Below are 144,179 nucleotides of genomic sequence, written 5' to 3'. Positions count from 1 at the left end.
CCAGGGTGGACGATACCTTCAGGACCAGGGGTGTGAGGGGCGATGCTGGGAGAGTGGAGGGTGAGTGGGTTGGAAAGGGGGAACTGATTACAAGGATCCACATGTGACCTCCTCCCTGGGAGATGGACGGCAGAGAAGGGGGTGAAGGGAGACTCCGGATAGGGCAAGATATGACAAAATAACAATCTATAAATGATCAAGGGTTCATGAGGGAGGGGGGTGCGGGGAGGGAGGGGAAAAAAAGAGGAGTCGATGCAAAGGGCTTAAGTGGAGAGCAAATGCTTTGAAAATGATTAGGGCAAAGAATGTACGGATGTGCTTTATACAATTGATGTACGTATAAGTATGGATTGTGATAAGAAGTGTATGAGCCCCTAAAAAAATGTAAAAAAAGAAAATGATTAGGGCAAAGAATGTACAGATGTGCTTTATACAATTGATGTATGTATATGTATGGATTGTGATAAGAGTTGTATGAGCCCCTAATGTTTAAAAAAAAAAAAGAGCACCACTGCAATTGACTAAGGAGCATGGTTTACATTAGGCCTCGCACCCTGTGCTGTGCACATCCCGAGGTTTGGGCAAAGGCCTGACCACCATTGCAGTGTCATGCTGACTAGTTTCAGGGCTCTGGTACCCGGAATCCATGTGCTGCTCTCGGGGTCCCAAGCCTCGCCTATGACTGCCTTTGTTCCCTTTTTTTAATCCCTTCCCCTCCCTAGAGTTTATCTGTATCTCTCCTGACCCCATCAGGTGGCTGAAGTCCATGTGACCAACTTCATTTGCACTAAAGCATCGGTAGATGATGCTAGCCATCCTCCCCTGCCTCACACACATCCCGACCCCCACCTCACGCAGGGAGACTGTACCCTGAAGTGGCAGGCTGCCTGGGAGGGGTCTTAGTGAGGTTGGCTTTCTGGGCAGGCAAAGAACTTGGCCTGAGTATGAAGGTGAGCCTCCCTAGTCCTTCCCATTCTGAGAGGGTCTCCCCGGCAGCGCCTCAGTTGTCTGACTCTGCAGAATGGGGGTGGGGGTTCCAGCCTGGAAGAAGGGGGCTGGGAATACTGCTGCTCGCTTGCAGTATTCAGATGAGCCTAATTCCAGGAATCTAATCTGAAGGCAGAAGCTGTCAGGCAGCCAGCAAAAATTAATGAGAACATTGGAGTAAACACAACATGTGTGGCGTCAATGTGGGTTAGGAGAAGGTGACTCCGTGCCAGTCTGCAGAATTGGGCTCTCCAGGGTGTGTACACTCAGTGTACGTGCCTCCTTGGAGTCGCTGTGTGCTCCCTGCTAATGAATTCAAAGGCACGGCTGAAGGCTTAGCAGGGAATGCCTCTACCTGGATAGCTTCTGGAGAACATTTCATTTACTTGAATCACATCTTAGATCTGCCCTCTGTGATCAAATTAATGAGGAGTAGCACACACACAAAGCCCCTCGGTGCGGGATAAAAAAGACATCATGCTCAATAGGAATGGCAAGAGGGAGAAAGCAATCAGTGATTGAAGAGACTCTGTGATTCACTGCCTGGGCATAAGCTTCACAAAGAGCGTTTTCGTCTTTTCTCTGCACTTGGAGATGGGAACATCGGGGGAGAGGGCTGCCGTTTGATTGAGTCCCTTGTAATAGGGAGATGCTATAAAGGCTGTACACAGAGGAAGTGCTGTTTCCTGACAACCCATTTGCTTTAATCGATCAAATACTTTCATGCCTGGTTCATTCCTTTGAGGCGAAATTTGCTTGGCAGCACACAGGTACGGGGAGGGAGGGCAGTGGGGCCCCAGATCATGGGATGGGAGCCTAGAGTCAGGGGCAGGAGCAATGCCAAAGAAGATCTGCCTCCTCAGGTCACCTTGATGGTTTGAGGGTTTCCAGTGACCTAGAGAGTGAGTTCAAAGGTCATGGGTTGCTTTTTTAATAATTATCACACTAATTCTGACTCATAGCAACCCCAGAGAACAAATAGGGTTTTCAAGGCTCTGTGCTTTCTGTTGGAGGACTGCCAAGCCTATTTCCTGTGGAGTGGCTGGTGGTTTGAATCGTAGACCTTTTGTTTAGCAGCCTAGAGCTTAAGCCACTGTGTCACCAGGTCCCCTTCACTTACATAACATCCATTGCGGTTGAGTAGCTTCTGACTCATGGTAACCCTTTAGCACAGAGTGGAATTGCTCCCGAAGGTTTCTGAGGCTGTAAATCTTGGAGGGAGTAGACAGCCTCATCTTTCTCAGTGTCTGGTGGATTTGAACTGCCGACCTTTTGGTTAGCAGCCCAATGCTTCATCCACCTTGCCACCAGGGCCCCGTTTACATACATGATTTAAAAACAAACAAACTAACTCACTGCCATCGAGATGGTGGTGACTCATAGTGACCCTACAGGACAGGGCAGAACTGCCCCTGTGAGTTTCCACGACTAGAACTCTAGTAGAAAGTCTGGTCTTTCTCTCAGAGCAGCTGGTGGCTTCAAACTGCTGACCTTGAAGGTAGCAGCCTGATATGTTAACACTATGCCACCAGGGCTCCGTCACATGTATGGTCGAGTATAGCCATTCCACATGAAGACAGAAAAAGAAAAGCCTGGCATTCTCCTTCCAAAGAGATTCAACCAATGAAATCCCTCAGCAGCACAAGATGCCGTTACACATGAGTTGGGTGCCGACCCCATGGGTCAAACAATGATAGTGGCAATGCCTACTAGTATTGTGTTTGGGTTAGAGGGGCCATGACCTTTCTGCATCTCAATGTCTTCATCTATATCATCAAATGTAGCTGCAGGCTGCTCTGGTGATGATGATGATGATCATTCCTGACTCTCAGGATTGATGCGGGGATAATGCGCTAGCTCCAGCAAATGCGCAGCACAGTTACTGCACCCAGTGCTTCCTGGATTCCTCTCAACACCGCCCCCTCCCCCCCCCAAAAAAAGTGGCAAAAAAATTGTGTCTTTGCATGCCTGACACTTCCGGTCAGTTTCTTTTCCATGTGGACTTGTACCCCCTCTATCGTTCTGCAGCTCATATTTCCTAATAAGAAATTCTCTTTTCTTTCTGGCTGGGGTGGACTTATGATCATGGTTGTCTCTGCGAGAGCAGACACAGGGCCCTCAGAGAGGGAGAGGCCCACGAGGCCAGTGCTGCTGGGCCCAGGTGGGATGACTCAGAGCAGGACAGTGTCAAGGGCCTTCATTTCCCCCTGACAAATGCCCGGGGCCCACCTGGACCTGTCTCATTTGTAGGAGACAGTGCAGATGCACGGTGTGCATTCATCTCCTCCCTCTCTTCTGCAGGAAACTCCATGGGGATTCACAGGCTCCCTGTAAGGGCGGCGAGGCAGGGGAGGCTACCGAGTCCTTTGTCTTTATAGGGTTTGAAGGGATGACTCTCTAACAAGTCTAATTTAATCTGGGCTAGGAAGAATAAACTGGGATGTCACAGAACATTAGAGATAATTTAATTCAGCTCCCTCACTCAATAGATAAGGAGGCTGAGGCTCAGGGATGGGGACTGATATGTCCACAGCCAGGGGAACACCACAGCCATGTCCCCAATGGCCATCCTGCTGCTTCTTAGGCCTGGCCCCCAGGCCGCTGGGCCAGTGCTCTGGGCAGGGTCTCCACCTCTGTCGTTCACTTCTAGGTCATTGTCATGATTTTTGTCTTGTCCATGCATCATCACTACCTTTGTTCACATGGTTTCCTTAATACATGAAGCAATTATTCTTCTGGTCTTTAATCCTAAATCAATTTATTTTTAAAAGAAACTGCTGAAAAGGGAAAAAAATACAAAGGTTGTTCACACAAAGAGAAGGCAAGCATAAAAATAAATGCGATGAACAGCAATACAGTTACATGTTAGCGAGGTCCTGATGTGGGTGAAGAGATTGCTCATTTATTCCGTTCAAAAGGACATTAGTAAGGTTTAGGAGTCATGGTGGTGTGGCGGGTGCACATTGAAACACTAAGCACAAGGTCAGTAGTTTAAACTCACCAGCTGCTTCTTGAGGGAAGATGAGGGTTTTTTGCTCCCATGAAGATTTACAGCCTTGGAAACTGACAGGGTCAGTTCCTCTAGAGTCACTCTGAGTTGGAAATGACTCAATGACAACCAGTGTGTTTGTTTTTATAAAGGAAGTATTAAGACAGAATGTGAAGAATTGCTTTCTTACCACGGGAGTGTTTCTGGACTAGAAGTGTCTGGGAGTGAATAACGAATGAACTTGGCTACAAACTTAAAGCTGGGAGGCTCAGGCCCACCCAGAGGCCCCTCAGAAGAAAGGCCTGGTGACCTACCTGCTTCTGGAAAAATCAGCCATAGGGCACAGTTCTCACCCGACGCCCATGAGGTCCCCATGAATCAATTTGACAGCAAGTGGCTTCTGATTTGTAGACCACCTAAAATTAGTTCTTGCATCGTGAGGGGTGATATTGATCAGGAAAAGAAAATGGGTATGAAAGATTCTCAGGAAACTAATACCTTACGCCACGAGGGTAAGAGTCCTTCCTGTGTGTGCCACTTACTAGCTATGGGACCTCCTGACTCATAAAGTGGAATATAGTGGCTATAGATAGACAGTAATACAAGCATACATACATACATACATATGTATCAGGGGACTAGAGCAAGTACTCAGTCCGATTGAGCAGGCTATGACTTACAGCAACTCTCTGTACAATGGAACCAAACACGGCCTGGTCCTCACCCTTCCCGTAATTGTGTTATGCTGAAGCGCATTGTGGTCTTCACTCTGTCTATCCATCTCCCTGAGGGTCTTCCTCTGTTTCGCTGTCCCTCTACTTCACCAAGTAGGATGTCCTTTTCCAGGGAGTGGTCTCTCCTGACAACATGCCTCAAGAGAAAAGTACAAGGTCTTGGCATCCTCCCTTCTAAGGAGCATTATTCTTAAAAAAAACAACAACTTTTATTGGGGGCTCTTACAGCTCTTATCACAATCCATACATTCATCCACTGTGTCAAGTACATCTGCACATATGCTGCCATCATCATTTTCAAAGCATTTTCTTCCCACTTGAGCTCCTGATGTAAGCTCCCAATTTCTTCCCCCTCCCTCCTCTGCCCACCCTCCCTTATGAAGCCTTGATAAGTTATATATTATTATTTTCATATCTTACATTGTCTTCTGTCACCCCTCACCCCCTTTTCCGTTGTTTGTCCCCCTGGAAGAGGGTTATAGGCTAATCCTTGTGATCGATTCCCCCACCCTCCCCTAATCCTGATATCTCTACTCTCCTTGTTGGCCCTTGGGGGTTTGTCTATCCAGGACTCCCTGTGTTTCAGGCTCTGATCTGTAACAGTGTGCATGCTCTGGTCTAATCCACTTTGTAAGATAGAATTGAGGTGATAATAAGGGGAAGGAAACTCCAAAGAACTAGAGGAAAGTTGGGAGTTTCATCAGTGCTATACTGCACCCTGACTGGCTCATCTCTTTCCTGTGACCCCTCTGTGATTGGGTCTCCACTCTATGCCCCTGGCCCCTTCACATTGGGTATGATATTGTTCTGGGTCTTAAATGCCTGATACCTGATCGCATTGGCACCTCATAATCACACAGGCTGGTGGGCTTCTTCCATGTGGGCTTTGTTGCTTCTCAACTAGATGCATGCTTGTTTATCTTCAAGCCTTTAAGATCTCAGACACTAAATCTTTTGATAGCTGGACACCATCAGCTTTCTTCACCACATTTGCTTATGCACCCATTTTGTCTTCAGCGATCATGTCAGGAAGGTGAGCATCATAGACTGCTGGATTATTAGAGCAAAGTGTTCTTGAGTTGAGGGAGTCCTTGAGTAGAGGCCCAGTGTCCATCTATAACCTTAACTCTTAACATATAGATATGATACCATATTTCTATTCCCCTCTCATTATATATTTTATTTACATATGGTCATGCCTATATTTAGACTTCTATAAATGCCCATTGCCTACTAATTCTTTCCTCTATTTTCTTTTACTTTCCTTTGGTCCCACCATCAGGTTCGAACTTCATTCGGGTTTAGTAATTCCTCGCTCTACATTGTCCTTGATTAAGCCCCACTAGGCATCCTACGTCCTTTTCTCCATTGATTTTAGTTCACTTGTTGTTCTCTTGTCCCTGGGTTGGTTTCCCAGTCTCCCTTCCTTTCTCCTACCTCCCCTTCTCCCGTATCTCCCCGGAACCATTGGTCCTATTCTTTTGATCTCCAAATTATTTATCCTACTGATCTTATCTAAATGGAAATGCAGATACATTAATAAGTGCAAAAACCAGGCAAAGACAAACAAAACAACAAAGGAAGTCAAGACCAACAAAACAATAGCAACAACAACAACAAAAGCCACTGACAAAAATGGAAAAGCCTATAAATGGTTCAAGGTCTATTTGTTGGCCTTTATGAGTGTTTTCAAGTCGAGTCTGATGGGGTGTCACACTCTGGCTCCAAAGTCTATTCTTGGTATTCCCCGGGGACTTCATCACTTTGCTCCCCTTGCTGCTGTGTTGCATGCCCTTAGTGTTTTGCCCCAGCGTGATGGGGTCAGATTGTGCACTATTTCCGTACTGTGTCTCCAGTGTTGTCCCCCACAGTGCTATGGTTTAGTAAGGGATGTTGTCTTGTGGTGGGGGCGGCTCTAGAGTCCTCCCTGTGCATTGTCTGCTCTGAGCAGGAATACCATCCTCGGGGCTTGGTGGGCCAGGATGTCCTCCCCTCCCTCCTCTCCATCCCTTTTCGATTCTTCTGTGTGTTCTAATCAGAGGCGCCCCTCTCCTCAAGCTGTAGCCCCAATGTTGCCCTCTGAAGTGCATTCTTCGGCGGGGGGGGGGGGGTTGTCCACATAGTTGGGATTGGGGCTGACCCCACAGACCTATCTCTATTGGTTCCCTGGTACATGCAGGTATGTCATATTCATGTCTTGGCGTATCTGGCCTCTCTCTCCCTCTCCTGTGGAGATATGAACAATAATCTCCCCTTGGGTAGGTTAGTACTCTGCTCCCTGCCTACCCATGTCTTTCTCTATATATTTTCCTCTCCCATTTGATTGGCTTCTGTATGTATCCCTGGATTGGGTTTGGCCCTGCCACAGTAGCTGGACCTCACCCCAGGGATGTATGTTTATAGTAGCTTTTCCCTTATGCCCCATTTTCCTAAGCTTACCTCAATGGACTCATGTACTTGTCCTTTTGTGCTTGGCTTCCTTCGCTTAGCATGATTTCCTTCTAAGGAGCATTTTTAAAATTTTGTGAAATATTTATTTCTAGTTACAAATAAATGAAAATTTGTCTTGAAGCCTGGTGTAGCATGGGCAAAGTCTTAATCTAACAACAGTAAACTATATTGCTACATCTTGCGACAGTATGAGTAAAAAGCCAACATCAGTGCAAAAGTTGAGATAGCTTCTTTCTCACTAGATCAGAAATTCTTTTTTTTTTTCTTCAGGTGTTTTATTTTTTTTAAACATTTTATTAGGGGCTCATACAACTCTTATCACAATCCATACATATACATACATCAATTGTATAAAGCAGATCTGTACATTCTTTTCCCTAATCATTTTCAAAGCATTTGCTCTCCACTTAATCCCTTTGCATCAGGTCCTCTTTTTTTCCCCCTCCCTCCCCTCTCCCCCCTCCCTCATGAGACCTTGATAAAGTTATAGGTTATTATTTTGTTATATCTTGCCCTATCCGGTGTCTCCCTTCACCCCCTTCTCTGTTGGCCGTCCCCCAGGGAGGAGGTCACATGTAGATCCTTGTAGTCAGTTCCCCTAAGGAGCATTCTTACTGAACTTCTTCCAAGACAGATTTTTTAAGTTCTTCTGGCAGTCCTTGGTGCTTTCCATCTTTTTGCCAACACCATCATTCAATGCATCAATCCTTCTCGCGTCTTCCTTAGTTATTGGTCGACTTTCACACATATATGAGCCCTTTGAACATATCATGGTTTGGCTCGAGTTCACTTTAGATCTCTAAGTGATGTCCTTGCTCTGCAACACTTTAAAGACATCTTGTACAGCAGATTTTCTCAATGCAATGTTACTGACTTTCTTGACTTCTACTTTCATGAGCATAGATCCAAGCAAAGTGAAATCCTTGACAACTTCAATATTTTCTCCATTCTTATGAGGTTGTCTATTGATCCATTTGTGAGGATTTGGGTTTTAAAATTCATATTGAAGGCTTCAATGTTTAATTTTCATTAGCAAGAACTTCAAATCTCATTTCAGCATGGAAGGTTATGTCATTTACATATTTCAGGTATGTTAATAAGCCTTCCTCTGATGCTAGCTCTTCTTCATATAGTTCAGCCTCTTAGACTATTTGGTCAGTACACACACTGAATGAGCAGGGTGAAAGACTACACCCCTGAATCACAACTTTCCTGATTGTAAACCACGCAGTATTTCCTTCTCTTTGGCCTACTTTCTGCCTCTGGGTCTATGTACAGGTTTTCCAAATGAGCATAATGAAGTGTTCTGGAATTCCCATCATCACAGCGCTGTCCATAGCTGGTTATGACCCACGTAGACTATGCCTTGGCATAGGTAATAAAACACAAGCAAACATCTACGTGGTATTCTCTGCTTTCAGCCAAGGTCTTTCTGACACTGCCATGACAGTCCTCATTCTAAGTCCTCTTCTGAATCCTGCTTTAATTTCTGACATTCCCTGAAAATGTACCACTGCAACTATTTTTAAATTATCTTCAGTAAAGTTTTACTCGCATCTAATACTAATAATATTGTTGAACGATTTCCACATTCTGTTGAGTCACTTTTCTTTGGAATGGGAACACATATTGATATCTTTTAGTGAGTAAGGTAGATGTTTTCTGAATTTCTTAGCATAGAGGAGTGAGTGCTTCCACCGCTGAACCCACTTATTGAAACATTTCAACTGGTTTTCTGATTATTCCCTAAGTCTTGATTTTCACTAATGTCTTCAGTGAAACTTGAGTTCTTCATTCAATTCTATTGGTTCCTGATCCTATTCTACCTCTTGAAATAGTTCCATGTGGTCCACTTTTTTCTGTATAGTGAGTATATATTCCTTCCAAATTCTTCTGATGTTTCCTGCATCATTCAATATTTTGCTCATGGAATCTTTTGATATTGTAACTTGAGACGTGCATCTTTCCCTTTAATTATTTCAGTTTAAAATATGCTGAGCATGTTCCTTCCTTTTTGGCTTCCTGACTCCAGGTCTTTGCACCATTCCTTATCATAGTTAACTTAGTGTCTTCTCAAATATTCAGTTCTTTGTCTTCGTGATCTTTTCCATTTACTTTAGCTGCTCTACCTTCAAGAGCAAGTTTCAGAGTCTCTTCTGACATCCACTTTGGTCTTTTCAATGACCTTGTGCTTTCTTCATGCATGATGGTCTTGATGTCCTCCCATAGCTCCTCAGGTCTCCTCTCATTAGTTTTCAATGTGTCAGATCTGATCTTGAGATGTTCTCTAAATTCAGGTGGGACTCAAGGCCTCGTTGCTTCCACAGGTTTTAAAAATTTTTCTTCAGCTTTAATCTGAGCTTGAATTCAAGCAACTGATTATCTGACCTGCAGTCAGCCTTTGGCCTTGTTTAAACTGCTGATACTGAGTTTCTCCATCATCTCGTCCCACAGACACAGTCGATTTAATTCCTGTGCATTTAATGTGGTGAAGCCCATGTGCACAGTTGGTGTTATTGAAAGGAGGTATTTGCCATGAAGAAGTCATTGGTCTTTCAGCATTCTATCATACTGTTTCCACTTGCTTCATTTCTAACACCAAAGCCATATTTTTCAATGACTACTCTTTTCTCTTTGTATCCAACTTTTACATCCCGATCACCAATATGCTTCAATGCATCTTGATTGCATCATTGATCAACTGTACACTGAAGTTAGTGCAGTTTTTCAATTTTAATCCCTAGCTTTAATGGTTGGTTTGTAACTTAGAATCATAGTTGTATTGGCTCGACGTCCTTGTAGGGGAGTATCTATTATCCTATCATCGATGGCGTTGTACTTCAAGACCTTGAATTTTCTTTTTCTTATGCTGAATTGGATGTGATTTCTTTTGAATTTTCATTCCCAGTGTAGCAAACTACATGGTTGTCTGACTCAAAATAACCAATACCAATTAATTTCAGCTCACTAATGGTTAGGGATTCAATCTTTATATGCTCTCATATTTTACCATTTCCAATTTTCCTAGTTGCATATTTCATACATTCCACATTCCTGTTACTAAGGCACCTTCACAGCTGTTCCATCTCACTTTGAGTTGTGCCCACCAACAAATGATGGGCCCATCAGCTTTACCCCAAGGCCGTCCTCACAGCCCACTCGATTTTGAGGCGGGAGATCATCCCTAGTCAGCCGTAAGTCGAGGGCTGTATCTGACAACATTGTATCTGACAACATTGCACTGCTAGTCATAAGGCTTTCCGTGGCGAATCCCTCAGAAGCACACAACCTATTCCTTCGTTGTAGTCTGTTCTTAGTCTAGAAGCTCTGCTGAACACATTTTGCTATGGGTGCCCCGGCTGGGATTTGAAATATGGTGGTGACTTACAGCAGGCAAGCCATCACTGCATAACCCACTGACAGATTAAATAAAACAGTACAAATACAACCCTTAGAACTAAACTTGGTACAGTATCTAACCCGCAGTCATATCTGATATGATTGGAACGAACATTATTAAATTTTAAGTTGTGTTATATGCTATGGAAGGAAGGGGCTGAAACTTCCGTTTGTAAGGGTTCTGATAGGAAATAGTTTAGTCTTTACGGTCCATGCGTCCTCTGTTGCCATTACTCAACTCTTCTGTAGTAGCAGGAAGGCAGCATGGCCTGATGTAAATGGATGGGCCAGGCGGTGTTACCATGAAACATTGACAAAAATCAACCACAAGACAGAATTGGCCTGCAGGCTGTAGTTTACCTTAGAGGTTTGGAGGCATGGAAAACAACAGCAGGCCAGATGCTGCGTTGACTAGCTTGTAGGCTCCACAGAGTATCTGTTTCCAAAAGCAGAGTCATACTTTACCCTTTGAATCAAATCTCAACTTTTGGAGTCCTTCATGCACACCCTTGAAATGTTAAGTTCTGTTTTAGAAATTCTAGTCTTGCTACTTGACACCATCTTAACTGTCCCACAAATGGCCATGGGTCCAAACAGCTCCTGAACTTGAGGTAGAATTGAGGATAAAGGCATGGGCTTGGCAGTCAGAACAACTTGGGTTTTCTGCTCACCTGGCAAGAGGTATTATTTCCTTTTTACACCCGAGGAAACGGCAGCTCGGTGGGTGGGATAATTTGCCCAATGCCCCACAGCCAGCAGGCTGACATCAATTGCACAAATATGAATTTTGGTTCTAATCCAGAAACCCCAGGGCCAGCTGCATGTCATCACGACGCTTCCTCTTCCTGTTTCTAATTTCCATGATAAAGAAGGGAGAGCCATTATGCTGATGGTTGCTGACACAATTCTGATCCAAGAAGACTGCTCCCTGAAACACCAGCTTCTGTACAAAGTACGCAGGATCAGCACTTTGGGAACCTGCTTCTGTCCTAAACAAGAGGGCCCTACTTGTCCACCTGGGCAGGTCTTCTCAACTCTCTGCACCTCACTTTCCCAAAGTGTGTTAATAAAAGGAACCATTTCCTGAGTTTATACAAAAGGCACAGTGCTCTCCAATACATGCACCCCACTTCGTCCTCACAGTATCCCTGACATTTTTCTCCTGGTGGCACTTGTGGACAAGACGGGGCTCAGAAACGTAAATCACCCCAGTTCACAGAGCTAGTAAGTGGTCCAGCAGGAATCTGAAGGATAGTCTGCCTGCTTACAAGTTCAGGTTACAAGTCCAATGGAAAACATTCCTCAGAAGAGTCTACATTCCTTCTAGGCAGAGTCTGTGAATGTGGACGCGGTGGAAGGATGTTGTGTAGCTCCAGAATGAGAGAGAACTCATGCTGCACTCTGACTGTGTGGCTGGCCAGCCCCCTCAAACAACTCTATGAAGGAGAGGCTAACAGGGGTCTCTTTCCAAAGATTTGGTCACTGAGGCTCATAGATCTTGAGCCACGGATCCAAGGTCACTCAGGTAGTAAGAAGCAGGACTGGTATTAGAATCCAAGGCAAACCCATGCTCTTAATAGGGTGACCATGCAGGACACTCTGAGATGGACAGGGCGCACTATTAAGAATATGCCAGAACATCGGGCCTAAACAGGGATGGAACGTGACACCCCAGTTCTTGACCTCTGAGCTGCTCCATCCTTGGTGCTGTTCACCCTTCAGGACCATGGAGAGGAACACTGTTTTCCTTATTGCAATGCACACTGACACTGATATGGGGAAAACACTAAAGTTTTGTAGAAATGAGGTATTTGGGATTTGGTGCCTGGAACTTTCAGGAAGGGATGAATTTAATGGCCTTGAATGGCTACACGAAATATTAAAAGGGCAGCAGTAACCCTCCCTCCTCCACCCCATCCCTTTCCTCCTCTGATTGCAGGCATGGGGCGAAAAGGAGACATGTTTTTTTTTTTTAATTTTTTTTTATTTTAACAATTTATTGGGGCTGATACAATTCTTTTCACAGTTCATACATATACATACATCAATTGTATAAAGCACATCTGTACAGTCTTTGCCCTAATCATTTTTTTCTCTTTTCTTCTTTTACATTTTATTAGGGACTCAAACAACTCTTACCACAATCCATACATATACATACATCAATTGTATAAAGCACATCCACACATTCCCCGCCCCAATCACTCTCAAAGCATTCGCCCTCCACTTAAGCCCCTTGCATCAGGTCCTCTTCCCCCCCCCTCCCTCCCCATTCCCCCCTCCCTCATATGCCCTTGGTAATTTATACATCGTTATTTTGTCATATCTTGCCCTATCCGGAGTCTCCCTTCCCCCCTTCTCTGCTGTCCCTCTCCCAGGGAAGAGGTCACATGTGGATCCCTGTAATCAGTTCCCCCTTTCCAACCCACTCACCCTCCACTCTCCCAGCATCGTCCCTCACACCCTTGGTCCTGAAGGTATCATCCACCCCGGATTCCCTGTACCTCCAACCCTCATATGTACCAGTGTACAGCCTCTGTCCCATCCAGCCCTGCAAGGTAGAATTCGGATCATGGTAGTTGGGGGGAGGAAGCATCCAGGATCTGGGGGAAAGCTGTGTTCTTCATCGATACTACCTCACACCCTAATTAACCCATCTCCTCTCCTAAACCCCTCTATGAGGGATCTCCATTGGCCGACACTTGGGCCTTGGGTCTCCACTCTGCACTTCCCCCTTCATTTAATATAATATATATATATATACACATATACACATACATATATACATATACACATATATACACATACATACACACACTTATATCTTTTTTTATTTGCATGATGCCTTATACCTGGTCCCTTGGGCACCTCGTGATCACACTGGCCGGTGTGCTTCTTCCATGTGGGCTTTTCTGCTTCTGAGCTAGATGGCCGCTTGTTCACCTTCAAGCCTTTAAGACCCCAGACACTATCTCTTTTGATAGCCGGGCACCATCAGCTTTCTTCACCACATTTGCTTATGCGCCCATTTGTCTTCAGCGATCCTATCATGGAGGTGTGCAGTCAATGATATGATTTTTTGTTCTTTGATGCCTGGTAACTGATCCCTTTGGGACCACTCGATCACACAGGCTGGTGTGTTCTTCCATGTGGACTTTGTTGCTTCTGAGCTAGATGGCCGCTTGTTTCTCTTCAAGCCTTTAAGACCCCAGTCCCTATCTCTTTTGATAGCCGGGCACCATCAGCTTTCTTCACCACATTTACTTGTTCACCCACTTTGGCTCCAGCCGTTGTGTTGGGAGAGTGAGCATCATAGGGTTCCAATTTAATAAAAGAAGGTATTCATGCATTGAGGGAGTGTTTGAGTAGAGGCCCAAGGTCCTTCCGCCACCTTAATACTTGACCTATAAATATAGACACATAGATCTATTTCCCCATCCTCCTATATATATTTGCATGTACATGTCTTTGTCTAGACCTCCATGAATGCCCTTTGACTCCTAGCTCTTTCCTCCATCTCCCTTGACCTTCCTCCTGCCCTACTACCATGCTTCATCGCCACCTGGGCTAGAGTATACCTCTTCTCTAAGCAACCTTACCCTTGATCATTTCCCACCAGGCCTGCCACTCCCCCTTCTCTACCATTTGGGGTGCCATGTTTTTCCCTTGTCCCTGGGTTTGTTAACACCACTTCCTTACCCCCCCTACCCCCCCACCCCAAGTCCCCCCGGAACTGTCGGTCCCGTTGTTTTTCATCCAGATAGTTCATCCAGCCTGTCCTATTCAGACAGACCTGTGGAGTCACTAACATGCACGAAAACTAGACAGAGGAAAACAAAGCAACAGTATACAACCAGACAACAAAACAACCAAAACAAACCACTGAAAAAGAACAGAACAAATCAGATCACAAGAGAAAAGCTTGTAGTTAGTTCAGGGATCGTTTGCTGGCCCTTAGGAGCGTTTTCCAGTCCAGTCTGTTGGAGTACCACGCCCTGGCCCCAAAGTCCACTTTCAGCATTCCCTGGGGACCTTGCCACTACATTCCCTTGCTGTTCCGCTGCACTCCCCCAGTGCTTTGCCTCGGTGTGGTGGGATCAGGTCAGGTGCAATTCCCACACTGTGTCTCCGGTGCTGTCCCCTGTATCGCCCTTAGTCACTGAGGGGCATCATGTCTCATAGTAGGGCCAGCCATGTTGTTCTCTCTGTGGACTGGCTGCTCTACTGAGACATGGGTTTTAAGAGAGATCCAAGGGGATGAAGATAAAGGACTTCAGATTCCAGTATGATTACGAAGACCAACAGATTTCTCAGATCAGGAAGGAGAGTGGACCATTACCAGGCACTGCTTGAAGCGGATCCTACCTCTAACTCACGGCTGCTATCAGCGTGGGCACCAAGGGAAGATTTTTTTCTTCAGAATTCCCAGAATTCTCCCCCAAGGGCTTTGTTCCTTTGGTAAAGTTTTATTCCTTCAGGAAACCAGCTCTTAAAGTAAACATCCATATAAGCATTTGCATCTGTTATCCGTGTAGCTTTTTACTTAAGCAGATTTTCTCTCGGCTTTTATAGTTGGCCCAGACATAAGATGCATCCAATTGAACAGAAAACTGGGCAACGGGGAAGGTCCCACCATGGGCTTTTGCCCGATGCAGGTAGCGATGAGAGTGGTTCTGGGCTGCCAAGAGGCAGTAAACAGTCTCCCGGGCCAAACTGGTGCTCGGTGGAGCAAGAGTGCTGGGTGAATAGCTAGCACCAGGAGGGCCATGCCCACCACTGCAGGCCCGACTGTGCCAAGCACCAGGCCCAATAACCCGGGGCGGAGTGGCAGGTTGCAGGAGTCAGAGCACGACAGTGAGGAGGCCTGGGGGGCCAGGACGCTGGGATTCAGCGCTGGCTCCGTCAATGTCAGAGCCAGGGCCAGCTAATCGCCCTGTGAGATGCTATCTTGTGCACCAAGCATGAGACTTGGCTGCAAAGAAATTAATCTCTGCGATCTTTTCCGGCTCTAATTCCAAATGCGATTCTAGACTGTGTCATTGAGTGAATCTTGCTGTGCCTAAGTGGGTGGCTTCAAGCTAAGAGGCTCTTGACTGGAGAACAGGCGTGACCCCAGCCTCTGAGCTCCCCCTCTCCCCTGCATCCTCTCTTTGGCTTAATTCTCTTGATGGCCAAGGGAGCCTTTAGCCCTCTCTCTGTTCCAGCTCCGCCTTTTGATCTAGGAAATAAGGGACTGCAAAGGAGAGGGTGGCTGGACAAAAGCTCTGGAAGCCCCCATGCCTCGGGCTGTCATCTGTTGTGGTCAGGAATTGGCTAAGAGAGAGCTGAGAAGGAAAAGGTCTGAATCCTGAACTATCAACTGCAGCAAAGGGTTTGTCTTATCTGGGAGATGGTCTGAGACTGATCCCACAAAGTCTAAGTAAACGTACTGGGTGACCTTGGCCAAGATATTTAAACACTCAATGCTTCCTTTTGTGTTCATCCTTTCGTGGGGAGCTGGGCGTGAACTAGTGCTTAATGGACATCTGCTCTGACAGGAACTTGGCTGAGTGCTTTAAATGGCATCTCATTTAATCTTCAAACAATATTCAAGCGAAATATTATCTTCATTTTACAGAGGAAGAAACAACGGCTGAACGGCAATACATCACTTGGCTCCATGCAGGGCTTGGAGATGTCGCTGATCTGAGATGGAGACTCCAGGCGATCTATGCCTAGGTCCAAATCCTGCCCACCATGTGGCACCGCATGTTACAGAGGAACCAGATTTCATGGTCGCACTCCATGACTCAACAGCCTCCGCTAGGGGAGGAGTTGGCCAGGGGACAGACTGAACCACAACCCAGACTCACTGCCATCAGGTCCATTTGACGCATAGCAACCCTGTAGGACAGGGGAGAACTGCCCCCATGGGTTTCCAAGATGGCAACTCTTTGCAGGAGTAAGAAGCTTTGTATTTCTTTCTTGGAGGGTCTTCAAACTGCTGACCTTGAGATAAATAGCTCAACACATAACCCACTGTGATGCTAGGGACAGACGTGAAACCCAAACCAAACTCACGTAGATCAAACCAACTCCAACTCTTAACGAACCCACTGGACACAGTTGAAGGGCCCCTGAGGTTTTCTGAGATGGTAACTCTCTATGCCGGTGGTTTTGAACTGTTGACCTTGTGGTGAGCAGACCAATGTGTAACCACTTCGCCACCAGTTCCACAGAGAATGAGAATGGCAAACTTTTGCAGAGAATGGGCTCCAACTCTTGGAGTCTAGAGATGTGTAAATATGAACACAGCCAAATATTAGATGACTATGTTTAAACGCGGCAGGGCAAACAGTGGAGCGTTTCATATACAAGCAAAGAGGCACCAAAACTGGGTTCCTCCCTTGGGAGGCAAGTATTCTGGGGAACTTGAACTAGACTAGAACTCGGAACAGCCACCCAATTCTGTCTAGTTTAGTTTAGAGGTTGCGCTCTGCCTGCTTGATCCAGGACACATTCATTCTTTCCCTTAATCCTTACTCTCGGAGCCAAACCACCAAACCTCTGGACATTTGTGGAAATCAGGGCTTCAAATTGGTTCTTTTTGTGGTTCAGTTGAACCAGACTTGTAAAATGTGAGCGTCCTGCAATGATAACTGCAACCGGGAAAATGACAGGTCAGTGTCCTGCGAGACATGCAATTTCCCTTTTAGAAAACAAATGCAGCATACATGTTGCAGGGCAACCAAATCTCTCTTTTTAAAAAAAAAATCACTTTATTGGGGGCTCTTCCAGCTCTTATCACAATCCATACACAATCCATTGTGTCAAGCACATTTATAGTTACATTGCTATCATTTTCAAAACAATTTCTTTTTACTTGAGCCCTTGGTATCAGTTCACGTTTCCCCCTTCCTCCACCCTTCCTCCCTCATGAACCCTTGATAATTTATAAATTATCATTTTTTCATGTATTACACTGAGCACTGTCTCCCTCCACCCACTTTTCTGTTGCTCATCCTTCTGGGAGGGGTTATCTGTTGATCATTGGGATCGGTTTCCCCTCCCTCCCCCACCTTCCCCTTTCCCTCACTACTACTTTCATTATTGGGTTCATCTGTCCTGGATTCCCTGTGTTTCCAGCTCTTCTCTGTACCAGTGTACATGCTCTGGTCTAGCTGGATTTGGAAGGTAGAATTGGGATCATGATAGTGGGGGAGGGGCATTAAAGAACTAGAGGATGTTTCATCGTTGTGTGTTTCATCGGTGCTATACTGCACCCTGACTTGCTCATGTCTTCCTTATGACCCTTCTGTGATGGGATGTCCAGTTGTGTATAGATGGGTTTTAGGTCTCCACTCTGCACTCCTCCTCATTGATATGATTTTTTTGTTTTGGCTTTTTGATGCCTGATACCTGATCCCATCGACATCTCATGATCACACAGACTGGTGTGCTTCTCCCATGTGGGCTTTGCTGCTTCCCAGCTAGATGGCCGCTGGTTTACTTTCATGCCTTTAAGACCCCAGATGCTATATCTTTTGATAGCTGAGCACCATCAGCTTTCTTCACTTCATTCAAGAGGAAAGAAAAAGGCAATAGAGGAAAGAACTAGGAGGCAAAGGACATTTATAAAGGTCTAAATACAGGCATGTAAATATGTAAACATATTTATATATAATGATAGGGATCTAGGTCTAAGTACATATATTTATAGGTTAAGTATTAAGGAAGCAGATGGACATTGGTCCTCTACTGGGTTCTAATAACCTAGCGTTCTGTGATGCTCACCTTCCCTGACACGATCGCTGAAGATAAAATGGATTCATAGCAAATGGGGCGAAGAAAGCAACCAAATCTCTTGATTGACAGACTTGGAAACAACGGTGCCCCACTTGAAGCCGGCAGTTGGTCATGCGCTTAGACTGTTTGCCTTTCCCCTACAGCCCTGGCAGCACTAATCTCAGGCAGCGGCGGCAGCCTCCTGAAAGGCTCCTGGCACTGCTGAGTCTTCACTCCAGGGATCTGACTTGTAATTTTCCCTTTTCTTCTCCAAGCTCTGGTATGCGCACATTTTACCAAATCCGGTTTGCTCGGATTGCACTGTGTCGGCCATGACTGAACTTGTTTGAAGTCCTGGTTCAAATGCTGTCATTTGTATGCTTCCAAAGACTCCCTGGATAAAGGCCACAGCTGATCTCCAGGAGCGAGCCGGCTCCGCTTGGTGTTGAGGCTTTACAGCGATGTTAAACACATTTCCCAGTTCCAGCTGGGCCTGCTTGGCCTTGCTGTGCTGCCTGCTGCGCACCACCCAGGAGCGACTGTTAGGCAGGCGGGCTGCGGAGCAGCAGCAGCTGGGCGCCCTCTAGTCCAGTCTGCGGCGCGATGGCGGCCCCTGGCGGCCAAAGCCAGCACCACACAGTTTTGTCCCCAATCTCCGGCCAGGTTTCAGGGATTTTTTTCCCTTTTTCTATCATTTTCTATTCATTGAGACCTACTCTGTGCGAGGCATGGTTCCAGACCCTGGGGACGCAGCAGTGAACCAAATGTAATCCTTGGTCTTAAGTTTGCACTTTTAGTGTGTGGGGGTGGGGGCAGAAATGATACCTGTAGTATGCGTGTGGGGGGCGAGTATAAGGTGGTTGCTCATCAGTATTATGGGAAAAATAAAGCAGGAAGAGGGGCGGAATGATAAGGGGATAATTTCCACCGAGGTGGTCAGAAAACACTGATAATGTGACCTCCTAGCTAGACTTGAGAGCTGGCAGGAGCAGAAGTGTACAGACCTACACAGAGCAATAGCTTCGTGTTTTTAATTTATGTTTATAAATAAGGGTTTTTTAAAAATATATATTCTAACAGTACTTTTTGACTTCTCCTCATAAATATTCGTTGCTACAAAATCTTTTCCAACGCCTACTGCCACATCTGTCTCTCCTGCAGCAGCTGGTGGGTTTGAACGGCCCATCTTTGGATGAGCAGTGAGAGGGAGAGCGAAAGGGCGAGTCCTGGCAGCGCGATGGTTAAGCGCTCCGTGCCCTCAGGGGAAGCACGTGGTGGCACTAAGGGCCCTGAAGACGACAGTCTGCAGGACTCCATGGGGCGGGGCCGGCCTGCTCTGTCCCTGGGGCACGTGATGAGCCAAAGGCGTGGTGGGGTGGGGGTGTCGCACCTAAAAAGCAGTAACAAATGACATAGGAAGGGGGTTCGAATATTTTGTGGAGACATTCCATGTTCCTTTTATTCCACTTTTCCATGAACTTCAGCCCCAGCCCCTGGTGCGCTCATGTGTATGAAATGTACCCTGAGAAATCACATCATGCTTTGTCTTTGCTGCGCAAGCTCCTCCAGGGAAAGACCTGGAGCTCGCTCTATCCACAGTAACAAACATGCATCACTTACTGCTCCAGGCACCGTGCTAAAGGCTGCACGTGAAAGCGTCCTCGTTTCTCCCTCACCACATCGTGGCAGGAGATTCCCTTAGCATTCCCGGCTCTCAGGAATTCATTTACGCCCCCAAAGACCCGGGCTGTGAGCTGGGACAGCAGTGCTTCTGCCCTGGAAACGCCTAACCACTGCTCTGCATAGCCAGCCACCAGCCTTCCTGCGGGGGGGATATTTTTTAAAGACCTGGAGTTTGGGTACTCAGTTAAAATGGACTAAGTTTCTTAAGATGGCACCCAAGAAATCAACACTCAGTGAGAGGTGATCATGGATACCCCACCCTGTTATGAACATTTCCCAATGCTGGGTGGAGAAAGCTTCCCAAGTTCCCTTACCCCACTCTGTCACCCCAGCCCAACTGCAGTCGCTGCTTCACAGAACTAGCTCCAGCCCATGGGGTTGTGCAAAGCACGGTCTCGCAAACCTGCCCCAGCTTCAAAACAAAACAAAACAAAACAAAACAGTTCTACTGACAAATAATTCATGTACCATACAATTCAATGATTTTACTATATTTTAAAAAGTTGTGCAGTCACCACCACATCAATTTTAGAACATTTTTTTCATTTTTGTACTTATTATTAGCTCCCTCTTTCCCCCAACCTCCCCTTCCATAGCCCTAAGAAACTATCAATCTTGCCACTGTCTTTATGGAGTTACCTATTCTGGATTTCATATGAAGAAAACCAAGCTACACCTTTCCCCACGCCACCAGCAATAACGGAATAAAATACAGAAAATCCCAATATAAAAGCAAGCAAAACACAATGCAACTAGAACAAGTTAAAAATGAGTCAAAAGAGAAACCAAGTGATATGAGGTTACAACGTAATCTAACTAAATGTGCATTAGTTCATTTTCTAACACACTGTCTGAGGGCCAGGATTTTCACATCCCTAGACAATGGTCCAAGGGAATTCATGGAGGCTTAGTCCCTGTCCCGGGGACTCTGGAGATGGATTTTGGGCTTTCACTGTCATCCTTAGCCTTCTGAAAACTAGGTGCTCAGCTTTTAAGCTCTGATGCAATTCTATCCTCCGATTTTGGATTCTATCATTTACCATTCTTGGATCACACAGGCTGTGTGCTTCTTCCACGTGGACCTCCATCTTTGTTTCTAGCCTTGATACTCAGCGGTACTCCCTAGCTCTTCTTAGTCATGTCCCTTTCTGTACCAAATTACATGATCTGTGTGCCAGTTTGTGTCTTCAAAACAAACAAGCAAAAGGAAATAATATCCGTCAATTAGAACTTGGCAGCACACCCACAAAGGGCTTTGTTGCAGGACGCGGAGAGCCAGGTATATCAATTAGGGCTGACTTGTATTGAGATCGCCATTAAGGACGCATCAAGGAGAGGCACAGAATGATACAGCTGGGAGGATCCTTGGAGAAAATATAGTTCAACCAGTGTATTTATAGACTTGAGTAAAGTCCAAGAAGGGCAAGGGAATTTCCCAACATCACTTGGCTATTTAATTGCAAGTTCTACATCTCAAGAAGGACTGACACCGTGGCTGCAACAATGGGCTCAGTCATAACAGTTGAGGGACGGTGCAGGAACAGACAGTGTTTCATTCTGTTGGGCATGGGTCCCATGAGTCAGAACAGAATGGACAGCACCTTACAACAAAATCTGTGTGATTCACCTTGCACTTCTTGATGCCAGAACTTCTTCTGGTACCTGGTTAATGCTCGAGCACTCAACATTTGTTGCATAAATGAAAGAATTAATGACTAGAGCCCAATGCCTGATCAACAGCTCAGGGTCCTTGCAAATAACATTCTTCTGACTTGCTAAGATTGGAATCAATATACGCTAGTTAATTGTTGGCAAGTCCTTTTCTTCAGATGCACAGATTAACGCCCATCAGTTATACATTGATTTCTTGTTATTGAAAATGTCAAGCCTTCTTGGTGGTTTAGCCAGAGGAGAAATCTAACATTGAAGCAGAATACTTTGTAGGTTTTTCTTTATTACCTAACAAGCACTTTCGTATCCCACTGGACATTGCTCTTTAATAAATAGCCGAGTATCCTGAAAGCAGTGCCACCTAAAAATTTATTGTATTTTACAACAACCACTTGACTCTAGTAATATTTAACCCCAGGCCCTGGAGATGAATTCTTAACTGATTGGTTCACAAGGATAAAGGCAACAAAACTAATAGCTACCATTGATTGGACAACGGCACCGTGCCAGGCATTTGCTAGGCAGTCTGCTACATTATCACCCATCTTCACAATAGAGATTAATGCTACCTGTTAAGATATTGATTGCACCTGTGTTGTCCAATAAGGCAGCCACTGGCCCTGGAAGGAGCTCTTTCGGGAGGGCTGACACTGGCAGTGACAAGCTGTTGGTCTGATGAACATAAACCCAAAACCCACACCCACTGTGGATGAGCTGATTTCAACTCATAGCAACACTGCAGGACAGAGCAGGCCTGTCCCATAGGCTTTCCCACATCTTTACAGAAGCAGACTGCCACATCTTTCTCCTGGGTAGCTGGGGGCTTCAAATGCTGACCTTTGGGTTTGGCAGCTGAGTAGTTTAACCCCTGAACCCCCAGGGCTCCTTCAATGCTCAAACATAGAAACCAAAACAAAACAAGACCGAAAACCCACTGCCATTGTGTTAGTTCAGATTTATAGCGACCTTATCTGAAGAGAATTTCTGAGCCTATAAATCTTTATAGGAGTAAATAGCATCACCTTTCTCGCTAACAGCGGGTGAGTTTGAACCACTGACCATGCAGTGAGCAGCTCAAATGCCTCACCCACAGCATCACCGGGTTACTTGGATGCATATACAGGAGGATGTCATGCTGAGTTTGAAAACCTCTGGGACAAATTAAGTTCAAGTGTGCAAAGCTGTTCAGAGATGTTTGCTGAAGAACTGTTGTATAAAACCATAGACTGAAAGACTCTACAGTATGCACCAGTAAGGGTTGGTTAAAAGGTACTTTCCTTCAATACAACGTCAGAAAACCCCTAAGAAGAATGAGGCAGATTTATAGGAACTGGTATGAAAAATACTCAAAATATGGGATATAAGTAGCATGTTTCTATTTGTGTAAAATAAATATAATCATAAATAGACTATATAGAAGAATGAAGGCAGGAAACAAAGAGCATATATTCTTACTTTTGTAAATAAAGACCAAACCTTTTTCTGTCCAGTCAATGCCAACGGCTAGCAGCCCTACACGACAGAGTAGACCTGTCCCCATGGGTCACCAAGGCTGTGGTCTTCACTAAAGCAGAGGGCCACACACTTCTCCAGGATGCCTGGTTAGCAGTTGACCTTTCCAGTAAGGGTAGAGCGCTTAACCACGGTGCTCCGAGGGCAATCACACAGAATATCTATAAGAAAAGGACAGGAGAGAAAACATTTCTGGAAGGATGTATAAAATACTGGTAATTAATGAAGAGCCTAACGTGGGAGCAAAGGAAATCGTTTTCAACCTAGACCTTTTCCTATAGTCCATGTTTTTTGCCCAACAGGTGTACGAATTACACTTACAATCTCACTCACTCACTGCCATCAAGTGACCCCACAGGACAGGGCAGAACTGCCCCTGTGAGCTTCCAAGACTCACCGCTCACGGGAGTAGAAGGCTCGGTCTTTCTGCTGCACATACGACTTAAAGCTCAGCTATTTAAAATACTAAGTAGAGGGCATCTGACAGGTTAGTAACACCTTCAGGGTCTGCAAAGAGACTACAAAGCAACCGCATAAGTTTCTGTCTGCAGTGATGCTCAAAACCGAAGAACAAGTTGGCTTTTAGCAGAATGTACACCGGGAATATGCCAGCTCAGGCTAATAACCTGCTCAGAATAGACCCGGGATAGCAGCACTGAACAGATTCAAAACAGAGCTGGGCAAGCTGTTCGAGGAAAGATATTCCAGAGCACAACTGTTGGACAGATGGATGGCAAAAGATGCTTCCCAAAATGTTACCAAGTCTCAAAACAATACAGACAATTTTAATGTCACGTGAGTTCTTAATTCAGAAGGGCCCTCTTTTTCTTTCTGAAGGAAATCTTGTTTGCAGATTCTCCTGTTTTAGAGGGCGTGTCTGAACCAGCCAGATCTAAAACCAGGTTGATGGTATTACTGATTGAGTTCTCTCTGATCGATCCTCACCACAACCCAGTGAGGGAAGGTGTGTGTCAATAGATAAACTAGTGTTCCAAGAAGTTACCAAGCTGGTGAGTTTGTGATGGGTGGGCCTTTGAAGTTCTTGCCTGTTATGTCCTTCTAGTCATCCCAGAGAGAAGGGGGCCTTTAGACAACCCCCCACCCAAGTTACTCTATAGGAGAGAGAATATTGAGGTCCGGGGGGAGAACGGGACCTGAGTGCTGCAAACGGTTTGCACTCTGCTGTACACAGAAAGGCTGGCGGTTCACACACACCCTAGAGCCCCTTAGGAGCCCAGGGAGTGCAGTGGGTTATGAGGTGGGCTGCTAACCACAGGGCAGCAGTTCAAATCCACCATCCCCTCCAAAGGGGAAAGATTCCGTTTTCTACTCCCACAAACAGTTCCAGTCTCAGAAGCCCGCAGGGGGCAGTTCTACCCTGTTCTATTCTGTTGGTGTGAGGCAGAATCAACTCAATGAGTTTTCGAGTGCCACCTCTTCCAGGAAAAAATCCCTAAGCGGCTCAGTTCTACTCTGTGGCATATTAGGCTGCTTTTTGAGTTAGAATCGGGCTTAGTTTGGTTTATCTACAGCAAGGGCTTAGTTTGGTGTATCAGAGAAGAGACCTGGCCAAGGTGGGGGTCATGGGTAGTGGATGAGGCAGGCCTGGAACCCGGGTACCTTTTCCCAGTCCACGTGTTCTGCCCACCAAAGATTCCTTAGGCCTTGGGTGTACTGCAGGTATTTCAGGCAATGCAAGGCTGAGCCGGTGCCCTTACAGATACAGTGCTGGGAAAGGAATCCAGTAATGAGCTTCCTTCCCGAAGCCTGTACTTTCCAAACCTGAACCCCCACTTCTTGACGTCTGCACCGGCCCTATGCCCCTGAGCACTCCTTGTCAAGTCCATGGTCTGTGGGAAGCGCGCGGTGGTGCCACCAGTGCTGGGCAATATACATCGGAAAGCAATACCAAACTCAATGCCGCCCCACAGCGACCCCACAGGACAGGGCAGAGCTGCCCCTGTGAGTTTCCAAGACTATAACTCTTTATGGGAGTAGAAAGCCCGTCTTTCTCCCTCGGAGAGGCTGACTTTTGTGTACTTACCAGATCTCAGAAAGCAGAACACTTCTACCCACCCAGGAGTCCAGAGCGTATCACTATTTTAAACCCCAATAGAGTAACATCGGGTTTTAATGATGTCCCTAGGCTGCTGCCAATGGGCTCAAACCTAAGAATAGCGCAGGCCTGGGCAGTGTTTCGTTCTGCTGTACATGGGGGTGCTATGACTCAGACCAGCTCAACAGCACAACAAGCTACTGACAAAAGGCTCTGTTGAGTGTGTCCTCCAAAAGTTCATTTGAAGTGGTTTTTATTAAAATAGTTAAATTTACAAGTCTTCGTACAATGAGAACACTAGCTACCTGGGGAAAAAAACAAAACAAAAAACCCACAGTAAAGCAAAATAACTCACAACATCCCTATTGATGCCAGATAAACAAAGTGTTCGCCTATTTTGAATGAATGTGAGCCGCATGTAGGGATTTTTACATGGCAAAGAGGCCCATTGCATTCCTGCCATCTTACTCAGTCCCTGGGAGGTGCATGGGCAATAAAACAAACAAAAAATATTTTCCCATTAGCCTGTTATTGCCACTTTCTAATAGTTCCTCCCCCTTACACTCAGAGTTTCCTCATGCTGTTGATGTTATGTGTTGCCAAGTTAGTTGTGAGTCATGTGACCCTGTGCACACAGAACACAAGACAGTTCAGTCCTATGCCCCCCTCCCAAGCTGGGCTATGTTTGAATCCATTGTTGCAACAACTCTGCCAATGCACATCATCCAAGGGTTTTCTTGTTTTGCTGACCCTCTATGTTACCGAGCAGGATGTCTTTCTGCAGAAACTGGTCTCTCTTGCTAACATGTCCAAAATACAGGAGATGAAAACTTGCCACCCTCATTTCTCAGAAGCATTTTGTTCATTATTCTGGCCGTCCATAGTATATTCAATACTCCATCATTCATCAACTCCATATTTTGAAAGCATTAATTCTTTTTCAGTCTTCTGTATTCATTGTCCAGTTTTCACATGCATACAGAGGTTTAAACTATCAGGGATTAGGCCAGGTGCACATTAATCTTCTAAGAGACACCTTGGCTTTTCAATACCTTAAAGAGGTCTTTGCAGCAGATTTGCCCAATGCAATATATCATTTGCTATCTTGACTGCTGTTTCCATGGACACTGATAATGAATCGAAGTGAAATGAAATGTTTGATAATATCATTCTTTTATATATTTATCATGATATTGCTTACTAGTCCAGTTGGGAGGATTTTCACTTTCTTTATATTGAGGTGAAATCTATATTGAAGGTAGTGGTCTCTGACCTGTATCAGTGTCTTAGGCTGGGTTTCCTAGAGAAACAAAACCAGTGGGGTGTGTGCACGTGCATGTGTGTGTGTTTCTGTGTGTGTGTACATGAAGGGGTACCCCCCCCAAAAAAACAGGAAATTTTTTTCAAAGCTGTGTACTTAAATTTTTTACAAAACAACCTCATCACCTTCAAAGTACTCTCCATAACACTTAATACATTTCTCATATATGCCGTTCCCTTCTTGGAAACATTTTTCAAAATCATCTGCTTGGATGGCTGACAGCACCTCTCTCATTTTTTCCACCTCTTCTATGTCATTACATCATGGTTCTCTCTTGTCCCTCTTCATTTGTGGAAACAAAAAGAAGTTGCACAGAGTGAGGTCGGGTGAGTAAGGTGTATGGGGCAAGAGAGGCTTGCTGTGTTTTGCCAAAATCTGGAGCACTGAGATGGCTGTGTGAGCAAGGGCATTGTCGTGGTGGCAAAACCAGTCCCCCGTCTGCACAAATCAGGCCTTTTTTGTTGCACACTGCTACCTAATCTTTTCAGAACCTCTAAATAGAAAGTTTGATTAACAGTCTGACCTGGTAGAACAAACTGACATTTTTGTCCATTTGGCAAGTTGACATTTTTGTCCATTTGGCAAGTTGATCGAAATCAGAACGAGGTTTGTCATCAATCAACATTTCACCTTTTTAAAAATGAGAAAACCACTCATACACTTGATGTGTTCTACATCATAGCAGTTTCTGCAACATTTTTCCCAAGCAGAAAACAAAATTTCACAGCTGCATGCTGTTCACAGCCATAAAAAAAATGAGGTTCAAGCAAAATTGCTTTTATGAAAAAAATTCATTGTGGCCAGAGAGAACCTTCCTAGGCAATGCAACTGGGTGCACTAACTAAGAGCAAGTTGCTCAATGCTTGCCTAGTGGGAAAAATGTGTACAACGAAAGCTCCGCCCAGAGGAGCTTTATTCCATTTGTTTCTGGGTATGTATTATGTATATATACATACACATATGTGTCTATGTATACACAATATTATATTATATAGAGAGATGTGTGTATATAATTTATATATGTGTATATATATTTAAGTGCATGTGTGTAAATTTGTATCAAGGAATTGGCTCACACACTTGTAGAAGCCTGCAAATTCCAAGTCTGACCAAGTTTTAAGCCTGTGGATCAGATGTTAGCCTAGAAGCTTCTCCTGACGCCCTTAATTTCAGGGGCTGATGAAGCCAAAATCAATTAGAAGCCAACTGACTGGTGAATGAATACAAGGTCAGCAGGTCAGGCATGTGGCTGCAGGAACAAATAATCTACAGTTGGCAGGTCAGATGGCAGACAGCTGACAACTCCCTGGATCAGCGGGCAACATGACAGACCTTTTACTCCAAGTCCAAAGACTCAGAGACTGATTAGTCAGATGTAGGATCCAGAGATAGCAGAAAGCAAGCAAGCTTTTCCAGTGTCCATGTATATTTTAGGCAGGACATACCCCCCTCAAGGAACCATCCTTTCTATTTGGACGGATAAGGGCTGTGATCTGTAAGCCTGTTGCATCCACCTTCCCAATTTTCTTACAGCCGATTGGCTGCTCACAGCATATCCCATTATGGGAATGATTAGATTGTGTTAGAGCAATCATGGGGAATTACTATATTTTAACTGCCAAAGGACTGAGCTAAGTTGATATAAAAATCTTAATATTACGAATGTTTCAAATTCTCTTTGTTTTCAGCAAGCAATTTTCCTCCCCCTCACTCTGAACTTACTTCTGTACAATGGATGGTCTGTTCCATAATCAGGCTTTCGCCTTGTTCTGACTGGTGATATTGAGCTTCTCCACAGGTGTACTTGATTTGATTGCTATGTCTTCCACGTGTGTAGTTGCTGTTCATGGTGCTTGCATTGACTAAGTTGTTTGTCCTGCTAATGCTACCCTGCAATTTCTGGCATGATTTCTAGCACCAGGACCATTATTTTCCAGGTACAGATCTTCTTTGTTTTCAACTTTCACATTCTAAGCACTAGAATCTCGATCACATGTTTGGTCAGTTTCAAACTCTAGAAGTTTGTAAAACTCTTCAATTTCCTCTTCTGTGGCATTCATGGTTTGAGGGTACATTTGAATAATAGTTGTATTAGCTGTTCTTCCCTGTAGGCACATGGTAGTGTCCTATCACTGATTGCATTTACTTGAGGGCGGATCTTGACGTGGCCTTTTTGATGATGGATGTGATGTCATTCCTCTTCAATTCATCATTCCTGGCATAGCAAACCATATGACCGCACAATTTAAAATGGCTGATACCAGTGCATTTCAGCTTACTGATGCCTAGTCTATCACAGATCTTTCTGTGTTCAATCTCATTTTCGATAACTTCCAATTGCCTTGGATTCGTATTTTGTACATTCCACGTTCCGTTTATTACTTTGTATGTGCAGCCGTTGCTTTCCATTTTGAGTCATGCCTCATCAGCAAATGAAGGTCCAGGATAGTTTGCTCCCTCCACGTCGTTAGGCTGGCCCTACCTTGAGAAGGCAGCTCTTCCCCAGTTGTATTTTAAGCAAAAATAAACACACAACAAACCAGCTAGCAACATGCATATTGATGTCAGATAAACAAAGTGTTGCTCTACTTTGAATTAATGTAAGCCGTATTTATGAATTTTTATATTGAAAACAGGTACTTCTCATTTTCCCCCATCTTACTCAGTCCTCGGGAGGTTCATGGGCAATAAAACAAATGAATTTCTTTTTTCCATTAGCCTGTCATTGCCACTTCCAAATGGCTTCTTGCCCATACACTCCAATATTTTTCTCATAATAAGTGGCAAGGCCTTGAGCCTTCTCATTTATCTTAACCACCTCTTTTGTGCTCCAGAAGAGACAAGTAATTTATTATCTTCAGCTTTATCAGGTACGGAAGGAAATCAAGGCACAGAGGCTACATGATTTAAGCTTACATAAGTAATCAGTATTCACTCAATCCATCCACATCAATGATGCATCAAATACTTAGTAATTATCCACTGGGTGCCAGGCTGTTGTCGGTGCCAGGAACCTAGTAGGAAACAGGATGAAGTCCTATTGGAGCTGCTGTGCTGGGGGTGGAGCTAGATAACAAGCAATTGACTAAAGACGTCGAATAGCAGAGCTGGTCAACCCGGACCTGAACTCCAACCCTGGTCAGTGGGCCTTCTCTGAAACGATGGCAGAATGCAAAGCAGCCCGTGAAAGGGACCTCAGGGGAAAGGTCGTTCTTGGGAGAAGGAGTAGAGTAATAAGACCAAAAGGTTTGAGGTGGGAGATGGTGTGATGGTTAGATTTTGTGTCAACTTGATGCTCCCGTGTGAAGGAATGGGTAAAGTCCCGCCTCTCAAGCAGCACATGGCCTAAGGATCCCTCGGGAGGTGTGGCCTTTTTATAAGAGATGTTGCCGACAACTTTTCTCTTTCTTGCCCCTCGCCACGTCCTGTTTGCCTGGATTCTGAGTCAGGCTCTGGTTTGGTTGGGTCATGCGGCCTGCTGACCGTAGGAACTGTAGTACCCTAACATAGTCCTGCCCCTCTCAGATCCACGTGACTACACCTTGGGCCTGTGGTAGCCTGCTTCACTTTCCTGGCAGCCTTATGAGTCTGGAGGCCGGGGTGGTGGTGGGGGCAGCGCTCCAGCTAGTATCTGACCCATGGCCTTGAGTTGGACTGGGCTGGGCTGCTTCCCTGATATAAAGTTTTTTCTTGACATAAATTTCCTTTTTTTTAATTAGGGGATCATACAACTCTTATCACAATCCATACATATACATACATCAATTGTATAAAGCACATCTGAAATTTCTTTCTTATACAAGTGCATGTCATTGATTTTTGTTTCTCTGGAAAACTCAGCCTTACATAGGTGGCTCGATGCATCTGAGGAACTGCAAGGAAGTTAGAGTGGCTGGGACCTCGAGTGAGGAGAGAGGATAGGCTCAGGGGCACGGGAAAGAGTCAGGACATATGACATCGTGTGAGTCATGGTGGGTTCAACAAAGCACAACCTTTGCTGACTGCATGCGTGTCAGAGCAGAGCTGTGCTCCACAGGGCTTCCAAAGGCTGTTTTCTCAGAAGTAGATCATCTGGCCTTTCTTCCAAGACATATCCAGGTGGACTCAGCCTCCAGCCTTTCAGTTAGCAGCTCAGTGCAGTAACCATTTACACCACTCAAGGTCATGCTCAGGAGTGTGAACTTTCTTTTAGGGAAGGGAGACACTGGGGATTACAAACAGAGGGTGGCACAGTATGGTTTATGTTTTACAAAGTTAAAATTCTGGTTGCAGTGTGAAGATAGGAAGAGTGGCAGCAGGGCCATCAAATAGTTCAGGTGAGAGATGATGGTGTCAATGGAAATGGAGAGTAGTGGAGGAACTAGACTTATTTGTAAGTGAGAAAGTAGGACTTGCGGATGTGTTGGTCATGGGGAGTAGGGCAAATGGAGGAGTCAAGGATGAAACAGGTTTTTGGCTTGAGCAAACGAATAATTTTCTAAGAGGAAATGGTGATGGTGTGGGGGGGAGGGGCGGCGCTGATATTTTCTTTTGTTATCAAAAGAAATAATAAGATATTCTGTTTTGTACACATTTAATTTCGAGATGTCTTTTTGGGACACTTGGCCAAGTGGAGATGCCAAGTAGAGAGGCATTCCATCCACAGTCTGGAAGGGAGTTATCAGTGTGGGTTCAGTATCAAAAGCTTGGGGGTCGGTGATGGCACCAAGGAAGAGTCATGTTGGGGAAGCCACTCTTCTGAAGCCCTCATCTCTAGCTTCTCACATCGGCCAGGAAACATGGCCACATACTAGACAATTTTGTCCCTCCTCATCCATTAAATGTCACAGACAAATTGGTTCTTCTATATATAAAGCAGAAGAAAGACTGAACAGTCTGTCCTGTGAACAGTGACAGTCTCAGAAACCCACGAGGGGTTTGCATTGACTCGATGGGTTAGCATTTATCCACCAGTGATTAGCTCAAATCTCCCCCAGTCCACAAAGTATTGGCCCTTTCTGCTCATACTCACTTTTCGTCTTTAAGTCTCTCTGTTAACCACAAATTTGGCAGTTCAAACCCGCCAGCCACTCAGAGGAAAAAAGATGTGTCTCTCTACTCCTGTAAAGATTTATAGCCTCTGAAAACTTATCTATGGTCTTTATTAGCCAGACTCTACTCAATGGCAGTGGATTTTGGCTTGGGGTGTTTTATTCTCTAGTGCAAACTGTTAGCATTTGTTTGTACTGTCACTTTGTTAGATGGTTTATTATTTTTCAATTTCTCTACACATTTCTTCTAAACAGAATGAGCAACTCCCTTCAAGGATCACCTTTTCAGGCTCTTTTGTTCTAGGATCTCATAGAATCATTGTCTCTAGTATGTGTCTTGGCTTTTAATGATATCTACACCCTGTGTGACTGGGAGCTTTGGTGGCACAGTGGAAAATGCTGGATTGCACCCGAAGGTTGGGGGTTTGGACCCACCAGTGCTCCATGGAAGATGTGGCAGTCTGCTTCTGGGGAAAATATTTATAGCCTTCTGCCCTCGAGTGTCACTGTGAGCTAGAATTGACTTGATGGCCGTGGGGTTGGTTTTGGTGGTGACTCTTCTAATAGGATTTGCCTTCTTCATTGACTGAAAGAACACAAGGATCACCTGGTGTTCCTCATGGCAGGTCATCACGTTTGTGCTGAAAACTCAGATGAACAGGCACAGCCTTAGGTGTTTGAGGAGCCAAGAACTGTGTGTGGAGAGGACTAGGAGAGGGGTACCCTAAGGTCAACCTTCTGAAAGCCCTTTGGAATTGATTTGGCCTAACCACCACATGGAGGGAATGCCTCCTGATGAACTTCTCTTCTGCTTAGTGACAAACTACCCCTTGAAGGGTGGTGTTTCTCTTAGAAGGAGGCTCCTTGGAGGCTGATTTGTTATCTCTCAGGACTCTTGGGCCCTCCCTTTTGAATATCTGAGCAGGAGGCAGGGCAGTGTTCCCAACTGCCAGGAAGAAGCAGCCTGCTGGCAGCAGTCTCGGATCCTTCAGGCAGATGGAGAGCCATATGCATATTTACACACACACACACACACACACACACACACACACACACACACACACACATTTCTTAATCAATAGGTTCCAGCGAAAACATGAATACCCAAGAACCTAACTGGATGCTGAAGGGCTCTGGAGGAGTAACTCCGTAAAGAAAAGTAGCACAATTGTTTCTCAGTTTCAGTTGACTTCAGAGGAAAACTTAACAGTAAGATCAAAATTTCCCTGAAGTATGTAAATTTCCTCTTCCAAATGTCTGGGGCCAGTCAAGATCAGCTTTGAAATATTTGAGCCATTGAATTGATCCCTTTCTGCTGCTAGGTCTCCTCTCACACTACTACATAGGCTTTCATTTCACCAATAGACCTTCTTGGTTCTCCCCCAAGGCCTTTGCCTCAGCCTTCACCATCCTTGGAGAGATCTGGAAGTAAAGATCCTCCGTGCCTGGCGGTCTCCATCACTGGATAGTCCCTGGTTCCTTGAAGAGCCCTTGGCACACAGCAGGTGGTCAATAACTGTTACTAAGCAGGTGAAGATAAACCAATCATGTCCCAGCAGAATTCTTTGTCTGTCTGTTGTTTGTACCACGTACATTAGAGACAATATAAGTGACAGCTGGAGATTCAGCTGAAGATTTACTGCTTCTGATTCATGCTTTACTCATGCATGTGATTATCTTCAAGGAACATGGTTTGCAATTGCACCCACTACGGAACCATCAGTTGTGAAAATGACCTTCTCGTACCTGATCAGTTGCTTAGAGCTTTCATTCTTCTTTCTTAAAAAGAAAACCCAAACTTGGGGACAACAGGTCTGGCTCATCTCCCAGGTTTTCTTACTACCACAGCTGGTAACCTAGTTCTGGTCGCTGAGGAGCAGGTCAGGTGAAGGTTCAAGAATGCTATGGACTTCTTGATACGAAGGTGGACTCAGCTGCTGCATGTCTTGACCTTTGACCAGTGTCCCTAGCTGTCTGGAACAAAGCCAAGATGCTGGATGAGGAATTCTCCCCAGTAGCAGTTAGCACTCGGCCCACATCCCTTGACACTCATTCCTGTGTTCACGGTAGGCCTCCCCGACAGCTCCTGTGTTGGCCGAGCTTTGATTGGCTGCATGAGCATGCTCGGCCCATCTATAGATACTGGAAATGATCCTACACCTCAACTGGCAGGTGAGGGTTAGTAGATAAATGGCCCAGCTCCTGGCCTAGTTAGGACAACTCTGAAGTATGAACTATACCGCTGAGGCCCCCAGCGGGGTTGAGCAGCTGTCCCTCACAGCAGCGACTTATTCATGCCTTCTCTTCCCTGTCTCACGTCCTCAACTAGTCGACCACTACTTCTGGGCAGACGCCTTGCATATGTCACAGGGACGGTTTCCGGAGAAGCTGACCTGACACCTTGTGTCCATGGTGCTGAGTCATCTCTAGAAGATGAAGAGATATGTAGGAGTGCGAGTCCTTGACAACTGCCTGGACTCGTGGCTCATTAAGAAAAACACCCTTTACTTGGTGATCATAATTGGGTTTCTATGGCATGAAACTAAATGCAACTCCGAGAACTCTGGAAACGTTTTTTTCTTGGCTTTTGTGATGAAATTGCTTGGTATAGTTTTTCTATCTACAGTCGAACATCTATCTACCTTATGGCTCAGTAGGAGCATGCAAATAAAGTATACAGGACTCTTACCTCAAGGACGGGTCACTTATAGGGTATAAAGTGAGCCATTTCAGAGGCAGGAAGAGAATCCCACCACCACCAAGAAAGAAGAGTCAGGAACGAAGCATGTGGAGAGGTAGCAGACAGGCAGCACTGAGACCATGTGATGGAGCAACGGGCTTCCAGGCCCAAGGAAGGTGTAAAGTTGAGCGCCTTCGGCAGGATGGCTTGCAGAGTGGCATACCCTTTGGGCATTTATTGAAGCTAAAGAAGCTTTGTAACACTGGTCTGAGTAGAGCAGTGGCCAAGGGACTCCATGCTTGAGGCTGAGGACCAGAGAGATGTGGTTGCAAGCTTGGCTGAGAAGAGGTACTGGGCAAAAGAATTATATCCTTAATGTTTCTGATCAGGACTTTAATGTTAGCTTCCCCATTGATTCTCCATAATGTGTATTGGTTTTGAGTTCTACGGGACTATTGCTATGGATTGTGACAAAGGAGTGCTGTGGGACAGTTGGTGTCAGTGTAAAGGAAGTTGGAGGGTGGCAGGATGTCTGACCTCTGCCTTATGAGAATCAATCTTGGGCTGGGATGTCATTTGATTCTCATTCCCCCTCTGTGGTTGGAGGACGTCAGACACGGCGCTCGGGCTGTTTCCCCACATAAGAATGCAAGTAGTCATCAGTTGGACATGAGTGCTAACGAAGATGACAACCCCGGCTCCGTTGTTGTTAGTTTGCTTACAAGTTGCTGTGTTCAATCTTCATGTGAATTTTGGAACTTTGGTGGCACAGCAGTTCGCTGGACTGCATTGCAAAGTTGGGGGTTGGACCCACCAGCTGCCCCGTGGAAGATGTGGTAGTCTGCTGCTGGGGAAAGTATTTGCTTTAGGAAAAATAAAGCCTTTTATTCTGCCTTGGTCACTGTGAGCTAGCATCGACTTGATGGCAGTGGGGTTGGTTTAGATGGTGACTATTTTCCTAAGACTTGTCTTCTTCATTGGCTGAGCACCCTCTGGTGTTCCTCAAGGTAGGTCACCCAAGCTTGTGTTGAAAAATCGGATCAGCTCCATTTTCCTCAAGCCCAGATATCCGTTTTCATGACTAGCGGAGCAGTCACTACTGTACGTCGTGTTTTGTTCCTGGGATGTTGCTAGTTGCTGGTGAGTGGGCCCCAGCTCATGGCAGGCAGCTTGATGGGTAAAGGATGAAATGTTGGCTTGTCGTGCCTCTTCCTCCAGGCTATTGCTATGCTTAGGTCCATTGAAGCCGCCATCATAAGAGGCAGGGCCTAGGCTTTCATTCTAAGGAGTCTGTGGTCTCGGCAAGTCATGGTCACGCCTCTCGCCTGCGTCTCTGCCTCCGTCTCGACTCTGTGCTTTTCCTATTTCCCATCATGACTGCCGTGCCTAGGACACTGCAGTCCTTCATTTCTACCACAGCAACTCCCTACTCCTGTCAGAGTCCACAATTTAAACATTAATCAGATGCTCTCCTACCACCAGGCCACTTGTCAGTCTGTTGCTTTTGTCAGGAATGTTTTACTTTAGAAGGGAGCCAAAGGAGGACAGTCCACTACTACCGGTTTATTGTGGGAAGGGACTTCATGTTAGCATGGCTTACACATAAAACAAAAATTTGGATGCTTAATATTTATAAAATTTAAATGGATAGCCATGGTGGAATCCAAGTCAAATTCATATTTACTGTTGTTTAAAATCATTAGCATCAAATTCTACCACACAAAAATACATCTTCTACAGAATACTTCCAACAAGTAGAAAATACATCATTGAACATTTATTACATTCAAGTATGACATTTTTTATAAAGGACAATACATGGTGAGACTTTATTAAAGTGATGACTATTTAAATGCCCTCTGACCCACACCAAACAACCCTCATTCATTTTTCTGAAATGTGTTAATGACAATATAGGAGTTTAGGCTTCAGGCTGCGCATCTTCAACTTCCCTAGCCTAAATAAGAAAAGACTGTTTTCTCACTAGTGACTGCGCAAACACGACACCCTCCCAATACAACTGCTGGTATAGCACCAGTGACCAGCTGAACTCTAGAAAGCAAGGATGTGTTCCAGTGCCGCTCCGGGTCCCAGGAGTGAAAAGGCTGATCTAGGTTGAAACTGGAACCCCTATATGGTGCAGGTTGGGCGAAAGGGGCTCAGGGTGGCTGGAAGAGTGAAGGGATGGCAGTGTGCAGCAGCAGATATCACTCTGATCCTAAAATACAAGTCTTTGGGGGTCTTCCCCGCCCCCCAAAAAAGCCAGGAGCCCTCTTACCACACCCATTCTAGGTAGCAACTTCCCCAAGATCTAGAGGTTGGTGGGGAATGAGATGCTTCCCAGTACTTACTCAAGAATCGGCTAACCTACCAGATGCAACTGGGTTATCAGCTCAACAGAGGCCCTGCTATCTGATTTCAGCTGGTAAGGAATCTATAGAGATTGTCTATAAGAATGCTAATACTTGGTATATTTATTTCGCAAAACTACCATTTCATTGCACATAGATAGTAAGGTTCACTGAATCAAGATATAGATAAAATTTATCTAAGCGAGGTGACAACAGAACTATTTTATGTACATTTTTAAAAAGGCATTCTTTACTAACTGTAAAATCCAGTGAGACAAAAGGATAATTACATATCATTATTAAAAGGTTTTAGACTATATTTTAAGTTCATAAGGTTAAGGATATTACAAAATGATAATATAAGTTATTAGTTATATATGAAGAGTATATGATTAGATACAAAAAGAATATTAATCATGGTTTCTTCCTTAAGAGTAGCTTTAGAAAGAAACACCAACTGATTAACTTTTGACCTACTCCTCTGCATACACGGCACCATAATCTACATAGCTTAGCAACAGTAAACCAGTTACTATGTTTCTAAAATTTACCCAGGATATAAAGAAGTAGCTTATAATTATTGAGTATTGTGCAAACTATTTTCAATATGCCCTCTATTTTTTCCAAAAATCCTGTTTCCTATGACTTTGATCATTAAATATGTCTATCTTAGAGTCCTGAATCCTAAATAGCCACTATGAGGACATAAGGGGTAAAACTACACAATGCAATGCGATAAGGTAAATTCTAAGAAGTGATTTCAAACTGGCTATCATAAAACGGGATTGGAGGTACTATTTGAAGATCTGAGAGATAGTCAGGGGATACTGACAAAGGATTGAATTTTAATATTTTAAAGAGAAATATTGATGGAAGTATTCTACATGCCAAAGTATATTCAAGAGCCCTTGCTCTCACAGCCAAATGTATATAAACACGCTTTCTTAAAGAAACCCAGGTCTATGAGGCAAGGCAAGCTTTGGCTAAATGACTGGTAGCTTTTGTTTGGCACTGGAGGTTTCTATGGAAACAGCCCGAGAGACAGAAAAGCAGCATTAGCATCTTTATCCAATGTGATGGATTGAATTTTGTCACCCACACTTGAAACCTCCCCACTCCCCAACATGTACAGCAAATCCTAACCTCTGTTTGTGCTAATAATCCAGTTTGGCAATGGGTTATCTTTGTTATGCCAATGAGGCCGGATTAGTGTTGGGTGTATTTTGAGTCAATCTCTTTTGAAATATAAGAAAGACTAAACAACCAAGTTAGCAAGCAGCATGGGGGAAGGCTGATGCCAAGTCACAGGGGTATCTCTAAGGAACAAGGAACTACGCTGAAGAGCCTAGGACCTGCCCTCAGAGCTGACAGAAGGAAGCCTATTTCCAGAGCTGGAGGCCTCAATTCAGACTTCTAACCTCCTATCCAGGAGAGAATGAATTTGTTAAAAAACTCAAAAACCAAACTCACTGCCATCAAGTCGATGCTGACAAATAGATACCCTATAGGAGGGGGTAAAGAATGCTCCTAACACTTCATGTGAGTAGAAAGCCCCTGCTGGGTTTGAACTTTGGACCTTGTGGTTAGCAGACCAGCTGATAACCACTATGCCACCAGAGTTCTTCTTTGTTAAAGCTACCAATTTATGGTATCTCTGTTACAGCAGCACTAGGTAACTAAGATACGTGTAATGCCAACTGACAAAACTCCACATTCATGCTATGCAGAGCAGGTTATTTTGTGACAAGCCTAGAGAAAGTCTTGAGTTTTATTTGGTCGCACTTGGAATTTCCGCCTTCCTCCATTTGAAACCTTAAATTAAAATCGTGATAATATCTCTTCCTAAAACATCCCTCTGGATCCTCAAATTCATGTAATGCTTGAATGATCAGAAGCCAAATGAAAAGACATGAGCATCAAATGGCGCTTCATCGCCAAGTTCTCAAAACTAGACGGCATAAAGCTGACGACATTACTCTGAAGAGCAATTTGCAGTTACATCAGCTCTCAGGCAGGCAGGCAGGAAATGCTATCTCAAGTGTTTATTACATCCAGCTGAAAAAAATGGCATCTTCCATGATTTCTCGTTATGTTTAGAAGGTGGTGGCCGGCCGCTAACCATAGGCTGGGCAGCTTGCACCTACCAGCCTGCTCTGTGGGAGAAAGATGTGGCCGTTCGCTTACAAAAGGGTTTAAAGCCTGGGAAACCCTGGGGGCAGTTTCACCCTTCTCAAGGGCATGAGAGTCAGAATCTACGTGATAGCAACCAAGGGTTAACACACCACATACCATTATCTAATCTTATTTCAGGTAGTGACCTCTCAGAAATGCCACAGGAGCAGCCCGGCCCCAGAATCCTGAAACAAAGGTACAAAATCATAAAACCGACCCCAAGTACTGAATACAAACGAATCAAGACAAGGCGCCTGTAAGCTGGAGCACCAAGGGTGAGAATGTACACAAGGGAATAAAGAGGGATCCACGCCCGAGCTTTTCTCCGGGATGGCTTCCCAAATACAGTACTTAAAAAAAAAGGAAAGGCCTGAGAAACTGTCAAGATCCATGATTCATCAGACACACAATGTGACAACGTTCCTTAACCTAAAGCTTCTAAAGACATTTTTCCTTAGGAACACACCGTTCACTTTGCCAGATGAGAAATAATGCCTCCTGAGGTTAAACAGACAGGATATGCCCCTGCCAGAGGACCAATTCACCCACGGAGAGTAGTTCACTTACGAGCAGATAGCTGTCTGATGTCTGAACAAACAGCCGCATGCTCCCTCAGATAGCACAGCTAAAACACACCGCACATCTATGTCTTATAGTGTGGATGTGGATCCTAAATCACACAGAAGAGCTCGGTCCTTTCTCTAACAGGGGACAAGGCGTCTCAGGGTGGGTTTTCTTGAAGAAGTTAGTGTCAGAGGCACTTTGGACAGCATCTGACACACGTTCCTCACTTTTCCGAGGCCTCAGGAGCACTGTCCCACCTAACCTAGGGAAGACTCCTGCCGACAAGACAGTGGGCAGTTTTCCTCTCCTGTTCCCCCTCAGGCTCACTGAAATCTCAATGCGTGTCATTTATTCAGGCCTCACTAAGATGCTGGATGAGAAAAATGCTGCGCTTTCACAATGATTTTGGCATGTCGTGTCCTGAAGTGCTATGAGTGGGGAAAACCCCATTTATCTTTTGGTAAAAATGTTTCTTCCCTCCTAGAAATAGGGTCCTTTTCTGAGATCTCTCGTTTGTTTGTAGAAATTGGCACTGTTCAGAGCTGGCAGCTTTCATATGCTTCCTCTTTGCAGTTTGAGTTCGATTCGGCAGATCCCACATCGTCAGAAGGACTGAGATGGCTGCTGTCTTGAGAATCAGTTCCAATACTTTTCGTCTCCGACTGAAGGTGGACAGAGACCTGAACCGCTATCTCTTGGCCCTGCTCATTCAGAGAGCCATCATCCGAATCTCCTCCTGGTGAATTACTCCGCCCCATCTCTGGGCTGACGACATAGATGCCGCCCTGAGCATCCAAGGCGGGCCTCTCTTTAATTCTTTCTCCCATGTCGTCAGGGTCATCCACTCGCACGGCTTCGAACATCTCCTCCACAAAAGCTCGGCAGTTTAGAATGAGAGGTGGCAGAGGGACACTTCTCGCCAGTTCTTCGATGTAACGAGCAAACTCCATGGTCTTAAATTGGGTGACCTTGGCAAGCTCCAGAGTCTTGGCTGAGGTGATGATGGGGATGCGTTTTGCAATCTCAAAGGCCTTCTGAAGTTTCTCAGCCCCTTCCGTTCGGAAGAACTCATTGATGGCCTTCTCAGTCTTGCGAAGATGGCTACTCATCATGCAGAGCCGCGTGACGTTCAGGATGAGCGTGATTGTGAAGGCAATCAGGCAAACAATCATGTAGTAGATGCTCATGTCTCCCGAGGTGAAGATAACACGCAGGGTGACAGAGTAGGAGGCATGGGTCGGGGAGGTGACGAAACACGTGTAGAGCCCACGGTCACCAAAGGCCACGCTGGTGATATTCAGGAAGTTATCAGAAACCAACCATTTTCCACCTGATAATGCAACAGAAATTCACAGCAATTACAACAGGAGTACTGTTACTAATGCCGATTATTCCATGAAAGCACTTTAACGCAACTGTTAGGATAATTTACCTGTCCTGGAACTTAAAAGTAAATCAAGCTCTTTCTTTTAGGCACTAAGGATTATCACAGCTTCCTGTTCACTGCCCCAGAGTGAAAATCGCTTCAGAGAAGATAACGACGAATGACTAATCTTTTAAAAAACATGTATGTGTTTGTGTGTATATCTATACCACCGTCTCTACCTATACACGTGCATCCACTAGCAGAATGTGTATCAAAAAAAACAACAACAACTGATTATTTCTGGGGGGACAGGTTTGGAGTAATTTTACTTTTCTTCTTTTTATTCAAGTGTGTTCCTTAACTTTCCATAAAAAACTTATAAAACAAGAAATGAAAGCATTTTTATTTTAATTTAGCAATTTAGCCTTTCAACCAGTAGCTGGCTAACTTGGCATGCCTTACAGGTTAGTTTGCTTTGATAGGGACTTGTTGATACCAATCTTGACTTTCTGGCAAGAGTTAATTGACCAAAAGTCAAAAGATGTTTCTCAGAAGTCAGGATAAGGAATAGCTTGACAAAGAGAATAAAGCTACCCTTAAGATAGCTGTGTTTCTGCTCAGAACCCAAGACATGCTGCCTCTCTCCAATACCCAAAGGCATCTTCATCTTCATTCATGAAACACACACATCAAAGCGAACAAGTGGATAAACAGCAAAGTGCCCTGGGCCACCTCTCTGACACAATATCCGTTACCAACTCGGCTCTTTTGGAACAATGGACTCTCTAGGGTGTGGGTGAGCGCCAGTGAGAGCAGCTGCTGTCCCAGGGAGACTGGGTGACTGCTTGTGAAGCACTGGCCACGTGTCTAACCTTTAAGGGCTCTTTAATTCTAAGGTCTAGATTATTTTAGAGGCACACACATTAATAATCACTCTGCATGGTGGCCATTTATATTCTTATCACATTTATCCAAATCCTTTATTTCTAAGAACCATCACTTCACTAATGCAAAAAGGAAATATGGAGTATGAATATTATTCCTATGCTCCTGTTCTACGAACCTGAAGCTGTGAAAATGATATCCAACGAATCCAAGTATTATGAACTACAGACTCCATTATCAGCCACTGCACTACAATCACTAGCTAGACTCCTTGCTCCCTTGCTGATACTAGCTGAAGATTGATGAACCTTACTCTAGACGGACATGCTCTTTAAACTCCTCTCGCTAGTCATAACATTTTATACAATTTTCCCAGAGCTGCTGCTGAAAGCATCAATGATAAATGTTAGTGGTTTTCAAAGGAAAGGCAAAACAGGAAAAATGAAGCTGCCATTCCACATGGTTGCTCTTGTCCTAACCTGTGGTTTTGTTTATTTACCAGCTGTTTATACTGATCACATTAATTGGGTAATTGAAATCTTAAGATATGTTTAGATGTTCTACAGCCAATGAGATAAAAGTTTAGTTCTGTGGAGTCCAAAGGTGGAACCCTAAATCATGCTCAAAATATACATTCTGGACACTAAGAGTAGACTCTGATTTAAGATGTCTATATTTTTAACTAGTTGATGGGAACCTCTGATCTACCCTGGTCTTTGATATCCATTTCATACATTGCCACAATAGCATAGGTGTGAAAAAGCAGATTAGAACAGTGTGCTGAAACAGGGTGAATGAATGTGTGAAAAGGAACGATGTGTAAACAGGCCTGGGTGAGATGAGTAAGAAACAAGGTGGCATTATTGATCCACAGCTCAATTGCTATTGAGTCCATACAACTCAGAGCCACCCCACATGCCACAGAGTAGAACTAGACCCCAGGGTTGTCTTGGCCACACTGTTGATGGAAGTGGATGGCCTGGCTCTTTTTCCGAGGCACTACCCGGTGAGTTCAGATCCCCAGCCTTCAGCTTAGTAGCTAGGCGTGAACTATTTGTGATGTAACTTAATGGTTATGTATCTGGTGAGTGAGTGGTAGGGAAAGAATGACTTCATGTATGGGCTGGGGGAGGGCAAGTTTTGTTCACCATTTCCAAATGCTATGACAGCTGGTTTGTAGGTTCACCGAGAAGTGATGGACGAGGAGACTCATCATCATTTCAATGCAGTTTCGGCAATATTTTTCAGAGTGGCATTAAAAACCAGCTGCATTGGAGTTCTGAGTGCTTGCTATATGACGGGGCTTCAAAAAGTTTGTGGGGAAAATTCCATTATATTTTCTTTCCATTTTTGAAGCTCCTTGTAAATACAGGTTCTTCAATCGGAAACTTCAGTGTGGGGACTGGAGCTCTGCATTGTGACGGATACATCTTATGCATTGTCTTAGTCATAAAAGTCACAAGCTGAGAATTCATGCTTTGGAGTGCTCCTGCCTTGGGATTGTCTCAAAGGCCAACAATTCAAACTCACCTTAACTGGTTTTACAGAAAAGAGAAGAGGTGATATTCTAAAATAATGCTGTCCATCAGAAATAAAATGGAAGTACCCAAGCAAGTCACACAGTTAATAAAACCTTCTAAGAAGCATCTTTAGAGAAAACAAAAGTAAGTGGAATCACTTTCAGTGTTACTTAACCCAACATTCAAAAGTAGCCACTATTAAAGATTATCACCGAGTTTTCCATACCCTTTCACTATGCTACAGCTTTGATTGAATCCAGTTTGTATTTTACATTAGCTGCATATCTCAATTTGGACTAACAACTTTTCAAGTGCTCAATAATCAAAAGTCTACTAAATTTCACAAGGACCCATTTTGGACTTCATAGCAAAGATCACACTAAATAAACTCTTAGTGTTTTAACTGAACTTTAGAGAGATCTTGGTTTTCTTTATTCTGGGTTTACTTAAGCTTAGGCCAGTTCACAGTAATTCTTACTCTGTTCTTCTAAGGAATTCAAACTCTTCTATCCCCTGGTGACCACGTATTGTTTGTAGAAGGCTAAAATGTTCAGTGTATGTTTCCAGAGGAAAAGCCATCTGTGTCTTCTTTTGTTTTCCATCCATAAAAACAATAAATACCCTTTATATCTCAAAGGGTTCAATGATCTTTCTAACCAAAAATTATACGGGGCCATTTCTGAAAGTGCAGCTTGGAGGGAACCCAGAATTTAATCTGATCTCACTGGCTTTTCATAGTGACTTCTTCTGAGAGCCTTTACCTCAGAAGAATGCATCAAACGTATCTTTCTTACAAAAAGCTAGGTAATACAATCGTGTGGGTCAAGATGTGATCATAGGCCCCCAGAAGCGAAGCCAAATAGAAACCTGTGAAAAAGAGGACCTTGGACACATTGTTTTGGTGATTTGAAGATTGAGACACTGTTTTCAAAGGAATTATGGTGGACTCAAGAATACAGTTGATTCCGAGTCATGACAATTCCCGATAGGGTTTCTGAGACTACATCTTTACAAGCACAGACAGCTTCATCTGTCTACTGTGGAGTGGCTGATGGTTTTGAACCACCAACCTTGAGGTTAGCAGTCCAGAACCCAGACCACATAGTGAAAAGGGTCTACAGAATTCCTCCTCAATGCTCTTTTGATTCTTGGCGGGGAGGGGGGGTTACAAGTTTCCCGCATGGATCTACTCTCATTTAAAACACATCCTGGAATTTCTCCAACATTCGTAAAAACTCTTATCAGAGTGAAAAGCCAAACACACTGGCTTACGTCTACCCCACTTGCCTCGAGCTGTCTTTTTGTAGGGCCATCGCACTGTCCACGCGTGCTCGACGCTAGAGGCAGGTGCTCTGGGAGTGAGCTGTGCACTCTCTGCATGCTAGATGCAGCCAGCTAGGTGCATTCTCCCCCTAGGGAGAACGGAACCAACACAGCAGGAGGAAGGAAAACAGCTTCCTGTCATCATGAGAACACCTTTGCATTTACAACCATGCTTAGCATTTGTCTTCTATTGGTTATGGAATTGTAATTGCTGAGAGGCTGGACACTAAGACTTTGAACTTTTCCCTTGGGCACCTCTTTGAGGTTTCTTATGGAGTAGATCCTAAAGTCAAGAAGGCAGCACTAGCAGGAAATGAATGAGCCTGACTAACCACCTCTGGCACAATGACCTCAAGGGGAGCCCTGACGCTGCCATGGCTAAGAGTTCAGCTGCTAATGGGATGCTTGGTTGGAACCAACCAGCCACTCTTTTGGGGAAAAGCCTTGGTGATCTGCTCCCTTACAGAAATCAATCTCAGAAACTCTAGGGTAGAGCTCGGTCTTACAGTTACGGTGAGCGGGATGTGACTTGTTGGAAGAAAACAACAACAACAATTCAGTCACCTCTGTCTCCATCATCCAGTCGCTGTCCTTTTGAGTTGTACCAAAGGACGTCTTCATGGTGGCTGACTGTGAGAAGACACTCGATTGACACACTCGCCCCCTCTTTGGCTATGATGACATCATCACCCGAGTTGGAACCTGCTGAGAGTTCAAAGCTTGGGAGAAACGATGCATTGGAAGAAGTGTGGTTTGCTTCCAGTGGGGCCCTTTGGTGGAAGTCTACATCTCCCCCCACAAAAGCAGCTCGCACAATAACACTCATGAGTGAAGTGAAAAAGCAACAGTGTGAATTCATGGGAAAATGGAAAAAACTGCAGTTTCCTGAAAAATTGGTAGATCCAGGTGCACTTTGAAGTCTTCACCACTGAAAGATGTGCAGAGTCCAACCTAGAAGAGAGCCAGACATAAAGTTTAACTGACCAAGACTCATAATGGGGTGCAAGTGTGTCTGCTCTACCAATGAATGGATGTGAAACTGATGGGGGTAATTGATGCTGACATCAGGGAGTGATAAAGAGAACACTAACTGGAATCTCAGAGCCATAGGAGAAGGAGCACAGAATCGGAAAACGGCAGACTAGATTCTGTTCCTCTCTCTGCTACTAACAAGCTGTATGACCTTGGCAAGTTGCATCCTCTCGGGGCTCTGTTTTCTCATCTGTCAAGTGAGGGATGGGAGGAGATCATCTCTAAGGGCTCTTTTAGTTCCGAAATGCTATGATTCTATTTCACTCTGACAAATCCCATGCAGCAAGGAGCCAATTCCGGCTAAAATATTTAGCTTAATGATCTTTTATTTCAACCTGTACCATTACCATCTGTTGTTATATCAATAATGTAAATCAACTGGTACCTCATAATCATAACCATGCAGCTCAAATTTGAGTAATTCAAGTATATAGATATAAATAATGTAGGAGTATTTGAGATTTTTTAAACACTAGAAAGGAAATTGCACTTATTGCAATTCATAAATAGAAATTATTGACTCTCAAGGCTACAGAACCTCCCTCTTGGCAAGAATGTTAGTCAAAGTAATTTTGTTTTAATAGTTTCTTCAATACCAAGTGACAAAATACCGAATATATTTACCAGTTTATAAGACTATCTAATTTCCAGTTCAAAGTCTGTAAGATTAGTTAAGGGAGGAATTGACATGTTAAGTATCTAGCTGGTGGAAATGCAAATACAAAGCTACAGGGGAAGAGTGTCAGACAACTGAAAGGAAGACAAAACATCATGAATAAAATACAAAACACCATCCCCAGCCTGTTTATAAGATTATGACCATCTTCCTGGTAATTTGATTCCACTTTTAAATCATTGACTCTCAAAGGAAAATTTCAACTTCTATTTCAATAAAGCATGGAATGAAATGCCTAATTTTATTTCTAGTAAAGACTCAAGACAATTAGTTTGGGAAATGACATTCACTCTCCCTTATACTTACGTGAAGGCAACTTGATCATAGACGATAAAAAGCAATGGATCATTATATTTTCTCATTAAATTCCTTAAAGTCTGAATTACAGTAAGTTGTAAATGTCATTTAATTTTCATTAGTATTTGAACGGATGTTTGACTGAGGACAATAAATAATTCTCTAAGTCTTTAAAATTTTAAGGGTGGACTATTTAGAATAAAGCAAAAAACTTTAGACTTTGGTGGTTATGCATGATAAATTAGGCACATGTCTTCTCCAGTTCTTCCCAAACCCCACGAAAGTGACACTGAACGACACACAGATTCTAAGCATTGGGGAGAATTTTAGAAATGATATGATCTAGCTTGTTGAGTTCACCGTGACTTGTTCCTTAAAACAAGGCTGTAAGTTAAATTACCAGCAGAATCCAGATTAGAACCTTGTCTCTCCTTTTAAAAGGAGAAGGGATAGTAGGTGGAATAATATTGGTTGAATGACTGCCATACAGTAGGCACTGTGCTTGGGGCTTGACATGTGTAAATCCCACAGTTCCTTTTCACTCTACGAGAAACAACTGGAGGACATGATTCTAGACGAGTTTTCAATGGTGCTGTTTGAGTGTGCTGGAAAAGTGCTCCAGTGCACCTCAGATCCAGTGAATCAGAACCTCTAGGTTTGGGTCCTGGACTTTATGGTTTTTAGCTCCCTGGGTGATTCTGGCAGTGGGTCTGTGGACTGGCATACAGGAGCCACCAACAGTACTTATTTCCTTTACAACCCCTCTCCCTAACAGCAGTCCAGATTTTGTGGATAGATTCAATTATGAGAAACTCATCACTCACATTCCAGTCTGTACTAGGCCTCTCATAAATGGAGGGTAACAGACATTCAGAGTACTAACTCTGGAGCCAGAATTTCTGGATTGAAGCTCTTAATGTGCCTTGGAACATTTGTTAATGATTGATTCTGGAACTCAATCCCCTTAGCTGTAAAACGGGCGATCTTAGGAAGGACCTCGGTGGTGCAATAGTTAAGCACCCAGCTTGCTACTGGAATGGTGGAGAGCTGGAACCCACTAGTGGATCTGCAGGAGAAAACACCCAGCCATCTGCCCCTGTAAAAATGACAACCCTAGAAACCCTGGGGGTCAGTGCCACTGGCCTACAGGGTCACAGTCAACTCGATGGCACAGATCCTCACCGTCCTCATAGGACTACTCCGAGGTCTGCATGATCGTATATGCAAAGCACAGCCTAACAAGAGAAATCACTGAGCAAGTTGTATTTTTGTTACTGATGGTTCTTTCAGAAATTGTGCTAATGTCTACACCTGTGCCTATCCCTGATAGCTAAGCCATTATTTAAGACAAAACTTTTACTCAGATTAACATGCAATCATGTAAAATGCTGGGCGTGGGTGGGGGTGAAGCATGAGCACACCACTATGGAATTAAATGCTTTGATTTTAAAGTTAACTTTTAAAAAATTACAAATATATATTCTGTAATAATATGGATTAAATAAGTACCACAAACTGAACTTGGATCCCAACCGTGACCTGTTACATTATTTTAATCTATTCTGAATTTTCGGTAGGGAATCTTTGTTCGGATCTATCCAGCCTATGCCTCCCTTTTGGGGGCTCGCCCTTATCTGCTCAGGTGCAAGAGTCAACCCACTGGCGGTCCGAGCTCATCTGAATTGTGGTCCTTGGCGTTTGGAAGCGAGACACTGTAGGCTAATGGCCGCAGAGGAAAAGAAGACATCTAGGGGCCGGAGGCACCTGGTGTGAGCGATATATGGAGAAGCAGAGAGAAATAACAGTGGTGAGAGGAAAGGGTGGTAGAGAAGAGACAAGGAGGAGAAGGGAGGACGGGGAAAGGGGCACAAACAGGCCACCCGGAGTCTATTTCCTAACTCCCACAGAACTTGTTCTCCCCAAGGAATAAACATCCTTGTTTGATTTAAAAGTCCAATCAGAAAAATGAAGACTGAATATAAAAGCAAAACTATGGGTGGGGCAAAAATGAGCAAAAGTGACTGAAGTGAGGCGAGTGACTGAATCCCCCCCAGCCATCTCTAGTTCCTCTCCTCCAAGCACACCACAGCGTGGCAAGCATAATGCCCTAGGTGGCCAAGATGAATGGTTTCTGTTCCATAGGTCGCTCTGAGAACCTTCGAGATGGGAGTCTAGAAGGACAAACGGCACACCCATCCCTTGAACTGCTCTCAGCTCTTAGGTGGCAGAAAGAGCCGGGCCTCAAGCTGGCAGAGCAAGAACTCCCTTTAAGTCCTTCCGCGTCTAGTCCGTCACGGCAGGTCCATCATACTCATACCATGGGCACGCTAAACACAAGGGATTTCCATGTGAGCTGCTAACTTACTAAAAAACAATCCCTTGTGGCTAAGAGGCTAAACCGCTGTGAGAGAAAGCACTGGCAAAGGCGAGGGTGAGAGCAAGAAAGAGTGGGGACAAAATGCCCTTGGGATTGAGGTTGTCCTTGACATGTCACCTTAGACTATGCTACATCTTGTGACTAAAGTCAGAGAAAGTGAGCTTGTGATGCGTAATATAAACTGCATGGGCAAACATCTCAGACTGCTGATTTGTTAGAACAACGTGTTCTTGTATTGAGGGAGGGTATGAACAGAGGTCTGAAGTCCATCCCCTACCTCAGTGTATTGATGGATACACTGTATTGATGGATAAATAGATGTACACCACTATGTTTGCACTTCTATGCATTGCTTTGCTTCTTAGGTCCTTCCTCTGTTTCTTTACCTTCCTCCTGCCCCTTTATTTCTGCCTCTTGGGACCTCCTCTTAGCTAGTTTGCTGTTGCTCCGACACCCTACCCCGCCCAACCCCAAGCTCGATCCCTATCTCCTCCTTGTTTTGACTCCAACACTCCAGTTGTTCCCCTCTCCATGGCGCTGCCTGCTCACCTCCCCCTTCCCCACCACCCTCATTCCCCAGGACTGTTGGTCCCACTGCTCTCTCCTTGGGCATGCCTCCAATGCCTATCCTGTACAGGTAGGCACACCAACTATGACATAGTTCAAATAGATAAAAAACCAAAAAAGAGAGAGAAGAAATATATAAAAATCCAGGGTCTATTCTTTGGCCTTCATGACTGTCCAGGAGCTGCCCCGCCCAGTCTGCAGCCCCTTCTTGGGGGCTCCTCAGGGACTTTGTAGCTCTGCCTTGCTCCAGCTGCTGGTCTGGTATGCTCCCTTCTTGGTTCATTCTGCTGTCGGGGTTCAGACTGCACTACTTTCCCCATCATGTGACCCCAGAAATGTCATCTGTTGCAGTCTGCTCTAGTAAGGGGACAATGTGACATGAGCTGTTTTTGGCTGCCCAGTCAGTCCTTTCTGTGTCCCATTAGCTCCTCGCAGGGATGTCCTCCCCCTCTCCCCCAGGCCTGGTATGCCAGTGTGGGGTCCATCCCAGCTCCCTTTTTCTCTTCCTCTCTCAAGGTCTGCTTCCATGTGGGTGTGGCATGCTGGCCCCTCTCCCCAACCTGTAGGTTCAGTTCTGCTCTCTGCCACACCCATTTGGAGGGAGGAGTCAGTTTGGCCTCTGGTTGGGGTCAGCCCTGTAGCTCTCTGTGGCCACGCTGTCCTCCTGGTTTGGTGCACCGTGGTGGGGCCTGCATGCCACTCCTGATTCTGTGGAGACGAGACCAGTGCTCTCCCCCTGGGTGGAAGCAAATAAACTGCATAAGCACTGACATTTACTCATTCTGGTCAATGACTTTAAAACAGCTCAGCTACACTGGGACCTTTCCTGCACCAGATGATGTACCAGGTGCTACAAAGGCTAATTAAGCGAAGTAGGACACTGCCCCCAGTGTTCAGGCATTTACAAACCATACTGGAAAGTCGGGGTAGAAACACGAGGGAGCTTGAAAAGGTTTGTGAACGAATTCCATGATCTTTTAATTCCATTTTTCCACCACCTTTCTGAAGCCCCCTTGTTTAGGACTTCGTGTGCAGAGTGAGAGGGCTGAGAAGTCTATCGGTGCTGTGTGGGAAAAGGGAGGCTCTAGAATCTCAGGAATGTAACTCAGTGGGCTTCCCCTCGATAATGCCAGGCCTGCTAGTCTCAAAGCAGCACCTGACCTCTGAAGCACAAGAATAAGGCTTTCAAGAAACTCAAGGTGCTACTTGGCTGTCAATAGTTAAAAAAGGCTATGCTATGTTTCTGGAGGAAGTTGCTCAGAAGAATTCTGCATTACCTTTATTGACATGAATAAGAACAGATAATTGTATTCAAGACTAATCCAAGTCCCTTTTCATCTGTCAGAGGGGGTAGAATGTAAGCTTTGCTAGGATCATGAATAATCAGAAATGCAGATGATTTTACTTTAGAGAACCATTCTGAATATTGACTAAATTATTGAAAAGAGAGAAGACCCCCCCCCCCCCCAACTGTCATCCCTAACAGACTGCTTTGTTGCTGTTCCTGCCAACTTCTGACTGGAGATATATTTCCATTCCGTTCCAATTCTCAACCGAAGTAAACAAGGAAGTAATGTGGCTTATTTCTGTGCTGGTGGCTCAGTAATAAGCTGGCTGAAGAAACGGTTGTTTGCAGAAATAGTTCCGGAATAACTCACTCTGGGTTGGGGTGGGGAATTAATGCCCAGATGGTATTTTTTTTTCTCTCCAGTTACAGTGAAATATTAATTGCTTCATTCTCCCTAATTAAGTGTATTCTGGACTGTATTTACAGCTCATCCACTATCTCTGCCTGCACTACACTCTTGGAACACAGAGGCATTTCCCCACGGCGGGCATACAAATAAGCAATCTGCATTTATTATCTTCCCTGGATGTCTGTTTTACCCAGGATTGTTTCAGTTATACCTGTCATTTCATTAATGCCAGAGCACTTGCCCAATAGCTCCTGGATACAAATGATAAAGACCTCAGTGTGACAGGTTTAGATTTATGATAGTCTCATTCAAGCTTTTTTCTATTTTTTTTCCTGTGTACAATCTAAAAAACCTCAGACTCAGCACGACTACATGGAGTTCCTCATTCTTGCTCTCTGACAACTCAGACGACAGCCACCATTTCCCCAGTCTTGCACAATCAACATGCTCAGATCATCTTCATGATTTGGTGGTTAGAGGCCTGGGCTCTGGAGCTGAGTGCCTGAACCCCCCGTGTGATATGGTGAGCTTTTTGATGGATTAATTTCCACATCCGTGGAACAGGGACCACTGGAATCTACTCCTAGAGAACTGTGGAGGCCAGACTACGATTTGAGAATGTATATTATGAAAAGAAACAAACAAAACAGAGAATGTATATTATGGACAGCGAGATCACTAATAGATCTTAAAAGTTGCCGTGATTTGCTTGGCTTTGTGCTTAGACTAATTTGAGAGGGTCAGTGTTTGTGACCTATCAGACATCTTTAGAAAGGATAATGACCTAGGGCAGGGGTTTTGCATGCTGCTAAGTTGACTTTGATTCATAGTGACCTTATGGGACAGAGTAGAACTGCCCTGTAGGGTTTCCTGTGCTGAAATTGTTACAGGAGTAGATTGTCAGGTCGAATCTCTCATGAAGCAGCTTGTGGGTTTGGACCTCCAATTATTTCTAGGTTAGCTGCCAAGTGCTTAACCAATACAGCACCAAGGTTCCTGAGAGCAGGATACCCAACCAACCCAACCCACTGTTAGCAAATGGAGTCCAACTCATAGCAACCCTATATACGTGTCCAAGACCATAAATCCTTAAGGGGGCAGACAACCTCATCTTTATCCCTTGGAATGGCTGTTGGGTTTGAACCACTGACCTTGGGATTAGTAGCCCAACACTTACCCAACAGCCCCAACAGGGCTTCAGAGCAGGGATAATAGAACTTAATTTCACTACCTTGGTTCATCTAATCCTAACAACCACAAAATTCTTAGACCTAGGCCAGTCCTTTTAGGTACCTGGGTACACCAGCCCTTTAACTTCTAAATGTGTCTCTCCAATTTATCACAAACACTAAGCCTACCAAATTAGTCAAAATGCAAATCCAAGGAAGTCATGGCAATTTTGAAATCTATTAGTGATTGCCCACTGCTCATAACATACATTCCAAATTCCAGCCTGGCCTCCCTAGGCCGTCAGGAGTTGACACTGGTGGTAAAGCAGAAGAGCTGGGGGCCAGTAATGCCTGCTCTGCGTAATACCTGCTGAGGGAGAGACCGGGCTGAGGAGTTAAGGATGATCATTAGTTGCACTTCTGTAACTAATTAGTTAGGACCTCATCTGGATGCTGACATGATTATTATTCAAAAAGATCTGGTTCCAGTGGTTCCCTTTGCTTGAAACTTTCTACTATTACCAACCAATATCATACTGTGGAAATTCTAACCCTCTACACCATTCAACTGTTCATTTCCCTTTATTCAAGAAGCCTTCTCACCTACCTCTTCGCTCCACACTCTTATTGTGGATCAGTTTCTTTGCTCATCAGTCACCTAGTACACTGAGGGTATTATTAGATGCATCACACTTTTTCTCTTCAACCAATCTTGTATCTTTTCAAGAGCTGGCAAGCTGACAGTGTCGAAAAACCATCTGTCCTTGGCCTAGGGCCACAGTCTGGGGCAATTTGACACCCATCAGCTTGACAGCCAGAAAGGTGCCAGTTGAAACTTTTTTCCTTTTGCTAATTTAAACTTTCCAGACTGGAGTCCCAGGCAAAAGGGATAGCTAGAATGAGAACTTTCAGGTGAAAAGTGTAATTGCAACTTTAAAATGGTTAATAGAGCAATCTGAAGAAACACAGCCTTTTACATTTTAGTGGGCAGAATACTAGATTGGAGAATTTGATCTACCCTAGTAGCGTAGTTAGTGGTTATGAGTTGGGCTGCTAACTGCAAGGTCAGCAGTTCAAAACCAACAGCTGCTCAGAGAGAGAAAGATGAGGCTTTCTACTTCTGTAAAGATTTAGCTCAGAAACCCACAGGGGCAGCACTACTCTGTCCATAGGTAATTTAGACGCAGTGAGAAGCAAGGATGACACTTTGAGGACTAAGGTTTGCCTGGCCCAAGCCACGGTATTTTCATTTTGCCTCACATGCATGTGAAAGCAGGGCACTGAATAAAGAAGACCAAAGAAGGACCAGTGTATTTGAATCATGTGCTGGTGAAGATACTGAAAGTACCACGGACTGCCAAAAGAACAAACACTCTGTTTTGGAAGAAGTATAATCAGAATGCTCCTTAGAGGCAAAGATGTTGAGATTCCATCTCACATACTCTGGATATGTTGTCAGGGGAGACCAGACCCTGGAGAAGGACATCATGCTCAGTCAAGTGGTGGGGCAGTGAAAAAGAGGAAGGCCCTGGACAAGATGGATTGCCACAGTGGCTGCAACAATGGCTGAAACATAGGAACAACTGTGAGGATGGCATAAGGCGGGGCAGTGTTTTGTTCTGTTGTATATAGGATTACTGGTAATGTAGTGGCTACACGTTGGGCTGCAGCCCCAAAGGTGAGCAGTTCAAAACCACCAGCAGCTCTGCGGGGCAAAGATGGGACTTTCTACTTCCGTAAACAGCTAGTCACAGAGACTCACAAGGGCAGTTCTACCCTGTCCTATAGGGTCATAAGGAGTCTGCATCAACTGGATGGCAGTGAGTTTGGTTTAGTTTATGAGTTGGCACCAACTGCATGGCACCTAAAAATAACAACAGGGCGGAATCGTAGACATTTTTAACACAACAATTTTTAATTACTTACAAATCAAGTCTATATCTATTGTCAAGACAATATAAAACAGAAACCAAACTCAACTGTCATAGTCAGTTCCAGTTCCTTGTGACCCTGCAGGACAGGGCAGAACCATCTTGTGGGTTTCTGGTACTGCAACTCTTTATGGGAGTGGAGACCTCACCTTTCTCCTGTGCAGCAGCTGGCAGTTTCAAACTGCCGACCTTGCAGTTAGTAGCCCAACATGTAACCACATAAATCCCTAAGGCAGGGGTCCTCAAACTTTTAAAACAGAGGCCAGTTCACTGTCCCTCAGACCCGTTGGAGGCCCAGACTATAGTTTTTGGAAAAAAAAAAAAAAACTATGAAGAAATTCCTAAACTATGAAGAACACTGCACATATCTTATTTTGAAGTAAAAAAACGAACGGAACAAAAACACCCGGTGGGCTGGATAAATGTCCTCAGCAGGCTGCATGTGGCCTGTGGGCCATAGTTTGAGAACGCCCACCCTGACGAATCTCTGAGACGGCTTTACGATTATTTTCATAATACACCTGGATATCATTTTCCCTTTTCTCTCAGGAGCCCTGAGGACCCAGTGGGCTGCTAAGCACAGGTCAGTAGTTAGAACCCACAAGCAGTTTTTGGGGAGAAAGATGTAACTTTCTGTTCCCATTAAGATTAGAAACCCAGAGGCAGCTCTGCTCTGTTCTACAGGATCACTATGCGTCATAACTGACTGGGTGCCAATGAGATTTTTCTTCACTCTTATTCTCATACGACATAGGAGTAATTCTATAAGATGAGTGACATTACAAGAGACTGGATATAGAAAGAGTTGTGACTCTCCTATTAAGCTAGACTTTAGAGAGGTTTGTAAAAATACAAAATGCCATTCTGAAATTTTCTCTGTCCTGGAGACTATTCTTTATGAAATTCAATTTTATTTTAACATGTCATAAATTAACTATAATTAGTAAGTAAATATATTTTTAAAGTTCCCAGTTTTGATTTCTAAAAGGTAAATATGATAAAACACACAGAAACAAAAACTATTTAAGGTTTTAAAAGAATAAAGGCACAGTAGAATAGTGGGCAATGTTATGATGGAGCTGCAATTCTTGTCATAATATGGATGAACCTGGAGGCATTATGCTGAGTGAAATACAGTAATTACAAAAGGACAAATACTGTATGAGGCCACTATTGTAAAAGTCAAGAAAAGGCTTTCATATTATATATCTATATCTAAAAAGTTTGAGAATTGCTGGCATAATTAAGAGGTACATTTAAAAATGAGAAAATCAAAACTTGGTGCAATGGACTAACGGATCATGAGTACGTCAGTCTTCACTACTCTGAGGCCAAATGACCTAGATTGCGCGTGGTTACCATAATACCACCAATGGCTCTGCAAGGGGTTGTATGATATGGTCCTGGATGGAGCAGGACAAAAACACACACCAGTTGAAAGCATAAAAAAGACCAGGCCTACTCACTGAATGGAAGCTGGTGGAACCCCAAGGACTTCAGTTACTCTTGAGGTCTGGAAATGATTTGGGGTCGATTTTCAAGCCAACGAAAGTTACTCTGGTATCACTGTGGGTTATTTGTTAGACTCTAACCATAAGTTCAGCTGTTTGAAACCACCAATCGCTCCACAAAGGCAGACCTATCCTGTCTCATAAGGGGACCATGAGTTGGAATTAACTGGATGGTGGTGAGATACAGGAACACTAACATCAGTAAGGCATGCATACCCTAGCATAATCACCACTTGAGATCGAAAGGGCAGTATGTACCCAAGGACGTAGTTCACAGGGTTAGGAAAGAAGGATGAATGGAAATTCAAAACAAAGGGAGGAACTAAGAAAGGAGATGCTGCCATGTGGCGGCTGCAATCAATGAGGTGAAAAAACAAATGCATGATTGGTTGACTGGAAAACAGATCATCTCTTCAACCAATTCACAATAAAGTTTTTTTAAAAGAAAGACAGTAAAGTGAATCACCAAGATTCCATATTTATATCCTAATTTTTGTTCACTTTCCATCCCAAAGAACAATTTTCTCGGATTTTCTGTTTAATGGAAGGTTCCTAGCACAATAGGTTATCAGTTGGGCTACTAACCCAAAGGTCAGCAGGTAGAAATCACTAATCACTCCAAGAGAAAGATGAGGCTTTCTACTTCTGTAAAGATTCAGTCTTGAGAAACCACAGGGTGGTTCTACTCTGTCCTTTAGGGCCACTACTATGAGTTGAACTGAATTGATGGCAGTGGTTTTTTTTTTTTTTTTTTTAGCACATCAGAATGATAATCCCCAGAGCATTATATGGTATACTTAAATCCAAACTTAAAATCCTCTTAAAGAGCATATTGCTTCCTTTCTGGGACTGATGTTCACACCATAAAATGAAAACCAAAACCAAACTCACTGCCATCGAACATGACGACCCCTGTGGGTTTCCTGACTGTAAGTGTTCAATGAAGGTGTCTCCAATATGCCTTTCTGGCTTTGCTAGGCTAGGCTTTGTGTGCTCACACAGCTTAGAGACCCCTGAAGAAATGTACTCTTCTGACGAGGGCTCAGGAGTATCCTTTAAATTAGAAATCACAGCACGTCATTTTTCTGCTTGTTGTTGCCTCGTGTCCTGGACTCAAGGTGAAATGGCAGAACTTCTCGGCGTTTCCAAGGCTGTAATCTTTACACTAGCAGGTCACCAGGCCTTTTCTCCCCTGAAACAACTGGTGGGTTCAAAGAATTGCACCTTTTGGTTGTTTTAGGGTATAAGAGACCCAATCTCAAATATAGTTTAATGAGAACATTTATTAAGTCTTAAGTGGGCTAAAGACACATCATCGGGATGAGTGAGACCATGAGCACGAGTCCAAAATGGCATCAGAGAATTTACAGTCAGAAATCTAGTTAACCTCCTCCCAGGGGGATGAACAGCAGAAGAGTGGGTGAAGAGAGACAGCGGTCAGTGTAAGACATGAAAAAAACCAAATTTATTAAGTATCAAGAGTTCATGAGGGAGGGGAGGAGGGGAAGGGAATGAGCTGATACCAAGGGCTCAAGTAGAAAAACATTTTGAAAATGATGATGGCAACAGACGTACAAATGTGCTTGACACAATGGATGGAGTGTGATACCTGTAAGAGATCCCAATAAATGATTTAAGAAAGAAAAAGAAAGAAACCAGATGACAAAGTGCATTGGCAAAAAAAAGAGTAAAAGAAAGCTGGTTAAATCATCACAAATTCATGATAACAATAGTTACAGGTGGAACTATAGAATTGGGAAGAGGACCATAATTGGGACATATACAAGATTGCTCCAGGGTCTCTGGGCCAAGGCTGTCAGGGCAGGGCTCATAGGAGGTGACTCATGACTATTCGACCCCCTTCAGTACAATCCTTCCAGGACATATTCAGGGAAGCCACTAAAAGCAACTACCTCTCTCTGGGATGGCAGGAGAGGGAGGGAGGCAGTCCACTCAACTTGAGGGCAAGACTACCTACACCCTTGGTTCACACTCACTGCCACCGAGTTGATTCCAACTCAACTCACTCATATCGACCCCCTGTGGGTTTTCCAAGACGTTAACTGTTTACAGTAGCAGAAAGCCCAGGCTTTCTCCTAGAGCTGCTGGTGAGTTCGAACTGTCTACCTTGCTGATTGCAGCCCAACGCATAACCACAATACTACTAGGGAATTCGATGGAAGCTGAATTCACATGGGGGTTGTGCAAAAGGCCTACGTGTTTTCACTAGTATCCAAATCCTTCCGCAAATCAAGTGTTCGGAATTTAAGCTCTAATACAAGGTTAGCATTTGCTGTTCCCTCTCGGAGAATGCGCTTCTCCGGATCTTCATGTGACTGACTTCTTCATTTCCTTCTGCCCCTTCACCCTGCGTAGTTTTCTCTAAAGCGCTTAGGTTTATTTGTTGTTTATGTCCTATGGCTTCCTACTAAAATGCTAGCTCCTGGGTACTTTAGAGAAACAAATTCACAGCAACTCATGTATAAGAGAGAATTTTATACAAAGGGTAAGTGTGCATCAAGAAAACATCCCAACCCAGTGCTGCCCAAGCCCTAAGTCCAACATTAACCCATTAACCCAGGACCGGGGTCCTGGTCTATCTAGTTCAACAGTGTTCCCAACGCTCGGGTGCTGCCTGGAAGGTAGCTGGCGCTCCGCAAATGCTCGAGAACCGAGCCCTAGCGACGCAGACCAGACCTCCTCAGGACAGCCCACAGGTAGCCTCTCCCCTCGGCCCCCCACCCCTGGACTTGAACCCGCAGCTTCAGCATCCCCAGCCATCCGCTCAGAGCTGTCTGGGACCCAAACCCGCACTCACCTTACCGACTCCAAGCTCCTTCCGGAGTGGGGTGGAGGGGCGGGGCGGGAGCGGCGGCTCGACCCGGAAGGACTGAGGGCAGGCGTGGCTGTGTCGGCGCGGACGGAGTGCTTCCGGGGCAGTCGGAGCGGCCCGGCGGCGGCGGCGGCGGCGGCGGCGGTGAGGGCGGAGGCTCGCTGGGCGTGGGGCGGCCGTGAGGAGGAAGTAGGGGGCGGCGGTGGCGTGGGGGTCCCGAGTCGTTCCACCGAGGACTGCGGGGTGTGAGCGCGCGTGGGTCGCTGCAGCGCGACGTTGGTGTGCGCAGTGGTCGGCGTTGGCAGAGTCGGAGAACTGGGTGGCTCGCGAGCTGCCGTCTGGTCTCCTGGGCGAGGGCGGCTACGTGCCAGGCTGGAGGCGCCGCCGCACCCGGTAGTCAGACCGATAGTGACGATGGTGGAACAGCCGCCGCTGACACGAGCGGTTAGGTGCCATTGCTCAAGTCCCCCACCAATCCTGTCCATTGATCGCTCGGTGTCCCCACGAGGGAAGCCAGATGCGGACGGGGCAGCTTAACTGCCTCCGGGAACCCACGCGGAGGAAAGGCCGTCCAACTTCCAGAGCTGCTCCCAACCCGCTGCTTGGCGCCTGCACCTGGAAGTGGATACGTTTTATTTTTTTTAATGACAGCCGATTCATTTTAAAATTTTCTAGTTAGCCGAGTCTTTTCCTATAATGACGCGAATAACACAAACTTAGAACATTAACCCTGAGATCTTAAAAGCATTCACTAGAGGCAGTTCCATTGGGTGCTTTTGTTTTTGAAATTCCTCCCACCGCCCCTGAGAGGAATAAGATGCTAAGGATGTAATGATCATGTAAACAGCCGTCCTCACCACATTCTCTTCCGGCCTAGCTCCGCGTCTGACACAACCTAGATGCTCATTAAATCGCTGTACAAATGAAAGATTAGGGATAATCAGTACTTAATATTTTGGCATATGTCCTCATAATTTATACAACTGTGTAAATTCTATGTATACTATGTGTTGTAACCTAGAGAAAACATAAGTAGAGTGAAAGGTAGTTTTTGGTGGTTTTCCCCCATAACTACCCGTTCATTCAACATTGGACCCTGTGGAGAATTGTGCAGTCTCTTCCATTAGGCCATTGGAATGAATATGGCAAGAATTGTATCTTAAAGTAGTTCTCTCTTTTCAGAGCCTGTTATATAGTAAAATCTCCCCAAAAACGTGTGAATTAATGAATGAGTCAGAGCAGGTTATAGGTCTATGGGTAGATGTATCTGGGGTTTTTCCTATGTGTTTTGAGGATCTATAATATGTACAGTAATATCAGCATATCATATACCCATGGAGTTTAGGCACCTTTCTAGTCTAATGCCTCCCTGCCAGCTCTTCCTTGCCATGTTAACTACTTCTCGTATCTGCCCACTTCCCAGACTATCGCACCTTGGGCATTTGAGTGTTCCCATGTGTACTTTCCACACCCTTTGATTCTTTCCCTGTCTTTATCTGTCATCGCCCCATATACCTGTTAAGGCACATGTTCCTACAGAGTAGGCTACCTGAAGACCAGATGGAGTACAGTTCTAGTCTGATCCACGGGAGGTTACCGTCTGGCAAAGTTGCTTTATAGCAGCTTGCGTTAGTAGTTACTCAACATCAAACGTGGCCCAACACTGCCAGATTTTATTTTTCTATGAAATCTGATTTGTAAATGCTAACAATTTAAAACAATTTTAATACAGTGTAGGTCAAATAAAAATTCCTTTTGAAAAAAGTTGGCAATCAAATTGCCAGCTTGTGACCATTGCTCTTAGCTTTTTCATATACAGTAAAGTGCATGAGAGGTGAAATCTGTGTGATATGATGCCTGTCAGGGAAAGAAAAGTCAAGTATTTTCCATTAATAGCATTTGCAGAGCGTACTACTACACCTTGTTAAAGGTGAACAGCTTTGGAGACCTGGAAAAACGAGGCAGTCTTGTCAAGTTCCAGCTCTCACAATTTTCACCGAAGTTTGCTCCCTGATTCTAACTGATGTAGTGGTTAAGTGCTCGCCTGCTAATGCACCAGCCACTCTGGGAGAAAGATGTGGCAGTCTGCTTCTGTAAAGATTACAGCCCAGGGAACTCTGGTTCTGTTTTCCATAGGGTTACTATGGGAGCATGAGATAGCCTTTGAACTGTTGTGTAGTTTGTCTGTGGTGATGTTCACATGAATCTATACAAGGGATAAAATGGCATGGAACTACATACAAGCACACATGTCACACAGACATATACATATAAGTATATGTGAGACTTGTGAAATCTGAATAAGGTTGATTGTCATTAATTTCCTGGTTGTGATATGGTGCTAAAACTATATAAAAGTTCCCAATGACAAAGGATCCCTGTTGGGTTGCTAATTCTAAGATCAGTTTGAAAGCACCAGCCACTCTGTGGTGGCTTGGCACCGCTTTCTACTCCCTTAAAAAGATACAGTCTTGGCAACCCACAAGGGCAGTTCTCCTCTTGTCCTGTAGTGTCATTCTGACTCCAAACCCATTCCATGGTAGTGAGTGACCAGTGAGGAAACTATGTGAAGGGTATATGGTATTTCCCTGCCTTATTTCTTAAAGCTGTCTATGAATCTATGGTAATCTCAAAATTAAAAAGTGTAAAAGAATTCGTAATCAAAAGCCCATAGAGATAAGTTTTTCCTTTGACTTTTATTTTCCCAGGCGATGCTCTAATCATGTCAGATAAAGATGACATTGAGACACAAGTGGAAACCAAGGCAACTCCTCCCAGTCCTGACGATGGGAATTGTGAACCAGCAAGGAATTCTGAGTCTGCTGACCAAAGCACCAAGCCAGAGAGCAAATCAGAACCTGTAGTTTCCACTCGGAAACGCCCAGAAGCCCGATCTTCTCATGACCCTGACACTTCAGATGCTCACCCTGTTCAGGAATCTCAGGCTTTAGGCAAAGTAGAGTATATTTGAAAATACTGGGGTTAAGAATTTGGGAATTTGGAATCAGTACCAATTCAGTATTGCACTTCACAATTATAAGATTGCTTTCTCAGTTCTGTAAACACCAGTCTTTGCTACATGGTGCATAAACATATCTGCCAGTCAGGCAATAATTTTTAACTAAACATATTTTCCCTCATAGTTTGACTAAAAATTAGATACCTTATATACTTTAATTCTCCACTAATTTTTCCATTTCCTCATTCTTCTTTTTCTGTTCTGCTAAAATAGGATCCTTTTTCCAAAGAGGTAGCCCAGACTGGATGGGGCTACTGGGGCAGCTGGGGCAAGTCCTTACTCTCCTCAGCCTCAGCTACTGTAGCCACAGTAGGTAAGGTCATCAATCATTCTTCATTTTTTGTGTATTTTGCTATATATCTGTATTTTAAACAAGTTTATTAGTAATTCTTCCTTTTTTCCGTGCTTACTCAAAAGCTTTATAGTATGAAGATGCAGTAGTACTACAAAGTTGATTTATGCAGCCACTAGAATTTGCATTATTTCCTTATTAGTAGGTTTTATAGTAAGTAATAGGAAGTCTAGGGATTGTTAATGTAAAGCTTCTCATTGATGATGATATAAAACATGACTTGATTTTGTTAGTTTTTTTTGATAAAAAGACAACTTGACAGCCTTTTTTTTTCTTTAAAAAATTCAAATTTAAACTTTGCCCCTGAGATACATAAACATTCCTTTCTTTTTGTTTGGGTGGGGGGGAATTAAGTAGACTCTAGAGAATACCCCTCCCCACCTACATAGAGCTCACCCCCCACCTGCCCAGAACCCCTGTGCCTCTGTCTGTGTGTGGTCCAGCTGACGCCATACCCCGGTGATGGTTGCCAGTTCTTGGATCTCTTCCACCCTCACTTCACCCGTGTGGCCCCTTAAAGCTCCCAGCCCTTCTTCTATGTGTGATACCAGCTGCACTGTGCGGCCTGCTCCAGCTCTTACCCTGGCCATGGTCCTAGTTGTGTATGCTTCAAAATAACATGTCTTGTCATTATAAAAATCTTCAAATCTCCTTGTTTGATTTTTTTTTTATTTCTCAATTTTTTGGCTAAATGGCAAATAATCAAATATAAACGTCATTTTTCTTTGCAGGACAAGGTATTTCAAATGTCATTGAGAAGGCAGAGAATTCTCTTGGAATCCCAAGTCCCATTGAAATTTCAACTCAAGTCCAATATGCATCAGGTCAGTATACTGTAACTTTAAGACTTATAATTATTATCTTAAATGAGAACATTTGAATTCATCTTAGGTATATATTAATCTTGTGTCTGATTTTTCAGGATGTTAGGGGAGTAGGGTGATAAGATGAATTCCTCACTGCTGATCAGAGGACTATGTCCTTCCACTGATCATGTTTCTTTTTACTTTTCTTATCTATGAAATTAGATGATATTTTATATCTGTTAGGTGAATTTGAACCTATTGTAGTGTAAGAAAATATTTTGGTATATTGGCTTTGTGGATGTATTTTTTTTCACATTTGGTTTTATTTGTATGAAAATCATAACTAAAGCCACCGCCATTGAAGAGAGTCCGACTTATAGTGACCCTATGGTGTCTGAGACTGTAACTCTTTTATGGGAAGATGCAGCCTCATCACTCTCCTGCGGAGCAGCTGGTGGGTTTGAACCACTGACCTTGAGGTTAGCAGCCCAGTGAGTACTCAAGTGGAGTTCAAGTCAAACAGCCTGTGCAGGAACCTCTTCTGACTTAAACCATTAAAGACAGGATTCAAACCAGGTATTAAGGTGGCCAGAAAATAAAATGCTTTTCAGGGCCTTGGCTTGCTTTTTCATTTCTCTGGGGCCTATCTTCACTTACAATTCTCTCTGATCAGCTGTATCATTTTTCTCTCTGAGCTGACTTTATTTGCCTATCTTCCCCAATTCCAGCTTTGTATTTAATCATGGTATAAGTGCTCATCAGAGACAAATACCCCAGACTATAAGTCCACTGCTATCAAGTTGATTCCAATTCATAGCCACTCTACATAGCAGTGGTTCTCAACCTGTGGGTCATGACCCCTTTGGGGGTTGAACAACCCTTTCACCAGGGTCACGTGATTCATAACAGTAGCAAAATTACAGTTATGAAGTAGCAACGAAAATTTTATGGTTGGGGTCACCACAACATGAGGAACTATATTAAAGGGTCACGGCAATCGGAAGGTTGAGAAGCACTGCTTTATAGAGTGTCTAAGGCTGTAAATCTTTACAGAAGCAGATAGGCTCAAATTTCTTTTGGGGAGCAGCTAATAGGGTTGAATTGCCAACTTTGTAGTTGACAACACAATGTCTACCCAATGGTACCACTCATCTTTCCAGGAGAGATGAGCTGAGGTGATTGAATGATTTCTTCTGGGAATTTACAGGTGGGAAAAATTGGTGCTAGTTAGTTTCTGATGGGTACTTATACCTAAACAGGGGTCAATCGCTGGGGAGAGCAAGCAGTTAACTTGTTCTGCTACTAACCAGAAAGTTGATGGTGTCAGTATACTTAGTGGTATGAGTACACCAGTGTCCAGTGCAGAACAGCCTGGTGAGCTACTTCTAAAAAGTCAGTCATGAAAACCCAGTGGAGCACAGTTCTCTGACACACATGAGTCATCTTGAGTTGGCAAAGATTTCATTGTAATTGGATCTATAACCCAAACTCATGGAAGCAGCAGTTAAGAAATCAAGTGATACAAAGTATTGGGAAATTTTATAGTAAAAGATCTTTGTTTTGTATTGAAAAGCAAATATGTCACTTATTGGGCAGCTAACTGCAATGTCAGTAGTTTAAAACTACCAGGTGCTCTTTGGGAGAAAGACGGAACTGTCCACTCATGTGAAGAGTCGTAGCCTTGGAAACTCACAGGGACAGTTCTGCTCTGCCCTATAGGGTCACTGTGAGTCTGCATCGACTCCAGGGCAGTGAGAGTCTTATGGGATCCGGAGGGACCAGTCCTTGGAGGACTGGTAAAGTTGAGGGTCAGCACAAAAGAGAAAGACCCTCAATGAGATTGATTGATACAGTGGCTTTAACAATGAGTTTAAAATTGGCAGTGATTCTGAGGATGGTCTAGACCAGACAGTGTTTCTGTTTGACATGGGGTTGATATGGTTTAGGACTGACTTGATGGCATCCAATAACACCAATCCTTGTCATTTTGGAGTCCCTTTATCATTCTTCCTCCCTTATGAGCTCCCCCTTTTTTTGACTGACCCTGGGTAATAATGAATGTAACCTTATTGAGTGCATTTTGTTTTTTCATTAAATTTATTGTGGCAGGCCATTTAAGTAGCTTGGATAGATCCATTTTAAGTTTTTACTTTTCCTTAGGATGAATCTCTACCCTAAGAGCTAGATTAGTTCTATCACTTATGTCTGACCCTTCTGAATTCTCTACCCTAACCCTCATGCATTTAACCAAGTCACTCTGCTCTGATGAATTGTAAATCATATGTCTTTTTGCCTGGAGTGAACTATGGGTATTGTTTAGGATACAGTTCCCTGGTAGTTCTTTGCTAGCTCTCAGGGAGTTTCTCTGTACCTGAGCTGGATAGTCAGCCAAACGATTAAATATATTCTTGGCTTTCCGAAGCTCTTTACCTAAGCAGTTCCTACCTTTCCAGTAGTCTGACTGCAAATTCCAGTTGCCTCCGTTTTTCTGGATGTTAAACTCTTTTACTCAGTGAAACTGCTATTAATCTGGTTGAATTCCTCATCCTCTGCTGGGTTTTGGAAAGTTTCTCCAGATTGAAAAGCAGAGCAGTCAGGCTTAATTAACTTGGTGACTTTCTCTTGTGGATCAAGAGAGCCTCTGTTTTAGTGCTTACTGTTTATTGCCCATAGATGGCTATTTCTTACATCTTATCCAGGGTTCCAGATGCTGTGACAGGAGGAGAAGTACTATAAAAGTTAATCTCTCATAGCTGCATATGAAAGTCCTACCTCCAACAATTTGATCAACAATAAGCTGTTTCAAAGTTAATAAAATGAACAGATAACTTTCTTATGAAACATGTATGTCTTTATAATGTACATCTATCTGCTTTCTGTTAAAAAATAGAATTTCCTAGGACAAAACTTAAATTAGACGCATTCACTGCTTTCAAATCAGTGCTGACACATAGCCACCCTATAGGGCAGGGTAGAACTGCTCTTGCGGGTTTCTGAGACTGTAACTGTCTCTAGGAGTAGAAAGCCTTGTCTTTCCCGGGAGAGAAACTGCTGACCTCATGAGTAACAGTCAATACTTAACCACTTCACTCCTGTGGCTCCACTAAAATACACTCTTAGAACTCAGTGCTATCAAGCCAGTACTGACTCATAGTGCTCCTGTAGGACAGAGTAGAACTGCTTTGTGAGGCAAGGTTGTATTTTCAAGATTATATTTTTAAATGGGAGTGGAAAGCCCTGTCACCTGCACCACCAGGGCTTCTCTAAAAAGATTAGATTGTTGACAATCAGATGTATTAAGGCATAAGATATACAATAAAATTTACAGTTTTGTGGATATTGATAACTGTATATAGTTCTGTTTTCCTTGACTAATCATAGTATATTGTGATTATACAGGAGTTGAATATTTTCTAAATTGGTATAGAAATGAAAATTTAAAAACTGCTAATCTTAGCTTTCATTTAAACATAGACAAGCAGTTTAAAGTAATTTAAAAAAAGGCTAAAAGATTGCATAGGAAAGCGAAGCCTAATTCTTACATCATTTAGTTAGTAAGAAAGTGAAAATGATAAGCGCATCTCCCCTTCATTCTTACCCTGTGTCTCCGCTCCCTCGTGTAGGTGACACCAAAGAGAATGAAAGCGCGTCCCCAGTGGCTGGACCATTTGGTGTCCTCTCCACCATCTCCACTGCTGTTCAGAGCACAGTGAGTACCAGCTGGGTGGCCTGTTCTCATTATTGGTGTAAGTTTTCTTATCTTGAGTCATTGCTCTGTTTGAGCAAGAGAACTCATTGTTCTTGTGGGAGTCCAGATACCTGTAATCACTTTGATCTTTGAGGGTGAGTGAGGGTAACTTGAATCTTTCTTTAAAGAAATTAAAGGAGGAGTAGAAACACGTTTAAAAGGAGTATGTGGGAGGCTTAATATCGTTCATGTGTGAAAGTAGATAACTTCATTTTTAAACTTAACCTTTGGATGAAGTATAAGAAGTAAAGATTGCAGCATTAGGGTTGGAGAATGGCTTATTAATCCTCAATGTGCGTGTGACACAAGCTTGCTTGCTCAAAGTGAAGATTTGGAGCACATGCTGATGAAGATCAAAGATTATAGCTCTCACCATGGATTACAACTCAAATGTGAAGAAAACAATTGACTATTTAATTAATTCCCTAATTGACTAATTCACAAATGGACTAATAGGTGATAAACTGAGAAAAGTTTGACTTAGTCAAACTTGTCCTCCTTGGATCCACAACTGATGCTCATGGAACCAGAAATCAAGAGATCCAAAGATGAACAGCACGAGGTAAACCTGCTGTACGAAACCTTCATGTGCTAAAGAGCAAGTTTGGCGCTTTGAGGACTATGGTGTGCCTGCCTCAGCATTTGAACTACGGTGCTGTCGAAGACTATTGGAAGTATGATGGATTGACAAAAGAACAAACAAATCTGTGCTATAGGAAGTGTAGCCAGTATGTTCCTTAAACACAGGATGGGGAGATTTCATCGGGAAAAAAAGAAGAGAGTTCTATATGATAGATGGGACACAGTGACTGTAACAGTGAGCTGACACAGAACAGTTGTGAGGATGGCACAGGCCTCGGCAGTGTTTCGTTTTGTTTGTTGCACTTGGGGTCATTATGAGTTGGAACCAATTGGACGACACCTAACAATGGCGACAACATTGGATTTGAGTATGAGTGGAGCGTGCATATGCTTATCTGTAGTAGTAGATATTGATAGGTTTCCAAGTAGATTGTGTTTACATTCATAAAAATAGTATGTGAATGTTTCAGATGCAATGATTAATATTACTAGCTGTTATTTTTGTATCATCAAAACATGCAGACATGTTTTCTCAGTATTGTTGTAATGAGGCTTCATGTGTTTTCTAGGGAAAGAGTGTAATCACTGGGGGTTTGGATGCTTTAGAATTCATTGGGAAGAAGACAATGGATGTGATAGCAGAAGGAGATCCAGGATTTCGAAAAACCAAGGGTCTGATGAACCGGAATTCTACATTGTCTCAGGTAGTATTAGTGTTTATCTGTTTACTTCATGTTTCGGTTTTTATCTGGACTTGTGTGGACTCTGACTGTGGAGTGGTTAGTATTTCCTTTTGAAGAATTTTCAACGAGTTTTTATTAAAAGGAATTCCGTGGGGTTTTCAGTTTCTTTTTGACAGAATTGTAAAGTTTAGAAAAATGCCCAGCTCTTTTCCCCCAAACTCCTTTCTGCCTCATTGTCATGTCAGTATAATTCAAGATGCCAATTCCTGTCAGATTTGCTTAGTAGATTAATGTGTAAACCACTTTTGTGAAACACTTGCATTCTTGGGTATTATTTATGCTATGTTGCATAAACTCATGAGTGATCTGCTTATCTTGTAGCTCCTGAGGTGGTCAGATTGAATCGTGAGTCTAAAGGAAGGGCCAGTGCTCAACACTGTAATTTGTTTCAGCATTGCTTCTCTCAACTCTGAAAGCCTACTCTTGAGTTCTCATTACTTGCTGTAATATAATGCCTCCATATCTTTTCAGGTTTTACGAGAGGCCAAAGAGAAAGAAGAGCTGGGGACCACCAATGAGGTTACCGTGGAAACAGACAGGAAAACTCATTATGGGTTACTCTTTGATGAATTTCAAGGTCTTTCTCATCTAGAAGCTCTGGAGATGCTTTCCCGAGAAAGTGAAATAAAGGTAACACTAAACCAAAAGTTTCAACTGGAAAAGCTGTCAGGCAAAGGGCTCCTGCATATAGTTTCTTTTCACTTTATAGAATTGGAAGATGAAAGGCATTTCAAATAAAGAGGCTGGAGGCTCTCTGGAATACTGTGCTAATTAACTTTCTATTTAGTAGTTTGAACTAATTGCTAGGCATGAGCGAGTTCATGCTATTTCTCTAAATTTAAACCATAAAAGGCAGATCAAACCCAGGGACAAGGGAACAATAAGTGATCTAAAATCGATGGTGAGGAGGGTGTAGGAGGCCTAGTAGAGCTTGATCAAGGGCACTGTAACCGAGAGGAATTACTGAAACCTAATTGAAGGCTGAACATGATAGTGAGACAAGAGGAAAGTAAAAGGAAATAGGGGAAAGAACTAGGAGGCAAAGGGCATTTATAGAGGTTTAAATAGAGGCATGGACATATGTAAATATATTTATATATATTTATACTTATATATACTTGTATATGATGATGGGGAAATAGATATATGTACATTGGTTTAGTATTAAGGTAGCAAATGGACATTGGGCCTCTACTCAAGTACTCCCTCAATGCAAGAACACTTTGTTCTATTAACCTGGCATTCCATGATGCTCACCTTCCCAACACGATTGGTAAGTGGGCGCATAAGCGAATGTGAAAAAAGCTGATAGTGCTCAGCTATCAAAAGATATAGCATCTGGGGTCTTAAAGGCTTGAAGACAAACATTGGCCATCTAGCTGAGAAGCAACAGCCCACATGGACGAAGCACACCAGCCTGTGTGATCATGAGGTGTTAATAAGATCAGGTATCAGGCATCAAAGACCCAGAACAAAAAAATCATATCATTGTGAATGAGGGGGAGTGCGGAGTGGAGACCCAAGCCCATCTATAGCCAACTGGACATCCCGTTACATAAGGCTCGGGGTGGAGACGACCAGTTGGTGCAGTGTAGCTCCAATAAAACATAAAATTTTTCTCCAGTTCTTTAATGCTTCCTCCACCCACTATCATGACCCCAGTTCTACCTTATAAATCTGGCTAGACCAGAGCATGTACATGGGTACAGATAAGAGTTGGAAACACAGTGAATCCAGGACAAATAAAGCCCTCAGGACCAACATTGAGAGTAGCCATACCAGGAGGGTAAGGTGAAGGTGGGGGGAGATAGTGGGAACAGATCACAATGATCTACCCATAACCCCCTCCCAGGGGGATGGACAACAGAAAAGTGGGTGAAGGGAGACAGACATAGGTCTAAAACATGAAAAAATAATTTAAAAATTATCAGGGTTTCATGAGGGAGGGGGAGAGAGGGTAGAATGAGAAGCTGATACCAAGGGTTGAAGTAGAAAGAACATGTTTTGAAAATGATGATGACAACAAATGACACAATGGATGCATGTATGGATTGTGATAAGAGTTGTACGAGCCCCCAATAAAATTATTTTTTAAAAAAGGTTAACAAAACAGTCATAGTGCACTTGCTACTTTTCCTTTGCCCTGACAGTTTTCTTTAGCCTCTATTGCTTAAGCTGCCAGTTGGGTTCAGATACCTGCTGGCTTAAGCTATCAATTTAGATATAGTCACCTGTTAGTTTTTAGACCGTCCTCGATTATGAATGAGTTCCATTCCCAAGTCTGTCTTCAGGTTGACTTTGTGCCTAAGTTGCAACAGTTAAGTATAGTTCATACTCAACATCAGTTATCGAAATGTTATAGTTGATAGCAAGTATATATATGTACCTTTTATGCATAAAAAACACTCTACAGAAAGACTTCCAGGCACACTGAATCATCTCTTTCTTGCTAATGCATTACTAATAATGAGGGTAATGACAAAGTATCACGTGTTGGTTAGTTGGAACCAGTTTGTGTACATGAAGTTTTAATAAGATAGGCCTTACATGGGTTGGTTCATAACTGTGGGTTTTAATGGAAGTCAGATCTTCAGAACCTTGGCACTGCCTACTAAGCTGGTATTAAGCACTAGTAATTTCTGATTTATATTTTAGGAAGTAAATTTCCTGGCTAATTATTATTTTTTAATAGCCACTCCTTTTTTGAAATCCCTGAAAGGTATCTGATTACAATTTGATCTACAATCTTTTCACTTGGGGATTTTTTTTCCTTTTCTTTACTCTCACATGCTGTATTATGATCTTAAATCCCTCCAGGTAAAATCTATTCTGAATTCTCTGAGTGGGGAAGAATTAGACACTCTAAAACTTGATTTAGAGCAACTCAAAGAAACGTTTTCCTTAGAAGAGTTCTGTGATGAAGAAGAAGAAGAGAAAAAAGGTAATATGGAAATGAATAATCTGAGTGGGCAGAAATCATTGTTGTGCACTACATTGTCTGCAGAGTTCTCTGCAACTTTGTCTCTGACTAAGTACTTTTGTGGGCCACCAGTCTTATTTATGCCTATGTTCCCCCTTTCCCACATAATGGATTCTTAACTTCTGCCAGAGAAAGACAGACTTACTCCTCCTGTAAAGATTTACAGTCTTGGACACTCACAGGGATAGTTCCACCCTGTCCTGTAGGAATCAATTTGAGAGTAGTGATTTTGTTTTTGACATTTTTAAAGCATATCTATCCCCTCCTTTCACAGTCAGAGGGCTGCCCTTAATGAAATTTCCTGGTCAGTTCTGCCCAGTCGTTCTTAAGAGCACTTGGTAGTGTTGTTGAGTAAGCTTTGCACTGCAAACTGTAGAGCTGATGGTTCAAAACCATCACCTGCTGTGCTAGAGAAAGATGAAACTCTGCTGTAAAGATTTACAGCCTTAAAAACCCTATATACTGGAATCAAATCCCTTCGAGTTGGGTAAGCATTTTGTTGAAAAGGAATGAAATAGACTGTTACTTATGGAAAACAATTGGAAGTATTTATGACTAATGAGACAATTTAAACTTCAAACAAATTACAGTTTTATGAAATTGTATAATCTTATATACCACTATAGTGAGTTGACAGCTTCTCAGTGCTTGTAGAAACTGATATTGCTGATAAAGAATGTGACTATTTGGGGTATTTTATAATGAAATGTGCCAGCATTATGAAGATCTGCATAACTTGATATTAATATATGCAGTGTATGTAGGTAAATAAAGGCATGCTGGAGAAGCTCAATGTTAGCAACTAAAATGAGCCCAGGGACTGACTGTGGACCAGACCATCAATTGCTCACATGTATATTTGGCTTGTTCTTCTTGAGCTGCCCTTTGACATTTTCTGTTCAGCTCCCTGACTTCATCCTTTCTTCCATTTGCTTTAGCTACTCTACGATTAAGAGCAAGTTTCAGAGTCTCTTCTGACATCCACTTTGATCTTTTTTTTCGTTCCTGTGTTTTTAATGACCTTTTGCTTTCTTCCTAAATGATGGCTTTGGTGTCCTCCCACAGCTCATCAGATCTTCTGTCGTTAGTGTTCAGTGCGTCAAATCTGTTTTGAGATGTTCTTGAAATTCAAGTGGGATAGTCTCAAAGTCATATTTTGGCTACTGAGGACTTGCTTTAATTTTCTTCACCTTTATCCTGAGCTTAAATATGAGCAGTTGATAACCTGTTCCACAGTGGGCCCCTGGTCTAGTTTTAGCTGCTGATAATTGAGCTTCCCACATCATGTCTTCCCACAGATGTAGTCAATTTGATTTCTGTATATTCTATCTGAGGAAGTCCATGCTGATAGCAAAAGGTAATTTGCTATTAACAAGTTGTTGGCCCTGCCAAATTCCATTATTGCAATCTCCAGCTTCATTTTTATCACCAAGTCCATATTTTTCAACTACTGTTCCTTGTTCTTTGTTTTCAACTTTCCCATTCCAATAACCAATAATTAGCAATGCACCTTGATTGCATGTTTGATGAATTTTGGACTGAAGTCATTGGTAACATTCTTCAGTTTCGTCATCACTAGCTTTTGTGGTTGGTGCATAAATTTGAGTAATAGTTATAATGATTAGATTTCCTTGAAGTTGGATCGATGTAATTCAATCACAGATAGTGTTGTATTTCATGATAGATTTAGCAAGATCCTTTCTGACAATGAATGCCACACCATTCCTCTTGATTGTGTTATTCCTGGCATAGTAAATCATATGATTTTCTGATTTAAAATGGCCAAATACCAGTCCATTTCAGTTCACTAATGTCTAGAATATCAATCTTCATGCATTTCATTTCATTTGCACATAGGGTTGCCATGGGTCGAAGCCGACTCGATGGCACCTAACAACAACAACACGGGCAAAATATTGAACAATACAGAAAGCATACAAAGAAGATGGAAAGAATACACAGAGACACTACCACATTCCACCATATCAGGAGGTAGCTTGTGAGCAAGAACCAATGATAACGACAGGAGAAGACCAAGTTGCATGAAGGCAATAGTCAAAAACAAGGCTTTAAGAAGTGTTGGAATGCCAATTGAAATGTTTCAGCAAGCTGATGAAGCACTGGAAACATTTACTCCATCTATGCCAAGAAATTTGGAAGGTAGCTACCTAGCCAGCAGACAAGAAGAGATCTGTATTTGTGCTTATTCCAAAGAAAGGTAACCTAACAATGTATAAATTGTAGAACAATCTCATTAATATGACACGCAAGCAAAATTTTTCTGAAGGTCCTCCCACAACAGTTTCACCAGGACATTGACAAGGAGATGCCAAGGAGATGGACAAGATTCAGGCCAGATTCGGGAACAAGAGATAATTGTTGCTGATGCCAGATGGATCTTGGCTGAGAGCAGAGAATACTAGAAAGATGTTTACTTGCGTTTTATTGACTGCAAAGGCATTCCACTGTGGACACTTAATTGTGCTCATCCTGAAACTGTGCCTGGATCAAGAAATTGTCATGATTCGTCTTGCCTTGGATCCGTAATCAGTACTCATGGAAGCAACTGTCAGCAATCAAACCACCCCGTTACATCGGATAAATCTACTGCATAAGATCTCTTTAAGTGTTGGAAAGGAAGGATATTACTTTGAGAATTGAGGCATGCCTAACCTAAGATTGAAAATACCTGAATGATATTTTTAGTTGTCTAATGTGCTTGTGAAAATTAGACCTTGGATAAGAACTGATGAATTTGAATTACAGTTCCGACAAGAATATTGAAAGTATCATGGACTGTCAAAATAACAAACAGACCTATCTTGGAAGAAGTTCAGCCAGAATACTCCTTAAGAGGCAAGGCTGGGGAGACTTTGTTTCACGTACTTTGGACGTTTTACCTGGAGAGACCAGTCCCTAGCCGAGGAAGCCCTCTGACAGACGGAGTAGCACAGTGGCTGTGACAGTGGCTCAAGATAAGAGCCATGGTGAGGAAGGGCAGGGCCAGACAGGGCCACTGTTTTGTTCTGCTGTGCACAGGGTTGCTATGAGTTGGAAACCATTAGCAATGACCACCACCAAACACCACCCTGGGGTTGCTGGTGCATAAATGGCGGGCTGCTAAAGGAGAGGTTAGTGATTCACACCCATTAGCTGCTCCAAGGGAGAAAATTGAGGCTCCTCTGCAGATGTACAGCCTTGTTCTTTGGTGCCATCGAGGTGGTTCTGACTCATAGCGACCCCATGCACAACACAGTGGTCTCCTCTTCTGTGGTCTCCTCATCATTGTGCTTATGTCTGAGCCCGTTGTTGCAGCCACTGTGTCAATTCGCCTTGTCAAAGGCTCCCCCCCCCTTTTTTTTTTGCAGCCCCTCTGCTTTCTATGGCGTCCTCCAGGGACTGGCGCCTCCTGACAACATGCCCAAATTATGTAAGATGAAGTCTCGCCATCCTTGCCTTTCAGCCCAGGAAACCCTGTAAAAGATTACTGTGCTTTGTAATTGACTCTATAATAGTATACTTTTCTCTCCATTGTTAATTATCCACAATTACCTGAAAATGCTTTTAAAATACCCCTCCACTTTTCAGGTATCTTCATATATTTAAACAAGGCAAATGATCACAATAGATGGAATACAAAAGCCAGTCCTCCTCCATGAAGGCAGATATGAAAGATTTGTAAAACTGTATAACCATGGTATTCTTCTCACAATTTTTAAAAAGTTTTTCTTCTTTATTAAGCATCTTATGACAGTTCATCATTCAATTGTATTAAGCACACTTGTACATATGTTGCCATCAACAGTATCAAAACATTTTCTCTCTACTTGAGCCCTAGGTATCCGCTCTTTTTTTTCCTCCTCTCTCCCTCAGCACCCACCCTCCTGAATCCTGAATCAATTATATATTATTGTTATTTCGTGTCTTACACTGTCCGCTATCTACCTTCACCCACATCTCTGTTATTCATCTCCCTGGGGGGTGGGCTATTTATTCAACCTTGTGATGGGTTCCCCCTTTCTCCCCCTTTCCCCCTCAATTCCCCCTATCCTCATGATGTTGCCACTCCCACTACTGTTCCTGAGGGTTTTATCTGTCCTGAATTCCATTGTAAGGTAGAACTGGGTCATGGTAGTGGGGGAGGAAGCATTCAGGAATTAGAGGAATGATGTGGGTGCATTAGTGCCCTGTTGACCCATCACCCTTGGTTTGTTTGGTTTTTTTCTCTTTTCTCCTCTATTTTAGTTGGCTGCCATATGCATTCCTGGGTTGGGTCAGACCCTTGCCAGTGCCTGGACCTTGACCTGGGAATTATGCATTAAGTAGCTTATCCTATTTGCCCATTATACTTTTTGAGCTTACCTCAGCGGACTCATGTTGTCCTTGTCCTTTAATGCTTGACTAACTTCACTTAGCATAATTTACGCCAACTCTTCCCATGAGACAATGTGCTTCATCTATTCATTGCTGCTTTTTAGGGCTTCACAGTATTTCATTGTATGTATATACCAGAGTTTTTTAATCCATTTGTCAGTTGATGGAAATTTAGATTGTTTCCAATTCTTCACGATTGTGAAATGCACTGCAATAAACATTAGATTGCAGATGTCTGGTCTTGGTCTGTTTCTTACTTCTTCTGGGTGTATGCCCAGTAGTGGGATTGCTAGATCATATAGTAGCTGGATTTCCTTTTGTTTAGGTATCGCCAGATCAATTTCCATAGTGCTGCTTGTACCTATAGGACCACCAGCAGTGGATGAGAGTTCCTATCTTACCACACTCTCTAGCACTTATTGCTTTCTGATTTTTTGAATTGGGCTATCTTTGAGGGTGTTAACTGGTTTCTCATAGTTGTTTTAATTTGAATTTCCCTTATGGCTAATGACCGGGAACATTTTTTTCATGTGTTTAGTGGCCTTTTGGATTTCCACACCTGTGAAACTTCTGTTCAGGTCTTTTGTCCACCCCGTCAGTGGGCTCTCTTTTTTTTCTTGTGGGCCTGCAGATTATTGTATATTTTAGTCTTAAAACCTTTGTCTGATGTGTACTTGGCTAAAGGTGTTTCCCAGGATGTGGGCTCTCTTATTACTCTCTTGGCGAAGTCTTAAAATGTGCACAGGTCTTTCATTTTTACTATATCCCACTTGTCAATTTACGCTTCCTCTGTGTCCTTCCCTATGTCCGATAGCCTGTGTGTTTCCTGTGCCAAAGTTCTTAGGTTTGTCCCAATTTCCTCGTTGATGGCCCTAATAGTTTGGGGTTTTACCTTGAGGTCTGAGATCCACGTCAACTTTATTTTTGTGCATGGAGTGAGTTGAGGGCCTTGCCTCACTTTCTGCAGGTTGATACGCACTTTTCCCAGCACCATTTGTTGAAGAGGACGTCTGAATCCGTTTGATATTTTTGGGGCCCTTATAGAAGATTAGTTGTCTGTATGCTGATGTTTTTATTTCTGAATTTTCTGTTCTTTTCCATTGGTTTGAGTGTCTGTCATTGTGCCAATAGCACACTGTACTCTGGTTGTATCCTAAGTGTTAAAGGCAGGTAAAGTAAGCCCTCCTACTTTGTCCTTGAGGTGTTCTCGGCTAACTCTGGTCTTCCTCTCTCCATGTGAAGGGTAGTCAGTTTTTCTAATTCCTTGAAAAGAGATGTTGGTATTTGTATCGGGATAGCATTATATTTATATAGTGCCTTGGGTAGGATTGGCATCTTTACTATATTAAGTCTTCTGATTCATGCGCATGGGATATTCTTCCATTTGTGGAAGTCACTTTTGATTGCTTGTAAGTGTTTTCTAGTTTTACTTGTACAAATCTTTTGGGTTTCTTGGGTTAGGTAGAGCTCTTCAATTTGTGTCTGGCTATTGTGAAGGGTACTATTTTTTATCTGTCTCGTGGTCTTGTCTGATGTATATAACAGTTCAATAGACTTCTGTTTGTTGATCTTGTATCCTGCCACTGTGCCATATTCCTCTATCACTGCCAGGACTACTTTTGTGGAGCTTTTGGGATTTTCAATGTGTAAAATCATCATCTGCAAATAATGATAGTTTCACCTCTTTTTTTTCCAGATGACTTTTTAAAATGTCTTTCCTTTGGCTTATGTTGTTAGCTAGGACTTCCAATATGATGTTAAATAAAAGAAGGGGACAAAGGACATCCTTTTCTGGTCCCCTTTTTCAGTGGGAATGTTTTCCTTTGCTGTTCATTGAGTGCTGCGTTGGCTGGTTTTCATATATGCTTTGTATTATATTGAGGACTTTTCCTTCTCTTCCTGTTGTCTTAAACAGGAATGGGCATTGGATGTTGTTGAACACTTTTTTGCGTTTATTGATATTATCATATGGTTCTTAGCCTTTTTCTTGTCAATGTAATGAATAGTGGTGATGGACTTTCAGATGTTGAACCATCCCTCCATCCCTGGAATGAATCCCACTTGGTCATGATGATTATTCATTTTGTATATTGTTCTATTTTATTGGCCAATATTTTGTTAAAGATTTTTGCGTCAGTGTTCATTAGAGATACAGGTTTGTAGCTTTAGGTATCAAAAAGCCCTTTTTCTTTTAAAATGTCGTTCATGTTAAGTAATGGGCTTTTTTGAGGAGTCCTGGTAGAGCAATGGTAAGTGCTTGGCTGCTAACTAACTAAAAGGTTAGTGTTTCGAACCCACTACCCACTCTGTAGGAGAAAGATATAAGCCACTGTGAGGCAGTTCTTTTCTGCCCTGTAGTGTCATTATTAGTCAGGATTGACTCCAGGCAGAGGTTCTTGACTTAATGAGCTTATTTGTAGTAGTAGCTGTGTCTTCTTGGGATGTTACTAAACAGTGAACTTCTCATTTCTCATCTGTAAAAACCGCTAATTCCTCTCAGATTGTTATAAGGAATAAATGACATTTAATGTATGGCACCTAGAAAGCACTCAGCAAATGGTGGATATTATTTTCATTATTTGGAATGTATAAATAAATAAAGATTTACATTTCAAATGTCTTGCTTAGAAAGAAATCCACAAATTAAGTTGCTTAAGTTGCTCCATTGTTCCTAAGTAAGCCCTGGTGTGACAATCCCCAGTTATTAATAAACTTAAGTTATTTGTACATGGTGCCATTAACAATATTTGTTCAATTTAGTCAACATCTGGCTCTTCATAACTAATCAAATTCTGATCTTTAAATACCATTCAGAAGACTCTTAAGGGATTTTCTAAACAGATGGAATTGTGTCTATGATTGCTATCTTTTCTACACCTGTTTGCCAGAGATCAGGGCTCAAAAAATACAGGATGGGCTCCTTCACTTTCCTGACTGCTCCATCCTTCCATTTCCCACAATTCACCTGAGTGATTGAAGTTAAAAAAGAAACTGATACTGATATTTAATGATATCTCAGTCAAGTTGTTTAAAAAGTGGTGGTAGCAGAGTGGAGAGAAACCCGTAGAATGTGGTTCTGGTGACATTGGTCATCTTCATTTTCCAGCCCCTCTGTCTATGGATCTGGTCCCTTAGTCCAGCCCCTCTGTCTATGAATCTGGTCTCTTAGTCCAGCCCCTCTGTCTATGGATCTGGTCCCTTAGTCCAGCCCCTCTGTCTATGGATCTGGTCCCTTAGTCCAGCCCCTCTGTCTATGGATCTGGTCCCTTAGTCCAGCCCCTCTGTCTATGAATCTGGTCTCTTAGTCCAGCCCCTCTGTCTGTGGATCTGGTCCCTTAGTCCAGCCCCTCTGTCTATGGATCCTGGTCCCTTAGTCCAGCCCCTCTGTCTATGGATCCTGGTCCCTTAGTCCAGTCCCTCTGTCTATGAATCTGGTCCCTTATTGACTTGGGAAGGAGACTTCCTACTTGAGGAGACTCTAGCCTCTTTCCTGAGCTACCTTGTTTCCATCCTTACACAGGTATTCTGATAAAACTGTTTCAATAGTTTCATTGCAATAGTATTGACATGCCATATACTACACTCAAAGGGTATAATCCAATCATTTTAGTGTCTTCATAGATGTGTACAACCATTACCACAGTAAATTTTAGAGCATTTCATCCCTTCAAAAAGAAAACTTGTATTCCTTAGCTATATCATTCCCTTAGTTGACCTTCCCTCCTCCTCCCAGACCTAGGTAACAACTAGTGTACTTTCCATTTCTATAGACTTCCCAAGTCTGGGCTTTCATGTAATATACTGACTTTTATGACTGACTGTTTTCACGAAGCATAATGCTTTTAAGGTTCATCCAATGTTAAGATGCATTCATCCGTGATGTAGCAGTACTTTATTCCTTTTTATGATAGTCATACTCCATTGTATAAGTTTGTTGCATTTTGTTTATTCATTCATCCATTGATGAATATTTGAGTTGTTTCCACCTTTTGGCTGTTACAAATACTGCTGCTGTAAATATTTGTACTCAAGTCTTGGTATGGGCATGCTGTTTTTGAATATATATTAGAAATGGAATTGCTTGGTCATGGGCTTTCTACTCCCGTAAACAGTTTGTCTCAGAAACCCACAGAGGGCTGCTATGAGTCACCATTGACTGGATGGCAGTGAGAGGGTGATTGTTGTTTATATTTAAACTGCATACTTGCTTTAATGGTATAGGAGTGTTCAGATTTCTTCTGGTCCTGCCCATGCTTGTTATTACTTGACTGAAAATATTTTTGGGGAGTTACTGATTTTTTAATGTTAGCCATCTTAAGTGCTTTTACAGTAGTTTCTTGTGATGTGTGTGCACTTCTCTGATTTGGAGGGTCACTCCATGTGCCTATTGGCTATTTGTAGATCACCTTTAGAGAAATACCTACTCTAGTGTTTTAGTAGGTTTGTCTTTTTATAATTACATTAACTGTTTTCTTTATATATTCTAGATACAAGTCCCTTGTCAGATAGCTTACATATAAATATTTTCAACCATTCTGTGGGTTGTCTTTAATTTTTTTTGAGGCACAAAAGTTTTTAATGATGAAAATTAATTTATTGTGACTTTTTTTACTCATGCTATTGGCCCCTCATCTAGAATGTTTTGCCAAATCCAAGGTCATAAAGATTTGTCCCTATGTTTTCTTCTAAGTTATAGTTTTAGCTTCATAATTAAGTCTTTAATCAATTTTCAATAATTTTTATTTATAGTGTGAGAAAAGAAAAGTTTCATGCTCAGGAATGTAGCGAGCTTAAAGGGAATTTAATTACATGATGACAGTCTTGATCATAAAGCCTTGGTAATATATATTTTTTAAATATTCAGATCTAACATATTTGAATGCTTATCAATTATTCAGATATATATTATTGGGTACATTCTAAATGAAACCCAAAATAGAATTCTCTAAAAAAAATTGAGATGTGTGTCTATAAATAAAAGAGCCGTTTTTTTTCCCTATTGGATAATTCTTGGAACCTCTTCAGGTGCATATATGTATATCACTACAGATTCATCTCCTGTGCCCAAATAATGTAGAGGTTAGTAGGGAGAACAAAATGCCTGTCTAAAAGTCTGGTTTTAGATTTCAGATAGTAAGGTATGATAAGAAATTGCTTACATGAACCATCTATGTCCAAATTGTTCATGAATTAGTAAGATAATCTTCTCCCAAGCCATATGGTACCTGGGATCACTACACATTTGAATTCTCTACCTCCATTGCCAAGAACGAAGAGCACAAAAGGATAGCAGACAAATAGCTGCCAAGCAGACATTTACATTTTTCTTTTTTTTTCTGGAGGTTTTTTGGGAAGGAATCATATGAATCAGTAATACTTGCCCTGGCACACTTTGGACTGGTGATTATGAAATACTCACAATATGGTTGCAAATGGTAGATCACTTGTGTGCACAAGAGTTGTTGTCTATGTTCTAGGTCACAGAGAGGCCTTGGGCTGTGCCCGAAAGTGGGCAGCGTAGAATTTAGGTGTGTGAAAAGGGCAAGCACATTTCCTGCCCTTTTTATGGATGTCGTGGTGGCCTGAGCCTGACTTTTGCCTGTTTGCTTCTAAGTGTATGTTATTTTGTGTTCGTTATCCCCTCTTACTAGGCTTACCAAAAGCTTCTGTATCATATTTGCAACATTCTGAAATCCCATTTCTGTCTTCTCATCCATCACCTTATAACTTGTTCCTAACCTTGCAGCCTAAGTGATCTTTCTACAATTGAAAGTTGGTTATTATCAGTCTGTGGTTAAAATCCTTCATTGGCTCCCAACTCTCTCAATAGGAAGTTTGACTTTCTTGTGGTGGTTTTAAGGCACTGTGGCTTAGGTGTGATCTGCTTACCAGTAGGTTGGTGGGTTAGACCCACTGGGCAAAAGATGAGGCTCTCTGTCCCTGTAAAGATTGATAGCCTAAGAAACCCTAAGTAGAGTCACTATGAGTCATAACTGACTCAGTGGCATGAGTTTGTTTTTTGTTATTATTTGAATGCTACTTACCTTTTTGGAATTCCTGAGTGGTATAACTACTGACCAAAAGGTTGGAGGTTCTAGTATACCCAGGGGCGCCTTGGCAAGAAGACCTGATAATCTAATTTTTTAAATTAGCCATTGAAAACACAGCACACAGTTCTCTGACACACATGGGGCCAACATTAGTTAGAGTCCATTCAATGGCAACTGGTGACTCATGTTTTTAGTTTCATTCCACTCATCCTCCCGGCCCTAGGCATTCCTAACCAAATTTAAATTATTTCTATGCTCTCCTTCACCTTTTGGCCTTTGTACTGGCTCCCTCTGCTGGAAATGCTGTTCCCATTCTCTTAGCTAACTTGTCCTCCTCTTTTAGGACTTGAGTTAAATTCCACTCTCCTGAAGCCATTTGCAGAGTCACACTCTATGCTTGTCCTTCTCCATTCTCTAGCCATGCTTGGATATAAAATACAAAGAACCCTGGAACTGAAGTGGGGGTGGACAGGCCAAGGTTTCACTCCTGATCATTGCTATGCGAACTTGGAGGAAATCACTTAATTTCTCTAAGCTATATTTCCTTCATCTGTAAAATTGGTAATACTGCTATTCTTATAGGGCCATTGAAGAATTGCACTGATATAATGTATATAAAAGGATTTTGTTTTAAGTGCACGTAAATATTGTTGCTACTATTGCTACTGTTGTTACAACTAGTACCATCACTCTACTACCACCACCCCTTTTCTCCCCACTGCACCCCTACCTCCACCCCTGCCATGATCTCATGGTCTTCACCAGTCTTTCTGTTGTGTTTTACATGGAATTTCATTTTTCAGGGGATGACGACTTTACCAAAGAAATAATGGAGCTATTTTCCCAGCTGCACGTCTCCTCTAGACCAGAGAAACTCACCAGAGTAAGTTGTTATTTCTGGGTGATTTTTATTACTTTACTTTTTATGGATTTAGTAGATATGGGCATAAGATTCTAAATTTTTAGCAAGGGTGTCACCTTAGTTGTGAGTATGTTCTGAGTTTAACACCTTGTTCTTGCCTTATTCCACCAGGTTAGCATGCTGAACTCACGTCTGCCTTCAACCTGCCACATCTTCCCTCTTTACACATTTTCATTAGGATCACATAACCGTTTCATGACCTGTGGGACATGTAGCATCGCCTCTGGGGTTTATTGGAGAAGCCCTGGTGGTGCTGTGGGTTAGGTACTGGACTGCTAACTGGAAAGTATCCACAAATGTAAAGCAGAAAATAATGGAAGCATGAAGGAACAGGTTGATGGTACTTACCAGTTTGTGTGATGTCAGTAGACAAGATTGACCGGGGACCCTGTCTTCAGTGAGCTGGAGACTGCCTTGTTTTAGATAGTTACTGTTTAACTGTGGAAATGAGTGTTTCATGACCCAGATCTTCATTTTTGGTGATGACTCCTATCTGTCTTCACTTACCTAGGACATGGAGAGACTTTACTCGGGACTCAGGTGACTAGGGAGGAGAGGGCCTGTTTTAGATCAGTATACAGTAGCACATGTATTAGAGACACTGCTCCTTGGGCCATGGGCTGCTTACTTACTGCCTCTTCACCCTCTTCTTCCAAACTGGAGAAGCAGGCGCAGAGGCAGTGGCTGGTGCATAAGGTTTCCTGACCTGGAAGGGCTGGTAGTTTGTATAGTCAGCACAGCTGTCTACCCTCCTTGTGTCCCAACCTAAGAAAGAGGGGCCGTGGCTGGTGTCCCATCCTCCTGTACCCAGGGCATGTGCTGACTTCTCACAGAAAGCCTGCTGATCACACTACTGCACACTCATTTCTGTTCTCTGAGCCGGAGTTCTTTATCAGAGACTTCCTATCTTGACTAGACTTTTGTTAGTTTGCAGCAACAACATAAACAACATTCTTAGTCCTTTTATGGAGATGCCCTTACTGTTGGGATCTTAACTGCTTTGTTGAATCATGGGTGCTTGTATATGTATAGGTGTTCTTCCTTTTCCTCTATGCATATACACAGATGTACACTGTGACTACTTTTGGAATCCTTTGAGTGTAAGTTATATATATATCCCTTTACCTCTAAATACTTTAACATTATTTGTTATGAAAACAGCTATTCCTTTAATAGGCACTGTGATTATCCACTTAGTAAATTTACTATTAATACTATACTTTTATTCAATTTTTTCATATTGTAGGTTTGTCAGTTCCCCCAGCAGTGCCCTTCATAGCAAAATTTCCCCTCCAACAGTGGACCGGCTGCATGAGCACAGGATGTATTTAGTGTTAGTTACTTTTAGTCTCTGTGAATCTGAAATTGTGTCCAGTTCGGGGTATGAAAACTAGAGTACATCTCATTTACCGTGTGTTGTCTAGTTTCTCCCTGACAGTACTACTGACCTGTGCTACTGTGGGAAGATACTTTAAGACCTTACAACAATCTGCTCCTCTACCTCATTTCCCTTCAAGATGTAGCATCATGCCTGGACTCTTACTGAACCAGTTTTTACTGTGATGTTTTCAAAATGACGTCATTATTTATTTATTTTTTGAACCAACACACTCTCCACATTTACTGGTTAATTTGTGGATTTCTGTCGCAGCCAAGATTCCTGGTTCTCCTCTCTATTCCTTTACCTGTCTATTGCTATGGCCTCATGGGTTTCTCTTTTGTTTTTTCCATTGGTAGTTTGTCACTATCCCTCATTATTTTCATGTTCAAATTGCTCTTCAAGTTGGCTCTTTGTGGCATGCCCCATTATTTTTATTTAATACTTCCCTAGTTTTCTGGCATAATATGGAAATATTTTGTAATTGTTACTCTAATTTATATGTTTGCGTGACTTTGGGCAAATCCCATTCCTTCTCCCAAGTCTTATTTTGTTCAGATTAAGAAAAAAAAAATTGGAGATGCTAAGCTCAAAGATGCTTTTTAATCTTAATTAATCCAAATCTCAGCAATGGGAATTTCTAGGTTAAATCATAGGGTGTGATAGTAACAATTTTGGAAAGGAAGGATAAATTGCCTTAAGGTGGCATTTATTTTCGTTGCTACTTCATAACTGTAATGTTGCTATGCTACTGTTATGAATCGGGCGACCCCTGTTGAAAGGGTCATTTGACCCCCCCAAAGGAGTCGCAACCCACAGGTTGAGAACCGTTGCACTACGCTGATTCCTCTCTGCTTACAACTCCTTTTGTCTACATATTTGTATTTGTGTGACTGACTCCTCTGTATCCTACGGTCTTCAACTCAGATATCACTCTTTGGAGACCCTTACTACCCAGTTACCCAAACAGAAGCTTCCCTGTATCCACCCAGTGCACGCCCCATCTCATTTCATTTGCTTCATGCATTTATGTGTTGTTTGCTTCTTAGTTGTTTTTATTACTAGAATAATGAATATTAAGACCCTAGTTTATTTTTACCCCTGTATCACCTATTCTCCACTCTTGCCACATAATCTCACTTTCACCACCACACCTTGCATATTCCTGCTTCTGAGCCTTTGTGTAGTTCATTCTGTTTTTGTTGTTTTTTGTAATTTGAGAAGCTTGAGTATTAAGAAGGTTACAGGTCATAGCTCGATTGTCCCTGAGGGACTTTGTAGGAGGCCACGTGTTATAGGAGAAAACCTCACAGTGAATGTCTGTATACATGGATTCTGCTCTAGACAGAAAACCCACCTAATTCTAATTCTGTATCTATATTGTTTTTCCTAGACTCACTGCTTTGAATACATTCTGTCTTATGTAAAGTATTCAAGTACATACCTTCATTTCTTGTCAATAAACACGTGTTTAGAAACTGGGACTTTCTCAGTTATAAATGGAAGAAAGTGAAGTCTGGTTTGCCTAAGGACAGAAATGGAATTTATTACCTCAAGACACTATAGCGTGTCAAGGGGCAAGACTGCCGTTAAGTATCATTCTTCCCAGGAACTGACCCCGGTCCATCTTTTAGCTCCAGTTTCTTCTGTTTTACCTTCATTCTGAAGGAAGCTTTTCCTCATGTTAGTGTCAGAGCCAAAGGAAATTAGAAACCACCAAAGGTCTATCAGCAGGCGAACGGATAAATTGTAGTATGTACATACAATTGTATACTACACAGTAGTAAGTAAGAATGAATCTGTGATACAAGCAACATCCTGGGTGAGTCTAATAGACATAATATTGAGCAAAAGATGCCAGGTGCAGAAGAGTTCCCCTGTATGCATTTGAGGCACAGGTGAGATCTATGCTGAGACAGAAGAAGCATGTCCTTTGAGCAGAGGGAAGGAAACTCAGTATTGAGAGGACCTTGCTCTGTTGTAGATCTTGATAAACAATTTTTGAGCTGAACTCAGGAGATTTGTGCACTTTACATAAGTTATATTTCAGTATTTTTAAAATGCCAAAGAACTCGAGAATTTCAAGGAATAAGTAGACAGCAGTAAATGGTGCAGGGAGCTCTACTAAAATAAAGATGGAAGAGCTGCCTTACATCTTTGGGCATGAATATTAGCACTGATTTCCACAAAGCTAGCATGATCCTATGCTTATACTTTTTTTTCAGGCAAGAAATACTGCTTATGAATGGATCGAGACATCTCTGAAGAAGCCATTAGTAGAGAAGGAAGAAGAGGAAAAATATTTGGAAATACAAAGTACTGAGCAAGTCAATAAAAAATCAGTAGAGGTAACTCAGTAATGAAGCTTATTTTCCAGATTTGAGATGTGGGTACAGTCAGAGAGCGGAACTACTTCTGTTTTGTTACATTGCTGGGTATTTCAGCTTTCAAGTTCAAGATTATAGTATCTTAGTTCCAGGCTGTAGGATGACCGAAGGAGTGAACAAAAGAGCTAAAGGGTGCAGTTGTCATGTCACGAGGAAGGCTCCTAGGAGCTTCTGTTTAAGTCTCTTTAGCCAAAATTTCGTTACATGATAGCACCTGATTTGCTTTAGAGGAGATTTTGTCATTGCAACAATTAATCAGCTAGAGGCAACTCTGGTGGCAGAGTGGGTTACATGCTTGGCAGCTAACCACAAGGTCAGCAGTTTAAAGCCACCAGCGGCTCCATGGGAGAAAGATGATGCTTTCTACCCTGATAAAGAGTTCCAGTCTCAGAACACACAGGGCAGTTCACTAGGGTCACTGAGTTGGAATGGACTCGATGGCAGTGGGTTTAGTTTGGGGTTTGATTAGTGTCTGCAAGGAGCCCTGGTGGTGCACTGGTTGAGTGCTCAGCTAGTAGCAAAATGAGCAGTGGTTTGAAGTATCCTATGACTTCTTGAGAGGAAAGAGCTGCCTTGGAAACCTTCTGTAGGGCAATTCTGCTCTGTCTTTAGGCTCATTATGGGTCTGAATTGACTCAATGACCTAAAGCAACAATAACAACCTTAGTGTCTACTATGTTCAACATACTTAGTCCTTTAGAGTGAGAGAAACATAGCTGTGTTATTTCCTAGAGGGTGTAAACAACCAGTATTTTGTTGTCTTAGTCTTTGTTTTTCTTTCCAGGATATCCATGCATTTGCAATCCGGAGCCTGGCTGAACTGACTGCTTGTTCAATTGAACTTTTCCACAAAACGGCAGCATTGGTTCTGCACGGTCAGAAGCAGGAAGTGACCGCCATAGACAGGAGCAGAGCCCTTTCCCAGTATGTGTAATGAGGACCGCTCTGATTGACGCAGATTGCGGGATGACTTTTCTTGGCTCACTTCTAGACATGTAGAACCTCCCTCTCAAGAAGCTACTATTCCCATGCATCCATTCCCATAGCAGAAGTTTCCTCATTTTGGTTTCAGTTAATAAGTAGTCGAGGATGTTTCTTTTCAGTGAGTCCTGATGTCTACATTATAAATCTACCCTCTCTTATTAAGCAGCACATGTTCTGAAAACTAGTTCTCAATTTATTAGTCTTAATAGCCACCCAGTGGTTTTGGGAGAAAGAGCTAACAATATGCTTTTGTAAGGATTTCACCTGGACCTGCTGTTCTACTCTGTTACGTGGGGCCACAGTGAGTCAGGAGTCAACTCACTGGCACACAATAGCAACTGTAACTGGGTGTCTAGATATATGTGTTTACACACGCAACTATTTATGATTATACAGACATACATGCACTTTTATGTGTGTGTGCATAAATATATATTTAGGCTTCAAATAGGGAAAATTTCCATTATGAATCCCCATCATCTGCATGAAATATATATATTTAATTTTATTTGCACATAGTCTTGTCCTTAATTAGCAAGTTGAGTTAGAATACATGAAAAGTGGAATTTCATATATTCACTGATATGTCTCCAGTGCCCTAGAACAGTGCCAGGTACATAGAAGACTTTCAGTAAACATTGGTTGAATATATGAATGAATGAATATATATTTCAAAATGTAATGTAGGCTCTTTTAAGTACTATGTTTTTCCCTTAAAATGTATGTTAGTTACTTTTTTGACTCATCTTGAAAGTATAAAATGTTTTTAAGGAGTGAACCTCTACTTCCTTATAGCATGAAGCCTACTCAGATGAGCCCCAAATATGTTAGTTCCCCAAGTACATGAGCATTCCTAACTCATGTATAGTACCCAAAGTGGTGTTCCCCTCCTCCACCCACCAGAATTATTCAATAAAGCTGCTTCTTTTTTTAGAGAGAAAAAGATAAAAAGGAACCCCTCTAACTCTGCTTGCTTCTTTCCCAGGATGACAGTTGTGCTGTGTAAAGATTTGTCCATTATGTCTAAAGAGTTCACCACCTGCCTAACAAGTGCTGGGGTAAGAATTCACTTTTACCAGGCTAATGTCTGTTTTTCGCAAATTAAATATGGTAAAATTTGCCTCTTTAAAAGTATTTAAGTCAGTGACTTTTAGTATATTTACAGAGTTGTGCAACCATCACTACAACCCGCTTTTAGAATATTTTTATTGTTCCAAGAAAAAGCTCACACCAGTAGCAGTCACTTACAATCCCTACCTACTGCCATGTTCCCCAGAGCTAGCAACACCAGTCGACTCTTTGCCACCATAGATTTGCCTTTTCTGGAGATTTCATTTAAACAGAATCCCACAATACGTGGTCTCTTATGTCTGGGTTTTTTCATTAGCATAATGTTTTTGAAGTTCATCTACAATGTAGCATGTGTCAATACTTTGGATCTGTCACATCTTACTTAATCAGTTGATAAACATTTGAGTGTTTCCCTTATTGACTATCATGAATAATAATTCTGTGAACATACATGTATGAATTTTTGTGTAGATGTGCTTTCATTTCTTTTAGGTAGAGAGGTAGAAATGGTGTTGCTGGGTAATGAAGGTCACTGAAAAACTACCAGGCTGTTTTCCAAGTAGCTGCACCATTTCATATTCCCACATAGCAATATACATGATGTTTCCAATTTTTCATGGCCTTACCAATACCTGTTTTGTTCACATTTTCATTTTAACTATCCTAAGCGGGAGTGAGGCGGCTTTCTTTGTGGTTTTGATTTGCATTTCCCTTGCTATGAGTTGGAAATGATATGATGGCATTGGATTTTGCATTTTTTAAAAATCATTTTATTAGGGCTCATACAATTCTTATCACAATCCATACATACATCATTTGTGTAAAGCAAATTTGTACATTCATTGCCCTCATCCTTCTCAAAACATTTGCTCTCCACCTAAGCCCTTGGCATCAGCTCCTCATTTTCCCTCTCCCTCCCCGCTCCCCCTTCCCTCATAAACACTTGATAATTTATAAATTATTATTTTATCATATCTTGCACTGTCTGCATTAATTTTTAATGTTGATGTTGAACTCTTTTGCATTTCCCTGATGATTGATGATGATGTGCTTATAACTATATGTATGTCGTCTTTGAAGAAATGCTCCTGTAAATTCTATGCCCATTTTTGAAATTGGGTTATTTATTATTTTACAGATGCGTGGTATTGTATTCACTATCTCTAGTCTGAATTTTAATGTTATCTTTTCATTTTCTGACTTTCTAAATTTATATTGATAACATTTTTTGATGGACAAATGTCTAAAATTTGGCTCAGTCCAGCTTGTCAATATTCTTTTTTATTGCTTGTGGTTTTGGTGTTGTAAGAAGTCATTGTCTAATCTAAGACTGCACAACTGTGTTTTTCTCTAAGAGTTTTATAGCTTTACCCATTACCTTTATGCCTGTGATCCATTTTGATTTAATTTTGGTGTAAGGTGTGAGGTAGGGGTCCAACTGCATGTTTTTACATGTAGCTGTCTTCTCGTTCCAGCATCATTTGTTGAAAAGATTATTCCTTTCATATTGAATTATTTTGCCTCCTTTGTTGAAAAATTGAATTGAAAGATAATGGCATTTTTCCATAAACTTTGCAGCTCCCTCATATAGCTCCCTTAATATAAGGTAAATGCCTAGTTTTAAAGAGTAGCTCCTTCTTCCCAGTGAGAGTATAGATAACACTCACCTAAACAGCAACCCTACTCACTGTTAGTTGTAGTAATTTACTGCAGGTCGGAACTATGGAAGATGGTTGAGAACCTAGTAATCATGGATTAGAATAAAATCATAGACATTTTCAACAAGCAAATGACAGTCACCTTCTAGCAAGTTTATCTATTTCAATGTAACAGTGAGATTTTTATGAGCCTTAAACATGTCTTAATTAAGACCACAGCCCAAACGAATGCTTCTTGCTCTGAGTTTAGGTGTTCCTTGTACGGGATAAGTCTGCGTGTGCTGCAGCCTCTCTTTTCCTCTGTGTGGTTTCTTTAAGTGAGCTACTGGGTTTCTTAAAGTAATCTTCTGAGGATACATCTTTCAATAGTTCCATTAAGATACTTTGAGGAAATCAGCTATGATGTGCTAACAGGTGCGAGTATTAAACTTGCCTTGTTTGTTTCTAGGAAATGAGACTTTTCCAACAACTTGTTAAAAAACGAGGGTTTTTTGAATACCTGTTCCATGTGTGCATATGTTGTTTAGAAGTATTCAGGTCTAGTTTGACTTTCTTCCAGAAAATGAAGATGTCATTAAGAAATTTTAAAGCAATACACATTCCACACAGATAACATAAAGGTTTAGCGGAAGTATGTAGCACTTACAATTTTATCTTTCAAAGATTTCTCTGTGTCCAAAATGATCATGTATGTGTGGAATTGTGAGTGCAAGTGTTTTTGTGTTTCAAAGTGAAGCATAACTCTATTACTGTTTTTTAACTTGCTCTGCTCACTAAACAGTGTATTCTTTGTTCTAGGTCAAAGAAAAGGCAGATGTCCTGAATCCATTAATCACTGCAGTATTTCTAGAGGTTAGTGGCAGTCTTTAATTATGTATTAATGAACTATTCCTAAATCTTCAGTCTCTGGCTTTCCCCCCCATCAATTTCGTAGATTAGCCATTTTAACGCAGACATGATCACAATGTGTGTATTTGGACCCCTTTTCATTAATTACTAAGCTGCAAGATAAATTGGAAATGAAGATATGCAGTAAGCTGTCACCACTTAGTATTACTCCTTGGCTGCTTAGCGGACCGTTCTTAGTAGTGAAACACCTGGAAATCAGCTGGTAAACACTGAAAGGCTGAAAATTACAAACAGGCGAGCAGTGACTCCTAAAGGATTAATGACTACATAGGGGATTGGTTAAAACAACCAAAAAAAGGACAAAATGTTTTGTCATTTTCTTGGCAAGAAATCCTTTGTTTTGCCAAAAAGATAGCTGTGTTTATATCATCTTGGTCAGTTTATGAGATTTGGGGAGGTGGAATGTGGGGGAGCCGGCAGATTCCATGGTGAGTTACATTGCTTCCCTGTGTGGAAGTTTTCTGGATCTTAAGTCTTAAGAACTCATCTTGGAAATGAATTTACCACATGATTTACACTTTGATGACCTACTTGAACATATTTAGATTGAATGAGGAAAATATATATATTTGACTATTGGTTGGGACATATGAATTAGAATTTTAATAAAAAACTATTATCTGTCTTGTTTAAAAATTTTAAAATTACCATTAAGAAATTAAAAAATTCTGCACTGTATAATTTTTCTTGACATTCAAGTAATTTCATTTAAAATATACAAAGGAGGCTTCAAAAAGTTCATTAAATTTTCATGGTCTTTTAATTCCATCTTTCCATGAACTTTTAAAAACCCTCTCTTACATGAAAATATTGATAAATATTTGTGAACAATAATTGAAAAGGGCTTATATTGAAAATGAGGAGTTCAGTCCTATCTTCCTGATCTTCCTTATGACCCTGATTCCCTTATGGCCCTTGTGTTAGGGTTCTCTAGAGAGACAAAACCAGATTGCTGACTATCTATCTATCTATCTATCTATCTATCTATCTATCTATCTATCTATCTATCTAAAGATATATAACACAAGAAATGAACTATTAAATTACATACAGATAGATAGATAATACAAGAAATGAACAGTTAAATTATAAAGCAGTACATATGGCTCAGTGCAACTCACTCCCGAGAGAGAGTTGTGAGACATTGGCAGCCCTTCAAGTCTTGAGGGCCACCAGGTAGTCCTCTGTAGAGAGATTTAGGTTATCCCAGCACAGGCAGCAAACAGCAAGGCAGGTCACCAACCGTCAGTCAGGTCACCAACAGTCCGTCCCCAACTCCAGAGATGAACATTCCAATTTTCTGGCGAGGCAGGTCTTAAAGGAACCTCAAATTACAGCGACACAGTCCACAGGTTAGTGTAGCTACAGGAAGTGTAGCTTGCAAATTGAGGCACAGAACAAGCAAGGCAGCCACACTGGTCTGATGATCACAGAGCAAGAGACAAGAAAGGCGAGGCTTGCCGCCCTTCAATTCATCTCTCTGCCCTTCAATTAATCCCACATGTGTTTATCGGCCAGGCTGGCACAATAAGCTAACTATCTCAACCCTGGACCAGGCAATTTCTTTCTTGGCAAACTCCTTATCTTCCAATGCAAAGTAATTTAAACTCCATCTCCTTTTAGGTCTCTCTTCAGTAGACTATCCATTATGTGAAACTAAAGTGAAAAAAGTGTAAATACTTGTCATTGCTAAACCCCAAAAGGTCACCTTACTTGATATGGTGGGTTATTGCTGTTTTGAGGTCCTTGCTTGCGCTTAATGACTTGGAACACTCTAGTCCTTGAAATTAAACATTTTTATTTTAATGTAATGGACTCTGTTACACTTATTCTTCTGGAGGTGAGAGTGAGCGCCTCTCAGATATATATGAAGTCTGGAGAACTCTGAGAGTGATTCTATAACATGTTTTCATAAATATGCCCGAGATAGAAATATATCTATACAGTACCATCTTTGAAAACAGAATTGCTTGTTTATGTTTGTAAGCAGCCATCTCCTTGATTACGTTGATTTCATGAAACACTCGCTATCACAATGGGTTGGGAGTTTGATTGGATGGGATTCAGCCTTCTGAAATCATCCTTTAGTAATTGATTGTAGAATGCTGGCCAGTCAGGAATGAACTAAATCAGCTTTGAATGCTGAATTTGGTCTGGACATGAAGGAATGTGCAAATTGAACAAAACTGTTGATAATCTTTTTAGGTGCTGTTCTATCACTTTAACAGCTAGCTCCCCCCTCCACTCCTTTCTGTTTAAAGGAGTATAGCGAGATGGACATGTATATGTTCTCATTTACCAGACCAATGATTTTAGTGAGGTAGTAAAGATTAATCCATTCTTGTTTGTACTACAGAATATTTTCTCTGTTATGGTGACTGCTGTTTTCTTTTTCTTTCTCTTGGAATCCTGGCAGGCGTCCAACAGTGCTTCCTATATTCAGGATGCCTTTCAGCTACTCTTACCTGTGCTGGAGATTTCACTCATTGAGAGCAAGACGGACCTGCCGCAGGCATGAGCTGCAGTCCCTGTGGCCTTTGTTAGGACATTGAAGAACTGAGCAGATTCAGGCTGGACTAGCGGCATGCTCAGGAAGTGCCACATTCTGTTGGATGGATGCTCATGCAGAAGTGAGGAGAGGGTTTAGTATTGAAAAATTCAGGCAGGAGAGCAAAATGTAAAAGGAAAGTTGATGCCTCCCTACTAAGCTGAAGTAGTTAGGCTCTCAATACTACTGTTCCCACTTGTTATAATTCAGTATGAAAATATCCTTGTGTAGAAGGCCCAAGGATAATGGCTGTAGGTAAAGGTCAGTTGGGCACTCAGGAAAGTGCTCTGTTTTCTTTGGTAGGATGCGCAACACTAAAAATTTTGCCATGAATGTAATTGGCTTTTTTCCAAAGGAGAAGGAACTTAATTTAACATTCTAGAATTCATATGCGTGGCCTATTATTGGCATCTAGATTCTCCAGTCTAGAAATAAAATCTATGCCTGTAAGAAATTTGAGTATGTATAAACTAATGATTGCTCTTTAATGTGAATTTTCAGAAATGGTTATAAAGTTGCATCTGTTCTAAGCAAAGAGTTGAGATTAAGGAGGAAGATGTAGAAGACTACCTATGTAACCACATAAATTAACTCTTGCAGCATACTCTTGACTTCAGATAGCACCTATCTCCACCCTAGGGTGTCAGGATTCAAGACCATTAAGTGGAACTTGTAAAAATGTCTTTGCAGATATTCTGTTTCTTCAGGATATTTTTCATGCATACCCTATATGCAGAATAAATTCTGTAACAGCCAACTCCAAAGGAGTGTTAAAGTTCGTTTAGTAATTGGAGTTTTTATTGTTTGAATATTGTTGAAAAGGACTCTGGAGTCCTATAGAAACTATGTTCCTTTGTAACAGTATTTTTTCCTCATTCCTTTTTGTTTGTTTGAATGCAATGCTTGGTATGTTTTTAGATGTAACTTCTATCCTTACAGCCTTAAGCTTCTTTTGCTCAGTTCAACAACTTAAGAGACTAGTGAGGGGCCATCTTCCTAAAGGTTATTTTGGTTTCTACTTTTTGTGAAAAGTTCTCCAACATTGTTGTTTTTAATGATCCCTTAACTTTTGCAAGTTCTCTCACTCATCTTCTAAAACCTTCCAAATAAATTTAAAAATTGTGTCAATTGGTCTTTTTATTTACTTTCCCAAATATGAGGCCCGATACCTTTATCAGACTAAGGAAATAGCAAAGCAGGCCTCTGACAGAGATTGAAATCAAGGCTGTTTCTGTGGTCTTGTTTTGGGAGGGGACAGTGTGGAAGTAATGACAATAAACAGATAAGGATTAGAAAGATATACAAGCAGTACTAAAATGTAATTTTAAAAAAATTCTGCATGTGCTCTGTTTAAATATGGCCACATTTAATATGAATATTGCTTATGAAAGAAAAATTTCACCCTTTTCTGCCCTACTAACAACTTGGATAATTCTGAAATCTCAGAAAGACACTTGCCTTATGATTAGTAAGCCTGATGACCCCTAATTCCAATTCAGTGTCTTTGGCTCTGTTGCTGTATGTGAACGTGTGTGCTTTGAAGCAAGATTTAGGATCTGGTCACACTGCTTGTTCAGCTTAAGTAGTGGGAGTGTGGCAGCTTTTACTCTTTGATCTATAAATGTTACCTAAGCTTTTTTTTTTTAAGAAGAAGAAGGATATAGATATTTGGGGAGATGGCAGTGACTCTACACATCTGTCCAAATTGCATTTAGTCAATATAAGATTAGATCCTACAACTGTGCCTGAGACTCCTTCATCTTCTGCTCTGCTTGCCTCCCCACCACTCCCAAATGTTTTTTAAGGGAGTTATGAAATGATGGAGGCACCATTAATTCAGAATTAACCCTGAGCAATAACCACCTGCCCTTAGAATGTAATGAGAGTCTAAGTTCCTTTGGCTTGAGAGAGGAACGGGAGCATAAATGTGCATTGGCAGGTTAACTGAGAGGCCATTCTGGAGCCTCTTGGTTTGTGGTGATCATTTTAGGCTGGTGGTAGCTTCCTTGCTATATTTGGAGTAGGTGTGTGATACCCTTTTGGTACTATAATCCTTTTTAAGTTTGTGGCGTCTGAAACTTAACCTAAAATGTGCCGGTCCCCTTTCCAATTCACTTAATGCTTAAAGAGGTGACCGTGCTTGTTTATCACTGCAGTGAGTGGTTTTCTTCTACAGTTAAGAATCTGATACACACATACACAAATTTGAATTTTCGTTGGGTTGCTAGCCATAAAGTCAGATTCCATGCCATCTACTTCCATAAAGAGTTACAGGCTTGGAAACTCACAGGGGCGCCTCTATCCCACCTGACAGGGTGGCTAGGAGCTGGCATCAACTCTAGAGCAGTGAGTTTGGATGTATAATCAGTACAAGGAACCGTATAGTGGTGCTGTTGGTTAAGCACTTGGCTGCAAACTGATACCAGCTGTTCCACAGGAAAACGAAAAGGCTGGCAATTCCTGTTAAGAATTGGAGTCTCAGAGAAAGTTGTAGAATACTATATCTGTAGCCACACAATTTGTTTCAGGCTGCTCAGTGCTTCAAACATCCCCAGCTCCCACCCTAAGATGAGAAGGTACAGCTAACCCCATTTAACTGGATTCAGGACCAATTGCATCTTCCTTTGCCTCTCCCATGCAAATTCTTGAGAGTAATTCAGCCTGCATATTGAGTTCATATATTGAAGTAAAAGGTTCAAAATTCAAAGACTTCAGAATTAGAGTTTAACAGCGGGACACAACAGACATACATTTTTACAGGAGCAGACAGGCTCATGTTTCTCCCATGGAGCAGCTGGTTGGTTTGAACCCAGACCTTGTCGTTAGCAGCCCTGTACTCCCTAGCAGCACCACCAGGGTTTCTTCAAGTCACCTCTCATTGCCATCGAGTCAGTGCTGGCAATGCTGCAAGTCAAAATAGGATTTAGTAAAGCAGTTGTGTTCAGTTTTTAGAATAGTGCATGATTGTGTGATGAGCACTATGTGCCAGGCTCGGCTCTGAACATCCTGCATGTGTTAATATCCTCATGGCAGCCCATGAGATAGTTACTATCTCTATGCCCATTTACACTTGCCTAGGATTTCCTTTCGCTAGGATCCACAATCAGTGCTCATGGAAATAGCAGTCAGGACTTTGAAGGATGCATTGCATTGGGCAAATCTGCTGCATAGGACTTATTTAAAGTGTTAAAGAGCAGGCGTGACTAAGGTGTGGTTGACCCTTATTTTCCATGATATTTTTAATTGTCTCAAATGTATGTGAAAGTTGGACAATGCATAATGAAGACTGAAGAAGAATTAGTGCACTGAATTGCGATGCTGGCGAAGATTTTAAGTACTGTGGCCTGCCGGGAGAACCAACAAACCCATGTTGGAAGAAGTACAGCCTGAATGGAGGGTGGCAACACGTCAGTTCACAGACTTTGGCTGTATTGTCAGGCGAGTCTAGTCCCTGGAAAAGGACATCATGCTTGGTAAAGTAGAAGGTCAAGAAAAAACAGGAAGGCCCTTCACAGGCTGGATGAAGACACTGGCTGCAACAAACGGGAGCAGCAAGCGCGAGGCTGGCTCAGGACCAGGCAGGGTTTCCTTCTGTTCTCCAGAGGGTCCCCAGCAGTTGGAATTGACTCGATGGCGTGTAAGAACCACAAGAACGACATGCATTGGAATATTCACCAGGGCCTCACAAGTGGTCTCACCCCACCCTGGGACTCACTCCCTGGGGGGAAAGCCTCACCTTCCCCGTGCAGGTGGCCAGTAGCAGCCATCACTGAGTGGGAGGCCAGCAGGACGAGGCTGGTAAGGCGCAGGAGGTCGAGCGTGTGTGAGCTCCAATCTCCCGGTGCATATTCCATGTTCCCATAGGTCCCTCTTCTGAAACCCAAAGTGAAAGAAAAAGTATTGAACATTTCAAGACAGAGGGTCTTGTGTGACTCTTCGGACGACACTCCTTGTATGTGCTCGTAACATGAGCAGCACACACTCTGTCGCACGGTGAGGACTCAATTCATTACCAGGAGAGAGCCTAGTTTTGCTCACAGATCGTTTTAGGATTCCCATAGTTCAAGTCTTCACTTGAGCTTAGTATCTTCAGCCAAACTCACAGGAGTGTCTTATTACTGCCAGGGTCTGGGGCTGGGGTGGGCGGAGTCCCTGAGGGGATGGTACTCCCCTGCGTTCACCTGGTATTAGTAACAGAGCCAGAACTGAACTGTGCACATCTTGAGACCCTCAGTTGCTGGACCCGCATCCCCATCACTATCAAGCCTTCATTACTAAGGGGTCATGATTGACAGCTGCTCACATAGCTTCCACCAACGGGTGCTCCCCCTGACCTCAAACCACACTGACTGCCGTTGAGTAGAGTCCCACTCCCAGCAACCCTCTAGGGCAGAGTAGTGAGTCTTGTAGGCTGTCCTCTTCACACTGTGCTGGCTAACTACAAAGTTGTGATTCAAACCCACCCTCTAAAGCAGGGGTCCTCAAGCTTTTTAAACGGGGCCATTTCACTGTCCCTCAGACCCATTGGAGGGCCAGACACATAGCTTAAAAAAAAAATAACCACCAAACTCTGAACAAATTCCTATGCACACTGTACATATCTTATTTTGAAGTAAAAACACCCAAATGGGGCAAAAACACCCAGCGGGCTGAATAACTGTCCTTGGCAGGTGGCATGCGGGCCGCGGGCGGTAGTTAGAGGATGCCTGCTCTAAAGAGGCTTTCTGCTCCCATGAAGAGCGGCACACACACAAATCCGCCGTAGTGTTGCTGTGAGTCAGCACTGCTTAGATGGCAGAGACTGTGGTACTTGGCTTAAGACAGGGCAGCTGCTCCGTGGAACCTACCAACCCATAGCTTTTCAAACCTGGCTCAGGGTTAGCCTCTTCCAGAAAGATTTCCCTGCGGGAGGTGCAGTAGATTTTTTTCTTCTGTCATGTAATCCAAAAGTGAGTTACAATAATTAAGCACTTTTATTTCCTGTGTTCTTACCTTGCCAAACATTATGAGCATTTGTGCCCTATTAAATGTTTTAACCTCGCTTTTAATAGCTTCATAATGTGCTATTTTGGGGAAGCTTGATCATTTTATCTCACCAATCCCCTATTGTTGAGCACTCAGGGTGTTTCCTTATTTCCACCCCCTCACTCCACCCTGAAAACTACTGAATAGCATTGTAGCAAGTTTTTAAGAACATGTATCTGATCACTGAAGATAAAATGCGTGCATAAGAAAATATGGTGAAGAAAGCTGATGATGCCCAGCTATTAAAAGATATAGCATCTGGGGTCTTAAAGGCTTGAAGATAAACAAGTGGGCATCTAGCTGAGAAGCAACAAAGCCCATATGGAGGAAGCACACTAGCCTGTGTGATCACGAGGTGTTGATGGGATCAGGTGTCAGGTCTCAGACTCAGAACAAAATCATACCCATGTAAATCGGTGGGGGGGGGGGCATGGAGTAGAGAACCAATACCCATCTGTAGACAATTGGACATTCCCTCACAGAGGGGTCACAGGGAAGAGATGAGCCAGTCGGTACAGTATAATTGATGAAACACAACTCTCCTCATTCTTTGGTATTTGCTTCCCCCCACTATCATGACCTCAATTCTACCTTACAAATTGGATTAGACCAGAACATGTACACTGCTACAAATAAGAGCCCGCAACACAGGGAATCCAGGATAGACAAACCCCTCAGGGCCTACAAGGAGAGTAGAGATACCAGGAGGATCAGGGGAGGGTGGGGGGAAAAAGGGGAAATTGATTATAGGATCAACTAGAACCCCAGTCCCAGGGGGACGAACAATGGAAAACTGAGCGAGGGGTGACATAGGATGATGTAAGATATGAACATAATAATCTACAATTTATCAAGGGTTCATGACAGGGAGTGCGTGGGAAGAAATGGGGAACTGATATCAGGGGCTCAAGTGGGAAGAGAATGCTTTGAAAATGATGGCAGCATATGTGCAAATGTGCTCGACACACTGGAGGAATGTATGGGTTGTGATAAGAGATGTAAGAGGCCCCAATAAAAGTATTAAAAATATAAAAACAAAGAGGGGTGTGAGTAAAAGAGGAATGGAGAAGAGAGACTGCAGCCTCTACTCATGTAACATGTCCTTTCAGATGTAAATGCTGACAGTGTTTGTGTGTATATATTGTGAATAGAGCTGCATGAGCCACCAATAAAATGATTTAAAAAGAAATGTGGATCATGCACGACCCATTGCTACTGAGTCAGTTCCAAGTCATGGGGAGCCATGTGTGTCCCAGTGCAACTATTGATTCTCTAGAGGGTTTTTAATCTTGGTTAGCAGCCAAGTACATTGACTGTATGAGCCAGGGACTCCCCACCCTAACCAATCGGTTGATGGTTTCAGCCACCTGGGTTTGCGCACATCCACCTCGCGTGGTCAGACCATACCTGTGATCTACAAGGTTTTCGGATTTTTTGGAGTAGATCGCCGGACTTTGCTTCTGATGTGCTTCTGGATGAACAAAACCCACCCACAGTGAGCGGTTGAACTGGCTGCTCCAGTTAGCCGCAGAGCACCTCAATTGTTTGCACGACCCAGGGGCTCCAATGGAAACAAGAGCTTCATACTGAGCGCGCCATCAGTTTCCTTCACAAGTCCTTACGGCAATCCTCAAAATAACCACATCTGTAGTGCTGTTACTGTAAATCACGGGGCAGAAAACTGGTCTGGACATCTTCACTCAAACTCCCTCTCAATGCTGGCCCCCATGGGGAGTGTTTATGAGACTAACTGTTAACGGGAGTAGAAAGTCCAGCCTTTCTCCCGAGGAGCGGCTGGTAGTTTCAAACTGCCGACCATGCAGCTCGCAGCCCAACACATAAGCGCCGCGGCACCAGGGAGTTCAAGACGGGTCCAAAGCACTGCGGCGCTGCTGGCTTCTCACTAAGGAGCCTTGGACTGCTAGCGGGGCGTCAGAGGGGTCTGTAGCAGGCGACTTGCCTGCCTGAGGGGGAGAAGAAGGAATTTCGTTTTCAGCCCTGCCCCTGGGCAGGTGGGAGACGTTGAGGAAACCCGTTCCCCACTGGTGGGTGTGAGTTTCTGCCTGTAGGTTTCTGTCACCCTTCAGCTAAACACCAAATGAACCTGTTCAGGATTCCATGAGCATTTGGCTCCATCTTCTGGTCACTGCTGATCAAGGCAGTTTTTCTGCTGAGGTCATGGGGTGGACGTGGCTTCCAGGAACAGGCCCAGATGTGGAGCAGGTGGGGTGAAGTGGAACAGAACCAGGAATATTGTTTGAGCCCCTCTTTGTAGCCACTGAGTCAGTGCATCTCGTTGAGGGACTCCCACTTTTGTGTTGACCTTGTACTTGACTAAGCGGTATGTTCTTTTTCAGGAACTAATCTCTCTTTATGTCCAAAGTCAGTGAGACAAAGTCTCTCCACCTCGATCTATGGAGCATGCTGGCTGCCCTTCTGCCGGCACAGAGGTGTGCTTGTTCATGTGACAGTCCACGAGACTCGATATTCTTCACCAGCACCTTAATTCAAATGCTTAAATCTTCCTCAGTCTTCCTGATCCGTTTTCCAATTTCACATGCATATGAGGCAAGTAAAGGACCATGCTTTGGATCAAGCTATAAACTATAAACTATAAATAAACTATAGCATCGCCTTAGTTCTCAAAGTGGCTTATTTTCTCTTCAGTAATTTAGACAAGCTTTGTGCAGCAGATTTTCCAATGCAATATGTCATTTGATATATACGCACACACACAAGGATCTCACAAAAGAATCCAAGTGCAGTTTTTCTTTTTCTCCTTTTATAGCCGCTCAGACTAATGTTTAGATCTGAGGGGTAAGGAATCTGGAGGGTTTTAAAGGCTCTTTTAATTTTATTTGCATATATTTCTATTTATGGTTCCTTGGTGTTTGTGGAATATAACACACACACAAGCATATTCTATGGTTTCATAACCCATCTCATGAAATCAAATCAGTAACAGCGTCCCATGAACACCTCCCCCCACCACCACACTCCCAGAAATAGATGTTTCTCTCCCTCTCCCCTCCACCTCTCCATAGTTTCCTGTTCCTTCCTCTTCCCTTTGTGATTTTTTTTGACTGTAGCTGTCATGAGCATTGATTGTGGATCCAGGCAAAATGAAATCCTTCACAGTCTTCCGTCTTTTCCCTGTTTATCATGATGCTTGTTGTCTCTTGGTCCAGTTGTGAGGATTTTTTTTTTTTTAACATTGAGTTGCAATCCTTACCGAAGGCTGCAGACCTCAATCTTCAACAGCAAGTGCTTCAAGTCTTCTTGGTTTTTGGTAAACGAAGCTATGGTAACTGTATATTACAGGTTAATAGGCATTCCTCTGATTCTGATGTTTCATTCTTTTCCATATATTCCAGCTTCTTGTATTATTTGTTCAGCAGATGGATTGAATAAACATCACAGGGGACGCAGCCCTGGTACACAGCTTTCCTGATTTCAAACCATGCTAACCGAGTGCTTCAAAACTGCCACTCGAGGCTTGAATTTCTCCTGTGGTTTATTCGGCATGAGAAATGCCAAACACCTTCTGCTCTTTGGATTTTCTGTTCAGCTCCTTTACGTCATTGTGTCTTCCATTTGTTTCAGCTACCGTGCTCAAGAAAACATTTTAGAATCTCTTCTGACATCTATTTTGTATTTTTCCTCCTGTTCCTATCTTTTTAATGACTGCTTTCTTCATGTATGATATCATTCCATAACTCTTCGAATCTTGAGTCATTACTGCTCAGTGTGTCCAATCTATTCTTGAGATGGCCTCTAAACTCAGGTGGAATATACTTTTTAAAAATATCATTTTATTGGGGGCTCATACGACTCTTATCACAATCTGTACATCCATCTATTGTGTAAAGCACATTTGTACATTCATTGTCCTCATCATTCTCAAGACATTTGCTCTCCAGTTAAGCCCCTGGCATCAGCTTCTTATTTTCCCCCTCCATCCCTGCCCCCATCACCCTTGATAATTTATAAATTATTATTATTTTGTTATATCTTACACTGTCCGATATTTCGCTCCACACACTTTTCTGTGGTTCATCCCCAGGGAGGGGGTTATATGTAGATCCTTGCAATTGGGTCCTCCTTTCTACCCCACCTTCTCTTACCCTTCTGGTGTGGCTACTCTCCTTGTTGGTCCTGAGAGGTTTATCTTTCCTGAATTCCCTGTGTGTCCAGGTCTTCTCTGTACCAGTGTACATCCTCTGGTCTATAAGGCCTTCCTTTGGCTCTCCTGGACGAGTTTCATTTTTCTTCAGCTTCATCGCGAACTTGTGTATGAACAATTGATAGACTCTACCCAGTAATCCCTTAGTGTTGTTCTGACTGATGCTGCTGAGCCTTCCACAGGGGCAGTTCTACCCTGTCCTACAGGGCCTCTAAGAGTCGGGATTAGTGGCAGTGAGTTTTTATTTTAAACAGTCATTTTGATTCCTGTGTATTCTATCTAGTGAAACGCACATCTATAGTCATTGTTTCTGTTGTTAAAAAGCAATATTTGCGATGAATAAGTCATTGATCTTGATCACAAAGACCATGTTTTCTAACTGCTGATAATTCTTTGTTTTCAACTTTCCCATTCCACTTGCCAGTAATTGTCAAGGCTGCTTGATTGCATGTTTGATAAATTTCAGACTGCATAAATTGGTATAAAACTTCAATTTCATAATCTTTGGCATGAACAGTACATACATTTGAATAATAATAGTATTAACTACCTTTCCTTGTCGGCATATGGCTATTCCCTTATTACTGCCAATGTTGCACTTCAGGCTAGATCATAAATGTTCTTTTTAATGATGAATGGGGTGCCATTCCACTTCAATTGTTCATTCCTGACACCGGAGGCCACAGAATGGTCCAATTCTAAATGGCCAATAATGGTCCATTTCAGCTCACGAATGTCTAGGTTATCAATCCTTACGTGTTCCGTTTAGTTTTTGATGGCTTCCAGTTTTCAGTACTGCCACATCTGCAATGCTGAAGGTCAATAAAAAGGAGGACGACCCGCGATGAGATGGATTTGCAAAGTAGTTGCAACCGTGGGCTCAGATGTGTATAACCAGTGTGAGGGTGACTCGGGACCACAAGGCGGCTACTCTGTTGCACACAGGTGAGTCACCTCACTCACTCTACATCATTGAGGATGACTGTGCTTTGAGGAGAGCGCTCTTCCTTAGCCCTATTGGGAGTGCCTTTGAACCTGAGGGGCTTGTCTTCTCGCATGGGATCAGGCAATGCTGCACCACTATTCCTAAGGTTTCAATGGCCCAATGGTTCATGTGGTAGTTATATAATTGTTTGTCAATTTGAGAGGATTAAGAATGAAGGGGTGGAGTGCAGCCTGTCAATCAAGTCATAACCAATGAGGTCTCTGAGTGGGCATGGACTTCTCTTGCGGATTCTGGGAACTCCTGTATTTCTCCTTGGAGGCGAGACACACACTCTCTCTTAGCTCACTCCCTGGGAGACATTGTAGCTGACAAGACACATGGAGTTACGCTAGTGCCCTGAGATGGATCCACGTGGAGACCCCTGCAAGAATTGAGATGCTTGAAATGCCACTGGATCCACAAGACTTCTCACCCATTGGCCTGTGAATTTTCTGCATTCGGCATCATTGTATGTGTTTCATGCATCTGAAGAGGACTTCATAGATTGGTATGGGATATATGGGCTAATATCAGACTTATGGACTTGATCTGGGCTTGGCTGGGATGTTTTCTCAATGCTCAATTGCTCTTGTGTATAAAGCTCTGTGGACGCCATTACAAGATGGCGCTGGACCGCGCCCTTATCTTCAGGGTTAGTGATAACAAGTTATGCCACGCGTGCGCTCAGTCTGGACTTTGACGCAGGAGAGCTTTGCGCCTATCTGAGAGAGCCCCGTCACCCCGAAGCATATATAAGCCAGGGTTTTTAGCCTGCCCGGGGTCTTCCATAGCTGACCTCGGATCTAGAGGCAGCTCTCAATAAACTCCGCTTATCACGCTATCAGAAGGATCCTGGTCAATTTGTCTCGTCGTGTGTCGCGTTCATCCTCTTATCTTCCGCCGTGGGAGGGTCGCGCGTGACAAAGCTCTTTCAAACACATGTGTCTATGAATTTGTTTTTCTAGTCTACCCAGACTAACACAGTTCAAAAGTAGGATGGTGACCTTTTCAGTCTGTCTTAATCTGGGGACCTGCTGATCTTGACAATACCTATAGCATCACTCTCAGCCTCGCAGCAACACAACTCCGCACAGGATGACAGAGTGACGGATGAGTGGGAGTCCTGATGGGACAGGAACATGGAAGGAGGAGGAGAAGGCAGAGACTCAAATTCTCCTCTAGTCCACTCTTCCTGGTCCTTGTTTTCCCCATCTTCTATACACCCAACCAGCCTCCCCGCAACTCCCCACATGGTTCCTGAGGGGATTCAATAGATATTTTGCATGAAGATCTTATGTGAATTATTGCGTCCTTTATTAGAGTATTACATCTTCAGACGCATATGGGTCCATCTTAAGTTACAAAGGGCTTCTGGTCTGATTGCAGGCCCAACGGCAGAGGGCTGTATCTGCCATCCCTGATGTAAGATGGCCATTCTGCTTCCTCCTCCTTCTCCTCCCCCTCCTTCTTCCTCTTCCTTTTTTTGCCTCAGACTTCCAGCTTTTGGGTGAGTCTAGGGCTGAACTTCCACCTCCTCCCCAGATTCTGGAAATATGTCCAAGAAATGAGTCCTACAGGCAATTCCACGTTTCTGTCCCCTATGCTCAGGCTCCACAGTAGGCGAGGGCAAGAAGACAAGGAAGGGTGCATGCTGAGACAGCCAGGCCCACCTCAATTTGTCTGGACAGAGAGCTGTGGGCACCAGTTTCAATGAGTGAAGGGCTGGGATGCAGCTGTGGAAGAGGCTGAAACTCTTCCCAGATAGGGTCGTGAGCTCCGAATGCAGTGTTGCTTCTCTTTGCACTTCAGAGAATTGGACAAGTAAGGGGCTCTTTCTTTGTTGTAGGTCCCCAAAGGTGGGGAGATTGCTCCTTTCCACAGGAAGCCCAGCTCCTCACAAAACAGCTGCCACCCTTTGAAAAGTCCAACCGTCCCTCCGTGACACCTGCGGTCTAGTGAATTATTTAATATAGTTCTGCTAGCCATAGTGTGTCTAGTACCCACCAAATGACATCTGCCCGATGGATCTCGTTAAGAAGAGATGGGGAAGCATGTTGACAGGGTTATTTGAGTTGATTTGTATGATTATTAACAGAGCTATTGGAGATTGTGGAAACATGGAACTCTCAGGTGGGGAGTAGTTGATTTTATCATCCTCCCATGCATAAAATGAGCCATCTCAGGCCCAGAAGTAGGGAGTCTCATAATCATCAAGAGTACCCCCAAAGTGGAATGCAGTCTCTGGACCCCAAAGTCCCTGTGCCTTGAACCTCCTCTACCCAGGAACACACAGTTGTGACTCCGAGAAGCAGCAGAGACGTGACAGAGAAGTGACAGTAGCAGAACCGAGCGTTCGGTGGGTTTTCCTGGCCCACAGAATGAATGAAATGGAGTGTCTTCAGGAAGGAGGCTCACTTGAGGAGTAGGGTGCCTCCAGGCACTTAATTGGGAAGTTAGGTTTGTTTACCAACATGACTAGAGCTGAGCACTTATGGGCGGAGGGTTACCTGTAGGTAAGTAGACTAATTCCAGGGAGGAGGTGGCAAATGTTGGACCTTGTACACTGAGGAGCATGCAGAAAGAGATGACTCGCAGAGGGAAGAAGGCCAGGCCTGGAAGAGAGTACAGTTTGAGAAAGTAGACACACACACACACACACATCACATGGAGAAAAGAGACAAACGGAGGGACAGAGTAGATAGTTAGAACTAGATGGATGGATGGATAGATATGAAAGCTGCCATCGAGTCAAATGAACCCCTGGACAACATGCAAGTCACCACAGCATAAGAAACCGACATGTCGTAAAAGAGAGAAATCGCACTCACTGCCATTGAGTTGGTTTCGACTTATAGGGACCCTGAAGGACAGGGTAGAACTACGTTTGTGGTTCTCCAAGATCGTAACTCTTTATGAGATTAGAAAGCTAATCTCTCTCTTGAAGTGGCTGGTGATTTTGAACTGCTGACTTTGCCGTTAGTAGCCCAACATGGAAACACTGTACCACCAGGGCTCCAAAGAGAGAGGTCAGAGATAGAAAATACACTTACACAGAATTAGAGAGAGAAAGGAAGGTAGATCCGAGCGAGAAAGATCAGGAAAATGACAGAGAGAGACAGAGTAAAGGAGAGAGATCATAACAGAGTTAGAGTCTGACACGGAGAGATGGGAAGAGTAGGCTAGAGAGCCAGACTGAACTCTTCCTGGGCCTGCAGTATTTTTCTAGTATATTCCAGGCCTAGTTCAGTGGTTCTCAACCTTTGGGTCATGGCCCCTTTGGGGGGTTGAACAACCCTTTCCCAGGGGTCCTCTAAGACTTGGAAAACACATATTTCCGATGGTCTTAGGAATGAAGACACCGCTCCTCTATCGTCTCCAGGCGGGTCCACCCTCATGCAATACGCCCACATGCGAGTATCTGGTGTGAAGACTGTTACCCATGCTACACCATGCTTCAGGACAATATTTCATTTAATTGCTATTATAAAACAATATTTCACAATATATAATTACATGGTGTTTTTGTGATTAATCACTGTGCTTTAATTATGTTCAATTTATAACAATGAAAATATATCCTGCATATCAGATATTTACATTATGATTCATAACAGTAGCAAAATTCCAGTTATGAAGTAGCAGTGAAAATAATTTTATGTTTGGGGGTCACCACAACATGAGAAAATGTATTAAAGGGTCGCAGAATTATGAAGGTTAACAATCACTGGTCTAGCTGATCTCTGGCCTAGGCTTCCCTGAGATTCCAGGTATCTTCCCAATGATTCCCTTTGTTCTGAGTGAACTTCAGGGGCTTCCGATTCTTGCAGAGCCTTGATTCCCAACCAAACTGGCCTGGAGGGGGCTTTGTGCTGACTCATCACAAACCCCACCAGAGGGCAAATGTTGCAAGTTGGGGAAGCAAGCGGTCTGTTCTGCTTGACAGACTACCTGTCACCTCCTCTTACCTCCCAGACCCGGAGATGGCTCTATTTCTCCACCAAACAACACCACAGACGCCAGCTCCCAGTGGTAGGTGAACTCTCTGATCTGCGGCAGACTTGCTAGCAGAGAGTGAGTTAGAAGGCTCTGCTCAATGCCACCCAGTCAATGCAGTCAATGCCCTCCTTCCCAGAACGCCCCCCGTACCCCCGCCCTCCACCTCTCCTTTCTGCCTCCCTTTGCTCAGCGTTTGCAGGATTTGCTCTCCAGCTTGTTCTTTTGGTGCATACTGCGCCACAATTCAGCGCCTGAACTTAGAAGCCTGTGCCTATCGAGCGCACGGTGTGAGTGGAAAAGGACATCATTAAATTCATATTCTTTGGAGGCAGTAATGTAAGGAGTTGCCGGTAAGTCGATTTTAACTCCACGGGTGTGAGAGCAGAAATGTGTGCCACAGGGTTCTCAAGGTCGTGGCCTTTCAGAAGCAGGTGCCTCTGGGTAGATTTGAAGCGCCAACCTTTGGGCTAGAAGGTGAGCTCTTAACTGTGCCACCCAGGGACTCCTTGGATAATAAACGCTAGTAAAATATAGATAATAAACGTTAGGAAGATATAGAATCTTCTTTGGGTTCCTGGTGCTGTTCTATGTACTTGCTTTCTAGTGACTCATTTCATCTTCACGACCTCTGTTTATAGCACAGGAAACTGGGGCACAAGAAAGTTTAATAACTTGTTGGTCTTTAGTAAATGGCGGAGAGCAAAGGAGTTTCCGTGTCTCCAACCCTCCCCTTTGCCCTCCACTGGCAAGGGCCTGGAAATCTGCCAGTAGAATTTTATTCTGTTATCTTGAAGCTGTTATGTGCCATCCCGTCCGCGCTAACTCATCACCACGTGACCCAAGTCGAGCAAAAGGAAACACGGGCAAGTCCTGCACCATCCTCATGACAATTGCTGTTTCAGCCCGTTGCTGCAGCCACTGTGCCTGTCCATCATGGGATGTCTTCCTCTTCTTCACAGACTGCTTCTTCAGCAGGATGTCTTTCTGCAGGGACTGGTCCCTCCGGAACAAGTCACAGTGTGCCAAGGCTAGCCTCCATTTCAAGGAGCCTTCTGCTACGCTTCTTCCAAGAGAGACTTGTTCATTCTTCTGGCTGGGCAGGGAACAGTCAACAGTCTTTATAGAACACCTAACTCAACGCATGAATTCTCCTGTAGTCCCCCTTCTTCACTGTCCGGCTTTCAAATGCCTGGGAGGCAATGGACAAGGCCGTGCCTCCATGTCTGCGAAGTGACACCCCTGATTTGTAACACTCTGAGCCCGCTGGCCGCTCCTTGGAGCACGGTGTGGACAGAAAACTCCAGAGCACTTCTACTGTGCGCCATAGGCCCCCCGAAGTCAAAATCGGCTCCACCACCATGGGTTCCTAAGGACAGCCAGTCCTCCCCAAGCTCTCTTCCTCAGGAGGCCAAAGGACACATGCAGGAAGACGTCGGACAGGGCAAGACACGACAAAATAATAATAATTTATAAATTAACAAGGGTTCATGAGGGAGGGGGATAGAGGGAATGAGGAGCTGATGGCAGGGGCTTAAGTGGAGAGCAAATGTTTTGAGAATGATAAGGGTAACGAATGTACAAATGCACTTTACACAGTGGATGGATGGATGGATTGTGATAAGAGTTGTAGGAGCCCCCAATCAAATGATTTAAAAAGAATCAAAACACAGAAAACAAAACACTCAGACCTGGTCCATTGGACACAGTTGCCCTGCAAGGCGGAGTGCAATCGTCTCAGAGTTTCTGAGGCTGTGAATGGTCTCGGCTTTCGTCCAGACCATAAATTCCCACCGTCCAGGCATGGCCGGGCTGGCCCAGCCGCCGACCCGCGGCTCAGGGGCGGAGGGGCTGCGTGCCCCTGTACAGTTACTGTCCGGGAAGCCCTGGCGCGGGCTGCTAGGGGCCAGGGCGGACTCGGTGGCAGTGGTCTTGGCGTGGCCTGGCGGAGAGGAGAGAGCCCGGGAGCGGGTGGCGCCCCATCTGACACTAGGCATGCTGAGTCGTGGCTTCACAGTTCATGGGCCTCTGAGAGGCCCCGGCAAGCATTTCCGGTAGGGAAAGGACTCGATCTTCCAGCCTGGCGTTTGTAGCACTATTCCGTTGGATCTCAAACTTGGGAGGTATGTAAGATTCACCTGGGAGCTTGCTAAACAACGCGCCGTCTCCAGCGAGCACGTGCAGAGCAGCTCCTATAGGTCCTGAGCTTTTGAATATTTAACGAGAACTCAGGGGTCATGAGAGCCCTGGCGGTGTAGTGGGCTACCCCTTGGACTGTTAATTATAGGGTTAGCAGTTCGAAACCACCAGTCGCTCTGCGGAAGAAAGACAGGGCTGGCTACTCCCGTAAAGAGTTATAGTTTGGGAAAACCGCAGGGTCCCTGTGAGTCTGCAGTGAGTGAGTGAGTGAGTGAGTGAGTGAGTGAGTGAGTGAGTGAGTGAGTGAGTGTGTGTGTGTGTGTGTGTGTGTGTGTGTGTGATCTCACATTGTAAGTCCCACGGATGAGGAGGGTGTGGGGGAAACTTCATTAAGTCCGTTACTCAGTGACTCCTTCCCCTACGGCAGGGGCTTCGCACGCATTGCCATCCTAAAACGAGAGGTTGATACTTCATTCCACAGAGGAGAAAACAGGCTCACGCCGTGGAACAGTTTACCCAGGTTGTCACAATCGGCAACTAGAACAGCTGGGACTTGAACTCAGGTTTGATAGCCCTAGAGTCAGAATCCCTTTTAACCAACTATTCCGATACAATCCCCTCCGCGCCTCCTCGTTCCCATCCTAAGGCCTTAACTTTTCCCATTGCCATTAAAACGTTCTTTCTCAGCTACTCAGACTGCAGGGAGGCCTCCTTCCTTGCAATGTTTCTTTCCTGCCAGCATGTGGCAGCACAGCACCGATTATAGGGCCACAGGGAAAGCAAAGCTGATTGGAGGCACTTTTGTTTCCCTATTTGCCTTTTAGAGCCTTTCGCTCTCCCACATGCTGGCCACCCTTGGCCATTAGTTTTGCATTGGCTTGAGTTGGTCATTCTACCCGGAGATCTTCCAAAATGAGGATACCCCTGGTATTCGGAATCCCCTAGAATCATCCAGCCCATGGCTGACTAAGAATCAAGCATGCTGCAGCGGGGCACACGTGAGTTTGCTGAGTGCACCCTTGGCGCCCCATCAGAGCTTTCTGATCATGAGCCAAGTGCTTCTGTGTCAGGTGCTGTCATTTTGCCTGTATTTTTTTTCTCCTAGAAGGGGAAATGAAGGGCTGAGAGGTTAAATAACTTGGCCAAGGTTAAGAAGCTTGTTAAGTGGCTGAGCAGAGCCTGGTCCTACATTTCTGACCTTAGACTTGTTTGCATAACCTTTAGACCCTCATTTATGAAAATAATCCGAGGTCTGCAGAAGTAAAGGGTTTTCCCTCGGGGAATTAGTAGCAATATTGGGAGAGGAACCCAGCAGGCCTAGTAATTCTGGGTCAGCCGGACTGTGGATGAGGAAGGGGGCTGAGGTCGTCTTCCATGGAGGGCCTCTTCTGCCCCTGGGAGAACAGAGCACGGAATCACCTGCTAAGGTCCCCAGGTGGAACAAACAGTTTGCCTTTGAGCAGTAACCCAAATGAGCCCCGATAACATTAGGTAAGCCTTGAGTAGTTAACCACGACGTTGGTGGTTCAAATTCACCGGCTTCTCCACAGGAGAAAGAGGAGGCTGTCTGTTCTTTAAAAAAAGTACAGCCTTGGATACCCTGCATAGGATCACTATGAGTCGACTTGACTGGATGGCAGTAGGTTGGTTTTTTTGTTACCCTAACAAATGAGTTTGAATTGAGGGGCTGGTGAAGCATATTCAAAGTACCATGGATGGCCGAAAGAACAAGCACATCTGTCTTGGAGGAAGGACAGCCAGAGTGCTCCTTTAGAGGTCGGGATGGTGAGACTTTGGACAGATCCCAGGACAGGTCATTCCCTAGAGAAGGAGGACAGCCTGTGGGTACAGTAGAGGGACAGCTAAGGAAAGGGAGGCCCTCAAAGAGTTGGACTGACACCAACGCACCCACCCATGGGGACAACGGTGAGGATGGCACAGGACTGGGCAGTAGCTCATTCTGCTGTGCGTGGGGTTGCTCTGGGTTGGAACCAACCCCATGGCACCCAACAATACCAACAACAACAACAAAGTTGGGGAGTTCAAACTCACCCAGCAGCTCAAAAACAAATCCTCCGCCCCCTAGTAGTTCATGTAAGAAAGGCCTGGGGATCGGTTTCTGTAACGATTACATCCAAGAAAGCCCTTCAAAACCCTTCGACTCCGTAGCCCCTAGGGTTTCCATGAGCTGGAATCTATGCGATGCCAACACCGCGCACATGTTGCTGTTCCCAGCCTGGTGCTCAGAGGCTTACGGATGGTGGCAGGGTGCAGTGACCCCTCCCCTGGGAAGGTGGTGTGTGGGGCAGTGTCCTTTGTCATGCCTGTACCTCTGCATCCCCAGCTGCAGCCCCGTGGTCTGGCACAGAGTCAGTGCTCAACAGTTTCTATGGAACGAAGGGACTTTCCATCTCACGCACCAACTGCCCTCGCTCCACGCAGGCTCTGTGGCCTCACATGTTTCCTCTCCCTTTGGTCCTCTGGCCCTGTTAGCAACACGCATTTGGTTTCTTAGCACGGGCCATCTGCTTGTTCTTTAACTTTCCAGATCGATTCTTCATCTGTCTGTCTCTCTTGCAGGCGGAGAGAACCTCAGAGACAAACTCTTAAGACGCTGATGCTTCCGCATTGCATGTTGGGCACCAGGTGGAATAGAAAACAAGCGATTCACAAAGACGGTAACCTATAGCTTTGTCCAAGTAGTCCATAGTCATTGCTGAAAAATAAGGCAGGTGAAAAGAAGCAAATGATGATGGGGTTCTTTTTTCAATAGCATTTAAATGGATTGAGTCCCCCACCTCCTTTTCTCTTTAGGAGAAGAGAAAGACATATTTATTGAACACACGTGAAAGAAATAGACCTAACCCCAAATCATTAAACCATTGGGCAGACCCCTTCATAATATCTTTAATAATAGCCACCTCTATTCAGACAGGGGTCCGACATCCTTGGAGCTTTGCATATATTATCTCATTTGAAAAAGAAAGCTTATCAGGCGTAATTAATATACCATAAAAGCTAGCCACTCTAATTAATTAATCCTTTTACGTCAAAGATTTTTTTTTAGCACAACCACCGCAACAATCCATAAGTCTTTCTCACTCAATTAAGTCCTTCATGCTCATTTACATGAATCCCCTCCCTCAACCCAGAAAACCATTGTTCTACTTTCTGTGTCTGTATTAGCCTGTGCGAGACATTTCATGGACGTTTCCGTACACATATCATCTTAAATATTTTATTGGGGCAAAATCTACGTACTAGAACAGCTGCCACGTTGAATAAGACGAGCCAGTGGCCTGGAACACATTCACAATGTTGTTCCACCACCGCCCATTCCAGCTGCAGAATGCTTCCATCACCACGAACAGAACCTCTGCACCCACTCAGTCACTGGGGACATGCTCTCTTTCTAGCCTCTGGCAACCTCCAATCTACTTCTTGTTTCTATGAGTCTGCCTCCTCTGGACATTTTGTGTATGGACATAATAGCAGGCTCACTCTCCCCTGGGGTTCTATAAAAGTATTGTGAGGTGCTCTTTCTCAATAGGAAGTTGCTCCTCCCCATTTGCCCACCAACAGAAGTGTAAATGGCTCCTCCCTCCTGAACCTAGACACTCCCTTCTCCCCATCTTGACTTGGCTTTCCAGGAACATTCCCTGATCACTCCTGTAAGAGAAGCTGTTGATTTGGGAGAGCCTTTCACAGTATCGTATGGCAGCCAATGGATGATCTTATCTCTTCCCCTGTCTCTTTAAGGAAGTGGTTCTCAACCCTCCTAATGCCGCGGCCTTTTAATGCAGGTCCTCATGTTGTGGTGACCCCCTCAACCATAACATTATTTTCGTTGCTGCTTCATAACTAATTTTGCTAGTGTAATGAATCGGGCGACCCCTGTGAAAGGGTTGTTTGACCCCCCAAAGGGGTCGCGACCCACAGGTTGAGAACCGTGGCTTTAAGGAGTCACCTCCACTGAGTTGAGTTGAGGTCTCCTCTATCCAGATGGTTCTTAAGATGTGCATAGAAGGTGGTAATGGATGGTTCAGAGATACTCAGCAGGCTCTCTACACCTCGGTTGAGGAGACCGGATCAGAAGTTTACATGGCCTGAAAGAAGAAGCGTGCGTACATCTTGGTGTTTTTCCTTATAGTATTTATCTTTTTGTGATTGCCTAAGTTCACTCAGCATACTGGTTTCCAGGTCCTTCCATGTTACACAGCGTTTCATGCGTCCGTCACTGTTTTTAGAGATGCGCAGTGTTCCACTGTGTGTCTGTATCCTAGTTTCTTTATCCAGTCTGCCACTGTTGGGCATTTGGGCTGTTTCCAGTTTCTCGCTATTGCGAGCTGTCTGGCAATAAACATTGGCGCTCACACAGCTGTTTACATTTTATCTCCCATTTCTTTGGGGTATCTGCCTAATAGTGGCATTACTGGATCCTATAGGATTTCCATTCCAATAGGGTTTCCGGAGTGCCGCGTGGCTTTCCATAGTGGCTGGAGGTGTTTACAAGTCCACAAGCAGTGTGTACAATCTCCACTTTTTCCACATCCTCTCCAACATTTGCTGTTTTCTGTTTGTTTGTTTTTTAAATTGGACTATCATTGAGGGTATCTGATTGTAGTTTTAATTTGCATCTTCCAGATAAGCCATTGTATTTTCAATTGCTCATGTACATGTGAAAATTGGACATTGAAGAAGGAAAACTGAAGAATAATTGATGTATTTGAATTATGATGTGGTCAAAGAATATTAAAACACCATGGTGTGCCAAAAGAACAAACAAATCTGTCTTGGAATCAGCACAGCCAGAATGCTCCTTAGAGGTAAGGATGGTGAGAGTGCGTGACTATTCTACCATGCAGATTTGGTTATTTATTAACCTGTTGATGGCAAAATGGTTCATTCTTGGCTAGAGTTCCTGTTGAAAATTTGCATTTCCTCCTGTGGTGAAAGTTTTTAATATCTTAAAATGACTTTCTATCCATGTCTCTTTGAATACCCACCAAATGATTGGGTAAGATTGTACAAATAGGAGGTCCAGGATATGAGGGGATTGCTCAGTTTTAGTTGCCGCCCTGCTGTCTATCAGCATGAGTCATCTCAGCAGCGGGAACCCAGAGATACTTTCCTGGACCATCCCAGCAGGAGAGCCACCAGCAGAGCACATTCAAGACCTCTGTCAGATGTGGAAGAGGGTGAGACCTGAAACACCAGGGGCTGTGGCCTGGAGACCACGGGACAGAGCAAAGGAGTCAGGCTGAGACCTGAGACTGAGGCAAGGACCCCATGGGACAGAACAGAGAAGCAGCACTAACACTTTGGGTCCCCGGAGGCACGGACCAAAGAGCACGTGGCTGAAAGGCCAACGACTAGACAGCGAGCTGTTGCCGTGGATGAATGAGCGCATCCTCCTGGTTGGTGGTTTCTCCTCCTGGTTGGTGGTAACCTGTTAACTCCACTAATAAGCCATCTTAATCGTGAGTATTGTCTGTGAGTTTGTGTGGCCTTGGCAAAGGGTTACTGGACCTAGCAGAAAAGCAGAGTGTGTGGGAGGAAGAGTTGGTGTCAGAGTAGGTAAGGAAGGATGGAGTGTAGAATCATGTCTGACCCACGGCTCTTGACAGTCGGCTTTGGGCTGGTGAGGAGATGGATTCTCCTTCTCCCTTGTGCAGCCAGAGGGGAGGTAGAATAAAGCCTCCAGACATTCCACTCACCTCCCCTGAAGTATTCAGTCAAGAGCTACTTCTTAACAACGTACTGAATCAGACTTCACAGACATCCATGTTGTTAAAATGGAGATTCCAATTCAGTATAGCTGGGGTAGAAATGCAAATTCTCCGCAAAGGGATCACATTGGAATGAGGATGCTTGAAAGCCTGTGCTGATGGATTGGGTGGGCGGGCCTATGCAAATAGGGTGCTAGCAGCACTCTCAGAGTAGATGGATCAATTTTAGGGGCCGCTACCCTGGCTATAAGGATGAGCCATTTCAGAAGCACTCACACAGAGAGAATCTGTGGAACCATAAAGACTAGTGTGCACAATGTGAATAGTGCTGCCGAGCACATTCGAGTGACAAATATGTGAGCGTATGTTTTCATATATCCTGAGTGGGATGGAGAAGTAGAAGTACTGGTTAGACAGCAATTCTATGTTTAACTTTTCCATAGTCCTACCAGCAGCTGACGAGCAGTCCTGCAGGCATACTGCTTATGTGTTGGACTGCTAACCACAAGGTCAGCTGTTCAAAACTACCAGCAGTTCCTCAGGAGAAAGATGGGGCTTTCTACTCCCGGAAAGAGTTATCATTTCAGAAACACAGAGGCAGCTCTCTCCACCCGATAGGGTCACTATGAGTTGGAATGGATTCAATGGCGGTGAGTTTGAGTTCGGACCCGCAATGAAAGAAGGTTCCAATTTATCCACATCCTTGCCAACACCGCCAGCTTAGTGGTCTGGGTGATGCAAGTGACTTGAGAATGGGTGCTGACCTAAAGTCGGGCAATTTGAATCCACCCAACAGCTCAGAAGAAGGGCTTGGGGAACAGCTTTTTCCAAGAAGAAACCCCTAGGGAGTGTAGTTCTGCTCTGTCACGTGAGGTTGTTCCACGAGTCAAAATGAAGTCTGTGGCAGTGTGTGTGTGTGTGTGTTTAATGACTAAAGATATGAAGTATATTTTTATGTACTTACTGGTATTGTTTGTGTTTAATCCATAGACGGAAACTCTTGGGTGGCCTTACTCATTCACACAGGAGGAAACAGACTTGGTGAAGGTCAGTGACCTGTCAAAGAAGTCACACAGGTGGCTAGTGAAGCAGCCTTGTTTCAGCTGATGCGTGCTGGAACTCAAGCCTACACATGTCACCACCTTGTCACATGACTTTTCAGACAGTCTCATCTTTCTGCCCTGGTGTGACTGGTGGGTTTGAACCATTGACCTTCTGGGTAGTAAGGAATCCAAGGCTTACCTGACAGGACCACCAGGGCTCCTTGTATGCACTCTGTGTGTATGTGTGTGTGTGTGTGTTCTAAAGTGACCAGATTGTACATATTCTTTTACCACTTTCTTTTTCACTTAGGAATAGATTGTAGTTATTGTAGATGTATATTTACTTAAATGTCTGAATTATGGTGTTGGTTGGTGAGAAATTTGAAAGTATCATAGACTGCCAAACAAACAAACAAACAAATATTCTGTCTTGGAATCGGTGCAGCCAGGATGCTCCTTAGGGGCAAGGATGTGGAGACATAGTTCTTTGGCCACAGGTACATTGGCTGTCCCTGCAGAAGGACAGCATGCTTGGTGATGTTGAGGGGCAGGAACAAGAGGGAGACCCTCAACAAGATGGATTTACACAAGGGCTGCAGCCAGAGCTGAAACCTAAGAACAATTGTGAATATGGGGCAGGACCTGGCAGCGTTTGGTTTTGTTTTCCAAAGGGTGGCGATGCATTGCAACCGGCGGAATGGCACTTAACAACCTCCATTCATGTGAAATCAGATACACACATTTCCACATAATAATAGAAGACAAATAGATTCCTATGAATCTACAATAGCAGATCCTGGATAACTGTAGTGTATCCGTCTACCGTCTGGGCTTTGAAGCCAGGTAGGCTTGGTTTAGATAGTGCTACCATTTATTAGCTATGTGCTATCACTTCTCTTTGCCTCATTTTTCTCACCTGTAAAAAGGAGATGATAGTGCCAACGTCAGGTGGGTGCTAGGACACCCTTCATGGGAATGACATGAGTGTAGCGTGTAGAGAACTACCCCCCGATGTCCGGAACATGACTGTGTTGAACAATGAAAGGAACGTTTGCTTTTGGCACTGGCGACACTTAGTCTAGATGCAGGTGAGGATGGAGTGTCTCCAGACAGAGAAGTGGCGTCCTCTCACCTCCTGTCACCTGCTCTTCTGCGCAGTTGGAGTCTGAATGGCTGGTTGTGAATCAGCAGAGGACGAGCCCGGGGAGGTCTGGGGCACTGCACAGCCTTATCTTCTCTGGAGGAGTCCTCCAAGCAGTTCCCCTGCTCAGCTGCTCACCTAAAGGTGGCTGGTTCAAGTACTCACAAAGGTCCCACAGAAGAAAGCAACAGTGATCATCTCTGAAGAAGATAAGAGAGAAAACAAAAACTCCATCACGGAAAACCCGATGGAGCACAGCTCTACTCTGACTCTATGGGGTCGCCACAAGTCAGCATCTACTCCACGACAACTCACGGACTTATTCTGCCTGGAAGTCCCTTCCTGGGGAATTTAGGAATGATTCCAGGGCAGGAGATGGTTGGGCTCATCTCCAGCCTGTGAGCCTGACAGACCTAGGGATCACAAGACTGGGAGGGCCAGCTTTCTTCCTCACCCACTCTGCTCCAAGCAACATCTCCAGTCTCCAGCCTGCCTTCTGATTGCTGGGCCCCAGAAGCCAGGATGCTGTTCCCACGCCCCCAGCCAGCCCGTAATTAGTGAAATGGAGGCTCACAAGCTGGTTTGCAGATTGTGGGTAGGAGGGCAGGATGTGGTGGGAAGAACACACCAACGTGAGGGGTGGGGGTAGCATGTGTCTATGTTCCCTGGAGATTTGGCAATGGAGGCGACCAGGCACTAACACAGGGTTGGCTGGAAGCCTCTGAAACACCAGATCCCAACTCTTTTCCCTCTGTAGAGTCAGAGGTGAGGCTGGCCCCAAAGAGGCAGCTGGAGTAGCTTCTGCAGGCCTGAGGGCTGGGCTGGACCCAGAGGAGGGAGCCTAGCAAGGGAGCCTGCCCGGAGCTCTCTAAGGCTCCGCCTGCAGGGGCACCTGCTCGTCCCCAGGGCTCTTCTCAGCTCAGGAGATTCTTAATTTTCAACCTAATTATTTTTCACTAATAATGAAAGTCATGCATGTTCAGTACAGAAAATATGGACAAGAACACGGAGAACAATAACTGTTCCTGATAACCCCACGCCTATGATGACACCCCTACCTTTTCCTGTATGCCTTCCGATTTTCTCTGCAGAGGGGTTTTTACACGGTGGCCTTTGGACAGTGGAGCCCAGAGAACCCTCGAGTCTGCTGGCTGGGTGGCAAGCCTGGTACTGATGCTTGCTCGCGGTATGCCCCCCACGCTCCCAAATGAGTTACTTATTTATTTATTTTTGGTGTGTGTGTGTGTGTGTGTGTGTGTGTGTGTGTGTGTGTGAGTGTGTCTCAGTTTCTTGATCTGTAAGGGGAAGGCCGAGGCTTACTATCCTCACATTGTGGTCCTGAGAGTTAGGGACCTGTAGGGAAGTCTGCTGGTCACCTGGTCAATGATACATGCTGGCTGATGGGTACCTGTGTAAAAATGCAGATTGGTACACGCACGTCCAGGGTCTGAAACATACACTGAGCTGATTCAGACCGTCCAGCTGTGACCTGCGTTTCTCATTTTGTTCTTCCAGTTGGTATGGATTTTATTCCATAGATTGAGGCATGTGAGAAAACACAGATCCATTCTTCAAATCACTGGGTTTCTCTAGAAATGTAGAGACTGAAGCCCACCCGATGGTCAGTCTTTTGAAAGCAATTTCCAGGGTTTTCTTCTGAGGCACCTCTGGTGAGATTAGAACTGCCAACCTTCTGGTTAGCATCCAAGCACATAGCCTTTTATGCTACCCAAGCACTCCACAGAAACTAACCGAACCAAACCAAAGAAACCCCCTGCCATTGAGAGGTCTCTGACTCAGTAATGCTATAGGATAGACTAGAACCTTCTCCCACAGACGGATGAGTAGATTCAAACTGCTAACTTGGTGGCTGGAAGTCAGGCGGATAACCTAAGTAGTACCAGGCTCGTCTTGCTTCCTAGGTGCCACGATGCAGGCTCACTGCCAAATGGTGCAAGGCACAACGCTGCAGGTTTTGTGCTGGGCAAGATGGGAGCTTCCTTGAGGAAATGGAGAGTGGGGTGGAGTGTGGGGCCGGGCCACCATACACGCTGACACCACTCCCTCGAGGACTGTCAATGGCCTGGGGAGCAGGCAGAAAAAGGGGAGGAGGGGCAAGGGGGGATAGTTCCTGCCAACCTCTCTCTGTACTTTCTCTTCTCTCACCATTTTTTCCTCTTCCTGAAGTGTTTTTCCCTCATTTCCCTTTCCCCAGCACAATTGCATTTGGAATTTTTTTTCTCAGTTAAGTTTTCTTATTTGCATTTGGAATTTTAATGGAAAACCTCAACAGAACTTGCCCTGACATGTCAACACCCCCGAACCCAAATCTTCTGACACTGAGCTGGTGCTACTCCTAGTGATGTTGTAGAACACAGTGGGGCTGATCTCTCAGGGTTTGTTATTGTGCGGGGCATTCAAGTTGCCCTGTGAGCTCCTCCGCATAGCAACACCTGTGGACAATAGAACAAAACACTGCCTGGCCCTGGACCACCCTCACAGTTGTGCTTAGTGAGGTTCGAGCCCATTCTTGCAGCCACTGTGTTAATGCATCTTGTCAAGGTCTTCGGTTTCGCTGTAAGCGTGATGTTCTTTTCCAGGGACTGGTCTCTCCTGATAACACAGCAGTTCTTAACCTGTGGGTCATGACCTCTGTGGGGGTCAAAGGACCCTTTCACAGGGGTCACCTAAGACCATGGGGAAAACAAATATTTCCGTGGCCTTAGGAACTGAGACAGCGCTCCTCTAGCCGTCTCCTGGTGGGTCTGCCCACATGCAGATATGCCCACACATGAGCACCCAGCCAGAAGACTGTTACCTATGCTACACCATGATTCAAGACAAAATTTCATTTATTTGTCATTAGAAATAAATATTTCACAATATATAATTACATATTGTTTTTGTGATTAATCACTATGCTTTAATTATGTTCAATTGGTAACAATGAAAACATCCTTCATATCAGATATTTACATCATGATTCATCATGGTAGCAAAATTACAGTTATGAAGTAGCAATGAAAATAACTTTAGGCCCCCCAGAAGAGTTTATTTCAAAGGACAGCATTGAATCTGCAGCTCCAGGAGAGGGATAGATCTGATCGGAGCACACGGGAGCAGATGAAGGGGGAGTAGGAGAGAGTGGAGTACACCCTGGCCCACCAGGCCTTGAGGTCAAAGATCCCAATTAGAGCAGCCAGTCCACAGGGAGGCCCACATGGCCAGCCCCATTATGAGACATGATGCCCCTCACTGTGACATGGCCATGCCGGGGACAGCACCGGAGACACAGTGTGGGAATTGTGGCCGTTCTGATCCCGCCACACCAAGGCAAAGCAGTGGGGGAGTGCAGCAGAACAGCAAGGAAATGGAGCTGCAAGGTCCCCAGGGAATGCTGAAAGTGGACTTTGGGGCCAGGGACTGGACTGGAAAACACTCCTAAATGCCAACAAACGATCCTTGAACTAACTACAAGCTTTTCTCTCTTGTGTTTTGTTCTTTGTCAGTGGTTTGTTGTTGTTTTGTTGCTTGGTTTTGTTCTGTCTTGTGTTTTTGCATGTTATTATCTCCGTGGGTCTTTCTAAATAAGATAGGCTGGATGAACAATCTGGAGGAGATAACAATGAGATCAACAGTTCTGGGGGGACATGGGAGAGGAGGAGGTGGGGGGAAAGGAAGTGGTGTTAACAAACCCAGGGACAAGGGAACAACAAGTGATCCAAATTGGTGGTGAGGTGGGTGTGGGAGGCCTGGTAGGGCATGATCAAGGGTAATGTAACCCAGAGGAATTGCTGAACCCCAGGTGGGGATAGAGCATGATAGTGGGACAGGAGAAAGTCAAGGGAAATAGAGGAAAGAGCTGGGAGGCAAAGGGCATTTATAGAGGTCTAGATAAAGATATGTACATATGCAAATATGTTTATATATGAGGATGGGGAAATAGATCTATGTGCCTATATTTATAGGTTTAGTATTCAGGTAGCAAAAGGACATTGGTCCTCCACTCAAGTACTCCCTCAATACAAGAATACTTTCTTCTATTAAATTGTCATTCCATGATGCTCACCTTCCCAACACAAGCACTGAGGACAATGGGTACATAAGCAATGTGGCGAAGAAAGCTGATGGTGCCTGGCTATCAAAAGGTATAGACTCTGGGGTCTTAAAGGCTTGAAGGTAAACAAGTGGCCATCTAGCTTAAAAGCAACAAAGCCCACATGGAAGAAGCACACCAGCCTGTGCGATCACGAGGTGTTGAAGGGATCAGGTATCAGGCATCAAAGAACAAAAAATCTTATCATAGTGAATAAGGTGGGGGATTGCGGAATGCAGACCCAAAGCCCATTTGTCTGCCACTGGAGATCCCCTTGCAGAGGGGTCTCGGGGAGGAGATGAGCCAGTCAAGGTGCGATGTAGCAACGATGAAAAGTACAGCTTTCCTCTAGTTCCTGAATGCTTCCCCCCACACTCATCCCACTATCATGATCCGAATTCTACCTTGTAAGTTTGGCTAGACCAGAGGACATACACTGGTACAGATAGGAGCTGGAAACACAGGGAATCCAGAGCAGATGATCCCTTCAGGACCAGCGGTGTGAGTGGCGATACTGGGAGGGTAGAGGGAGGGTGGGTTAGAAAGAGGGAACAGATTACAAGAATCTACATATGACCTCCCTGGGGGATGGACAAAAGAAAAGTGAATGAAGGGAGGCATTGGACGGGGCAAGATATAACAAACTAATGATTTATTAATTATCAAGGGCTCAAGAGGGAGGGGGAGTGGGGAGGGAGGGGAGAAAATGAGAACCTGATGCCAAGGGCTTAAGTGGAGAGCAAATGTTTTGAGAATGATGAGGGCAATGAATGTACAGATGTGCTTTACACAATTGATGTATGTATGGATTGTGATAAGAATTGTATGAGCCCCTAATAAAATGATTAAATAAAAAAGAAAATAATAACTTTAGGGTTGGGGGTCACCACAACATGGGGAACTATATTAAAGGGTCACAGCATTGGGAAGGTTGAGAACCACTGTGAGAACATGTCCAAAGTCCATGCGATGGAGTCTCACCATCTTTGCCTCTTAGGGGGCATTCTGGCTGTACTTCTGCCAAGACAGAGTTGTTTGCTCTTTGGCAGGCCATGTCACTGAATTATTCAAGTGCATAGACTCTTCTTTGGTGCTCCCTTTTGGACGTCCTGAGGCGATTGACAATGCCATGGCTTAGGGCAGGCACACTTTAGTCCTCAAAGTAACCTGTTTCTCAACACTTTGAAGAGGTCTTGTGCAGCAGATGCCTAAGGCCCAATGCAACGTGACTTTTGATCTCTCGACTGCTGCTGTCATGAGCATTGATTGTGGGTCCAAGCAAAATGAGTCCTTGACAACTTCAATCTTTTCCCCACTTAGCATGATGTCATCTATTTTTCCAGTTGTGAGGATTTTGGTCTTGTTTACACTGAGTTGTAATCCATGTTGAAGGCTGCGATCCTTGATCTTCACGCAAGCGTGGTGATGTTATTTGCACGTTGAAGGTTGTTAATAGCCTTCCTCCAATCCTGATGCCTCACTCTTCTTCAGATAAGCCAGCTTCTCTGTGTGCTCAGCATAGAGATTGGATAAGGATGGTGAGAGAAGAGCAGTTCGTCGGTTGGAATCACAGGCCTGGTAGTTCGCAGCCCAATGCTTAACCCACTGGGCCACCAGGGCTGTTCCTCTGGAGCCCAGTAAGTAAACCACCCTTGCTTGCATGGGAGAAGGAGAGTAGGTAGCTCTGATTCCCTGTAATTCTTCTACTCAGGGAAACAAACATCAAGTAGCACCTCCATTTATCACCACACAGTGAACACTCTACAGGAAACATTTAGAAACATCATTAAGAATTCTTATATAAGGCAACCTCTATTCACTGCAAGACAATTCAATATGTTGAAAGTTGGGATATTTCCAATTTTCCTAATGTTTTGCTGTAGTATATAAATGGAACAGACATTCTTATACCTAAGATGTGACTGGAAAGCTCCTAGAGTGTGGATTCTTAGGAGAATTCCTAGAAGAGGGACTGCTGGATGGAAGGGCAGATTGTTTCAAGGTATTTGTTCTCTGTGTCCTACAGAACTGTGGTAGGAGATCCAAGTCCATTGTCAATATCAAGATTCCCAAGTTCTGTGCATGGACAGAAAGGGCCCTCTTGTTGAGCTTGAGGTAACCCTCAGGCTGGCTTTTGAGGTTTGGAAGAATTGACTTTCTCTCTGTGGATGTCCTGTAAGCTCTATGCAGCTCAGCAGTCACATCCGCATGGCTCCTTCACACCAGGCAAAGCATCCCTCCTTCTGAGGCTGCCTTCCCCCTAATAACACTATGAGGCTCACATTACTTGAGTCTCCGAGTGGAGGCAGACACACATTTATTTGGTTCTGGGGGAACTGATGCTGCTTGAAAGCCCAAAGGGGTGCTTTGTGGTGAGTGGAGAGGGTCTTTCATGGCGTGCATACACAGGGGAGCACCTGTCCATCCCTGGTGGGCCTCCATGGGGACGATGGCAGGGGTGGGGGACAAGCACTGAGAAGTCAGATCCCTCTGAGGTTTTCTATCAGGGTTAGGGGGCCTGTGGATGAGGCAGACTTTTTGAGAGGCTGGTGTGGGCAAAGGATGAGTTGTTCATAAGTGGGAAGAAACCTCGAGGCCAGAGGCTGAAAGAGGGGTCCAGGCTGCTTGGTATCAGAAGGTCCAGTGCCACACCAAGGAGCCCGAGTGGGCTAAGTGGTTTGCTCTTGTTCCTCAGCTGAAAGGTTGCCTGATCGAACCCACCCCGTGGCACCACGACAAGAAAGGCCTGCCACTTTGCCTCCATAAAGATCTCCGCGAAGCAAACCCCATAGAGCAGTTCAGCTCCGTAATGCGTGGGGTTGCGGTGACCGGGGCCACCATGATAACAGCTCAGAATAACAACAGTTCCTGGGAGGCAATGGCTGCCCCAGGGCTCCCTGGCTTCCCTTTCAGAGAGTTCTGGGAGGGCTCACTGCGTGTGTTGCACGGGGCAGGGCAAGGGGCTCTGCTAGCACATTGCCTTGGAGTTCTGAAGGACATTTTGGGGAGCGGGAGACTCTAGGAACAACAGATGCACACTGCCTCTTCTTAGGATTAGGTGGCCATTTCCCTTTCAACATGTTTCCTCTGAAGTTGCTTCCAAATGCCCTTTTGCAAACTAATGCAGGTCTGTGAGGGAATTTTCATTTGTTTGAGGCAAACTGAGGGGATCAAGGGGAGGGAGGATTGTGAAGTGAATTTTTAATGAGGCTGATTCATTCAATTTTAAGGACTGTCCTTTACTCTGAGGGAACGACCTTCCTTTTGGTATTAAAATGTTCTTCTTTTTTTAATGTAATGATGGTGAAAATAAATGATATTTTCTTTCACTCTCCTCACTTGACATTTTAAAAGCTGAAACTTCTAGGTGGATAATGTTTTGTGGAGGACATCTCCTGACATCTGTGTTTGTGTGTGACTGTGCACAAAAAATAAAACCCAAATGTTTAGGCACAAATGTCATCTCTTGGGGTGTAGTGGGTGACACATTGCACTGTTAACCATAAGGTTGGTGGTTCAAACCTACCAACTGCTCCACAGGAGAAAGAGGAGGTTTTTCTGCTCCTGTAAAGATCTACAGCTTCAGAAACCCACAGGGGGCAGTTCTGTGCTGTCCTGTCCAAACAGTCACTAAGAATCAGAATCAATGACACTGAGTTTAGTTTTTTGATTTACTCTTCTTAAGGGTGATCCATGTTCACCGTTTCAACTCTTATCAATTCAACTCTTATCAAACTCCATTTTCCCCGCCAACCCTTCATTCAATAACTATTGAGAGTCTGCTAAGTACCAGGCCCTTTACCAGGAACCATAGCAGTGTGCTTGGCCGTATGATGTGCATGCCTTTCAAAGATCTGTATGCCCTTTATATATTCCCATTGGAAAATACATTCTTTCAGTCCTGACACAGGATGGGGAACTCCTGCATCCCATTGTCTGTCTTTAATACTTTCCACAATCACAAAGTTGCTCCTGAGGACCCATTTGAGTGTTGGGAACTCTCTCACCCTGACAGAAATTGATTTGGTGATACCTAAAACAAATGGAAATCGAGCTACAATATGACTCTGCAACCCCCCTATTGGGCATATACCCAGAGCAGGTACGAAACAGACCATGGCCAGATATCTGTACTCTGCGGTTCAACATGGTGCAGTTCACAATGGGAAAGAGATGGAAACCTAAATTTCCATCAACAGATGAATGGATTAACAAACTCTGGTACATACATACAATGGAGTACTATGCATCCGTGAAAAGCAGTGATGGATGCAGGAAGCACATCATCATGTAGGAAGAGTCAGAGGAAATGATGCTCAGTGAAGTAAGCAAAGCACAAAAGGACAAGCACAACATGAATCCACTGAAGTAAGCTTAAAAAGCACAAGGGGCAGAGAGGAAAAGCTGCTAAATGCATACATTCCCAGGTCAAGGCCTCTGGCACAGGTCGACCCAGGGATACATATGGCAGCCAACTTAAAAGGAAGGGAAAACATAAAAAGGGGGGACATGGATAGTGGGGGAACAGAGCTAACCCACCCACAGGGAGGGTATTGTTTATGACTCCACAGGAAAGCGTCAGAGGCACCAGACCTCAACCTGGTGAGCCAAGCCTTGAAGTCAACCTACTGGCACAAAGCAGTGAACTTACAGAGTGGTCTGCGGGGTTGGCCCCAATCCCAGCTATCCTGACCCCTCCCCAGAAGAATGTACTACAGAGGACTGAAGATACAGCCTGGGAGAGCACTGGGTATACCAAGACCACATGGGAGCAAGCTAAGAGGGAAGGTGAGAGAAGTAGAGAGACAGAGGTAGAGATAGATAGATAGATAGATAGATAGATAGATAGATAGATAGATAGAACAGCATTCTAGCCCACCAAGCCCCGAGGATGAGATTCCTGCTTGGAGCAGCTAATGCTCAGAGAGGGCCATAGGGCCAGCCCCACAAAGAGACATGATGCCTGCTCACTGATTCATAGTACTACAGGGGATAGCACTGGGGACACAGTGTGGGATTTATGCCTGGTCTGAAACTCCCCACCCCTGACACACACACTGTTGAAACACGAAGGAAACACAACAGGGCAGCAAGAGGAGCAAAGCAACAAAGTCCTGGAGGAATCCAGAAAATATACTTCGGATTCAGGGGGCAGGGCTTGGCACCTCATCAGTCTCAATCAAAAAATATTCACAAAGGTCAGCAGACATACCTGGAACTATTTATAGCCCCCCCCCCAATGTCTATCTATATAAGATAGGCAGGATAAACAATCTCCAGGAGCTAGTAACAGGATTGACGGTTCCAGGGGGACAAGGGAAAACAGGAGGTGGGAAAAAGTTAGGGGGAGTCAACAAACCCAGGGACAATGGTAAACAAGTGATCAAAACTTGATGGCCAAGAGGGCATAGAATGCCTGGCAGGGTTTGATCAAGTGTAATCTAGCCCAGAGGAATTACCGAGAGCCAAATGAGGGTCAAACATGAATGTGGGACAGGAGGAAAATAAACAGATATCAAGGAAAGAACTAGAAGGCAAAAGACACTTTAGAGGTATAAATACAGGTACATACATATGTAAATATATTTATTTATAATGATAGGGATATATAGGGATATATAACTATGTACCTATAGTTATAGATTTAGTATTAAGGTAGCAGATGGACATTGGGGCTTCTACTCAAGCCCTCCCTCAACACAAGAACATTTTGTTCTAATAACCTGGCATTCTGTGATGCTCACCTGCCCGACATGATCGCTGAAGACAAAATGGGTGTATAAGCAAATGTGGTGAAGAAAGGTGATGGTGCCCAGCTATTAACAGATATAGCATCTGGGGTTGTAAAGACTTGAAGACAAACAAAGGATCATCTAGCAGGGAAGCAACAAAACCTACATGGAAGAAGCACACCAACCTGTGTGATCATGAGGTGTTGACTGGATCATGTATCATAAATTCCCAAACAAACAATCATATGGAGGTGAACAAAGGGGCCAGAGTGGAGACCCAAAGCTCATCTGTAGACCATTGGGCATCTCCTCACAGAAGGGTCACAAGGAAGGGATGAGTCAGTCAGGGCACACTATAGCACCAATGAAGCATACATCATTCCTCTAGTTCTTTAATGCTTCCTCAACCCTCACTATCACGACCCCAGTTTTGCCTGACAGATTTGGCTATACCAGACCATGTACACTGGTACAGATAAGAGCTCTCAATCCAGGACGCATACACTCCTTTGGAAAAATAATGGGAGTAATGGGAGTAGAGATACCATGAGGGTAGGGGGAAGGTGGGGGGAGAATGAGAATAAAGGGGGAGTTGATTGCAATGATTGATGTATTAGCACCCCCTCCCCCCCACACACACTGAAGGGGATGGACAACAGAAATGTGGGTAAAGGGAGACAGCAGATGGTGTAAGATAAGAAAATAATAATTTATAAATTATCAAGGGTTAAGGAGGGTGGAAGAGTGGGGGAGGCAAAAGAAGAGGAGCTGATACCCAGAACTCAAGTAGAAAGAAAATGTTTTGAAAATGATGATGGCAACAAATGTAAAAATGTGCTTCATGCAATGGATGCTTGGATTGTTATAAAAGCTGTAAGAGCCCACAATATAATGATTTATATATAAAAAAGAAGACTTGGAGGGTCATACTCTGGTTCCTACTTGCTCTGCCTGGGGCGTCATGCCAGAGAAGCGCCAGCAGCCTGAGCACTGTGTAGTCGGCGCACCCAGCAGTGCCTCCTCCCTGAGACTCCTAGAATGTCTTCAGCTCACAGCAAGGGCCAACCTGATTTAAGCTCTCCGGAGATGGCCAAGCAGCCAGGCTACAACCTGGAGAAAATTGAGAACAAAGCAGAACCCGCTGTAGATATGCTTCTCAATTACCTGCAAGCTTTCAAGAAGGCCCTGGCCCTGGTCATGTAGGTGCAAAGCAGACCAACAAAGAAACCAGAAGCAAGAAAAAGCCCCAGTGATGACTCTAAACAAATCTGAAAATAATGGAAGTTTCCCACAAACTTTTTGAAGCCCCCTTGTATCTATCTCACAACTTTTGCCTGTTCAGTTACTTACAGGTTTAAGCCTTATTGACAGCAATTATAAAAATCTGTTTGAAAGCTAATATCCTTGTAGTTTTTCCATCACCCCTACCCTCCACTACCCACTTTCTGCATACTGACCCTATTAACCACCAATAAACTTTGATATCTCACTAGGGGGAGGTTCTGTTCCAGTCCAAAAAAAAAAAAAAAGAAGACTTTTGCCCGAGATTTGACTAGTACAACATGAAAATTGATTTCTTGACTGCCCCTTGTTTGTGGTAATTTGGTGCAACAACCACAGAAAAATATACCTCCATCAAGCCTGAGAAGGATGGAGAAACCAGGACATGTTACGCTGGCCTGGTTGTCCAGAAGGAGCTAAAAGTTCAATTATGTTCCTTATCAACACAAATGCTGTCTAATGGTTTTTAGCTGATTCAGCCTTGCTGGGAATCCCCCAAATCTTTCTCAACCAGGTTGAAACTGGTAGCATCAGAGTGTCAAGTATGAAATATCCTCTAAAGCCCAAAGTGTTTGTCATGTTATTTATTTACTTCCATGTATGCAATCTCTCATTCAACCTGGACCCGCCACAAAGGGAGACAGAAAGCTTGGAGATTTTTATTCTTTCGCATCCTAATGAAAAGTAGAACAGGCAATGGTCCCAGGTTTATCAGTGGATGCTGATGCCATTTTAAAAAACAAATTGTGTTATAGGAGTTTACGGTTCTGGGTTGTTGTTATTGTTGGTGTTAGGTGCCGTCAAGTTGGTTCTGACCCATAGTGATCCGATGCACAACAGAAGGAAACACTGCACGGGCCTACACCATTGCTACAATTGTTCCTGTGCCTGAGCCCATCTGTTCTAGGTGCACGGTGGGAATTCAGTTTCTGTCAGTACTGGAGAATCGTGGAAGTGCCCTGAAGTCTGGTGCATGGCCTGCACCTTGTGTCCTGGCAGTCACTGCTGATACCCTGGGTGAGCAAGCCTCTGTGGCTTTGGAGCAGATGTTCTGTAGCCTCTGTGCCTGTCGGGCTCTGAGACCACACACGGTGCCCTGGCAGAGCCTCACAAGATCCTGCCACCCTCGGGAGCCCTACAAGACGCAGGAGGCCCCACAGATCACTGTGCTTGATCTGTTCTGCCCTGAAGGACATTTTCAGTTGATTCGTCCCCTTACTCCTCTTGCTTCTTAAAACTCATCTCTTCTCACATCTCCAAAACAATGCTGAATAATTCCTTCCAGCGAGGTCAGCCTTTTCCACGACAGAGGCCAAGGGGGCGTTGTTCTTCCGATGGCTTCAGTGCTGTTTGTGTTGGTCCAGAAACGCCCAAGTCCCTCATGGAAAGGAACACAACAGTGAGGTGATGATCAGGGAAAGGGAAGCACCTAATGCCTACTTAGCACAGCAGAGCTGAACACAGATAAGCAGCTAATTAATAATACTGCCTTCTCAGGCCAGGATGTGCTTGCTAACACGCACGTATACTGGTCTGAAGGCTATCCTGGCTCCCTTGCAGTCACAAGGTGAGTGAGTCGCCAGCTGCTGCCTGAAGCTCTTGAAGTGCTGGTCTGAATCATGGAGCAGCAGCACATGTGATGCGAAGATGCCAGAGGAGGGGTGGGAGATAAGAGGTGTAAGACTTTGCACATCGATGTTTTCCCGTCACACACACACACACACACACATGCACACACACACATTTCATAGAGTAGTAAATGCATAAAACGTTCTCAGAGTAGGCGGTGTTGGTTTAAATGGAGTTAAACTTTCTTTTTTATTTTTTTTAAATGCTATTGCTCTTCAGAGGCGTCAACAGGCTAACGTGCACTGGAGCTACCTAAGGGGGTGGTCAGATACGGAGAGTTTCCTTGTTCAGTTTCAAACTTGAGCAGTATTATCGACACATAATTCTCCTATCTTACAGCTTACTGGCTTAAACATATTAAAAGAGTTGTGGCGTTATCGCTAAAATCAATTTTAAAGCACTCCTCTTTCTTTTAAAAATAATTTAACTGGGGGCTCATACAACTCTTATTAAAATCCATCCATCCATCCATTGGGTCAAGCTCATTTGTACATTTGTTGCCATCATCATTCTCAAAACATTTGCTTTCTACTTGAGCCCTTGGTATCAGCTCCTCATTTTTACCCCTCCCTCCCCACACTCCCTTCCTTATGAACCCTTGATAATTTATAAATTATTATTATTTTGTTATGTCTTACACTGTCCGATGTCCGCCTTCACCCACTTTTCGGTTGTCCGCCCCCCAGGGAGGGGGTTACATGTAGATCCTTGTGATGAGTTCCCCCTTTCTACCCCACCTTTCCTTTACCCTCCTGGTATCTCTACTCTCATTATTGGTCCTGAGGGGTTTATTTGTCCTGGATTCCCTGTGTTTCCGGTTCTTATCTGTACCTGTGTACATGCTCTGGTCTAGCCGGATTTGTAAGTTAGAATTGGGATCATGATAGCGGGGGGAGGAAGCATTAAAGAACTAGATGAAAGTTGTATGTTTCATTGGTGCTGTACTGCACCCTGACTGGCTTGTCTCCTCCCTTCTGTAAGGGGATGTCCAGTAAGGGGATGTCTGTAAGGGGATGTCCAGTTGCCTACAGATGGGCTTTGGGTCTCCACTCTGTACTCACCCTCATTCACAACGATATGATTTTTTCGTTCTTTGACACCAGAGCACTCCTCTTTCTTGCACTCTTTATTATTAGCTTATAACTCTAGAATTACTAATCTAGTCCCAATAGATTTACCTATCCTGGATTTCAGCTAAAGAAAGCCATACAATAACAAAACTCAGGAACAACAATACGAAAACAAAGAAACCCAACAGCAATAACAAAAAATCTGAGAAAAATTCCAATAAAAAGCAAATAGTAATAAAAGTTAGAACAAGTTTAATACGGATCAAAAGGGAAAACAACGGACAAAGTGTTAAATATAACCTAACTACATCTGCACCGATTCCTTCATCAATGTACTTAGTCCGATAGCAAGGCTGTTCACATTCCTGGTCATGGTCAGAGGGTTGACCCACATGGGGAGCCTGCAGAAAGATTTGGGGGTCACAGTCTTCTGCAGCCTTTTGCAAACGGCGTGCTCAGTTTGTAAGCTTGAATACTGTTCTGTTCTCTGCCCTTGAAGTTTGTTATTTACAACCACACAGGCTGGTGGGCTTCCTCCATGTGGACTTAGCTGACACATCACTTAGATGGCTGCTTGCTTGAAGCCAGATTTTTAGGTCCCAGATGTTAGTTATTCTTTCTGATAGCCAATTTCTGATTCTGAATTCATCTGATTTCTTCACTACACTCTGCTACAGCATACCTATCTTCAGTGATCTCTTCATGAAGACAGATATTGAGAAGGACCTTATTATAAGAACTATTTTTCTTAAATTTAGGGCTATGATTAAATGCAAATTCAAAATCCACTCATATATTCATGGGTCATATATGTTCCTGGTTCACATTAGAGACATTGTTATCATGTTACTGGGGAACATTATAAGTCATTCACAGGGAATGTCTGGTAATTCTGTTGATGTATCATTAATTTAGCTGTGAAATTTAACACACTATTTAAAAAAGGAAAATATACGTGTATGGGAAAATTTAAAAAATAAAATGCATAGATTAAAAAGTTTAGTGGGTAGACACTATTTATGCAGACATCAAGGCTTGGAGGTGGGCAAAACGTTAAATAATGCTCATTTGCTAAGGCAGAACTCTGCCTGCTGCACTGTCATGTTACAAAACAGCGAAGAAAGTATGAAAATAAAAAAGTCCCTCAATGTATGGTTGTCTCGAGTTGTCATTGCTTAGGTACCTTCAAACAAGTGATTTGAACCCAAGCCCAGTGACTTCCAAAGCCACATATAACCTTGGGATGGCAGTCACCAGCTTCTTCTCACACGAGGAGTTCCGTCCTTAAATCCAAGGGAGTCTTTTAATCTGCGACAGGCATTTAAGGTAAAGGCCATTTTGCCTAGTGTGATTCCTAGTCAGATCAGAGCCTTCTGCTATGAAGGATCTGTGGACCTCAGAAGGATAAAGTCAAAGTTACGTTATCAATAGCGCTCGGCGGCCTGGGTCTCCAAGCATTGGATAGGCGAGGTTTTAACCAAGGTCAAAAAGTGCCCAGTTAGGAACATAACACCTATCCCAATCTAGCATCCATATACGTACTGTTAAGTAATTTTCCCTATGGCAGGTTGTTTCCACCTGGTTTACCCACCGAAAGAAGTGAAGTCACCTTCTCTGATATACACGTGCCCCGCCCTTCCCACGGCTAGATTTGAATTTCCATTAAGGTTCACTGAGATACCCGTATAGGGCATCTGTTCCTCTGGGGGTGATTGTGGAACCCATCATATGGATCTGATTAGTCTTGTCCTTCTCCCCTGGACATGAGGAACTGACTCCAGCTGAGCTGACACCTCCTTCATCAATATACTTTAGGCCAGCACACCAGCTCATTGCTTGGGAAACCAGAATAGAAGATTACAGGGCTTGAGAATGGAGGCCTGTCTTTGTCTTGGTCTCATACAATATTTATCCTTTTGACCCTAAGCTGAGAGTATGCCTGGCAATTTGCATCTAATGAGCCACATTGGCCTGAGTTTCTATACACACCCTGCGGACCCAGGCCAAGTACCCTAGAACACTAGGGCATTGGTTTCTGGATCTTCAAGGTGCACAACATGCTTTAAAAGATCCAGAAACTCCACTAGGTGAATTAGACTCTACCGCATACACCCCCGTACCCTGAAGACTTAAGAATGAAATACATGGTATTTGAAGAGGCAGAAGAGAGCTATACCCAGAGTACTGAAATGTCGGTAGGTGGACATTGACTTAGTACCTCAATGCCCTACTTGCTGTATTCAGATATATATTATTCTGGCAGATCTGTGGTTGACATTGTCAGTGAATTTTATGGTAAATTTTTCCTGACACCCCCATTATTTGTGTAAACAGCATCCAGCCATGTAAGGACTTATTCATTTATACAAGTGAATAGTTGAGGTATTGAGATATGTGGTTGGCCCACACTGATCCAATAACTTTCTCTCAGCAGTGTTTTAAAACTTAGTCCCAGGGGCTAATCAATGACACGATTAACAGAAGGTCTTTATGTTCCAGGGAGATGATCAATAAGATTCCCTACCACAAATTAGCAGGGGGATCTCTAAGGGAAGCTAGAGCCAGATAAAAAATATAGACCCGGGAATGGATTTTGGGCTTGCACTTAATCCCAGCTCCAATTTCAGAACAATTAGTACTTCTAGATGGTCCTGCTTGATACTGACCCCGTGAAGGACACGCAGATGATATGGGTGCTACAGTAAAGTGTGGCGAATAAATTAGATGGTGCCTGGCTATCAGATAGAATAGTGTCTGGGGACTTAAAGGCTTGTTTCCAAACAAGCAGCAATCTAAGTCCGCAATGAGCAAGCACACCAACATCCCTGACTCAAGGGGATGCACAGGAAATATGCCTCCAGGGATTTCCTTCTGACATAAAGGAGAGAGAGTAATAGACTCATCACCAAGCACAGAGTACTGGAGAGATGACTCTAGGAGATCACAGTGCTGAACCGGACTTGCATGGTTAAAACCTTGTGACTTGATTCCCTCCTCTGATGCACTTTGGGCCTGAGTTGATTATCAGTATTTTCTTTCTTTCTTTTCTTCCATATTGAGGTTGATCTCTGATGTATTTTGTCATTGTGGTTCGCCTTCTTGAATCTGTGCTATGTGTTTTTCTGTGTTTTGGTACATGAAACCCAGGATTGATAAAACTATAGGGACAACAATTAGAATAAGGGTTTCTGGGGGCGTGGTGGAGACGGTCAATAGGGGGTGGGTAAAGGGGAGCTGCTATCAAGGAGTTTGAGAAGGAAGAAAATGTTTTGAAACTGTTTGTGGTAGCAATTGTACAACATTGCTTGATGTGACTGAACTATGGAATGGTATGATATTTATATAGGCTCCCAATAAGGTAGTTTTGAAAAAAAATTGTCCTTTTGTGTTTGACTAACTTTGCTAAAAAACGAATAAAACAAAACCAAAATCAAACTAAACTTACTCCCTTGAGTTGATTCTGACTCTTAGTGACCCTATAGAACAGGGTAGACCTTCCCCTATGGGTTTCTGAAACTGTTAAGGAAGTAGAAAACCTCATCTTTCTTTTATGGAGCAGCTGGTGGTTTCAAACCACCAACCTTGGGTTATAAGCCCAACTCCTAACTGCTATGCCACCAGGGCTCATTTTCTAAGCTTTGTCTTTCTGTGATTGACTAACTTCTCTCACCATTGGTTTTCAGGCCCATCCATGTCATGAGGTGTGTTGTGGTTGCATCACTGTTTTTGAGGGATGAATAATGGAGGGTTGCTATGGGGGACCATTGACCTTCCTTTTCACTGAATAATATATAGGGCTAGCATTCTGGGGAGCTTATTTTGGAAACTGCTGGTGCTCATTGGAAATTTATATTATATGAGCTGGAAAGGACACATAATCCCAAACCCTAGATTTCAAATTTGAGGAAATTGAGGCCTAGGGAGCTGAGGAGACTGCCCAAGGCCATCTGGTTTGTTAGTGAAAAAGCCAGGGCTAGAACCCTGGTCTGTTGAATCCCAATTAGATGTTGTAACTACTCTCTCCTGCCTACTCTACTGACTCTGTGGGAGGCGAGTGATTCAGGCAGAGGCTGGGGCTGGATCGGAGTCTCATTGATGGGGGAGGGGGGCAGTGGTTGTCCTTGGCAGTGCTTGATTGTGAGCGTGAGAAGGCTGGGATCAAAATCTGTATTTTGCCCAATTTTCTTCTCTTTTAGAGAAAAAAACATTTTGCATTTGATAAATTGAATCCAAATCTATTTTATCCAGGACATTTCCTGGTAAGACTGAAGGCCTCAGGGAAATTCCATCCAGTGTTTCTGATTCATCTTTATTTGAACTCATCTGTTTTTGTTCTTTATGTTATTTTCCTGGCTCCTGCTCTCTGAACTTTCCTCTAATCTCTCTTTCCTCAGAAACAAGGCATTCAGTTTGGACAGGTGGAAAGGCCCCTTCTCCTTGCCTCCAAATCAACCAAAACACCCCCTGGAAATTCTTAAATACCTTTCAGGAGGGAGAGTGCCTGTCAGAGAATGGCAGCGCATGGAAGCAGCACTTGGCACAAGAGAATGGACATGATTAATGGCCTGAAAAATCAGTGTTAGGAATGATTCTGCCTGAAAGATGGTCGAGGGGTGATTTAACAAGTTTGGCAGAAGAGCAATTATTTCAAAGCCCGAGGACCAGTTCCACGAAGAACAGAACAGAAGAAAAGAGCCTGAAGCTGCAGTATGAAGGAATTGGGTTAGACACAAGGAAGGATTTCTTGATTGAGATGGTCATCAACATATTAAAGTAAGTAGGAAGGGTGGGCAGAGAGGCCCATGGGGTGTGGGGAGATCACAGGCTTTGAAGGGAGAGGTTCCACATCTGGCTGGACTATTTTTGAGGTACACCACCATCCTGTGGTAAGATAGTGACCCTGAGATTCTGTGCTTCCATGTCAACAAGAGGGGATGCTCTACCCATCTCCTAGAATCATTAGCTAGTGGTCCCACCCCACCGGAGGGGCTCAGCATTAATGTTGCTCAAGAACAGCACTATGGTCCTGAAAATGATGCCAAGTGGTCTAGTATGAACTGGTTCATGTTGCCTTCCTCTGATCACCTCCTTTGGAATAAATTCAGTAACCAAGGAAGGGGTCAGGTTTACCTGGGCGTTTGGAGGAGTTGTGCGCCCAGGACATCCTGGCCATGGACTGGACTGGATAGAGATGTGACCTCAGTGATGACAGAAGCCTTTCAAGGACCAGGAGAACCTCAGCTGGAAGTATTCCCTCACTTTGAATAATCACACACACAGATTATTAGGGCAAATTCTCCCTGTATGGTGATGTGTGGCCCCAAAGGCACAGAAAAAAGTGAGCCTCTCAGATCAGGATAGACCTTGCCTTTGGTGGGGAGAGTCACGAGCAGCTGAGGATCCTCCTTGGAGGCTTAGGGGACACCAGAGATCCAGCCTGGTTTTTATTCAGTTTGACCATTTTAGCTTGGCTTCAGCTTCTGGGTTAGTCGAACAAATATTCAGACATTTCCCGTGTGTCTCAGTTTGCAGAGTCTCTTCCTGCCAACATCGAGCTCGCCCTTACTCTTTGGTAACCCTTATATTTTTCTGACTCTGGGGTTTCTTGGGAAACTTTCCCCCCCTTAAACCATACTTGAGTCAGGATGGTGACTAGTGTAATTGTGGAAAGCAAAGGACATTATGCAGCAAAGCAGTGCTCTGTTGAGGGAGTGCTTTATGAGGTGTTGCAGCCTGGAGGAGAGGATGCACTACATTCTTGTCTCTGTGGACTTCTGTATTGCATGACAAGGCCTGTGCATGATTGCACCAGCACGAACCTTTGGATTAGATAAGATTCCAGTAAAACATGCTAATGTCTCATATGTGACACACATGACCTTTATCAAAAACCATGGTAGCTGATAAAAATCTAAAATCACTCAGTGATTCAGTACACAGTCTATGAGCAAACAAACGAAAGCTACAAAGCCTTAAAAACAAATACTTTGGGGATTAAAGGCTAAATGCTGTCTTAACTAGCTACAGCAGGTGGTGTAAGATAAGGGCCAAAGGGAGTAGCAAGTGGTATAGGCGAGATTGGAGAAGGTGAGATGAGTACAAGCCAGAGTAACCATAGGAACCTTCCGGAAGGAGCAGAGCTTGTCTGAACCTGGAAGAAATAATAGTGGATTAGAGAGAGCCTGGGCCAAGGTGGAAGCTAGGAACAAACCGAGGGTTAGCAATGGGCTAGCAGCTGCTATTCCTGGGAGACCAGGTTAGGTGAGTGGGGACAGTTTGCTGTCTTTGGAAGTCACCTCAAAGTGGTTTTTGAACTCCATCTCTTAGGCAATGGAGAAGAAGACACTATTTGATGAGGATGATGTAACAAAATGACCTTTTCAGCATGACTATATATGGAAAGCTGAATGTTTAAATCCCTGGAAAGTCCTAGAGTAGAAACTTTACCAAATGTAGAGAAGAAAATTGGGGGGAAGTTTTCATTATGAAATAATACATGCTGATGGTTAAACCTTTAGAAAAAATAGAAAAGCAAAAAAGAAGAAGAAAAAAATTAATTGTAATCTTACCATCGCAGATACTTGTAAGATTCTGTTGTATATTTTCTTCTTCTTATGTATTTTCTGCTACTTAGTTTAAACATAGATAAGGGGATTTCAGAAAATTGGTGGACAACTTCCATTATCTTTTAAAAATTCCATTTCTCTCTGAACTGTTTGAAACTTTATCACTATAAAATTGTAGAAAACTATTTAAAAACATATAAAACTAAATAACAATCTGTGGATTATCAAGGGCTCATGAGGGAGGGCGGAGCGGGGAGGGAGGGGGTAAAAAAAAGAGGAGCTGATGCAGAGGGCTTAAGTGGAGAGCAAATGCTTTGAGAGTGATTAGGGCAAAGAATGTACGGATGTGCATTATACAATTGATGTATGTATATGTATGGATTGTGATAAGAGCTGTATGAGCCCCTAATAAAATGTTTTTTTTTTTAAAAAAAGCTACAGGTGAAAAAACAAAACAAACAAACAAAAAAACATATAAAACTAAATTTTCTAAGATCCTCCACCGAGGGATCCACACTCCTAAAAGCAGTGTTTCTATCTCTCTAGCCCTCTCCTCGAAGCCCTCACGGTGTAGTGGGATATGAACAGGGCTTCTAGCCACAAGGTCAACAGTTGGAATCTACTGTCCTCTCTAAAGGAGAAAGATGAGGCTTTCTGTTTCCATTGAAATTTACAACGTCAGAAACCCGAGGTAGCAGTTCCACTCTGTTCAATCTAGTCTCTAGGGTCACTATGAGTGAGAATCAACTCAATGGCAGTGGGTTTGGTTTATTTGCTTTTCAATCTATCCAAGAGAATTCCATGGTCTCCCATTTTACACCATTGCAAAACAGCAACATTGCTGTCCAAGAGAGACACACACTGTGTTCCTTTAAAGTGTTCTTTGAGTTTTGGAAACGATATCAACAGAGCATGTCTGAAGGAGACAAGATCAGGGTTGTAGGGTGATTGGTAAGGGTTCCCAATGAAATCGTCATAGGACAGCCCGTGCTGCCTTCAAAGACTGCACAGGTGCATTTTATGTGAGAACTTGTCTGCAGCCATCCTGGCCACAGAGGCATGTTTAAACATGCTTTATTTGGAATAACTTTGTGCATGTATTAACTAGAAGCGTAGTAACAATACTTTGGATTTACCCAGATACTTATAAATTGTATATATTCAAATTTATACATTTTAACATGTGCTTTTGAATGATGATGAACTTTTTATAAATATAAACTCTAATTAAATCTTGTGATATTTTAAGATAGACGGCATCACTCCTCTGTTGGTAGATATTTATTTTGTTAAAATTGTTCTATTTATAATGTGATTTGCTAAACATTGGGTAGGTGTGTGTATATATGCATCTGTATCTGCATATATAAGAATTATAAAACAAACCTAAATATGGATGTATCTACTGCATCAAAGTATAGCACATAACTAAAAATGAAAGCTTTCTGGAAAACATTACAAAGATGGTTTACTAAAGAGTTGTGCTTGTTCACATTTCTGTTAGTAGTGTTTCAGCATGCTTATTTTGCTGATTGTCAGAGTTCTGTATTCTCAATTAAAAATAATATATTTTTTTAAATTGAGGATACCTAAACTGAAAATCCTAATTTATATCGTTAGTAGTAAGGATGAATATTTTTCATATGTTTGTATATGAGTTAAACTTCTTTTTTTTGAATCATTCACTTATTCTTCAGTCAACTGTTTCTCTTGAACGTTAGATATTTTCTTATCATTGAATGAACTCTGTATTTATGATTTTTGATAATTATTTTTCTTTATGAGTACACAGTTTCTCTATAAAAACATTCGAAAATGAAGATATTTTTAGTTGCAGTAAACACATGGGTAACAAAACATTTTCCGTTTCAACGATCTTTACGTGTATCGCTCAGTGACACTGTGGTCATCAAGTTGTTCAGCGATTGCCCTTTCTATGCCCACATTCCCACTCTGATCAGCAGCCCCCTGTTCCTGATGCTCATTTCTCCTCTTCCCCTTCCTTCCACACTTCCCTGAATGCCTAATAAACTTTAGCTTCTGAGCACTTACCTATTCCAGATAGCTCATCTACTCATAAATGAGATTCTGTAGGGTTTGTCCTTCTGTGGCTGGCTCATATCTCTTGGCATCATGCTTTCTAGCTTCATCCACATTAAATAAAAACCAACCACAAACCAACCATCCAGAAATAACCACCATTGTTACTGTGGCGAGTATCCATTCAGTTCTCATGTACCCCTGCCTGCGGATCATCTGTGTATATAAACACAGGTTTGAACGGAAAAGGTTCACTCATATTCTGATTTTTTTGTCAATACATATCAGACCTTTCTATAATATAGATATTGAAACCAAAGGAAATGTTGGAAGAAGGATCAGCACCTTAGAGATCACTTTTAGATAAGCAAATAAGCAAACATGTCAGAAATTATGATGCATTTCCATAAAGTTAAACTGGGTATGTCTGCCTCTTTTAACTCCCCTGTCATCTCCTTCACCTCTTCTGCCTCTGCCACCCACGACAGCAAGACCACACCTTCCTCCTCCTCTTCTTCCTCATCTGCCTTCGCAGTGGAAAGACAAGTCATCTTATAAACAGATGATATGAACGTATATCCATAAACACAATATAGTTATATAAATGTATTTTCTTTTCTTTGTGATTTTCTTTTTTTCTTGTGATTTTTTAATTTGTTTTACATCTTAGTACGGGCTCATACAACTCTTATCACAATCCACACATATATCAATTGTGTAAAGCACATCTGTATATTCTTTGCCCTCATCATTTTCAAAGCATTTGCTCTCCACTTAAGCCCTTTGCATCAGGCCCTCTTTTTTCCCCCTCCCTCCCCCTCCCCCTTCCCTCATGAGCCCTTGATAATTTATAAATTAATATTTTATCATATCTTGCCCTGTCCAACGCCTCCCTTCACCCCCTTTTCTGTTGTCCGTCCCTCAGGGAGGAGGTCGCTTGTAGATCCTTGTAATCGATTCCCTCTTTCCAACCCCCTCTCCCTCTACCCTGCCAGTTTCCAACCCCCTTTCCCTCTACCCTCCCAGTATCGCCACTCACACCCCTGGTCCTGAAGGTATCATCTGCCCTGGATACCCTGTGCCTCCAACTCCTATCTGCACCAGTGTACATCCTCTGTTCTATCCAGACTTGCAAGGTAGAATTCGGATCGTGATAACTGGGGGTGGGGTGGGGTGGGATAGGGAGGAACTCTGTTCTTAATCAGTGTTACATCGCACCCTGACTGACTCATCTCTTCCCCTAGACCCCTTTGCAAGGGGATCTCCAGTGGTCAACAAATGGGCTTTGGGTCTCCACTCTGCACTCCCCACTTCATTCACTATGGTAAGATTTTTTGTTGTTGTTCTGATGATGCCTTATACCTGATCCTTTTGACACCTCGTGATTGCACAGACTGGTGTGCTTCTTCCATGTGGGCTTTGTTGCTTCTGAGCTAGATGGCCACTTGTTTACCTTCAAGCCTTTAAGACCCTAGATGCTATCTCTTTTAATAGCCAGGCACCATCAGCTTTCTTCACCACATTTGCTTATGCACCCATTTGTCTTCAACGATCGTATCCTGGAAGTGTGCACCTAATAATATGATTTTTTGTTCTTTGAAACCTGATAACTGATTCCTTCAGAACCACGTGATCACACGGGTTGGTGTGTTCTTCCGTGTGGGATTTGTTGCTTCTGAGCTATATGGCTGCTTGTTTACCTTCAAGCTTTTCAGACCCCAGATGCTATATCTTTTGATAGCCGGGCACCATCAGCTTTCTTCACCACATTTGCTTGTTCAGCCGCTTTGTCTTCAGTGGTTATGTCGAGACGGTGAGCATCATAGAACGCCAATTTAATAGAATAAGTATTCTTGCATTGACGGAGTACTTGAGTGAAGGCCCCAAATCCTCCCGCCACCTTAATACTAAACCTATAAATATAGGCACATAGATCTATTTCCCCAACCTCATATATATATATTTACATATGTACATGTCTTTGTCTAGACCTCTATAAATGTCCTTTACCTCCCAGCTCTTTCCTCTATTTCCCTTGACTTTCCTCCTGTCCCACTATTATGCTCCGTCTCCACCTGGGTTTCAGATATACCTCTTAGTTATATTACCCTTGATCATGCCCTACCATGCCTTGACACCAATTTGGATCACTTGTTGTTCCCTTGTCCCTGGGCTTGTTAACATCATTCCCTTTCCCCGCACCTACTCCTAGTCCATGTCCCCCCAGAACTGCCGGTCCCATTGTTTTTCCTCCAGATAGTTCATCCAGCCTATCTTATTTAGACAGACCTGTGGAGATAATAACATGCACAAAAACAAGACAGAGCAAAACCAAGCAACAATATACAACAAGACAACAACAAACCACTGACAAAGAACAAAACAAAACTCAACAAGAAAGAAAAGCTTGCAGTTAGTTCAAGGATCGTTTGTTGTCCTTTAGGAGTGTTTTCCAGTCCAGCCTGTTGGGGCACCACGCCCTGGCCCCAAAGTCCACTTTCAGCATTCTCTAGGGACCTTGCTGCTCCATTCCCTTGCTGTTCCGCTGCACTCACCCAGTGCTTTGCCTCGGTGTGGTGGGATCAGGTCTGGTGCAATTCCCACATGCTGTCTCCAGTGCTGTCCCCTGCAGGGCCATGGGCCAGTGAGGGACATCATATCTCATAGTAGGGCTGGCCATGTGGTCCTCTCTGTGGACTGGCTACTCTAATTGGGGTCATCGGCCTCAGGGCCTGGTGGGCCAGGATGTGCTCCACTCTCTTCTACTCCCCCTCCATCTGCTCCTGTGTGCTTGGATCAGACATGTCCCTCTCCCGGAGCTGCAGATTCAATGCTGTCCTTTGAAATAAATTCTTCTGTGGGGAGGAACAGGCATCCACTTAAGAACATTTTCTTTTTTTGTCACTTTATATATTGTAGGACTATAGTATATAATACTTGCAACATACAAAATACATGTGATGTGAATCAACTGTTTATATTATACATAAGGCTATTATTAGTTAAGTTTTTAGGGGGTCAGTCAAAGTTATATGCAGATTTTTGACTGGGCAGGTCAGTACCTCTAACCCTGAGTTGTTCAAGGGTCAATAGTACGTACGATAAATATGAGAAACATAGGACCAAAATTTCCATACTAACTTGTAACTGCCTTGTTTCACATAATAGATTGTGGACAATTTATCCGACAATAAACATAATATAAGCGTACATTATCATCTTTACTAGATGAATAGTATTGTGTTTTACAGACATACCTATTTGATCAGCCTCTATATTAATTGATACTCTTTTTTACTTAAAAATAATGATAGCCATATTTATAGTGAATATCTTGGAAATTGAGCTATATCGTATTGTGCTGTATTTCCTCTGGAAAAAATTCTGACTATTGCTATTGCTGGTTGAGAGACTGACCTTATTTACCACTTGATGCACTTACTTGACATTTTAATGTTTATTTAATATTAATCTCTGTGGAGTGTAAACAAACCCCCTTTTATTCCCATGGCATACTTTCCCCGCGATGCCACTGATGCTGGGCACTGTCACTCCTCTACCACTTTGCTAAAGTGATAGAGAAACTCTAAATACAGTTGATCTTTGTTCATTTATTGGACTGTTAAAATGATCAAGAGACTTTGAATTTAGGAGCCAACTGGAACATTTATACTGAGATATCCTTTTCATATATGATCTTCATATATTTTTCTTTTTTATAGAGTCAATTCTGTGACTCTAAACCTTCCTTCACCTATTTGTATGATTAGTAAATCTCAAGAGTCAGCTCTCGAAATACCTCTTTGGAAAATAGGGAGAATGTATATTAGTTTAAAAAAGACGGCTGATGGATAATTTGGAGAAGATGCTGGAATGGCATGCTATTTGTGTTGTTGTTAGGTGTTTTGATAGTTAGGGTTTGTGTCAACTTGACTGGGCCAGGATTCTCATCATTTGGCAGTTAAGTCCTAGTAATCCCCTGTGATATGATCTAGTATAATATAAACAACTCCATGATGGGATCTGCTATGAGCAGCCAAGCAGCCAAGCAGTTGTGGGAAGATCAGGGTGTGAAGTATAATCATGTTACTTAGGTCATAACCTTGATGAATGGATGGAAGTTTCCTTGGGGGTGTGGCTTGCATTTTATATAAGTTGACAGTGTGGACAAGCTAGCTTGATTTTTGCTGGGTCTGGATCCTGCATCTGGCTCATTGACCTCCAGGTCTTTGGACTTGAGCCAATGGCCTGCCATATTGCTTGCTGATCCCAGGCATCATCAGAGGCCTGCCATTTGACTTGCCACCTGACCTACTGATGTTGGAGGCATGCATCTCTCCAGTCACAAGCCTGACTTGCAGACCTTGGACTTAGTCTGCTTCTATAGCCTGTGGTGTTCCTGCCACTACTAAATTCATCACTCTTCAATGTTATGCAAATTGGAAGGCTCCAGCTTAACATCTGATCC

General features: G+C 43.5%; 2 protein-coding genes and 1 pseudogene across 5 annotated transcripts; 1 reads left to right on the top strand and 2 right to left on the bottom strand.

Moving 5' to 3' along the window:
* Window positions 1–36,039: 36,039 nt before the first annotated feature.
* Window positions 36,040–58,680, bottom strand: MFAP3 (microfibril associated protein 3). The gene is made up of 3 exons (XM_075541865.1): window positions 58,534–58,680; window positions 45,023–45,409; window positions 36,040–40,694 (listed from the first exon to the last, which is right to left on the bottom strand). The coding sequence occupies exons 2-3, from the start codon at window positions 45,315–45,317 to the stop codon at window positions 39,901–39,903; spliced, it is 1,089 nt and encodes a 362-aa protein (XP_075397980.1). The 5' UTR covers window positions 45,318–45,409; window positions 58,534–58,680; the 3' UTR covers window positions 36,040–39,900.
* Window positions 58,609–94,187, top strand: FAM114A2 (family with sequence similarity 114 member A2). 4 transcript variants are annotated; one of them, XM_075541862.1, is made up of 14 exons: window positions 58,609–58,689; window positions 61,257–61,504; window positions 61,781–61,880; window positions 62,651–62,743; window positions 66,349–66,434; window positions 67,625–67,759; window positions 68,270–68,428; window positions 70,616–70,739; window positions 82,006–82,085; window positions 85,728–85,850; window positions 86,674–86,813; window positions 87,859–87,931; window positions 90,401–90,454; window positions 92,928–94,187. In XM_075541862.1, the coding sequence occupies exons 2-14, from the start codon at window positions 61,271–61,273 to the stop codon at window positions 93,027–93,029; spliced, it is 1,503 nt and encodes a 500-aa protein (XP_075397977.1). In that variant the 5' UTR covers window positions 58,609–58,689; window positions 61,257–61,270; the 3' UTR covers window positions 93,030–94,187. The 4 variants fall into 4 exon arrangements, with proteins under 4 accessions (XP_075397977.1, XP_075397976.1, XP_075397978.1 ...); XM_075541861.1 differs by having other exon boundaries at window positions 58,613–58,683; XM_075541863.1 differs by having other exon boundaries at window positions 58,671–58,692.
* A 34,817-nt stretch (window positions 94,188–129,004) lies between these two features.
* LOC142442116 (small nucleolar RNA SNORA31) lies at window positions 129,005–129,130 on the bottom strand (annotated as a pseudogene).
* Between the last annotated feature and the right edge of the window lie 15,049 nt (window positions 129,131–144,179).

This window comes from Tenrec ecaudatus, chromosome 2 (assembly GCF_050624435.1).
Source record: "Tenrec ecaudatus isolate mTenEca1 chromosome 2, mTenEca1.hap1, whole genome shotgun sequence".
In the NCBI taxonomy this organism is placed as follows: domain Eukaryota; kingdom Metazoa; phylum Chordata; class Mammalia; order Afrosoricida; family Tenrecidae; genus Tenrec; species Tenrec ecaudatus.
This window is presented reverse-complemented; position numbering and strand designations above follow the sequence as displayed.

What these genes read in the sequence shown, in the direction of transcription:
- MFAP3 (XM_075541865.1), bottom strand. Translation starts at nt 45,317, where the DNA reads ATGAATTCACACTGTTGCTTTTTCACTTCACTCATGAGTGTTATTGTG. An exon ending in ACTGGATGATGGAGACAGAG is followed by an intron (nt 40,695 to 45,022) that starts GTGACTGAATTG and finishes TTGCATTATCAG; the next exon opens with GTGGAAAATGGTTGGTTTCT.
- FAM114A2 (XM_075541862.1), top strand. Translation starts at nt 61,271, where the DNA reads ATGTCAGATAAAGATGACATTGAGACACAAGTGGAAACCAAGGCAACT. An exon ending in AATCTCAGGCTTTAGGCAAA is followed by an intron (nt 61,505 to 61,780) that starts GTAGAGTATATT and finishes CTGCTAAAATAG; the next exon opens with GATCCTTTTTCCAAAGAGGT. An exon ending in AGCTACTGTAGCCACAGTAG is followed by an intron (nt 61,881 to 62,650) that starts GTAAGGTCATCA and finishes TTTTCTTTGCAG; the next exon opens with GACAAGGTATTTCAAATGTC.